The sequence below is a fragment of the Equus asinus genome, chromosome 14 (genome assembly GCF_041296235.1).
Source record: "Equus asinus isolate D_3611 breed Donkey chromosome 14, EquAss-T2T_v2, whole genome shotgun sequence".
Lineage (NCBI taxonomy): Eukaryota > Metazoa > Chordata > Mammalia > Perissodactyla > Equidae > Equus > Equus asinus.
The window spans coordinates 25,040,666-25,153,347 of record NC_091803.1 but is presented as its reverse complement, the minus strand read 5'-3'; the positions used below and the strand labels follow the sequence as shown (position 1 = coordinate 25,153,347).

At 47.4% G+C, this 112,682-nt stretch overlaps 7 protein-coding genes and 1 long non-coding RNA gene across 16 annotated transcripts; 5 read left to right on the top strand and 3 right to left on the bottom strand.

The window, feature by feature from the left end:
- The first annotated feature begins 304 nt into the window (after positions 1–304).
- Positions 305–2,716, top strand: MYL11 (myosin light chain 11). Its single transcript, XM_014842410.3, has 7 exons — positions 305–559; positions 1,201–1,296; positions 1,541–1,616; positions 1,801–1,905; positions 2,001–2,079; positions 2,385–2,433; positions 2,518–2,716. Exons 1-7 carry the CDS (start codon positions 557–559, stop codon positions 2,620–2,622), a joined length of 513 nt encoding a protein of 170 aa, XP_014697896.1. The 5' UTR covers positions 305–556; the 3' UTR covers positions 2,623–2,716.
- Positions 2,717–2,884: 168 nt separating this feature from the next.
- Positions 2,885–6,787, bottom strand: SEPTIN1 (septin 1). 2 transcript variants are annotated; one of them, XM_044746371.2, is made up of 11 exons: positions 6,621–6,787; positions 6,204–6,294; positions 6,024–6,110; positions 5,655–5,778; positions 5,202–5,336; positions 4,987–5,104; positions 4,244–4,345; positions 4,024–4,123; positions 3,663–3,828; positions 3,335–3,425; positions 2,885–3,230 (listed from the first exon to the last, which is right to left on the bottom strand). In XM_044746371.2, the coding sequence occupies exons 2-11, from the start codon at positions 6,211–6,213 to the stop codon at positions 3,144–3,146; spliced, it is 1,020 nt and encodes a 339-aa protein (XP_044602306.1). In that variant the 5' UTR covers positions 6,214–6,294; positions 6,621–6,787; the 3' UTR covers positions 2,885–3,143. The 2 variants fall into 2 exon arrangements, with proteins under 2 accessions (XP_044602306.1, XP_070340689.1); XM_070484588.1 differs by having other exon boundaries at positions 6,466–6,749.
- A 6,406-nt stretch (positions 6,788–13,193) lies between these two features.
- On the top strand, positions 13,194–18,011 carry ZNF48 (zinc finger protein 48). 3 transcript variants are annotated; one of them, XM_044747223.2, is made up of 3 exons: positions 13,194–13,315; positions 13,855–13,948; positions 15,125–18,004. In XM_044747223.2, the coding sequence occupies exons 2-3, from the start codon at positions 13,870–13,872 to the stop codon at positions 16,924–16,926; spliced, it is 1,881 nt and encodes a 626-aa protein (XP_044603158.1). In that variant the 5' UTR covers positions 13,194–13,315; positions 13,855–13,869; the 3' UTR covers positions 16,927–18,004. The 3 variants fall into 3 exon arrangements, with proteins under 3 accessions (XP_044603158.1, XP_044603157.1, XP_044603159.1); XM_044747222.2 differs by lacking the exon at positions 13,194–13,315 and adding an exon at positions 13,388–13,687 and having other exon boundaries at positions 15,125–18,011; XM_044747224.2 differs by lacking the exon at positions 13,194–13,315 and adding an exon at positions 13,460–13,651.
- Positions 18,012–21,730: 3,719 nt separating this feature from the next.
- On the top strand, positions 21,731–31,575 carry ZNF771 (zinc finger protein 771). 2 transcript variants are annotated; one of them, XM_014842407.2, is made up of 3 exons: positions 21,731–21,857; positions 22,519–22,671; positions 30,255–31,325. In XM_014842407.2, the coding sequence occupies exons 2-3, from the start codon at positions 22,528–22,530 to the stop codon at positions 31,065–31,067; spliced, it is 957 nt and encodes a 318-aa protein (XP_014697893.1). In that variant the 5' UTR covers positions 21,731–21,857; positions 22,519–22,527; the 3' UTR covers positions 31,068–31,325. The 2 variants fall into 2 exon arrangements, with proteins under 2 accessions (XP_014697893.1, XP_014697892.1); XM_014842406.3 differs by having other exon boundaries at positions 21,842–22,156; positions 30,255–31,575.
- A 2,478-nt stretch (positions 31,576–34,053) lies between these two features.
- DCTPP1 (dCTP pyrophosphatase 1) lies at positions 34,054–36,546 on the bottom strand. Its single transcript, XM_014842405.3, has 3 exons — positions 36,326–36,546; positions 35,495–35,605; positions 34,054–34,545 (listed from the first exon to the last, which is right to left on the bottom strand). Exons 1-3 carry the CDS (start codon positions 36,529–36,531, stop codon positions 34,248–34,250), a joined length of 615 nt encoding a protein of 204 aa, XP_014697891.1. The 5' UTR covers positions 36,532–36,546; the 3' UTR covers positions 34,054–34,247.
- An 8,174-nt stretch (positions 36,547–44,720) lies between these two features.
- On the bottom strand, positions 44,721–47,023 carry SEPHS2 (selenophosphate synthetase 2). The gene has a single exon (XM_014842404.3). The coding sequence runs from the start codon at positions 46,827–46,829 to the stop codon at positions 45,477–45,479; it is 1,353 nt and encodes a 450-aa protein (XP_014697890.1). The 5' UTR covers positions 46,830–47,023; the 3' UTR covers positions 44,721–45,476.
- Positions 47,024–47,106: 83 nt separating this feature from the next.
- On the top strand, positions 47,107–72,210 carry LOC139040185 (uncharacterized). Of its 2 annotated transcripts, XR_011494193.1 has the most exons (4): positions 47,113–47,237; positions 47,986–48,088; positions 68,486–68,534; positions 69,620–72,210. It is a non-coding gene; the product is annotated as an uncharacterized lncRNA (long non-coding RNA). The 2 variants fall into 2 exon arrangements; XR_011494192.1 differs by lacking the exon at positions 47,986–48,088 and having other exon boundaries at positions 47,107–47,237; positions 69,620–71,278.
- Positions 72,211–73,827: 1,617 nt separating this feature from the next.
- On the top strand, positions 73,828–110,618 carry ITGAL (integrin subunit alpha L). 4 transcript variants are annotated; one of them, XM_014842402.3, is made up of 31 exons: positions 73,828–74,092; positions 75,207–75,309; positions 75,956–76,050; positions 76,163–76,230; positions 77,452–77,569; positions 77,694–77,824; positions 78,268–78,413; positions 81,805–81,937; positions 82,099–82,249; positions 84,363–84,436; positions 84,515–84,647; positions 87,507–87,658; positions 87,999–88,136; positions 88,854–89,051; positions 89,212–89,342; positions 90,499–90,659; positions 90,765–90,916; positions 93,008–93,097; positions 95,975–96,031; positions 96,123–96,196; positions 96,551–96,692; positions 98,578–98,688; positions 99,116–99,195; positions 99,306–99,392; positions 101,053–101,128; positions 105,559–105,672; positions 105,910–105,966; positions 106,054–106,161; positions 106,801–106,896; positions 107,637–107,747; positions 109,120–110,618. In XM_014842402.3, exons 1-31 carry the CDS (start codon positions 74,038–74,040, stop codon positions 109,291–109,293), a joined length of 3,516 nt encoding a protein of 1,171 aa, XP_014697888.1. In that variant the 5' UTR covers positions 73,828–74,037; the 3' UTR covers positions 109,294–110,618. The 4 variants fall into 4 exon arrangements, with proteins under 4 accessions (XP_014697888.1, XP_014697889.1, XP_070340685.1 ...); XM_014842403.3 differs by having other exon boundaries at positions 73,876–74,092; positions 95,978–96,031; XM_070484584.1 differs by lacking the exon at positions 106,054–106,161 and having other exon boundaries at positions 73,904–74,092; positions 95,978–96,031.
- The last annotated feature ends 2,064 nt before the right edge of the window (positions 110,619–112,682 follow it).

Below are 112,682 nucleotides of genomic sequence, written 5' to 3'. Positions count from 1 at the left end.
AGACTGCTCTCTCCCACCTTTAAGCTCTGCCACTATCCCTACACATACACATTCTTGACTGTGAACTCCACAACGTGGGGGGTTTGCGTTTGCCAAAGTGCACCCACAAAGCACAGCTCAGCGCCTGGCATACTGTAAGTGCTCAATAAATTTGCTGGGTTTAAATCTGGGCCCACCCCATGGGGAGCAGGGGCCTGGTTATCTCTCTCCCAGTACTGTGGCTCAGCTTGTGCCCTCTCTGAACTCTGGCACATTCCAGCCCCCTTTTGGGAGAAAGAACATCCCTTTTTGCCCAGGTCCTAGTGAGACATGCATCCCAAGACCTGCTCCCTCCCCCCGCCTCCCTGGGCTCCAGCTGCTGCCAGCCCTCCAAGAAAGGAGAGGCGCTGAGCCGGCTATTTTGGTATCTGGGGTGGGCACCCACAGGGCTAAGGTTACCCTGGTATGTTAAGGGCTCCCTCAGGCAGGACTATATAACCCCAGAGGGACCTCCCCAAGGCGACTCTTTGCTTCCTTCCAGCCAGAGCCACTGCCTTGCCCCCAGGAGACGAAAGACATGGTGAGTGAGACTCCCCCAGCCCCTGCCCAGATCCCTCAGACCTCAGAACAGCCTCACCCTTTGAAAGAAGGTAGCTGGTCCCCAGTCCAGCAAGAGGAAAAAAGATGAATCCTCCCTTCCTAGTATCACTAATGGGGAGCATACAGAATGATGGCCTAAAGGACCCATTCAAGGATAATCTGCCCAGACACTCCACTCACAGAAGCTCAGTCCCTCTCTCAAAGCAAGTTCTATACCTTCCTGCGCTTCATCTTCCTAAAAACCTCTGAGACTGGCCAGGTGAGGATTCCCACTCCTATTTTACAAATGAAAGGCAGAGGTTCAGACAGGGTGAATGAGTGGATCAAGGTCACAGCGCAAGTTTGGGACTCAGAGGAGGCAGGCTTAGGGCACTGAGGAGGAAGGAACCTTCCACTTGTTGAGTAGGATGGAGGGATAGGGACTCAACGTCTACAGATAGGAATTTGGGGATGCAAGTAAAGCAAGTGCCCTCAGCAAAGAGGTCATAAGGAGGGGGAAGCCTGGAACCAGAAAAGTTGCTTTAGAAGAATGGACTCAAAGAGCACTGAATCTAATCCATCGCCTCCAGAGAGGAATAGGGATTGGCCCATGGACCCCTTTGCCCAACCTTCACCCCCCAGGCACCCAAGAAGGCCAAGAGAAGGGCAGCAGCAGAGGGTGGAAGCTCCAATGTCTTCTCCATGTTTGACCAGACTCAGATCCAGGAGTTCAAGGAGGTGAGTGAGGGGAGAGGAGAGACTGAAGGCTGACCAAAGCCATCCTCTGCTGCCCCTCCCCCCACCCCTTCCCTGGAATGTGCACCTGTTTGGGGGGAGGGGAAGAGTTTAGAATTCCTTGCTTCCCTCCCTGCTTGGGTTGTAAGAGGACAGCTGGCTGGGGCCAGGATCTGATCTGCCTCGGGTAGGGATGCTGAAGCCTGGCCATGCGGACATAATCCCTCCTTGCCCCTGCCCTCCACAGGCCTTCACGGTAATCGACCAAAACCGTGATGGCATTATTGACAAGGAAGACCTGCGGGACACCTTCGCAGCCATGGGTGAGTCCCCCATCCTGCCTGTAAAGATTCAAGGATGCAGAGTCCTGGGAATTCAACAGCCGTGGGTTCCAGCCCTGCCAGCTCCACCCTGGGCCTCAGTCTACCCAGATGAAAAATGGGTGGGATGACCTGAATTTATGAGAAGAACCCCACTCCAGCCCATGTTTCCCCGACCCTGCTCCAGGGCGCCTCAATGTGAAGAATGAGGAACTAGATGCTATGATGAAGGAAGCCAGCGGTCCCATCAACTTCACCGTCTTTCTGACCATGTTTGGAGAGAAGCTCAAAGGTGAATGAAGTGTTCTGGGTCCAAGCCCCCAGCTGCCCCTCCCCAGACCTTTCAGGGACAGACCCTTCAGCTTCATGTGCCCTCTGACCCCCAAGGTGCCGACCCTGAGGATGTGATCACTGGAGCCTTCAAGGTCCTGGACCCTGATGGGAAGGGCACCATCAAGAAGCAGTTGTAAGTGACCGCCTCCAACTGCTCCCACACAGAAAGCCTCCTTAAATTCCTACCAAGGCTTAGCCACTGCCAGAGGTAAGGTAGAAATTAGGTCTGTGGAAATGGGCGATAGGATTAAATTTTCACAGCACATATAGGGAGAAGGGGAAAAGCGGGAAGCCAGAGTGTCTGGGAGACCAGTGAGGGATCTAGAATGCCCCCAGTTTTCAAGGTGAGACGAGGAATGGCAACAAGGACGAGGTAGGAGGCAGTGGAAAGGAATCACAAAGCCCAATCTCAATTCCTCGTATGTCACCTCTTTCCAGCCTGGAGGAGCTGCTTACCACACAGTGTGACCGCTTCTCCCAGGAAGAGGTGAGTGGGGGAGAGGCCCGGAAGAAGCTAGGGGTAGGGGGCGCATAAGGAACCGGTAGGAGATGCTCCTGTGTCTTTCCCCAGATCAAGAACATGTGGGCGGCCTTCCCCCCCGACGTGGGCGGCAACGTGGACTACAAGAACATCTGCTACGTCATCACGCATGGTGACGCCAAGGACCAGGAGTAGGGAAGTCACTCAGGCCTCCGCTGGCCAATGCGTTCCTGCCACTCAGACCCCGCGCCTCAACTCCTAATAAAATTGAACTGGTCTTTGTTTCTTACCGGCGGGTTCGTGCGAGAGGTGCTTAGGCCGGGTTGAAAAACTGGCTGGCACAAAGCCAGTACCCAACAAATGAATGAATAAATAGTAGCCCGGAGGCCTGGGCGGGGCGGTTCCACTGGCTACGCCCGCTACTTATTTCTGCCGAGAAAGAGAAGACTCGCGTGGCCTCAAGGAAATCTTTTATTGAAGTCACAGCTTGGATGAAGAGGCGCGGGAGTCGGGGGGAGTCAGGGAATCGTGAAGTGGGCGGAGGGCGGATTGGGGGCGGAGCCAAAGGCGGGCCTACAAAGTCCGGGATCCGGAGAACACGTTAGCCCAAGAACCCAGGGCAAATCTAGGCTGGGGCGCGGGGGAGGGGGTTTGTGGATTGGAAAAGAGACGAACGGAAGGGGGAGCAGAGGTAAAGCAGGGCCCCGGCCAGGACCTCAGAGAGCGTCCGACTGCTCGCCCTGAGCCTGGCTCTGCTGCATCTGGGCCTGCATCTTCTCCAGCATCTCTTGCATGCGGCGCAGCTGTGTGGGGCAAGATTGCAGGCAGTGGGACCGGGCCAGGCCAGAGAGGGACTTCGAGGAGGATTTGGGGCTTTGGTCGCGGGGGAAGCGAGGTGCTTGCTCACCTCTTCGTCTTTCTCGCGGATCAACTTCTCTGTCTCGGCCAGAGGCAGCATGGGCAGCGGGATCTCTGTGGCGCTCTGCCGGGAAAGCTTACTGGGGGGTAGGGGAAAGGGATAGGAATCAAGGGTGGGACCTGTGGTTGTGGGTCACGGTCGCGAGGCAGGGCCTGGAGCCAGGTAGGGGTCTGAGAGGCTGAGCCATGTTTTTGAGGTTAGGGATGTAAGCCAAGTGGGTGGGGAAAGACTGCGAGAGAGGTCTGGATGGTGAAGGCGAGGTCATAGATGGTGAGGGCGGGGCCTTGGAAGCACCTGAGTCAGCTGCGGCTCTTACCTACGGCTGGCTCGATCACGCGCCCCAGGCCGGGCCAGGCTCTGTAGGCAGCGGGCCCGGTAGCCCTCGTAGAGCAAGTCGTGCGTCACCTCCTTCAGGTCCTGCAGGTGTGTCTGCACCAGCATCCGTCGCAGGTTCAGGAAATCGCAGTGATGGGGGTTCTCCACTGGGGGGCGGACCGGCGAGCGTCAGGGAGCTTCGGGTCCAGCCCTGGGTCGGGTCTCCAACCCAAGGACCCCTCTTTTGGCTGCTAAGACCCTCGGGACCAGAGCTCGCCCCAACTTCACATGTTGGCTGCTGTTGACTCAGAGGTGGCCTTGGCTCCCTGACGGCCTCAGAACGGGTGCCCCGCCTTACTCACCCTCCACGGTACCCCAGGAGTAGCGGCGTCCCCTCACCGGTCGGATCCCGCCTGCCCTCACTACCTCGCATGAACCGACGACTGCAAAAGGGATGCTTTCCTAGAGGGCAGGAGTCCAGGGATCACCATTGCCCACTGCTGAGCAGAAACCTCTTTCTTAGCTTCCACCTCCACATCTACCTCCCCTGTTTCTCTGCCCCTTCCTCCTTTGCCTCAGCACCTTCATCTCTGCATCCTGCCTCTTGAAGTCTTCATCCTCATCAGAGTCACAGTCCGGGAACTGGTAGATGTTGATCTCCTCCTCCTTCAACTGGTCCCGGATCTCAGAGAGACAGAGGCAAAGACAGTGAGAAACAAAGAGGCTGTGAGCAACAGACACTGATGGCCAGAGACAGTGAGGTATAGGTACAGATACTGGGTGGTCAGAGACAGGGAAGAAGACATGAAATACAGAGATGGTGAGAGATGGACATACAGGATGACCAAAAACAAAATCTCAGACAGTGAGAGACTGAGACATAGATTGTGAAAACCTGAGACAAAGACACTCTAACAGGAAAGGCTGAAGCCTTGTAAGATTCTAAGATGAGGCAGACACCAAAAGACCAAGAAAGAGAGAGAGACATAGCAAAAACAGTGGGAGAGGGCTCTGAAGACACTGAAGGGGGCGTCATCAGCATCCTGGTGCCAGAGGGATATCAGGGACCATCATAACTATGCCCCTGCCCTCAGACAGGACTTAGCCAAGCATCTAGTCCAGGAATTCTATTCTGAGCCTCCAGAGACATGGCTCCTTCAGGCAGCTTATTACCCACTTTCTTCAGAAACTCTTTCCTACAGTCTTGCCTGACACATCATGCTCTGAAAAGGCTACCCCAAGAGCAAAGAAGTCAAAGATGAGTTCACATTTGATGATGTCTTTTGGCTTCATGTGGGCCGAAGGTCAGAGGTCACCACACATACCTTCTGCTTGAGGGCCTGGGTTTCGTTAGGCATCAGGGCATCTGCTTTCCCAATGACTGGGATGATGTTGACCTTCTGGTGCACCGCTCGGAGGAAGGCCACATCTAGGGGCCGGAGCCTGTACCCAGGGATTAGTCAGGGCTCAGCTTCGGGGCTCACAGGCCCCCCTCCCAAGTCCTCGCCAAATGCCCCAACCCCCAGGGTGCCCCTCAGACCCTCGGCCAAAGGGTGAGATGAAGTAGAGGCAGCAGTGGACACGGGAATCCTGGATGTTCTTCCTGTTCAGGCCGCTCTCATCCCTAAGATACTGCTCAAATTGCTCCTCAATGAAGTGCACCACAGGCAGCCAGCTGGGGTGTAGGGAGAGAACATGTGGTCAGAGATCAGGGGCCACAGGGCAGGGAAGAGGGCAAGGCTAACCAGGACTGTGGGGCTGGGAAGTAGTTTTTTGGCTCCAACCAAAGACATCAGAGGAAACTAGCAGAGGTGTAGGCCAGATGTTGGGAAGCACAGGGCACTTTGCGCCACAAGGCCACCAGAAACAGGCCCCACCTTTTGGGTCAGGGTGGGTGAGGGTCAGGGCAGACCAGTCCCGTAACTGACCCCTCAGTCTCCACAGAGTGCCCACATGGGGAGCCTTAGCTGTCATCCCCTCTCCCACTCCTCACCAGTCTGAGCAATCCAATGAGTCCCCAAAGCCAGGTGTGTCCACCAGGGTCAGCTTCACCTTAATGCCCCCCTCCTCGATCTCCACACCCCGGCGCTCAATGGTCAGCGTTTGTGTCAAGCGAGCTATGGGGTGGGGAGAGGTCAGGGAGCTGGGTAGGGTTCTGAGGCAGGACTAATTTCCTTTCTCAGTATCAGTTGTCCCCACCCACTTTTCCGGGGAAGAAACTGAATCTCAGAGAAAAGCAGTGAGCTGCCTGAGTACCCCACAGAAAGTCATGGGAGACCCAGATGGAAAGGAAGAGAGTGCAGCCTGGGAACACAGAGCAGGGATGACACAGAGTGCCTGGAGAGGATGGGGAGAGTCTTACCACTGGCCTCTGGCAGTTGCCGATCCTCATAGAGGTTGGTGAGAAATAGGCTGTTGATAAGGGTGGATTTCCCCAGGCCTGACTCTCCTGTGGATAGGACACGTCCAACTGGTCAGGTGAGGGGACAGCCAGGATCTCTTGAGGACACTCTCACCAGCCCCCTCTCCAAAACAAGCAGACCTGCCACCATGAGTGTGAAGTCAAACCCCTTCTTGACGGACTTGCGGTGCAGCTGGTTGGGGAGGGCAGCAAAACCCACATATTCCTTGTCCTGTTGGTGGGGGGTGGACAATATGAGGCTGCTGGGAGCAGCAGGCAGGGCCCCCAGTATAACCTGGTTAGCTAGGAGAAGTCAGCCTACTATGGGTTGACCTGGGCCTGGCTACCCTGGAGGTTGGGGGCTAGGGGCAGAGAACCCGGATTCCTGGGCATAAGGACTCACCATGGCCCTGCTAGCTGTCGCTGCACCTGCTTTCGATCCCCACTTCCTCTGATGGGGCAGGAAGTTGAGTGCAGCAAACAAGGGGGCGGGCAATGTAGGAAGCTGAGATGCTCGAACTGGCCCAGAGAGGTAAGGAAAGCCAAGACCAAGAATACCTGGTGTCCCCACCTCCTGGATCCCTTTGCGTATCACCCCTATGGGAAGCTTCAATCCGTCTTCTCTGTACACCTTTATTCCAAGCCCCACTGTAGCCGCATCACCCTGATGGGAGGTGGGGTGTAGGCAGAGAGGAAGGAAGCAGGCTGGTCTCTCTAGCAAGTGAGATGAAGGCCTTGTCAGGGATGAAAAAAAAAAGTTTCCAGGGTCTGAGTGAACCAAAAGCCATAACAGAATTAGGCGTGGGAGGAGCCGTCAAGTTTTCCTTGTCAACTCATGCAGAGGATTCTTAAAAGGACTTCAGATCTTTGGACATCCTTGCTAGACAGACCTTCCTGCAGAATCCTGGCTAAGGCACTGCCCTGCACAAACCATTTAGGGACCCCCCAGTGACCTCAGAATCAAGTCTGAATTGTGGCATGGTGGCCAAAGCCTCCCCCATCTGACCTCATCACCCCATCTCTCACTTGCCCTTGGCAAATGCCCACATCCGTGGCTCTGCCTACATTGAGCTTTTCCTTCTTTTGCATCAGGTGAAGTCCTCTTCACCTGGCAAAGGTTTGATTCAAAGGGCTCTTCTTCCTCTATGAAAGCTTCCTCCACCACCCTAGGCAGAGTCATTGTCCCTCCTCTGGACTCCCCAGCACCTTTCACAGACCCCTTCAATGCCCACATGTTCTTACCTGGCTGTCTCTCCCACTCCTGGTTGAGCTCTGAGGACAGGGAATATGTCTTCCTAATTTCTATATCCCCAGTGTCTTGCACAGGGCCTGACACAAAGAAGGTGTCAATTGGGGCTGGTCCCATGGCCGAGTGGTTAAGTTTGCATGCTCTGCTTCAGTGGCCCAGGGTTTTGCCGGTTCAAATCCTGGGCATGGACATGGCACCGCTCATCAAGCCATGCTGAGGTGGCATCCCACATGCCACAACTAGAAGGACCCCACAACTAAAAATATACAACTATGTACCTGAGGGCTTTGGGGAGAAAAAGGAAAAATAAAATATTAGAAAAAAAAAAAGGAGGTGCCAATTAATAATATACTAGATGAGGGGCCAGCCCTGTGGCCTAGTGGTTAAGTTCAGCAAGCTCTGCTTCAGGGGCCCAGGTTCGGTTCCCAGGAACAGACCTACACCACTTGTCAGTGGCCATGCTGTGGTGGTGACCCACATCACATACAATGTAGAGGAAGATTGCCACAGATGTTAGCTCAGGGTGAATCTTCCTCAGCAAAATAAATAAATAATAATATAGCAGGTAAATAAATACATGAAAGAATGAAATTAGTCAAAGGGCTGAGAGGCTACATACCACGTAAAAGGAGCCTTGCTTTGGAGTCAGAAAGAATTCCCCAAACCTCAGCTCTACCACATAGTGTGTAACCTTGGGGAAGTCACTTGACCTCTCTGAACTCCAGGTTCCTCATGTTACACACATTTCTACTTTGTTATCAGAATTCAGAGTGGTTCTGGATGACAATGGGCTCTGGAGTCAATCAGTCATATATACAAACTCTGGCTTTAGCCTTTATGAGCTAGGAGACCTCGGGCAAGTAAATTAACTTATCCAAGGCTTTAAAGCTAGTCTCCTTACTATGGCCTATGAGGCCCTGCTTGATCTGGATCCTGCCTACCACTCCAAACCCATTTTATTTCTCCACTCCTTTTTATTCTGTTTATTATTTCCCTTTTAGCCACTGTTATGGACTGAATTGTGTCCCCCGCCAAATTCATGTGTTGAAGCCCTAACCCTAATGGTACTATATTTGAAGATAGGGACTTTAGGGAGGTAATTAAGGATAAATGAAGACAAAAGGTGGGGCCCTGATCTGATAGGTCTGGTGCCCTCATAAGGAGAAGAGACACCAGCAATCTCTGTCTGTGCGGGCACAGAGGATAGGTCATGTGAAGACACAGTGAGAAGGCAGCTGTCTACAACCCAAGGTTCCTCACCAGGAACCAATCCTGCTGGCACCTTGATCTTGGACTTCCAGTCTCCAGAACTATGAAAAAATAATTGTCTGCTATTTAAGTCTCCTAATCTGTGGTATTCTGTTCTGGCAGGCTGAGCAGGCTAATATAGCCTCAGAGCTCAGTCATTTCCCTCCTCACCCTAAGGCAACCACTCTAATGTGCTAATGTGTAATTTCTGGATTTGTATACATTTTTTAAAAGGTGTAGTATACAGTACATGTTGACACAAATGATTTTATTCTTTCTTTTTCTCCCAAAACCCCCCAGTACATAGTTGTGTATTTTTTATTGTGGGTCCTTCTAGTTGTGGCATGTGGGATGCCACCTCAGCGTGGCCTGATGAGCGGTGCCATGTCCATGCCCAGGATTCGAACTGGCAAAACCCGGGGCCTCCAAAGCAGAGCATGCAAACCTAACCACTCGGCCACGGGGCCGGCCCCAAGCACTATTTTTTAAGATCCATCCTTGTTGCCATGTGTATATCTTATCCTTACTTCAACCTTCTTTCTAGTACCTTCCCTTCATGTAACCTTAGGAAAGTCACACCTGTGGGCTTTACTTTCTTTATCTATCAAATGGGATTAGAAGCTCCTCCTACACTGAACTCACAGAGGCTGTGTAAAGTTGATATGATTATAGGGACGTATAGTGATTAAGAGCTATATGATCTTATTAGCTGTGTCACCTTGGACATCTTACTTTAACCTCTCTGTGACTTCATCTGTTTATCTATTAAATGGCGCCATTAATAATTCTACCTCATAGGGTCATGATGAGGTCTAATACACATAAAGTTCTTAGTACAGTGCCTGGCATTTGAGATGAGCTCACACAGAATGCTAGTTATTGATATTACAAGAGCAGAGGGGGTGTGACAGTGCCACCAGCTCAAATCTAGTGACTGGTCTGCTGGATTAGTTGCTGAGGATCCAGACAGAGTGAATCAGGGTTGTGGTCCTCTGGGGAGACAGCCAGCCACAAGTAAGTGTGACACACGGCATTGGTGCTAAAACTGCAGTGTAATGTAGATAAACAAAGGACTTAGAGAAGCCAAGGGAAGGGATAATTATCGCCCCTCCCCGCCCCCATCCCTCCTCTGCAGCCTTTCCTCCTGCATATCTCATCAGGCTGAGCGGCCCTACGGTCTTAGTTAAAACTCGAACTCCTCCCTCCCTCCCTCCCTCTCCACAAGCATATCCAACTGGTTCGGAAGTCCTTCCTATCGATCAGAAAAATTGGTCCCCTTCTCTCTACACCTTCCACCCCACGGCCCTGTCCAGGGCTCAGACTCTGATCAGCTTCTGCCTGACTTATTCAATAGCCTTTAAGAAAATAACATGTTTATTTACTTATTTATTGTATAACCAACATATATTCTCATAGAAAAATTAGAAAACACAAATGGATTAGAAAAATTTACGTCTAATATCACTACCATTATAGAACCCCGTTTGATTTTTATCCTTCTAGATTTTCTCCTATGTTTATACATATAAATATTTACAAAACTAGGGTTATCCAATAACTTTGCTTGGAAATCTGCTTTTTTTTTTAAAGATTGGCACCTGAGTTAACATCTGTTACCAATCTTTTTTTTCTTCTTCCCAAAGACCCCCAGTACATAGTTGTATATTCTAGTTGTAGGTCCTTCTGGTTCTGCTGTGTGGGATGCCTCCTCAGCATGGCTTGATGAGTGGTGCCATGTCCGCACCCAGGATCTGAACCAGTGGAAACCTGGGCCGCCAAAGTGGGGCACGCGAACTTAACCACTTGGCCATAGGGTGGGCCCTGGAAATCTGCTTTTCTCACTTCATATGTTCTCTACATCTTTCTATGATAATAAAAACATATCTAAATTATCATTTTTATAGATTCTTAGTATTTAGGTTGACTCCTAATCTTCCCTGTGATAAGCAACGCTGAGCTGGGTGAATATGTTTGTGGTGCTATCATTGTACACTTGTCCAACCATTTCCTTGGGCCTAATTTCTATAAGAGGAATTATTGAGTCAAAAGAAGTCACACATTTAAGGCATTTGTGCATATTCACAAATCACCCTGGGGCTGGCCCCGTGGCCTAGTGGTTAAGTTCGCGCACTTCCACTCCGGCAGCCCAGGGTTTCACTGGTTCGGATCCTGGGCGAGGACATGGCACCACTCACCAAGCCATGCTGAGGCAGCGTCCCATACAGCACAACCAGAAGGACCTACAACTAGAATGTACAACTATGTACTGGGGGACTTTGGGGAGGAGAAGAAGAAGAAGAAAAAAAAGATTGGCAACAGATGTTAGCTCAGGTGCCAATCTTAAAAAAAAAAACAATCACCCTGTAGAAAAGGCTCTTGGCTGGTCTTTCTGTTAAGTGCAGCAATAACATGAGTTAATAGTGACACAACATTCCTTTTACATGCTTATTAACTATAACAAATTACACCCCACTATTTATGTGATAAGGCTTGGGGCCTGTTTGCTTGAAGAAAGGTCCCACCTTGAGCTTCCTATGGGGCAGTGTATGGTGGACAGCAGTTTTCCCATTTAATAATCATCTGGATTAGTTCTTTTTCATCTCACCACCATGTCTTCATAGTTACCTATGGCCCTACCAGACATCCCTGGAGGGGCTTTTGCATCTTTAGACCTGAGTTCAGATTCAGACCCAATAACTCCAGGCTTTGTCTTCTTAAAGTCAGAGCTAGCTCTGAAAGTAAGTATGGTGTGTGGGCTAGCCAGCCTTTGGGGGAAGGTTCCTCCAAGGGGAGCTGGCTCTTTGCCATTTGGTACCCTCTTATCTCTGTTTCCCAGCACAAGTGCCTGCCACATGGTGGATTCCCCAGGAAATGTTTGCGGAACAAATGAATAAACTTACCATTCTATCTCTAGCTTGCACTGCTTTCCTATTATGTAAACTCATGACACATTAAAACATAACTATTCTATAGTTTCCTGAGGATAGGTCTTAATCATCTTTGGATCTTAAGCTTCTAGTAGTAGGTTTTCAATTAGTATGTGGGCTGCTGTTCATTTCATTCCCTCTGCCTAGAGGTCTTCATCAGCCCTCACTTTAGCCAGGCTCTAGACTTTGCTGAAGTCTTAGCTGCCCTGAAATGATCAGCTCAAAAATGCTACCTTCTTTCTTGGTTACTCCAGCCAAAAGAGTAATAGCTGATATTTTCTGCTATGTGCTTTACACATATCAATCCTCAACCATTCAAGTTAGGTATTGTCATCCCCATGTTACAGTTCAAGAAACAAAAGTAACTTCCCCAAGGTCAAACAAACAGTAGTAAATGACAAGGCCAGGAATCAAACTGAATTAATGACCTTAAAGACAGTGTCCACAGCCACTAAACTCTACAGAAGGTATCTTTCTCTGCACTACACTCCTAGCATACCTTTCTCATAAAGTCAGTATAGAATCTGTCACATCATCTGCACATCTCTATATTCTACAGGGCTGACAGCTCCCTGAGGAATTTCTCTGTATTTCTAGGGCATAGACAGTGTCTAGATATTTCTTGGTGATCAATAAGTATGTGCTGATTGATTTATGGTCCCTGTTTCTACCAGTGTCTAACTTCTGTACATACCAGGCACACAGAGCCATGCAGGCTCATTCCCACAGAATAGAACCCTTCCTGCTCTCCCACACTATCTTGAATGAGTCCATGTAACTCTTATGCCCTTACAGTTCTCAATTTTTCAAGAATTGTGTGCTTGTCCCTTTAAATTGGTAGCAGTCCAAGAACAAATCTTCCATGTGTTTCATCTCTTTATCCCAAACCCTTGGCTTAGCACCGAGATGCTAATAAATGTGAATTAATATATAAACCTCTGTCACCCCTCCTCATCATCAGATGGGCTGCAGACACTTCCAGGCAATCCCCTCTCCCCAAAGGCAACTTGGCATCATGCCCCTGATCTGCTGCAACACACCCCAGCCAGGGCCCCACCAAGCTGGAAAACAGGATTTCATGTTTCAGCCTCTCCCAGGGCTTGGCCTATGTAGGACGGTCAACCTGTCCCTAGTCTCCCCATGGCCTCTTTGTGTCTCTCGTCTCTGCCTGTTTCACTGTCTTTGTTCCTCTGCCTCTGAGCTTATTTCTCTCCAGGCTCCCTGCCTTTTCTTACAGCTCCTCCGACTCTGCTTCAATGACTTTATCTGTTTCTACATCTTTGTCTCTGGTGGCCAATCTTTTGTTCTTCTATTTTTAGTCTGTCGCTGTCTCTCGGTCTCTCTCTGCCTTTGCGTCCTCTCTGATTAAGGGCTTCTAGGTTATGACTTTGTGTCTGAGTCTCTGGCTTAGGGTCTGTGTTCTGGGCCCCACTTCTGATTCTGTCTGTCCGCCTCTTGCCAGCATTTATCCGGCGCCCTCCTCTAGCCTCCGCTCCAGCCTCGGTCTCCCCTAGCCCAGCCCCCAGCCCCACGCCCCACCCCGAGCCCTCGGCGTCTGGCTTCTCGGACCGGCCCCGCTTTGTTTCCTGCGTCTCGGTGCCCCGCCCCCGTCCCGTCTGGGGGCTCCGCCGCCCTCTGCCGCCCTTTGTCTGCCTTGGTCTTTCCCCCACCCCTTTCCTTGGGTCCATGTTTGGATCTCTTTGTCTCTCAGGGCTGGAGTGGCTGGCGCAGTTGGCCAGGCGGGTAGGTCGGCGCAGGTGGCCCAACACGGAGACAATTAGGAAGAGTCTTCGGTCCTCATCACCCAGCTCCAGCCCAGGAGGCACACGGTTAATACCACCGAGTTCGGGCAACTGTCCTCGGCTTAGAGTAGCCCTCTCCGCGGCACGCGGCCGCCCGCCGGCCACCGAGCTAGGGAGGACGCGGGCGGCCCCCACAGGCGTGCAGCTCCTCCGAGGTCCTAGAGCGGCTCGGTGCGGCCCAGCGCTTCCGCTTCCCGTCCCCGCCCCCGGCGGCCGCCCCCGGGACTCCTGGGTCCGAGCCCCTTCCACGTTTGGCGCGGATCCCGGATCCTGTATCCCACATCCGTCAGTGGCTTGGGCACCGGAGCCCCGCCGAGGAGCTCTGGAGGGCGCCGGGATGGCGGAGCCGGTGATGGCCGGGAGGTGAAGGGGGCAGCTGCGTGCCGGAAGGAGCAGCAGGTGCAGGGGCGACCAGCGGCGCGGGCGGGGGTCACCAAGAGCCGCGCCCCGCACCTCGGACCCGGACGCTGCCCGGTGTCCGCGCCGGCCGGCAGACAGCAGCGGCAGGGCGCCGCGGGCCGCACATGACTGTGTGACCGTGGGGTTGTATCTGTCCCCTTGCTCAGGGCGGCGTGCTGGCGATGGAGCGCGCAGTGGAGCCCTGGGACCCGGATCTTCATGGCCCGGAGGAGAGGGAGCAGCTGAGAGGCGCCCGCACAGGTGAGGGCCCTGGCGATGCGCCGCCGTGGGAAGGTAATGGTTGGGTGGGGACTCCGGTGCTGGGATCAGCCTGGCCGAGACCCGGAAAAATCGGATATGAAGTCTCCTTCCAGGGAGAGAGTGGGAGGAGACCCAAGGCCGAGGGAAAAGAGCCAGTGTTTCTGAGCACCTTCTGTGCGCCAGGCCGTGAGGAGCATCATCTCATGGTCTTTCTTCCCTTCCTGGACAGTCATCACCATTCTCACTGCCTCTGTCCTACTTCAAGCCTCATTCTGTCTCATCCTGGCAATAGCAACAGCCCTTTGGCAATCCCCTCAGCCCTTTTCTCTTCAATGATGCACTCTGCAGCCACATTGATCTAAGTCCAAATCTTATCCTGTTTCCTTTCTGAAAAACCTTCCCTAGCTCCCTTCTGCCTGCTAATTAAAAGCCTTAACCTAGTGTTGAATGCAGACGTTACATGCTTAATCTAGTCCCAACATCCCTTTCCAGCTTAATCTTCTATTCCTCTCAATGGTTACTCTTTTCTTTGCTGTTAAAGACCGGCCCTGTCTCCTTATTTCCTCTCTCTGTGACAGCACAGTTATTCTGAGCCCACAGTTATAATTATTTGTGCTTTATCTTATCTCCTACCAACCCTGAGCATCTTGAGGGAGTGGTGTGTGCTGGGTCCTCTCAGGTACACACAAGATGATTGAAGTAATAAATTACAGAATGAGCTAATATGAAAAGATAGAATAGAAATAGCAAATTCTTGGTTTTCCAAATAGAGACAATATAATGTTGTGGGTAAGGCAAGCTTGGGAATCAGACAGACCTGAGTTAGAAACCTGGCTTTGCTGCTTTCTAGCCTTTATAACCTTGAGCAAGTGACTTAAATTCTCTGAGTCTTCACATCTGTAAAATAGAGACAGTAATAGTATTACCTCATAGGATTGTTTGCAAGGATTCAATTAGGCTTAGTTCAGTGATTGGCACATAATAAGGGCACAGTAAAAGGAAGTTCCTATTATTAATGAGATGCACAGACAATAAGTGCTCTAGAAGTTCAGAGGAGAGAGAGTGAGAGAGATGCTCGTGACCACAGATTGTCAAGGAGCCTTCCTGGGGAGGTTGCTGTTGAAGATAGAGGCTGAGCCAAAGGGCAGGGTCTACAACTTCCTTTTCTTTCCCCAGGTCTAGGGAGTGAGAATGTGGAGATTTCTCAGCCAGATGAGTTTCAACATACCCCACAGGAGGATGACTTGGGGTTCAAGGAAGAGGAAGATTTGGCCCCAGGTCATGAAGTAGGAAATGCCTCTCTCAAACCCGAAGGCATCCAGACTTGGGATGACTTGTGGGTGCAAAGAGAGGGGCCAGGAAAACCTCAGGCTCGGGGCAGAGGTCCCCGGCTCCTGGGAGAACCACGCTGGGGCCAGGCTAGTGATCGGGCTGCTGTGTGTGGCGAGTGTGGTAAGAGCTTTCGGCAGATGTCGGATCTGGTGAAACACCAGCGGACCCACACAGGGGAGAAACCCTACAAGTGCGGGGTCTGCGGCAAGGGCTTTGGGGATAGCTCTGCCCGTATCAAACACCAGCGAACTCATAGTGGTGAAAAGCCCTACAGAGCCCGACCACCAGCCCAGGGCCCCCCAAAGATTCCTCGATCCAGGATCCCTGGTGGTGAGCGCCCCACTATCTGCGGTGAATGTGGCAAGAGCTTCCGGCAGAGTTCTGATCTCGTGAAACACCAGCGGACACACACCGGCGAGAAGCCCTACAAGTGTGGCATCTGTGGCAAGGGCTTTGGTGACAGTTCTGCCCGCATAAAGCACCAGCGGACACACCGGGGGGAACAGCCCCCTCGGCCTGTGATGCCCCGACGGCAGCCATCTCGAGCAGCTATGGCAGCTCCACAGGGACCTAAGGCCCAGGACAAGCCATATATCTGCATCGATTGTGGCAAAAGATTTGTGCTCAGCTGCAGCCTTCTGAGCCACCAGCGCAGTCACCTGGGGCCCAAACCTTTTGGCTGCGACGTGTGTGGAAAGGAGTTTGCGCGGGGCTCAGACCTGGTAAAGCACCTCCGGGTGCACACAGGAGAGAAGCCCTACCTGTGCCCTGAGTGTGGCAAGGGCTTCGCTGACAGCTCTGCCCGGGTCAAGCACCTCCGCACCCATAGTGGCGAGAGGCCTCATGCCTGCCCGGAATGTGACCGCACCTTCAGTCTCAGCTCCACCCTTCTCCGCCATCGCCTCACTCACATGGAGCCCCAGGACTTCAGCTTCCCAGGCTACCCCCTGGCCCCCCTGATCCCCAGCCCACCCCCCAGCTCAAGCCCACCCCCACCGCCTCTTGGCACTAGCCCCCCGCTGACACCTCGAAGCCCTTCACATTCGGGTGATGGGCCTTTTGGCCTGCCTGGTTTGGAGCCAGAGCCCGGTGGCCCACAGGCTGGGGAGCCACCCCCACCACTGGAGGGTGACAAGCCCCACAAGTGCCCTGAGTGTGGCAAGGGCTTCCGCCGAAGCTCAGACCTGGTGAAACACCATCGTGTACACACGGGGGAAAAACCCTACCTCTGCCCTGAGTGTGGCAAGGGTTTTGCTGACAGCTCAGCCCGAGTCAAGCACCTCCGCACCCACCGTGGTGCACGGGCTCGGCCACCACCACCATCCACTCTCCTAAGGCCACATAACCCCCCTGGCCCAGCACCCACAGCTCCTCGACCCCGGGTCCAGGCCCAGCCCTCTGGACCCAGCCAGCTCCATGTGTGTGGTTTCTGTGGGAAGGAGTTCCCTAGGAGCTCAGATCTTGTCAAACATAGGCGCACACACACTGGGGAGAAGCCATACAAATGTGCAGAGTGTGGCAAGGGTTTTGGTGACAGTTCTGCCCGTATCAAGCACCAGCGTGGGCACCTGGTCCTGAGGCCCTTTGGGACAGGGGATGGTCGGGCAAGGCCCCTCAAGGGAGAGCCACCAACAGAACTGGAATGATGGGGTCCAGGGAGGGTGGAGGCCCAAGAGACCAAAGGGAGGGTGTCTGCTGCTTAAGCAGAGAAGAAAGGGTCTGGGAGGTGGTGGGAGGGAGAAGGATGGGAAGAAATGGGAGAAAGGAGTGAACAGATAGAAATAGAGATTGGAGACAATGACCTTGAAGCTCAGGAAACTGTCCTGCCTGGGCTCAGAACCTTGCCAGTGTGGTCTATACCCCTAGCTTCTAGAGCACTGCCTACTACACAGTGGGCACTCTAATACTTGTTGAATGAATAAACTGGCCTTAACCTAAGGGCTCTTAAAGAACCCTAAATTCCTGCTGTCTCTTAACCTGTTAAGAATTGATCCCTGGGCTGGCCCAGTGGCGCAGCGGTTGGGTTCGCACGTTCCGCTTGGGTGGCTCGGGTTTCACCGGTTCGGATCCCAGGTGTAGACATGGCACTGCTTGGCAAGCGATGCTGTGGTAGGTGTCCCACATAGAAAGTAGAGGAAGATGGGCACGGATGTTACCTCAGGGCCAGTCTTCCTCAGCAAAAAGAGGAGGATTGGCAGCAGATGTTATCTCAGGGCTAATCTTCCTCAGAAAAAAAAAAAGAATTAATCCCTCCCAATCTTGCCACTAGGAGACCAGCATCCTGAACCATGGTTTGTTTGACTTTATGAGCTGCAACAATGAGACTTCTGGAGTTTAGAGTGACAGAATGAGGAAGGGGCATCTTGATCATCCTTTTGATGGAGAGAGTATTACTGTGTGGCAGGCAGTACCCAGCATCAGGCTACTGGATATGGTCTTAGCCGGGAAGGGCACTCTTGGACAGAGCCCAGACCTATCTGCCCTGGAGAACCCCAAACCACCTTGACACCGGCAGACGGGACACTGGCAGAATAGATCAGAGACAGCAGAAGGAGCACTCATCTGCTCTGGATGCTAAGCCCAGGTCCTGGTGGATATCAGTAGAGACAAACTGGCTGGGAGAAGGGCAGGACTGGAGTAAGGAGAGGCCAGGGAAGCTCCAAGGCCTGACAGCCACATCTCCATGTGTCTTCTCACCAATAAACAACTTCTTGTCTGAGGCTTGGACTCTATTTGTGTGCCTGTGAATGTGCATGGTGAAGGGTGAAAAAGGTGTCGATGGTCACCACAGATGAAACCCATAAGCCGTATGTAAACTTGTGTGGGTCCCTTGCCCTCTTTGGGCCCAAGTAAAGAAGTTGGCTTGGCATAGTCAACCGAGTTCTAACTGGGACATCTGGTTAAAAAATGGCCACCAGGCCTGTCAACTGTTACCACAGACCTGAGTTCTGGCTGCCCACAGCAATGAGAGCGACCCTTAAAAGAGAAAACACGCGACCCCACGGGGTGGGAGGGGTGTTCAGCGAGCGCTGTTGCTATGGGGACAGGTACCGGGAGAAATGCAACCGGTCGGTCTCGCACGGGCGCGAAAGGCCCCGACACTGATGCTCTGCGTATGGGAAACTCAGAAAGGGTCCCTGAGACCCTTTTTATTTGTCGAGAAACAGGTCATCTGGCAGCACAGCCCAAAGGGAGGGCAAAGGGAATGCCTCAATCCCCTGGAAAAGGCAACCGTATTTCCCAGCCACCCGTGCGTCATCAGGAGGACTCCAAATCCTAGCTTCTTCCGAGGCGGGCGCCAATAGGGAGGAAGGGGAAAGAGGAACTGACCTGATTGGCCAAGGACAAAGAAGGCTAGGGCGGTTCGCCGATCTAGGAAATGAAGTACATGGCTTTGCAACTTCTCGGGGGGGGGGGGGGGGGGGGGGGGTCTCAGCTAATCTGCAGGAATGGTCCCGGAATAGAAGCTCTCGCGATATCTTGACCATCGGACGGGCTTCCCTAGAAACCAATGAAAACTTGCGACGGTGCGGTTCTTCACCATCCTCCCACCCCCGCCAAGTCGTTATACACACTAGAAACCTGGAATTTTGCGTTCCGGCCTGGGGTTCTCGACGGTTTCGGTCCTTAAGTGCACACACACCCATAGGCCTGAATGGAGGGCTTTCGGGCCTTTGGAAGATCCTTCTTGCTGGTTTTCGTGTCTCCCTTCCCTACCAGGTCGGCCTTCAAGCCGGTCTGCAGTGAACTTCGTAAAATTACTTCTGACCATGTCACTCCCCTTATTAAAAATCCTGCCGTATCTCCGCATATCTTCTGTGTAAAACGTAAGTCCTTAGTTGGCATTCAAGGCCTTCCACTTGTGTGGTTTCAGCCCTGTGCCTCTTAAATGTTTCCTTTAAGTACCTGGAATACTAACACACACTTGTCAACCTTTCCAGTCAAAATACCTCAAGCATTACTTCCTCCCAGGAGCCTTCCCTGAACCTCCAACCTGGGTTGGAATCCCCTTCATCGGAGCACTCAACACACGAAGACTTCTTGAGGATAATTAGTCATTCATAACAGCATTACCTACTGTGTGCTGCGTACTGAGGATACAAGGATGGATAAGACAAAGTCCTTACCCTCAGTTTTTATACAGAAGATAGACACTGAACAAATCATTACAAGTGTAGTAAGGACTATGCAGGAAGCATACACGGAGGAGAGAATCCTACCTGATCCAAAGGCCTCTCCAAAGAAGTAGCAATTATCTTTAGCCCTAAAGACTGACTTGGAGTAAGCTAAGAAAGGAGGAGGTGGGGGGGGTGGGACGAGATGGAGGGTTCTAGGCAGAGTGAAGAGTATGCACCAGATCCTTGGGGATTGAAGAGCTGAAGTAAAGTTCTAGTGAGGCTGAAGGCAAATAGTGAAACGCAGAGTAATGAGGAGTGAGGTAAAGACTTTTCCAAATTCAACTTTCTACCTCCCAGTCCTAACAGGAGCCTGGCACACAATAGGCCTCACTAAATACTTTGGTGAACAGTGTCCTTGGAACATGATGTGCTCTTCACAAGCTGTTACTTCCTTGTCAATCTGACAAACTCCCACTCATCTTTGAAGGTCCTTCACATTTATCTCCTCAGTGAGGCCTGCACCCAATATCCATTCCCTTCAACGGAGTTATTCAGTTATTCACTCATCCCACTATTCTCCTGCCAGAACATCTATTTTCATATATTTACTTTTATCACAATCTTCTTTACTAAACTATGAGATGCTCAAGAACAGAAACTAGATCTGATTCTAGGTGGATTCTTGTACATGTTTGTAAATGGATGGAGTCCTTTTCCTCCTTTTGCAAGCATCTGTTTCAAAGTCCTCCCACAGCAGGAGGACCTTCCAGTAGGGACTTTCAGTGTTCCCAGCTGAGTCTCCTCACTGATTCTCTGAATCAGGGCAAGAAGGCCTTACTTTTTGCTAGAGGTGGGGCTCCAGCCATAATCTGGCCCCTGCCTACCTCTCCTCACCTCCCACATTACATTTCCCCTTGCTAACTCACTTGGCTCCAGCCACACAAGCCTTCTTTCTGTTCCTCAAAGATGCCAAGCTTATTCTCACCTTAAGCCCTCTGAAGTTCTGTCTAGAACACTTTTCCTCTAGGTTTTCAAATGGCTAACCCTTTCTCATCAAAGTTCATCTCAAATATTGTTTCCTCAGAGATTCCTTCCTCGACCACGTTAAAGAAGCCGCCCCAACCATAACCACTCCCCGTTGCATCATCTTGCCCTATTTCCTTCTTGCACATAGCATTATCTGAATTATCTTGTTTATTTACTTGTTTACATTTTTTACACCCTTAGATGTGCCATAATAGCCAAGATTTTTGTCTGTTTTGTTCACTACTGCATCTGCAATACCTAGAATGGCGCCAGACACATGGCAGGGCTCAATATATACTTGATGAAAGAATGAACACAAGCAAAGTGGCTTTTGGGGATCTTGAGTGTGAGTATCCAGGCATTTGCCCCCTTTTCCCAGCTCTGGGGAAGAGCATCAATTTGACCAGATGTAATCCCAACATCCAAATTATGCCCTGGGCTCTGCAGACTGAGACTCAGGTTTAAGTCCTGGCCCTGCCACCAATGTCCTTATGTAACTTCATTTCTGAGAGTTTAGTGCAGCAGAAAGAGCCTGAGCTTTGGAATCTGCTACTTACCAGCTATGTGACTTTGAGCAAACTAATTAAGCTCTCTAAGCTTTAGTTCCCTCCTTTGTCAAAGGGAGATAATATTATTGATCTCCACATGGCTGTTGTAAAGAGACTGTGGATTGTAAGCACTTACTGAATGTTGTTTCTCTTTTCTTTCATTTCTGAATCTTAGTTGCCTCGTTCATAAAATGGTAGAATTAGTATCTTTTTCAAGAGAAGTGGAAAATACATATCTTTATATGACATATCCCAATTTTTAAATCTTGGAAATTAAAATTTGTGAAAGACTGCTCTTTTTTTTGAAACTAATTTTTAAAAGTAAAAATACCCTGAGGGTCAAATAAGATACTTCTGCGGCCATGGGCTACTAATTTTCTACCTAGGGTTGTCAAGGTTCTTACCTATCTACTGGTTGTCAAGGATGCTATGACAACCCTTACTGTATAGTAACTGAGGCAAATCGGTTTACCTCCCTTAAGTTTAATTAGTTCATCTGTAACATGGATCCACCTTTGTGCGGATCTAAGGAGATCAGGTGTGTAAAACGCTTAGCACAACGCTGGCATACAGTTGGCATACCACACAACAAGCGGCAGCGGGGGCTTGGGGGCTGTTGATTTGGGAAGCATACATTCAAGGAGCAAGATATCCCAGAGACCAGGAGACCGGGAAGGCGACGTCAGGAAAGAAGGAGAAAAGACGGGAGAGGAGGAAAAAAGAGGGAAGGGACGAGGTGAGGAGGCAACAGGGTCCGCCCTCCAGGCGGGGCGCCAGCGAGAGGGCGAGGCCGGACGGGAGTGCACGTGGCCTATTTCGGGCGGAGCAGACGCGCTTGGCCCCAGCAGAGACCTCCGAGCTGGCCACAGGAGACGAGCCTTGAAGGTAGGTTACAACCGTGCTGCGAGGACCTTGAACGCCGGGATGGGGCAGCCACGGGCCCCTGGGAGTTGTGGAACAGCGGAGGTTGCTGGCTCTGGGCTCGCCACCCTCCTAGGGCAGTTTGGACCGGACGCCTGGGTCCTCTAGGCCCTTCCTCCTAGGGGGCGGGGTTAGGTGTTCTGACCAATGACCGGCCGTTCTAGAGGTCCCGCCCCTCCCCGCCCCCAGAGCCGCGGCCTCCCAGAGTGCCCAACCGCCCGGCGCTCTGGCCTGGGGCAGCACGAGCGGCGAACCTGCGGCTGGTGAGTGCATTACCCACCCAGGGTCTCCGCCCCGATCCCGCCTCTATCCCATGCCCTAGAGCTCCGGGCCGCCGACTAAGGCGCTGAGGAGTGACTCAGCGCAGGGAGGGTGGCGATTCGCCGGGGCTGGAGATTCGAACTGTTCAGGGCCTTGAATGCCGGGATGAGTGGGGTGAACGAGTGTCTTTGGAACTAGCCCCGGGGCAGTGCTGGGGCCTAGAGCCGGGTTGGGATGGAGGGGAGAGGGCCAGACCTAGAGACCAGGGCAGGGCGGGAGAAGCCACGGCTGCACCACCTTGCCTGGGCCAGGGCCATAGTTGGGGGGGCAGGTCCTCAGCTTCTGATCCAGCTCCCCACCTCAGGACGCCAAGATGCCTGGCGAACAGCAGACAGAGGAGGAGGAGGAGGAGGAAGAGATGCAAGAGGAAATGGTGCTGCTGGTGAAGGGTGAGGAGGATGAGGGCGAGGAGAAGTATGAAGTGGTGAAACTCAAGATCCCTATGGACAACAAGGAGGTACGTGTCCCACACCCTGGTGCCCCATTGCCCCTACATCTGGTCCAGGTCCAGCCTCCCTCAGACAGAAGCCAAGGGAGTCAGCCCCTACTTTTCTCTGAATCTTAAGACCTAGAATCTCAGGGTTGGCCACCCATTCTTCTGCCCCACTACCCATGCTGCCATCATATGGATGTCACACCTACTGTGCCAAGCTCCGTGCTGGGTGCTGGAGAGTAAACACCATCCTTGGTTCCCCATAGAACTTGACGTCTACTGGGGTTAGACTGACAAGTAACCACCCAGCCACAATCCTCTGTAATGGGTGCAGGCACCGGGGGTGTGGAAGACCAGAGATGGGAACTTATCACAGACTTAGGTGTGGGGAGGAGGTCAGGTTAGGTAAGAGCAGTAGTGACAGCTGACTCTTGGGCAGCATTTACTATGCACCAGACAATGCTCTAAGTACCTCAGTTCTATAACATTGGTAGTATTTGTTCCATTTTACAGGTGAGGAAACTGAGGCCCAGGAAACTGGAGTTTGGTGACTGGCTCAAGGTCTCAAAGTTAGTAAAGGGATGGCTTATCTGAGGCTGAGGGGAGTCTGAAGGGAAGGAGGCTTGGCCCTTTCAGTGGCTCAGAGGAGTGAGTGGGGCGCTGGGAGAGGTGAAGGCAAGTGGTTCAGTTGTCCTGAAGCCTGGAGGAGAGGAGGGTGATTGACGGGCTAGGTGGGTGTCTGGGTTTTATCCTGAGGGTGTTGAAGGTTAAAGAAAGGAGTTTTAAGGAGATCAGAATATGAGTTAGATTTCCCCATTCAAGGCCCTAACTGCCACCAGGTACATTTCCACTTCCCAGAACCCTACAGGACTCCCACGCCAGCCAGAAGAGCCCCCAGTCCAGCTGGAGGGCTCAGGCTGGCCAGGGTTTCTGGACTGCCTCCGGCTGATTTCTTCCTGCACACGGGCCAGGTCCCAGGGAAAGGAAGTTGTGCTGCCCCCTAGTGGGTGTGGTGCACCCTAGGGGGAGGGGGCTGGCTGCTTTGGCCTCCTCTTCCAGTCAAAATAACTATTTAGTTTTGTTTTTGTCAGGCCTCCTTGGCCTATCATCCTAGCTCCGCCTGCCTCTTCTGGCCCTGTGGATCCCCTGATCTCCACCTTTGGCCTCTAAGTTAAGAACCCAAACTCCAGAGCTTAGGGTCGACTTCCAATTCCATCACTTATCAGCTACGTGACCTTGGGCAAGTTTCTTAACCTCTTTGTGCCTCAGTTTCGTCGTTTGTAAAAGGGAAATCATAACAGTACCTACTTCTTGCGGTTGTGAGGATTAAATGAGTTAATACATGTAAAGAGTTAGATGTGTCTGGCACATCATAAACACTATGTAAATATTTGCTGCTATTCATTATTCTCTTGAAAGTTCAGGACCTTAGGCTAGGTCATCCTTCTGGAGATTTTTCAACTCATTTAAAAAAAATTTTTTTTTAAAGATTGGCATCTGAGCTAACAACTATTGCCAATCTTTTTTTTTTTTTCTGCTTTTTTCTCCCCAAATCCACCCCCCAGCACATAGTTGTGTATTTTTAGTTGTGCATCCTTCTAGTTGTGACATGTGGGATGCCGCCTCAACGTGGCCTGATGAGTGGTGCCATGTCTGTGCCCAAGATGCAAACCAGCGAAACCCAGGGCCACCGAAGTGGAGCACGTGAACTTAACCACTTGGCCACAGGGCCAGCCCCCTCAACTCATTTTTTTTTTTTTTTAAAGATTTTATTTTTCTCCTTTTCCTCCCCAAAGCCCCCTGGTACATAGTTGTATATTCTTTGTTGTGGGTCCCTCTAGTTGTGGCATGTGGGACGCTACCTCAGTGTGGCCCGATGAGCAGTGCCATGTCCGCGCCCAGGATTCGAACCAACGAAACACTGGGCCGCCTGCAGCGGAGCACGCGAACTTAACCACTCGGCCATGGGGCCAGCCCCTCCCTCAACTCATTTTTATCAAAGGCCTTTCTGGGAAAGGCTGAACTCTGGGGCTGGGAGTGAACAGGGAAACCAACACAGAGGCCTATACAGAGGACTGAGGGCATACAACTCAAGGCAGTGGGAAAGGTGTCATGGAGACGACTTTTGCTTGGGCCTTGAAGACTTAGTGGGGAGTTGGCAAATGGAGGAGGAGGAAGGGCATTCCAGGGGAGAAACAGCAAAAGCAAAGGCTTAGAGATGGGGCCAGAGAAGTAGGTGTGGCCAGAGAATAAAAGGTGTTGAAAGCCAGCATAAGAATTTGAACATACTGTTAGATTATGCAGTGCCATCAGAAGCCTCAAATCAGAGGGTCAGGATTGGATTTACTATTTAGAAGAATCATTGGCTGCTGTGGGGAGACAAGGCCGGGTAGGGCTGGTGGCCTGCTCTAAGGTAGTGGCAGCAGTGGAGAGAAGACGGAGAGAGGGAACCCTTGATTGGATTGGCTGGAGCTAAGGATGGGAAGGTGGGGGGTGGGCATGGTGAGTCATGAAAGGTATGTAGGCTGTCATGTAGCAGTTAAAAGCATTGGTTCAAATCCTACTTCCACCATTTACCAGCTTTGCCTCAGCTTTCTCATCTGTAAAATGGGATAATGAAAGTTCAGATCCTTGGATACCAGCCTAAGAAGTATCATCTGGGGGACTGGATTTGGAGGAGGCGGGTAGAACTGAGGATTACACACACATCCAACATTTAGCACTGTGCCCACAAGATAGCTCGTTAACTTGCTGTGTGGTCTCCCTGAGTCTCAGTTTCTATGAAATAGTGATCTCAAAACTCCTTCCAGTGCTGACATTCTGTGACTCTTAGGTGTCACCCAATCCCATGGCCAGTCCTTGTCCAGAACAGGCCTTAATTATGCTGCACTCGGGCTGGAGTATTCTCTCACTGCCTATCAGAATCCAATCTATCTTTAATGAATAGAAAGATTTCCTCAGAGGGCTCTATGCACATCCGATCCCATCTCTCCCTGCTTAAAGCCTTGAGTGGTTTTCTGTTTCTCTCAGGATAAAGCCTCATCTCCTAAGCCTGGCATTCAAAGCTCTTCACCGCCTGACCTCATGTCCTAGCTTCGTCTCTAATCACTTAACACCCATTCCATGCCCAAGCTTCAAACAGATCAGGCGCTTTCTCACCTCTGAGACTTTGCCCATGTGGTCTTTCAGCCTGTAAAACTCTCTTCACCTTTTCCACCTGCTTTCTCCAGGAGAAGCTCTTCTCTTTTCTAGGCCAGGTTTCTTAATTTTTATCATGCATACAAATCACCTGGGGATCTTATTAAAATGAACATTTTGATTCAGTAGGTCTGGGACGGGACTTGAGATTCTGCGCTTCTAACAAGTTTCCGGTGATGCTGATGTTGCTATCTGTGGACCACACTTCCTGTAGCAAGGAGCTCAAGGGGAGGGATCATATTTTATTATACTTTCTACCAAAAAGAAGGGAGATTCTGATGGCTGCAAGAGTCCAGGGGCAGGGGGTGGGGAGATAAGCTGTTGTAGGTAACCTCAAACTTGGTCAGTGAGATAGAATTGTATCAAGATGAAGAAAATACATGTTTTGGACAATGACAGACTTCATTTCAAACCCTGACTCTGCTATTGAATAGCTATCAGGCCTTGGGCAGTCACTTTACTTCTGAGTCTTATTTCCTTATAAAATGGAGCTAACGATACCATACTCAAAGTGTTGTGAGAATTTAAAACGAGAACATGGTGAAAAGCACTTAGCACACTTCCTGGCACAGGGTGAGTGCTCAGTAAATGGTAGTTGTTGTTATTAATTAGAAAACTAATATCTGAGGAGGAAACTGTTAACGTTTGCCCTGGTGAGAAAAGAAATACTTAAGCAGGAATACAAAAATCACTTAACTTCGAATACTTGGATTATTGTATTATGATACTACACTGTATCCCCACAGTACCTTCTCGTTACAATGTAAATGCCATTTATTCTGATTTTTAAATCTAATAGTTGTAGAATTTAAGCCAGGGAAGGGCCTTTAATGATCACCTAGTCTGGTCTTTACCACATGTATCGCTCACCTCTGGTGCTCATTTATTTAATGCTTTTCTTCACATAGATTCACGCCGTTTTGTTAAAGAAATTTGCCTTCATCTAAACAAGAATATTGATGAAATTGTGGGTTTCATGTGATCCATTGTTTTTCTAATATCTGTGAAAATAAATACATAATAATTACAATAAGATAAAAATTTGCCTACATGACACTTAGTATCCTCTTGCATCCTGTGATGTGCGGACCTCAGGCTGGGAAATTTTTCTCTCTCCTAGACTACCTTGCCTGCTTTGGTTCACTGAGACAAGGGAAGGGAGTGACTTGCTCAGGGTCTTAATGAGCTAGACTCAGCCCCTCTTACCAAGATTCTTCCTGGGGGCACCCAAGGCCCCTCCTCCTGGAGCTGGAGATACTTGTGTGTACTTGTGTGAAGAATTTCTTTTTTGTAAGTCAATGAACCCAGCAAAGGAAGTCCTCAGGCTGGTCAAAATCATCTGAAAAGAAGGGTGCCGAAGAAAAATGGGCCAGAAAAAGGTAGATATAATGAGAAAAGACCTCACCACAATGGCTGACATATTGAAACAAACCCAACAGATTTCAAAACCAAGGCAAGACTGCAAAGTGTGACCTTGAATTCAGATTGTGCCAGACCTGCTGTGGGGAGTTCCTTGATTTAAAGTATCAAGTTGTGTTTTAACTTTGAATCTCTCTTGGAGAGTGCCAGGGACTTGGAGTCCAACGCCAGTCACATCTCGGCTATGCGAGTGCCGGGAAGCAGTGTAGCCTAATGGTTAAGGGCGAGCGCTCTCGAGTCGGTCCTGACTCCCACTGCTTATGTGAATTGAATCTCCCTGAATCTCTGTTTTCTCACCTATCAAAAGATAGTTTTGACACTTGACTCAAGGGGGTATCAGGAAGATTTAATACAATAATGTCCACAAAATAGCATTGTCAAAGCTTTACACTATAATGTCGTTGTCACTATTATCATTATATGTACTGTTTAAACCAGAGTTCCCTCAGCTGGTCACTAATTTCCCAAACCTTCTTATTTTCCAATTTCTGTGTTGGTTACCAAAAAACTGCTACCTTTTTTACAAAGGATCTTGAGGGCCTTGAAGTTGCCCTCCTTGCAGCCTGAGAAAGAAAAGGCTTTACTGCTCCTTAGCTGCCACTTACCCTCTCTTAACCTGTTGCCTTATCTCTAAAATAAGAAAAGTGATAACTACTTTGTGGAGATCGAATATGGGGAGAAGCTAACACGGTCTTGTCCTTAATATGTGCCAACTATTTCATTAGGGACCTGACTGCTTGGCCCACAGCAGATGCTCACCGTTACTTTTGGTGGAATGAGCCTTCTGTTTTCTAAGAAAGGAGCAATGTGCCCTCGATACTCTTCTTCATTCTACTGTTAATATAGAATGTTTCCCTTCACCTGCCTCTTGCAAAGCATTTCTTTTTCTGATTTTTATCTCTAGAAGTCCAGACTTCATGAAACTGGCTCATTTTCGGCCACAGAATAGTATTTGGTTTTTACCCTTGCCCTCTTCCTCATAGCTTAAAAAATAATAGGTGCTTGGGGGCCAGCCCAGTGGTGCAGTGGTTAAGTTCGCACGTTCCGCTTCAGCTGCCCAGGGTTTGCCAGCCCGGATCCTGGGTGCAGACATGGCACCACTTGGCAAGCCATGTTGTGGCAGGCGTCCCACATATACAGTAGAGGAAGATGGGCATGGATGTTAGCTCAGGGCCAGTCTTCCTCAGCAAAAAGAGGAGGATTGGCAGCAGATGTTAGCTCAGGGCTAATCTTCCTCAAAAAAAAAAAAAGGTGGTTGCTCTTTTTTTTTTTAAAGATTTTATTTTTTTCCTTTTTCTCCCAAAGCCCCCTGGTACATAGTTGTATATTTTTAGTTGTGGGTCCTTCTAGTTGTGGCATTCGGGGCACTGCCTCAGCATGGCCTGATGAGCGGTGCCGTGTCTGCACCCAGGATCCGAACTGGTGAAACCCCGGCCGCCAAAGCGGAGGGCACAAACTTAACCACTCTGCCAGGGGACTGGCCCTAGGTGCTTGCTCTTAAAAGTTTATTAAAGAGGGGCCGGACTGGTGGTGTAGTGGTTAAGTTCATGTGCTCTGCTTCGGCAGCCCGGGGTTCACAGGTTTGGATCCTGGCCGGGAACCTACATACTGCTGGTCGAGCCATGCTTCGGCAGCCTCCCACATACAAAACAGAGGGAGATTGGCACAGATGTTAGCTCAGCAACAATCTTCCTCAAGCAAAAAGAGGAAGATTGGCAACAGATGTTAGTTCAGGGCCAGTCTTCCTCACCGAAGGAAAAAAGAAAAAGAAAAAAGTTTATTAAAGAGCTTGGACTGGGTGCTGGCCTGGCTTCTAAGATACCATGCTCTCCTGGCTCTCCTACCTCACTACCTCACAGACTGCCTGCTTCTGCTGTCTTCTTTGCTGGCTGTTCTTCATCTTGCTGCCCCAGGTTCCCTCTGCTCATTCCCTGGGTAATCTCATCCAGTCTCAAGGCTTTAAAAACCATAGATAGGTTGACGGCTTCTCAGTATCTCCAGCCTAGGCCTCTGTCCTGAGCTCGTGTCCAAGGAGAATTGGAGGTAACATCCAAAACATCTCACCTACCAACTTGCTCCTCCCACTGTTTTCTCTGTAGATGGCAACTCCTCCACCTTTGCAGTTGCTAAACTCAAAATCCTTGGAGTCATTTTGACTCTTTCTTTACAGCTCATTTCTAATCTATCAAATCTGTTGTCTCAAACTGCAAAATACATCAAGAAGCAGACCCCTTCTCACCACCTTCGCTTTGCACCTCTGTCACCTGGGTCTGGGCCAGTCTTCTCTTGCCGGATGACTGCAATACGGTAGCCTCCTCACTGGGCTCCTGCTTCTGCCCTCTCCCCTTCTTCATTCTGTGGAGCCTTTTAAAACATGAGCCTAATCGGTTCATGTTCCTGCTCAAAAATGCCTAACGTCTCCTCTAAAGGTTCCTCATCTTGTTCATATTACAAGGTCCTAAGCTAAGAGATCCCCTCTAGCACCACCCCGTGTCTTTTCTCCTCCTCATGCATTCTGCCCTAGGTACTTTTTCTTACTATTCCAGAACTCAACAGGCAAACTCCTGCCTCGGTTCCCTCTGTAGCCTGCTCTCTCACCTCCTTTAGGTCTTTGCTCATGTTCTATCAGTAAGGTATCTTAACAACTCTAAATTTACAGCATCCTCCTAATACCAGCACTCCTTACCAATTCTTCCTGAAAGAAGGAATTTTTTAAGTTTAATGCTGAATCTCCAGTGCCTAGAGCAGAGTCTGGTACATTGTTTGCGCTCAATAAAAATATTTGTTGAATTAATAAATAATAGCTAGAATGACACTAGGCATTGTCATATGTGCGTTAATGTATTATTTAATGCGCACAACCTGAGGCAGGCACCTTTGCTTTTCCTATTTTACAAACGGGGAACTGAGAGGTTGCAGCGTGTACAGACCCAGAACTCTGGCTCTCGGGCCTTTCGATCCGGGCTGACCTGTGCCCCCTCTCCCCGCAGGTCCCGAGCGAGGCGCCAGCGCCGCCGGCCGACCCGGCGCGCCCACACGCGTGCCCGGACTGCGGCCGCGCCTTCGCGCGCCGCTCCACGCTGGCCAAGCACGCACGCACGCACACGGGCGAGCGGCCCTTCGCGTGCACGGAGTGCGGCCGGCGCTTCTCGCAGAAGTCGGCGCTGACCAAACACGGCCGCACGCACACAGGCGAGCGGCCCTACGAGTGTCCGGAGTGCGACAAGCGCTTCTCGGCCGCCTCGAACCTGCGCCAGCACCGGCGGCGCCACACTGGCGAGAAACCGTACGCATGCGCTCACTGCGGCCGCCGCTTCGCGCAGAGCTCCAACTATGCACAGCACCTGCGCGTGCACACGGGCGAGAAGCCGTACGCGTGCCCGGACTGCGGACGCGCCTTCGGCGGCAGTTCCTGCCTGGCGCGCCACCGACGCACGCACACGGGCGAGAGGCCGTACGCATGCGCCGACTGCGGCACGCGCTTCGCGCAGAGCTCTGCGCTGGCCAAGCACCGGCGCGTGCACACGGGCGAAAAACCGCACCGCTGCGCCGTGTGCGGCCGCGGTTTCGGCCACCGCTCCAACCTGGCGGAGCATGCGCGCACGCACACGGGCGAGCGGCCCTACCCGTGCGCCGAATGCGGCCGGCGTTTCCGCCTCAGCTCACACTTCATTCGCCACCGTCGCGCGCACATGCGCCGGCGCCTCTATATCTGTGCGGGCTGCGGCCGGGACTTCAAGCTGCCCCCTGGTGCCACTGCCGCTACAGCCACCGAGCGCTGCCCCGAGTGTGAGGGCAGCTGAGCCACCGTTACTGTCTATGCGGGATGCAAGCGTTCGGCTGAGGAAGGGCACGGTGGGACCCGCCAACTGGGGTTGCATTAACCTGGACTGCTCCTCCCTGCCCTGCCACCCGGGTCTGGGAAAGAGTGGGACGGCAGGCCTGGCTGCCCTGGAACTGGGAGACAGGGAGAATCACCCACCAGGGTCCCTGGAAATCGTGCCCACCTCCCCGTCACTACATCCCCTTGGCCCATGTTAGTGAATAAAATATATCCTCATCCCACCCGTGCCTGTGAATGAGGTGGGTGGGGAAAGGAGGAAAACTGGGGTTTTCCCCAGATTTAGGGGACTTGAGTTGTCACGGAGCCAAGTGGGGCTGTAAGTCCAAAAGGGTTCCTGGAACTGGGTTTGTAGTTTGGTTGTGTTCTCAAATCTGGTATAGCACGTTCTAGATCAAACAGGCACTGCATTCTGCAGCGCTTTGGTGAGCAGCCATGTACCTCATAGAGCTCAAGTCTAGTAAAGAGACAAGAAATAGTGGAAACCTTATAGCACTATGTTAAAGGCTTTAAGGCTTCATTATTATCATTAGCTCATTTTCACCCCCAAAGCACCCCAAAGTTAGATAAATCTTTTATCCCCATTTCTGCAGATGAGTACATAGTGAACAGCAGGGCAGGGACAAGTGAAGAGGCAATTGCTGTCCATTGTTATTGGACCTCTGATGGGGGGAAGTAGTTGGACAGGAAAGGTCTTTAACGCAGTCTTATAGTTGAGAGGCTCTTCTCAGAGGTGATGTTTAAGATAGTCTTGAAGGCTAAGAGATGGGGTTGGATAATTATGGAGAAAGCCCCATGCCAGAAAGCCAACTGCATGCCAGACTTGTTAGAGCTTGCAGATGTCCCCTAGGGTGGAACGTAGGGACAAAAAGCAAGGAGGTTGGCAGCAGCTAGACCACTAGGGACCTTGGAAGCCAGGTGAAAGGGTCCAAGGCAGCAAAGAGGGCTTGAGGGATTAGAGGGGAGGGATGGATCTGACATTAAGGAGCTAAAATTCACAGGAGTTAGAGTGGCCCCGAAGATGAGGGAAAGGAGAGATGGGGGCTAACCTTATTTCTTAGCTTGGGTGACTGCAGGCCATGAGGTAGGGGCACAGGATGAGGTGCAGGAGAGGAATTGAAGTGGTAGCAATTGGCACACCCCAATCTGGACATTTTTTTTTTTTTTTTAAGATTTTATTATTTCCTTTTTCTCCCCAAAGCCCCCCAGTACATAGTTGTATATTCTTCGTTGTGGGTTCTTCTAGTTGTGGTATGTGGGACGCTGCCTCAGCGTGGTCTGATGAGCAGTGTCATGTCCGCGCCCAGGACTCGAACCAACGAAACACTGGGCCGCCTGCAGCGGAGCGCGCGAACTTAACCACTCGGCCACGGGGCCAGCCCCCCCCAATCTGGACATTTTAAGTGAGGTACATGTGGAGGGGTTAAGGAGGTGATTAGAAATACCAGCTTGGACACCAGGTCTGGAGTGCCTGACACCACGTCCAGAGGAGGGTACTTGAGAAGAGTCTGAAAGAACAGCTGGAGGTAGAAAGCAAGCCTGAAATGTGTTGTCTGGGAAATCTAGAGGAAAGTCTCAGAGGGAGTGGTAGGCTCAGTCAGATGCTACTCTAATGTCCACTGTATTTCTAAGAGTTCTGGGAAAGTGGTGAGAGCATTCAGTGGAGGGGAGGAGATTAAAGCCAGCCTCGAGTGGGTAAGGGTATAAATGAGAGAATGAGAAAGCAGAGTAGATGGGTAGACAACTGTTTTGAAGAGGCTTGGCCATGAAAAGCATGAAGGGAGTAGCTGGAGAAAGTTTGCTGGTTTTATCTTGTCAATAGGGAAGAGACTCAATTGCGCTTTATATGCTGACGGGGAGGGTTAACGGAAAGAAGAGAAGTTGATTAGAGAGGGGAGAGAAGATAGGTGATCAAGGAGAGGGAATGAAATCAGAGCTATCACTGGTAAGGAGAGGAAAGGTGGGTTTGGGAACACAAAGCTGAAGCATTTCTGGTCTGAATTCTGTTTTACCTGAGAAGTAAAAGAAGTAACTGGTTAAGAGGGAGTAGGGTCATTAATAAGAGGAATGAGGCCAGTAAAGAGGAATCCCTCGCTTTACTGATGTGGAAATAGGCTCAGAGGGGCAATAAAAAAATAGTTTAAAGGTCTTTTCCCCTGCATTACCCCACCCTGTGAGTGAGGCAGGCCATGGGTATCTCAGAAAGGGAAGTGATGTGCCCGAGGTCACACAACAGGTAAACCATACACACCCAACTCTATCTTTAGGTGTAGAGGTAGAGTGAGAAATTGGCTTGAGGAGAGCAAGGGAGAGGGCAAGGGGCCCAAGCTCAAGAAGAGAGAAGCCCTATTCTCCACATCAGAGACCTGATCCTGATTTGTACTGGGGAACTGAGGCTGGATTCTAGGCCCTGGGCTTGCTTTAACTGTTGACATTTCCTGCTCTGGGCCTCTGCAAGTTTTGAGTTGAAAATAACTGCAAACTTATAAAGTCCCTACTATGTGCAAGGCACTGGCTTAAGCACTCTACTTAGAATAACTCACTTAAACCTTACAACCCTATCAGGTAGATACCATTATTGTCATTTTAGATGTTTCATTTAGATTTCATTTTATTTTCATTCCACATCTAAAGGCACAGAAAGATGAAATAATTTGATGAATGTCATCCAGCTCATAAGTATCAAAGATGGCATTTGAACACAGATAGCCTGGCTCCAAAATCTGGGCTTCTAACACTACATACAGCCTCCAGTCTCCCTTAGAGGTCCCAGCAGGGGGAAGCAATTTGCCTGAGATCCCGCGGGGAACTTGAAAGAAAACAGATCTCTCTGCCTTGCAGGTGGGAGGTTCAATAGAGAAACATGGGAGTTGGGCTCAGGTATCCCAGTGCCCCTCTCCAGCACCTGAGACAGACCCTCCCTGGCCACCCCAGGAAGAATCTAGAAGTTGCTAGCCAAAAGTTTTATTAAAGGAGAAAATACCAGGAGGCTGTCTTCTGGAGGTTCTTGGGCGTCAGACCTCAGGAAGTAGGGCCTCCAGGCCCATGATCTGTTAGGAAAGGACTAGAACAAGGTTTCAAGGCCAGGCCACCGTCTGCTCCTCAGATGCCATGCTGAGTTGCAGGTCCTGTGTCCATGTTTCTAGGTTGAGGCCTGGCCCATAGACTCACAGGCAAGGTCTGCAGGCCCCATAGCCTGGTCTTCAGAGGTGGCCCCGTGAGGCAAGTCTGTATACTTGCGGGCAGAGCCGCGGGACAGATGTGCTGGGTAGCGTTGCCGGTTGGTGTCCATCTTGGAGAGCACTGCTTGGGGCAGATCCACACGGCAGCGGGCTGCTAATGCTACCAGGTAGATGAGGACATCACTAAGCTCCTCTTGAAGGGCTGCTCGTTCCTTGGGGGGCCAGGCTTGGGGGCCAGCCTCATCAGGCTTCCACTGACTGGGGGCAGAACACAGGTAGGCGCACACACACAGATGCTAGCTAGGACAATGGGCTCCGCCTCTCTTAGGAGCACCCCAGTCCTTGCAGCAATAAGCTCCCGCCTCTTGGGAACTTCCTCCAAAGACAACTCAACCCATTTGGGCCCTGGGTAGAGTCAGGGTGGGGAAGAGATCCCAATAGATGATTCACTCAGTGTCCCTACCTGAGCAAAGGAGTGGCCAAGAGATCATTTCACTTCTCCAGACCCAATTCTACTTCTCTCTAGCCCTAGCCACTGCCACCCTAGACTAATCCTCAGACCTGGACCACTGTGGAAGCCCACTGACTCATCTACTCTTGCCAAGTACCATCTTTTAAAAGCACACATTACATTTTGTCCCTTCCCTGCTAAAAGTCCCCCAGCTGTGCTTGGAATAAAATCCAAACTCCTGACCATGCCCTCCAGGTCCTGCATGAGCTAACTCCTCCTCTTCCAATGTCATTATCCACCACTCTCCTTCTCACTCCCCACCTGAAGCCACTCTGGCCTTTTCTGTCTTGCCAACAGGGCAAACAGTCACAGGGCCTTTGCACTTACTGCTCCCTCTGCCTTGAGTGCTCTTCCCCCTGTAGCAGGGGGAACATAGTTGTCCCTGTCTGGAATGCCATAGGCAGATCTTCTATAGAATACCTTCCTTTCCACTCCAGAGGCAGAGGTAAAGGAAGGTTGCCACCACCCCTTCTTAGATGGGGATCTGCTTGCTGTTTTCACATCTTTCTCTCCCAGAAGACTGGGTGCCCAAAAAGGGTAGGGACTGGTGAGTCATCTCTGTATCCCAAGCCATCATGCACAAGAGCCTAGCAGTGAGGAGGGAAAACGAAGCCATGGATATTTGATCATCAAATAAATGTTCCCCTCCCATCCCCTACAACACAGATTCTTCCAGGACTCTTTTCATTTACTCACAAGAGCTCTGCCAATTCCCCTACTTCCCCCACCAAGGCCAGGAGGAGGTTCCGAGGTTGGTGGAACTGGTCCCAGTCTCGTTCAGCAGCAAACTCCGCATGGAGGCGGCGGCTGGAATAGAAGAATGGGGTGGAAGCCCAGGTCTCAGGGTTAGGCGATGCAAGAGGAGACGCAGGGCCCAGGCAGGTATCTGTGATGTAATGGGGGCATTAAGTATCAGGGGACTCTGCAATTCCTTGGGCAGTCTGAAGCAAATCCTTTCTTCTCTGTGGGACTTGGTCTCCTCCTCTATAAAACGGCGCGCCCCTACAACAGACTCTAAACTCTACCGACATCTAACAATAGCTTCTTTCCCATTATTCCATCTCCTGCTGCTGCTAGTTTCCTCCACTTGGAATATCCCTATCTCTGCATATCTAAGTCCTACCGATTTTACAGAGTGCAGCTCCACGGGCACTTCCCCTAAGAAGCCCCCCTTGACTTCCTCCAGCAAGAAATAATGTCTCCCACCTCTTAGTACTGCATTTGCCCGGGTCCTAACACCAACTCCTGGAGGACGGAGGCCGAGCGGAAGCAGCATCGGACTCGGTATTTCCCCAGGGCTAGTTCTAATATTACTCACCGAGCGTCACCATTTCCGCAGCCTCAGGTGTACATTGCTAAGCCCATTTTGCAGATAAGGAGGTTAGAAGGTTCGCCCGGGGTTAGCCAGCAGAGCTGGGACCCACTCACAGCTGTTACCCTTCTTCCCGACCACGTGAAAGGACCTTTCCCAACAAAAGGGAGAAGGGGGGCTATCTCCCCAGCCTAGGCTGGGCAAGGACGGCTTACATGTCCTCGAGCGTAGGCTCCGGGCTGAAGCTGAAGGGGCCGGCAGCGGCAGTGCCCTCTGCCCCCGTGTCCCCACGCGTCTCCCCACACGCCATGGACAAGCCGCTCTCCGGGCAGCAGCAGCGACTGAACTGGAGAACCGGGCGCAAGCACGGAGCCCGCCTCCAGAGGCCCTGGCCAATCACAGACGTTCGTGGTTGCTTCATGGGGCGGGGCCAACAGGAAAGACCAATTACTTATATGGAGTTTACTACTGCCCGCCTCTTACCCCGACTGGACCAACCGGAGAGAGCTTCAAGCGTGTACTCTTACGTCCAGGCCCTGGAATTCTTCAGCCTTGGCCAAGCATCTTAAAGGTATAGGTACCAGATTCGACCAGGGGAAGAGACAGAGGGCAGAGGATGGAGAGAGCGCAGGCGCGTCACTTCCTGTGTGGGCGTCAGATGGCGCGAAGGCGAAATGACCGGGCGGGGAAGGGTGTGGCGCGCCGTTTAGAACCCCAGAAATGGAGAGTTTAAGCAGAAAGGAGAATTTATTGTAAGGATACAAGAATGTCTGCAGGATACAGCTGGGCTTTAGGAATGAACTGAAACCAGGGTAGCAGTTTAAAGTATTTTACATGTTTAATCCTTGCAGCAACTCATTTAATCCTCACGACAACCTTATAAGGTAGGTAATACTATGATCATCATCCCCACTTTACATATAAGGAAACCGAGAAATTGAGTAATTTAACTCAACAGCTAGTAAGGTGGTAGCCAGGTTTCAAAATCAGGTAGTTTGGCTTCAGAATCTGTGTTATTAACTTCACTTTTCAAATGATAAATACTATGAAATTTTTTTTTAATGTTACAGTACTTAAATACTATGAAAAGTGGTGGCAACTTTAGATTGCATGGTCCAGGGAAGATGTGGTAAGCACTGTTGGTTATCTACTCAACTGCCCTTTCCCCTCCTCCATTCTTGTAGAACTTTGATGTTGTTCTGGGGTCTACATTCCTCTACTTGTGGCCCCATTGCCCTGGCTATTGGTCAGGTTATGGGTGAGCATGTGGCCCAGTTCTTGACAATGAGAAGTTAGGAGAAGTCTGTTGGAGACTTCTGGGAAAGGTTCTTAGTTCTCTTTTCAAAAAAGACACAGGATGTTTCTCTCTTTAGATGTTGGTATGTGAGGATCAGGTTGTGAGGAGAGCTAGCTCATAAGCTGGGATTGGTGGATAGCAAGATGGACAGGACCTGGATCCTTGATGACATTGCTGAGGCAATTATTTTTACAAGTTCCAGAAATGCCCTAATTTAGGACTCTGGTTGTATAAGATGATAAATCACTTTATTGGCCAAACCACTTTTAGTTCGGTTTTCTGTTACCTGTCTTTGAGAAAGTGACATTTAAGCTGAGCAAAAATCAAGGGGGATAGAGCTTTAGGTACAGGGAACATCAATGCTTAAAGCAGGAAAGTCCTTTCAGATTCTAACAACAAGAAGAATTCCAGTGTGGCAGGAATGTAGTGAGAAAGGAGCATGGTTGGATATGGTGTTGGAAAAGTAAAGAGAGGCCAGATCAGATCAATCAACGATGGATTTTATTTTATATTTTATTTTATTTTGGATTTTAACTGTTATGGAAACCCTTTGGGAAGTTTTAGACAGGGGAGTCGGTTGATCGTGTTTCATATTTATGAGCCCTCTGGCTACTGTGTTAATGAATTGGAGGAGGGCAAGAGTAGAAGCAGGGAGATGAGGTACTCAGTTGTCCAGACAAGAAATGATGGTGACTTGGGCCAGGCTGATGGTGAGTGAAGATGGAGAGAAGTGGATATGTTGATTTATTTTGGAGGTAGATCTATAGGCTTTGTTGGTTTTGAAGGAGGGGGATGGGAGAAAGGGTAGAATCAAGCATGGCTTATAGGTTTTGAGTGTTGAGCAACTTGGTGGATGGATGGTGACTCATACTGGGATGAGGAAGATGAGGTGCCAGATTGAACACATGTGGCATCAGGAGTTTGGTTTAAGCAAGTTGAAGATGCATATCAAGTTGGCAGGTGGATGTATGAGCCTGAGGTTTCGGGGAGAGATCAGAACTAGAGATTCAGATTTGGTAGTCTCAGTCATTTAGATGGTACTTAAAGTCATGGAAATGGAGAAGAATAACTAATACAAGAATCTAGGTGGACAAGACCAAGATTTGGGGTACTCCAACATTTAGCAGTTGAGCAGAAGAGAAGAGGCAGGTGAGGTAGGAGGAAAATTGGCTGAGTGTGGTGTTGTGGAGGCCAAAAGAAGAAAGCGTTCCAGAATGAGTGGACATCTGATTTGGATGCAGCTGAGCTTCCGGGTAAGATGAGAGCACAGAATTTGCTGCTGGATTAGGCAACATGGAAGTTGGATATGAGAGAGGGGAGAAAAGAGAGAGTCCTGGGTAACTCCTGGGTTTCTGGCTTAAGTAAGTGGATGGATAATTTTGCCATTTGCTGAAATGAGGACACAGAAGACCCAGGAGTTGGGGTGGAAGGGAAGGTAATGAATTCACTTTGGGACACGTTGAGTCCAAAATGGCTCTGGAACATCCAGATAATGTCCAGCAGGCAGGTGGACATACAGGTCTGAAGTCCAGAGCATTGAGCTGCCTTATAGATCTGGGAACTGAAAGTTTCAGGAGCCAGGTACCTCCCCTAGCACCTTCCCTTGGTGTTTGCTACGCTTCTTCAGACAAGAAACCCAAACTCTTTTACTGGAATATAAAACACCACTTGGAAAGCAGGTTCCTTGGGAGTCCACTGCATCTCAGATTTTTGAAAGTCAAGGACCAGGACTTCTAGAGCTCACCCGTCAGATGACCCTTGGAGATTGACAGGAAGGAGGAGGCACTCTCTCTGGGACTGCCTCTGCCCTCCCCCCAGGAGATCCCTGGCTGAGCTGTAAGCTTCTTGCAAAGCATCCTGCAGGGACATCCAAGTTCTTGGCTCCAAAGCATCATCCTCTGAAGACCAATCAAATCCAGCTCTAGCACAGCACAGAGTTGGGTGTTGGGGGGGAGGCCTTCATGAGAGAGAAACAGCCCCATCATCTGGACTCCTCATTCCAGGCTCTTCCTGCACCCGCACCCTCACCTCCAGTCAGTTTTCTCCATTCTCCTCAGACACATCTAGGCAACCCAACCTCCCTGCTTTAGTCAGGGCCTCGGTGTGCTTGGTCTTGTCTTCTAGTCCATGTTTGTGATTGGCTCTTTATGAGCCTATCCTCCCAGAAACTGGGTGCCATAGTCTTTTCAAACCAAAGGTGTTTCTCCAGTGCAGTCTATCAAATGTTTAATGACACGACGGACAGGCTGGGACAGGGAGACATGCGCATGTACACTGAGGCCCTTCTGCTACTCATCTTTTTGTTTGGCCACCTTCTCTACAGCCAGGCTGGTACAACTAGTCCCAGTAAGGCTTTTTTGGAAACCGTGGAGTCGAGGAGGAGGCATCAGCTGGAGAACCAAGTAGCAGAGGCCCATAAAGCTGGGTGGGTAGGGTCAGCATGTGGGAATCTGGGCCCGTCAGAGGTCCCAGAGACAAGAGAGTGTGATGGGAAACTAGGAGTCAGGTGATTGAGAACCCATCCATCAATGCCCTTGGGAAGATTGTTTCTCTTCTCTGAGCCTCAGTTTCCCTATCTATGTCATGGGGATCTGGCCTAGGTGGCTTCCAAGTACCCTTCATGTGTGTGCTGGGAGGACCAGGACCATGTGCATTTTGTTCATGGCTGTATCCCCAGCACCCGCCGCAGTACTGTGCTTATTGGAGGTAGAGCCATAGGCCTTGTTGGTTTTGAACTGGGAGATGAGAGAAAGGGTGCTAGTATAATTTAAAATATTTGTTTTTATTAAATTTTTCAGGAGGAGTCATGACAGAGGCTTTTAGCAATCTTTACCCTCACCCATTCAGACCAGGGAGTCCCCAACACCCTTAGAAGTCCTTCTTCAACCTACTTATCCAGCCTTATCCCCCTACAGGCGTGCTGAAATCCAGCCAGACATTCCCCACCCTCCTGTTCCCTGCCTTTGCTCACACAGTTCTCCATTTCTGGAATGCCCATCCCCTTCTCTGCTTATCCAAATCCAAATTCCACTCATCCTGCAGAGCCCTGCTTCAAAGCCACCTCCTCTGGGAAGCTTTCCCAAACTTCCTCCAAAAAGGAAATAATTTGGCTTTCTATAACACCTCGTCCACTTTAGCCTTCGTGGCACTGACTACTCTTCATCTTAATTTTGGGGTGGTTAGTGTCTCTGTTCTAGATGTCCCCCTAACTGGCTCTCCTGTAGAACAGAAGCAGCGTCAGGCTCTTGTGTCCCTGGGCCTGGTTCTTGAGTAGATCTAATAAATACTAATTTACAGAAGCACGTCTCATGGGATCCCTTCCATGACTTCCCTGCCATAGTTGGGTATGGCTGCACCTGTTTTACAGAGGAGGAATCTGAGGCCCGGAGACTTATCTGGGATGAGATCGCCTGGAAGGGTGAAGGCTGAAGGTCACCAGTACTCCCCAGTGCTCCTCAGCAAGTGAAAGCAGTCTCCCCACCCGCCACAGGGGAGTAAAGGAGGCAGCTTATGTGTGTGTGGTATGTGCTGTGGTCACCTTGCTACTGCCTTTCCTCTGCCCTTTTGTCCTTTGTCTTCATCTTCCTCTGGCTTCAACTTCCTCTCCTTTTCTTTTCTTCCTTTGGCTTCCTTGTCCTTTTCTTCCTCTTCCTTTTCCTCCATCACCTTCCTCACATCTGTTTGTACCTGTGATTCTTGTTCTGGTTTCCACCCAAGGCCCTGTCACCTCTACTACCTGCTACCTCCATTTTGCTGCCTAGCACTTCCCCAGGGAAAAGTTGGATGCCTACCTTGCTCTCAACCTCTAACCTTCCTGGGTTAACTAAGAGGCCATGGAAGCAAGCAATCATTTTCCTCCTCTTTTCTTGGGCCAACCCCAAGCTAGAAAATGAACCAGTTAGAGAGCTGTGTAAGTGGGCAATCAGGACCACGTCCTGAATTTCTTCTCCAAAGCCTTAAGAGATTGATAGTACGAGCTTCCACAGCTAGGAGACACCAAGAGCAAAGGAAGTGTGAAAGTAGAGGGTGCTAGGGTCCCCAGTACATACCTCACTCTCACTCACTCATTCCTTCCTTCGTTCAGTATACTCTGAGCACTAACCACGAACCAGACGTGTTCTAGGTGTGAGGATATAGAACATCCCCTGCCACCTTGGAGCTTACATACTAGCAGAAAGGACAATTATAAGGTAAACTAATAAATTCTCAAGATAATTACAGATTAGGATAAGAGCTATGAAGCCAGTAAATAGGGTGATGAGTTGGAGAGTAGCTAGGAGTTGGTTGAGGTCAGAAAGGGCTTTATGAGGAGGTTTTTGCTGAGCTGAGACAGGACTGAGAGTGAGCCAGCCAGGTAGAGAGCCTGAGGTGTGGTTCCAGGCAGAGGGAACTGAAAGTACAGGGGATTTTGATTTGTTTGAAGCACCATGGGAAGGCTAATGGGCTAGAGTTTAGTGAGAGAAGTAGGGAGAGTGCCATGAGATGAAGTGCCATGAGAGGGAGCAGGGATTTCATGGAAAACTATCTTAGAGCTTTGAGCAGGGGAAAAACTGATCAAATTTGTTTGTTTATTTATTGTTAGTATTTATATTATTAACTATGTAAATACTCATTGCAGAATACTGTATATGATTACATTTCATTTGTTACACAAGATTTTATTTTTAGTTGGAGTTGATAACTGCCTCATTGCTTTTTTTCTTTTTTCTTTTTCTTTTTTTTTTTTAAGGAAGATTAGCCCTGAGCTAACATCTGCCATCAATTCTCCTCTTTTTGCTAAGGAAGACTGGCCCTGAGCTAACATCCATGCCCATCTTCCTCTACTTTATATGTGGGACACCTACCACAGTGTGGCTTGATAAGTGGTGTGTAGGTCCATGCCCAGGATCCGAACCGGCGAACCCCGTGCCACCAAAGCAGAGTGCGCAAACTTAACCACTATGCCACCGGGCTGGCCCCCTCATTGCTTTTTGCCATTTGCTGTTTTCTATATAGTAATTATCACTAATTCTTTTTACATCTTCCATTAACCTTCCAATACAATTTTTCACACAATTAAATGTATCGATATTCTGTCATTTCCTTTTCCTGGAAGCCATCCAGTCTCCTGTTACAGCACAGACTGGTTGCTCTCTAGGCCTGCTGTACAGCTGCTGCCTGAGACTTCCCTTCACCTCTCTCCTGTGCCAGGTTGGGTTTCCCAGACCCCATGTTTTTCTCTTTCTCAGTTTGCTCCCTTGTTTTGCTGGAACACGTCTTCCAGTAGTTTCTTGAGAAAGAGTGAATGGGATGAAAGCACTTTGATACCTTGCATGTCTAAAAATATCCTTACTCTATTTGTTTGAAAAATGCAGCTAGGTGTAGAATTATGCATAGAAAATCATTTACCCTCAGAATTTTGAAGGCATTGCTTCATTGTCTTTTAGCTTCCAATTCACTCTTGAGAAGGCTGATAGCATTTCTAGCCCCAAACCTTTGTTTGTGATCTTCCCCTCCCACAGATTTTAGGAGGGCATGGTGATTAGCAAATGGACTCTGGAGTCAGACTGCCCAGAAGACTGCCTGTGCAACCTTGGACACATTTCTTCATCTCCCTGCACCTCAGCTTCCTCATTTGCAAAATGGGGTTAGTGGACGTTTAAATGAGTTAATACATAGAAAACACTTAGAACAGTGCCCGGCAGAGTATGCAGTATATAGATACTTGCTGTTATTATTGTTAGGATCTCTTTATGGCTGCTGTTTTAAATGTTAATAATAAAATTAGTTTGGGTCTTCTTTCATTCACTATGCTGGGAATTCGAGAGGTATGTGAGGGGCTGGCCTGGTGGCGCAGCGGTTAAGTTCGCACGTTCCGCTTCTCAGTGGCCCAGGGTTCACTGGTTTGGATCCCTGGTGCGGACATGGCACTGCTTGGCACAGCATGCTGTGGTAGGCGTCCCACAGAGAAAGCAGAGGAAGATGGGCACGGATGTTAGCTCAGGGCCAGGCTTCCTTAGCAAAAAGAGGAGGACTGGCAGTAGTTAGCTCAGGGCTAATCTTCCTCAAAAAAAAAAAAAAAAAAAGGTATGTGAGACATCTTTTAAGTTTTAGAAAACTTTCTTGTATTATTCTTTGATAGTTTTCTTTCTTCCATCGGCTTTAGTAGGTCTTTCTGAAGGAACTCCTCTTAGACGTTGAACCTCCTGGCTCACCTCTGATTTCCATACTCTTTTTCTTCTATTGTGCGTCTTTTTGGTTTTCTTGTTCTCCTGATAAATTTCCTCAACTTTACCTTCTAAGTCTTCTACTAAATTTTAAAATTTTAGCTATATTTTTATATTCTAAGTGATTTGTTCTTTATCTTTTTATTTCTGCTTTTTTATTTTTGCGTCTGCTCCCTGTATTGTCTCTTTCCTGAGTTTTTTGTTTGCTTTGACTTATTTCAGGTTGGAGGCTTGCCTCAAATGTTTGGTGATCCTTGACTACTCATATTTAAGAATGAGGCATTAAAAAGTGTGCTTGAGTGAAGCTTTTCAACTGGGAAGCTTCTTGGTACAGAAATTTTCACTGGTGCTCCCTAAATCTTTATATTATGGGTCTTTTTTCTGGGCAGATTTATTTTCTCCAGAGGAATATTCTCCTGTCTTCCACTTGCACCAGGCAGGGGCACTATAAGTTTCCTGGATACTGTTTTTAATAGCTAGGTGGAGGAAGGGGCTGAGACAGTCTCATTTTTCAGTCTTTATTCTTCTGTTTTTGGACAGGCCCCCTGTCCTCTGCTGTGTTTTTTTTAACTCACATTTTCCAGAAAATAAACCTTCATTTACCTGCAGAGGCGAGAGGTAGTCATTTGGCTGTGTGACATCAGGGGGAACTTCAAAGCTCTAATTACCCTGTGTATAAACTTCCAAACCAGTTATCCATTTTTATCCTCCCCCTTGACCTCACCTTCTTCAGTACCTCCAGAGAATATCTCCTTACTTCCTGGTAGTATTCCTCAACCCTGAAGGCATTTACACTTAGGCTTTCTTTATTCTGCTAAGTCAGTCACCCCTTTTCCCCCTGGTTTCCACCTTCCAAGAATTGTTGACACCTTTTTTTTTTGCTATTTCCTCCCCCACTTTCTAATCTTTGGGGTTTATGCCTGTTTTGAGTCTTTCATTGTTAACTCAGGGGGATGGTGAAACCTAAATCTGGGAGCTAAATCCCCGGGTCTAGGATCAGGGAAAACACTCTCTCTCCACTTTGCCCGACTCTGAATGTACCAATTGCTTCCTTTTATAAGACTGTAAAAGATTCAGCATTCCAAGGATCCAAACATTAGCCGGAAGAATTTTTCAACAAAGTCCTTTTTATTTATTTCCTTAGAAATTAGTCTTTATTGATTAAATCACTAGGAATTTTCAGCACAAGATTTAACATCTTATTGACCACCAAGGCCTGGGCTCTGGGGCTTGCTCTGCCTCTCCCAGTCCATAACGGGGTTTAGAGGGAGAGACGTCATTAACAGAGACCAAGTCAGATGGCTGCAGGTCCTCCTTTCCCAGTTATTGGACAAGCTGCTCAATTCTTGTCCAGAGCAGGAAAGAGCCAATATTTCAGAAAAATCTAATAAAGAATTTGACATTGCATTATAAGATCTCTCTTAACAATTTAGATTTCTCAACAGTATTGGTCCAAACTTATTTGCTTCTGATTTAAACGTTTTTCATTTTGCAATTTACTTTTTGTGTGTGTATGTAATTTTAATAAAACTCTCACTCCCTGTGCAGAAATAAATCAACCCAGTGCCAAGAAAAATCCCTCAAACCAGAATAGCTTCATCTTGCTCTTGGAAAAAGGAAACAGGTTATTTTGTTCCTCTTCCACGCAAGACATGAACAGACATCCCCCCAAAGTCCAAAATGTTTCTTCTGGCTGTGGAATGTGCAGCTTTTGACCGACTGAGTCAAATCACCTAGAAAGGGCAGCTGGAACTACTATGCAGGCAGCCTTCTTTGGAAATTTCTTCTTAAAATCAACTCTTGAGACTCGTCCATGGTTGTGTACAAAGTCTCTAAGGTCCAAACAACTTGTGCTATTCCATCTCAAGAGCTAGGCTCAGAAGAGGCATTGGAACTGTCAGGAGCAAGAGCAGTAGCAGTGGCCCCACGAGGTAGGACCTCAATAACCCGAGGCTTGTCAATGATCCGGGCCGTTCGGTTTCCCTTTTCCACAATGCCAACGATCCATGCTTGGTGACCCTCTCCATACTTGGAAGATTTGATTTCAGAACAAAAGCGAGCTGCCTGTTCTCTTGGCAGACAAATCAGTAACCCCCCGGAAGTTTCTGCTGAGGTTCCTTGAAGGAGCCCAAAGCGTCCACTGGCCTTGCTGATGGCAGCCATCTTGGCAATGATTGGCAGATTATGTATGACAAAGGACACCTCATTTCTTTGTTGTTTTGCAAGGTTCTGGGAATGTCCTAGAATGCCAAAGCCTGTGATATCTGTGGCTGCATGGGCATTAAACGTGTGCATTAATCCAGCAGCAGTTCTGTTTAGGGTAGCCATATTGAACATGGCTTCCTGATAGGCCAGCTCTACCTCTTCCCTGGAGACCACCATCTTTATCTTATTCCATCTTTCAGGGTTATCCAGCCATTGGTGGGCATTCACAGCAACCTGGGTTCCTAAGGGTTTGGTTAACACGAGCACATCCCCAACAACCGCACTGTCAGGCATTATGAATTCATTTGGCTGACATACCACAGTGGCAACTCCACCGACGATAATCCAGGGGTTTACCACAGTCTGTCCCCCAGTCACTGCAGTCCCTCCTTCCTCGGCAGCGTCCCGAAAGCCTCTGATCATCAGTGGTGTTATCTTTTCTCTTTCCTCCTCAGTCATACTCTGGCTGACGCTGAGCAACATCAGCATGTTGTCACATTCAGTAATGCCCATGGCGTAGAGGTCACTCAGCACGTTGGCGCAAGCTATGCGCCCCATCATGTAAGGATCTTCCACCAAGGGGTAAAAGAAGTCCGTGGTCTGCACCAGTGACAGGCCCCCGTGCCTCAGGGGTATGACGCAGGAGTCCATCCCAATGCCCAGGGTTGGGAAGGTCGGGTTGGGTTCCACCCTGGCCGGCAGGCCGGCTTCCTGGGCCGCCTCTTCAAGGTCTCCGACCAGGCCGCGGCCGAGCTGGGGCCGCGCGTCCGGCCGCGTCAGTCCCGCCAGGAGTTTGAGCAGCGTCTCCTGGGGGACTTTGCAGCCTCAGCCCTTCATGCCGGAGAAGCCCGTGAGCCGCCAGCTCGGGCTGAGGCCCAACGCCTGGGGCTCGAAGGGCCGGTAGCTCGAGAAGCCCCGGCCCAGAGACAAGCCCGCTGGGCCCGCGGAGCCTTCTGCCGCTGCCGCCGCCATCGCCTCTCCGCTGACGCCTGTCACCGCGGCTTCCGCCATCACGCCTGCCCGGCACGGAGGGGAAAAGGGAGGGGAGAGGTCCCTCTTATTCTGTACTCCAGTTAATACCGAGTAACAGCTATTACCGCGGAGTTTCTCCCCGGCACGACTCGCGCCAGCGCACTCACGCCCCGCCGCGCGCTCCCGGCCTTCCTGAGGGAGGTGCAGCCGGCCTCCCCTATTTATAGCCCTGGTGATTGACAGCCGTACCATCCAATGATGACTTTGCCACTTCCTTAGGTCACAAATCAACCAGCAGTTTACGAAATTGGTCTCCGCGAGATTACAGAACAAGTGCTTTGGTTAGTTCCCCTTGTTGTAATTTAAATACTCTCTTGGGAGTGGCTGGCGGACCTCCGCACCCCTAGAGGCAGTTTGCAACTCTAGCATTTTCCAGAACGAGAGAAGGTAGGTCACTGGGCAAACCTCATGCAGGTCAGAATTGTCCAAGGGTTTCTTGTAGGAAAATAGCCGATGGAAAAAATCGGAAAGAATAATGACTAATTAGATTTTAAGTTACTACAATTAAGTAAGCAAACTGCAGCATCAAAATAATGACACGTTAAAATGGACATTAAAGAACTTTAAGACTCTAAGTCCAGGCACCTGCATGGGTTCTGGTGGTGTTTCCACCACTAACTGCCTGTGTGAGTCACTTTCCCTCCCCGCATCAGTTGACTACCTGGACAGCAAAGGAGCTTGGCTAGGTCTCTTCTATTCTAAAGTTTCTCTAGCTCTTTAAGTTAGTATAATGAGAATCGGTGATATATCCGTGAAGGGCGGTTTGCCAGTATCTATTTAAATTATAACTGTACGTAATACCTTTGACCCAGCAGTTCCAATTCTAAGACTTCATTCAACAGATGTACTCGCCAAATGTGAGTGGGAAATGAGACATTATTTATTGCTGTGCTATTTGTAGTACCGACATACTGTAAACAACTTAAATGTTTATCAATTATGATTAAAATAAATTATGGTACATTTATATAATAGGCTACCAAGCAAGCATAAAAAAAGAATGAGAAAACATTGATGTAATTGTATTGATAATAGTTTCAGTTCTAATAGGCGCCGTTTTAAATGCTTTCCCTGTATTAACTAATTTAAGTCTCATAAAAAACTTATGAGTTAGGATTCTTTCTGCATTTTCCAGATAAGGAATATAAGGCACAGAGATTAAATGACCTGTACAAGGTTACACCCAGTTTAGAGTGGAGCTGGATATGAATCTGAGCAACCTTCTCCAAGACCACCAGGTTAGACTGCCTATGCTGCTTGTTAGGAGAAGCAAGCAAGCTTCAGAACAGCATGTATGGAGTGCTACTATTTGCTGTAAAATGGGGAACTATGTGCAAAATCATATTTCTGGAAGAGTAATCACCAGGAACTAGTAATACTCATTGCCTCTGGGGAGGGAGTGAGGTGGTTAGGGGATGGGAGAGTTTTCATTGTGTTGTCTTTTTGTTCCTAAACATTTGGAACTTAAGAAAAAATTTTTTTAAAGATTTGAATGTATTACATACTTAAAAAAAAAAGTAACTGCCTATGGAAGTATAAATTGGTGCAACCATTTTGGAAACAGTTTGGCCTTAACTGATAAAGTCAAATATATGCAAAGCCATGCATTCCACCCATAGGTGGAACTCCCCCACAATTCTACCCACAGCGCATGCCCTAGAGAAACTCAGGTACATGTGCCCCAGGAGACATGTACAGGATGTAAGCGCTCCGGAGAACGATTGCACAACAATGTGAATGTACTTAACACTACTGAGCTGAGCACTTAAAAATGGTTAAGATGGTAAATTTTATGTTATGTGTATTTTACCACAATTAAAAACATAAAAAATGTAGGAGATGCTTAAAGATCTTGTACATCATTACATTTGCTTTTTATTACTACACAATACAGTATTAAGGCGTGGAGTGAATTGGAAGGCATTTGAACTTTAGAATTAGACTCAGTTGCAATCTTGGCTCTCCTAATGACCTTGGGTGAATTGTCTAACCTCTAGGAAACTCAGTTGCATTGCCTATAAAATAGTCCTATCACTTGAAGATAGTAATACACACCAGATAAGAATGTTATGAGAATTAAATTTAAAAATGTGTGTAAAACACCTAACAGTTCCTGACTGACGGTAAACTCAAGATAAATGATAGAATACAGTACTGTTAAGGTGGATGTAGGGACTGGACTTTAAATTCACAAAACTTACAACATCCTGGAAAGCTTTGTATAAAAACAAATCCTGTTTATCTTCCTAAAAAAAAGAACTATAGGGCCTGGCCCCGTGGCTGAGTGGTTAAGTTCTCATGCTCCGCTTCGGCGGCCCAGGGTTTCGCCAGTTCGAATCCTGGGCACAGACATGGCACTGCTCATCAGGCCACGCTGAGGCGGCGTCCCACATGCCACAACTAGAAGGACCCACAACTAAAAATACAGAACTATGTACCGGGGGGCTTTGGGGAGAAAAAGGAAAAATAAAATCTTTAAAAAAAAAAAGAACTATAATTGCAAAATGCTGAAAATAACCCAAGCGTCTGTTGACAGGGGAATGCATACATAAATTGTGGTGTAATCACACAGTGGGATACTATTTATCTGTGAAAATGAATTATAAGTATATGGACAATCTCAAAAATAAGATGTTGGGAGTAAGAAGCAAGTCACAGAAGAACGCATCAGTTAAGATGCCATTGAACTTTGTTCAACACCAGGCAAAGCTATAGTATATTGTTAAGAGATACATAAATGCTAAAAACTTTTTGGAAAGGTAAGAGAGTGAATGATTAACAAAATTTAGCTTAGGGGTTCCTTCTGGGGAAGAGTACATAGGGGACCTCTGGGCTGTTAAATTCTGGTCCTTGGGCTGGGTAGTAGTTACATGGGTGTTCTTTAAACTGTACACGTAGATTTTCCCACACTCTTTTTGTGAGTAAGCTATATTTCCAACATTACGAAAAGAAAGTATGCTATAGTTCAGAATGAAAAATACAAAAAGTAAAAATGAGGTAGTGAAAAACTAATAGATGTGGAAGCAGAAGGCTTCTGGGTTTTATCTGACCTCTGGATTTGCTGTCAGTGGGATTTTCTGGATTTGCTGTCAGTGGGCTGTCTGGCCTTGAGGAAGTTCTATAACCTCTCGACACCTTAGTGTCCACTTCTGTAAAATGAGGGTCACAATCTCTGCTTGGGATCTGGTGTAAGGATCACATGAAAATCTCAACTGTGAAATTTTGTTTGCAAAATGTTCAGCCTATTGCACATGTGAAGCATCCTCATGTCGCTAAGGGAAACACAAAAACACTCTATTCCATCTGTAGTCACCTCACCTGGGTTAAAAAGTGACTAGATCAGGTGCCCCTGCTTATAGGCTCTCTTAGATCTTTGGACTTTGCCCTCTCGGCATTTAGCACTATTTGTAGTTCTTTTTTCATGTGATTATACCATAGCTATCTGCCTGCCCCCCTGGTCTGTAAGGTCCACAGGGCAGGGCCTACTCTGTTTTGTCCACCCTGGTTTCTCTAGCTCTTGACTTGGCAATAAGATTTGTATAAAATACATGATTTTATAAAGTACAATTTGCTGGGGCTGCCTGGTGGCACAGGGATTAAGTGCACACATTCCGCTTTGGCGGCCCAGGGTTCACCGGTTCGGATCCCAGGTGTGGACGTGGCACCGCTTGGCAAGCCATGCTGTGGTAGGCGTCCCACATGTAAAGTGGAGGAAGATGGGCACGGATGTTAGCTCAGGGCCAGTCTTCCTCAGCAGAAAGAGGAGGATTGGCAGCAAATGTTAGCTCAGGGCTAATCTTCCTCAAAAAAAAAAAAAAAGAAAAGAGTTTTAAATAAATAAAGTACAATTTGCTGAGCACATATGATAAGCCAGGCATGCTGCTGAGCATTTTGCATTTATTTATCTCGTTTAATTCTCATAGCAGCCCCAGATAATTGGCATTATTATCTCCATTTTACAGATGAGGACACTGAGGTCCCTGATTGCTTAGGAGTATTGCACAAGGTGACCAGCTGGGAATCCACCTAGTGAGAATGCAAACCCAGGTGTGTCTCACCTGAAGGCTGCTGCATGACTCCTCATCCTGGGGGCCCCTTTGATAATACTGACAACCCCTACATGCCCTGTTGAAGAAGCAGCACTGTTTGGGGGGAAGATTTTTATCCATCTAGTTCCCTGTCGCTTCTACTTGGGAGCAATGTTCACTTGGGCCAGTGCAAACAAATTCGTGATTTGCCTTGGCCTGTGACCAACCCACTTGGCCAGAACGACAAGCTCAGGTGCCTCTGTGTGGGTGGTCCACATGGGCCTCTTGAGGGTGATCCTTGTGACTGCGTCACAAGCATTTGAAAACATCCTTTTTGTTTTTTTCTTGTTTTTCACTGAGAGATCCATTAAACTACATTTACCATTTGGTCAAAGATGTTGGTCAAAGCTGGCAAAGCTAAAAACCTGCAGGTAAGATTGGGAGAACAGGCAAAGGAAAAAAAAGAGAGATTGTAAAGAATAAGAGGATCTGAGTACCAACCCTCGTTTGTTTTTCACATACAACAAAAGCAGTGAGGCTAGGGCTAGTCAGTGTTTTCCCCTTAAGATAATAATTGAGTTATAACACTACGCTTTAAAGCTCAGTGCACTTAAAAAGTGTTTTATTAGGATAAAATATATACTCAGTATATTTTCAGTACACTGAAAATACTTCAGAAGGTTCAGTACACCTTTTTGTGTGTGCATGAGGCAGATTGGCCCTGAGCTAACATCTGTTGCCCATCTTCCTCTTTTTGCTTGAGGAAGATTAGGCTTGAGCTACCATCTGTGCCAATATTCCTGTATTTTATGTGGGACGCCGCCACAGCGTGGCTTGACGAGTGGCACTAGGTCTGCTCCCAGGATCCAAACCTGCAAATCCCAGGCTGCTGAAGCAGAGCAGGTTAACTTAACCACTACGACACTGGGCTGGCCCCAGGTTGAGTACACGTTTTTTTTAAAAGATTGGCAGCTGAGCTAATAACTGTTGCTAATCTTCTTTTTTTCTCCTTTTTCTGCCTTTTCTCTCCAAATTCCCCCAATATATAGTTGTATATTTTTAGCTATTGGTCCTTCTAGTTGTGTCATGTGGGACGCCACCTCAGCATGGCCTGATGAGTGGTGCCATGTCTGCGCCCAGGATCTGAACCGGTGAAACCCTGGGCTGCCGAAGCAGCGTGCGCAAACTTAACCACTCGGCCACGGGGCCGGCCCTGAGTACATTTTAATTCAAATTTTTTCTTATTACAAAATTATTCTGTTGTCATTGTAAAAAAATCACAAAATGCAGCTTAGTAAAAAGTAAGTTAAAGTAACTTGAAATTCCTCCTCCCAGAGAGAAATACCGGTAATACCTTAGCAGAATGTGTTTTAGACATTTTTCTTCATGTATGTGGAGGGCCACCACCTCACAGTGAACCCCAGGGGGCACCCTGTCACTCCCTCCAGGCTGTGTGGAGAAGTGTACTGTGTGCTCTGTATATGACATATACATGTTTTTCTTAAAAACAAAAATAAGATCATCCATTTATTTCTTTTTGTTTTTAAAGGTTTTACTTTTCTGGTACATAGTTGTGCATTTTTAGTCATGGGTCCTTCTAGTTGTGGCATGTGGGACACTGCCTCAGCATGGCTTGATGAGCGGTGCCATGTTCGCGCCCAGGATCTGAACCGGTGAAACCCTGGGCTGCCGAAGTGGAGTGCGTGACTCAACCACTTGGCCATGGGGCCGGCCCCACGCCATTTATTTCTAGTAAGAAAAAAAATTGTGGCTGAAAAATATTTGGCATGTAATGGATGTTCAACACTCCCCTTGGGTTCATTCACAAATATTTATTGAAGACCTCCTTTGTGCCGGCCACTGCACTAGATACTGGGGCTATAGCAGTGAACACACAGACAAAAATCTCTGTCCTCGTGGAGCTGACATACTAATGGAGAGAGGTAGCAATAGATAAGATCAATCACTTGCCAGGGAGGAAAAATGAAGTCTGGAGAGAGTGGCATAGGGAATCTGATATGTGAGTGTGTGTTGTGTAATTGTGGCCAGGGAAGGCCTCGCTGAGAAGGTAACTTTGAAGTAAAGGCCTGAATGAAGAAAGGATATGCAGATATCTGGGAAAGAGTGTTTCAGGCAGAGAGAATGGCAAGTGCAAAGGCGCTGAGGCAGGAGTGTACCTGGGGTGTTGTAGGAACAAGGAGGCCAGGGTGACTGGTGCATAGTGAGTGAGTAGGAAATGAGGTCAGACAGATGTGGCACAGGGTGGGGGGAGGTGGCATAGGACATGGAGCCTCACAAGTCACTGTAGGACTGGCATAATCTGATTTTGCTATAGCTTTGAATGTGCAGTCAAATCCCAGAGATCCAGGGGCCAGCCCCGTGGCCGAGTGGTTAAGTTTGTGCGCTCTGCTTCGGCAGCCCAGGATTTTACTGGTTTGGATCCTGGGCGCAGACATGGCATCACTCATCAAGCCATGCTGAGGTAGCGTCCCACATGCCACGATTAGAAGGACCCACAACTAAAAATATACAACTATGTACCGGGGGGCTTTGGGGAGAAAAAGGAAAAATAAAATCTTCTTTAAATCCCAGAGATCCAAAACCTTTCCCATTGGTCTGAGCCCTCACCACTCTGGCCCAACACCCAGGTCATTGTCCCCATTGCTGGTCCTTGACCTGGGCCTGACCCAGGCCAGGCACCACCCCAGTTGCCAACCCTCACCTCCCCTGAGCTTGCAGCAACAGTCAGGGCTTCCAGAAACAGTCTCTGCCTAAAGAGACTTGAGAAATGACACCCATGGCCACAAGCTCTCACACTCTTAACCACCTTCCAGCATCCCAAGTGACAGGAAGCTTCATTTTTGTATCTGGGGCAAACGTGAGAAGCCTTAGAGAGTCACCTCTTGTCATAAGAACAAGAGAGAGAGAGAAGAAAAAGACTCGGAGTGATGGCGGAACTCAGAGAATGGAGGACTCAGAGATGGAGGAGGAGAAGATAGCTTTGAAGGTGGTGAGGGAGGGAGTCACGTGATGATCTGGGCCAGAGAAACACCCATGGCAAAGGCCTGGAGATGGAGCAAGCCTTATGTGTTGGAAAAACTGTAAGGAGGTCACTGTGGCTGGTGACAAGTGGGTGAAGGAGAGACAGGAGGAGGTAATATCAGAGAGGCAATGAAGGACCAGATGTGCAGGGCCTGTAGGCCACTGTAAGGTCTTTGACTTTGGCCCTGGGTAAGATAGGAGCCACTGGAGGGTTTAGATCAGAGGAGTGACATGATCGCTCTGGCTGTTGGGTGAGGGGAGATGAGTTTGGGGGAGTGGAAGCAGAGAGACAGTGAGGAGCCTCCTCCAAAAACCCAGGGGAGAGGCAATGGTGGTTTGGATCAGGTGGTTACATTGGAGATAGTGAGAGGTGGTCAGATTCTGGATAGTTCTTGAAGATAGAGCCAACAGATTTCCCGATGGATTGGATACAAAATCTGATAGGTCATGTGAAAGATTTTTGGACTTTTTTGTCCTAAGAGAAAGAGGAAGACACAGAATTGGCTTTAAGCAGAGGGATAACATGGTTGTATTTGTGTTTTTGAAAGATCTCTCTGGCTGCTAGGTCGAGAATAGTCTGGAGGTGAAGGATGCAGAAGAAGACCAGTGAAGGAAGGTGGTGGCTTGGACTAGGGTGGAGTAGGGTGGGGAGGGTAGACAGAAGATAGCATAGCTCTTTCCACCTCTGGGCCTTTGCAAAGGCTGCTCTCAGTGACCCAAAAGCCCTTTATGCCCAACAAACATAGAGTTCTTACAGACTCTAGGAAGTCCCTCCCCTGTGATCTCATAACCCTGGGGTTCCCTCTGTTATAGCATCTGTCACACTAGGTTTTCTTTGACACCTGTGAACTCCTCATGGTTATGACCACAACTCACTGGGTTCCGTGAGCCCAGGGCCCAGAATGGGGTCTGGCGCAAGGAAAGCCCTAGAGAGCATTTGTTGAATGAATAAATAGAATGTGAATGAGGGAAGAGACCAACAGCCTGATTTCTGGAGCTCACCAAAGCATTGCAAATGCTTTATTATTATTGTTTTCTGATTATAAAAGTAGTATGTGCTCTTTATGAAAAAAACCCAAACACTATATGATATATACTTATATCATATCGTGAAAGATCCCTGAGCCTCATCCTCTATACTCTAGAAATAAGACATCTCTAGAATCTAGAAATAACAACTATGCAGAGTTCAGCAAATATCCTCCCCCCCAATCACTAAAAAATGAAATGTTGAAGAGGCAGAGATGTGTGGGAGAGAGAGGCTGAGAAAGACAGACTTCCTGCCTAGCTGATAAATAAGATGTTGCACACACTGTTTTGTAATTTGCTTTTTTTCTACTTGCATTATCGTGACAATCTCTCTATGCTAGTACTTGTAAATCTGCCATATTTTGTTACAAGTTGAATAGTATTCTATAAAATAGATGTATTTAATCGATATAACCAATTTCCTGTTATTGCTGGGTATTTAATTCTTTTCTTTCTTGTTTTTTTTAAAGATTTTATTTTTTTCCTTTTTCTCCCCTAAGCCCCCCCGGTACATAGTTGTATATTCTTAGTTGTGGGTCCTTCTAGTTGTGGCATGTGGGACGCCGCCTCAGCGTGGCTCAATGAGCAGTGCCATGTCCGTGCCCAGGATTCAAACTGACAAAACACTGGCTCACCTGCAGTGGAGCACGTGCACTTAACCACTCGACCACGGGGCCAGCCCCCTCTTTCTTCTTTTATTAAAAGATTTCCTTGAATTTTAAAAATCCTTTATTAAAAGATGCATCCTTGTTGCATTTATTTTGAGGCACCAGATTTTAGGAAGGTAGTTGAAAGAGGTGTCCCTCCTGGGGTTGTCGGAGGACTTGAGACTTCGTCTTATGGAGAATATTAGATAGAACTGAGGATATTCAGCCTGGAAGAGAGAAGAGCATGGAGTGAGTGATATGAGCCCTGTCTAAATTTCTGAAGGGGCTTTCAGATGAGAAAGAGAACAGACTGGTCCTGGGCGTTTCCACAGGGCAGAATCAAGTCTACAGCATGGAAGCCACAAGAAGGCAAATTGGCATGTAATGCAAGAAAGCATTTTCCTACAGGCAGAGCTGCTGGAGGCACAGTGGCGTTTGACGTCCTAGAGAAGTCATGAGCACTCCGTCTCTGGAGGTGTATAAGCAGGGCCTGGATGAGGAGTTGGTATATAGGGACTTGTGTGAGGTCGGGGAGGGTTGACTTAGGTGACATTCAGGAGTCCTTTCAAATTTGAAATTTTGTTACTATACTTCTAGTTCAAGGTATCATAAGGGATGGCATTGAAGCAGTTGGCATGGTACCTTAGAAGGCTGGGAAGATTTTGATAAGTGGTGATGGGGAATGCACATTCCAGGCAAAGAAGATAGGCTGAGGAGAGAATGAGGAAGAAAAATAGGGTATGAGGCTAGAGGAAGTTACAGAGTAAGATTGAGCTTTACCCCAGGTAACAAAGAACTTTTGACATTTCTGCCTAGCCCTACAATCTCTACTTGAGAACTACTTTCCCCATCCAGGAGTTGAGAGTGAAGTGGGATGCTGGTTTGTGTTTAGATGTGACCCTGTTCCCTTGGCCATATCTGATCACTGTAGGGTAGACATTTCACTCCAGCTGGGCCAATCAGATTCTCCCTCCTAAGAGTGTGGAAATTTAGAGATCTTAGCCTGCGTGGTCTTTTCAATTAAGTATGTATAAAGCTGGGATGATTTGCCACTGAAGGGCAACCACTTTCAACCTTTGTTGAAGCGGTGGAGAAAGATGGCCTGCAGAGAGAGAGAGGAATGGAGAGATGTGATGTCCTTTCTTGCCACCTGGGAGACCCGATTGTATTTGAGTTCCCCTAAGGGCTTCGTGATATCCTTTAAACAAATTTATTCTTTTATAAGAATAAATGAGCTGGTTTTAGCCAGCTCAAATGGGCTCCTATTACAACCAGACGAGATGTGGCCAAGACCCTCTGAATTAATAGGGAGTCAGCCTAGTCTTTGAAGGGAGTCATCCACGGCTCTTGAAGGAGCTTCAGGAATATTCAGCTGGAGGAGGGTTGTGAAGGGTCTGATAAGTGGTGAGGTCAGGAAGGAGGCCTTCCTCATCATTTAGATATTGGGGATAGCTGCTGCTCCCCCAGACCCTTCGCCTCGTTACACAGCGTAAAACCATCTTCCAATAACCGGTCCTCCAGGTTCTGTTTGCTTTCTTTTCTAAATGACTGGTTTCTGTACTCAAGCTACCTGGTCAAAAGATGAGAAATGTTTTCCTTTTTCCCACCGAGGTAGAGTGATAGCAGGGAGTTTGCTTTCCTTGATGTAACAAATGAAAGAGATGGGGGTTACTATCATCCCCACTGGATGTGTAGCAGGCCAGACTTGGGGTTTGGCCACTTTGGAAATTCAAGCATGACCGGGCATGTCTGGAGAACTAAGGAGGTGACCCTACAGAAGACCTTTTCAAGAGGGAGCAGAGGACCTTCCTGAGGGTGGAGAAGACTCATAGCTGAATGAGCTTGACCCAGGAATGAAGTCTCAGTTGTCAGAGGGGAGTGGTGATCCTTCTGTGAGTAGTGGTTGTTATTCAAGCATTTGTCTGGCTCGGCCCCCTCAACATAAATCAGGGTCCGAGAGAGGGAGAGGCTGAGAAGGAGTATAAGTGAAACCTGGAGGAGCTGCTTCATGAGCCAAGCAGTAGAGCTTGGGGACACCTCTACCATGATGTAACTCAAAGCAGAGAGAGAGACTCTCCCCAACTCCAGCACAATCTCCCCTCAACTTTGGCATTTCGAGGGTTTGGGGCCAATAGCCAAAAATTGTTGTATCTAAGATCTTGGCTATAGAACGACAGCCAAGGTGTGGAGCTGGAGCAGCTCACATACCAGGGAGTGGAGCACAAGTGAAATGCCTCTGGAGACTTTCTGAAATAGCACAGGGAATTTGCAGGAAGCTGGGGATCTTGTACTAGCACGTAGGGTAATAAGGCAACAACATGGAAGGATTAAGATTAATACAGTCCTATTTAAATTCACAGACTGCTGAGTCCTGTAGAAGTCTGACCTACGTGCAGAAAAGGAACCAAGGCCCAGAGAGGTGAAGAAATTCATTGGTACAACATAGCAAGGCAGGACTGCTTGGAACTGATTCCAAGGTCTATGTCTCTGAACTATATGCCCTTTTGGCCACAAAAATCAACTGCACACCTAGAGGCTGGAAATGGAGCCCCTAGAGTCAGGTTACCCAGTGACAACAGGGACCTATGGACTGCATGTGAATACCCAAGGAGTGCCATCCTTATGAAATTCCTACCTGTGGCGCACTCGGCTCAGCCCTCTCTCAGAAAATCCAAGTAGAGTTTCTAGAACTTTAGAATGCCCTAGCCCTCCTAACCATGAGATCATAGGGTCCTTGGAATAGAGTGGTGGCCTCCAAAGCCCCACCCACTGTGGGCCCGCTGGGTCTTAGTGACCAACTACCTCTCCCCTGAGGCCCAGCCTCCTGCTGTGGGGAGTTTCTCCTCCTCCTAGCCTCCTGGCAGGTGGGAAGTAGGGGAAGAAGCACTGTGGTGACCCAGATATTTTTGTCAGCACCACCCTGACCAAAGCAGTCTGTGTCACTGCACCCAGGAGGAAGCGGTGGGTGGGGAGCCTGGGCCAGGAGACAGCAGCCGATACAATCAGCAGCATCGTGTCAGCAAATCTGTGTGAATCTGAAGAGAGAACTTTACCTTGAATTGTCCTGGGTTTCTAGGCCTGGTGGATTGGTGTAGGGGGCAGGGAGGTCCCAGTCTGCTTTTCCTGCCTCATCCTCATCGGCCAGAGGCCATGGTCCCCAAGCATGCCCAGAGGCTCCCTGTTGCCCCACCCTTGCTTATTCAACATTTTATTAATTTAAGAACTACAGAGAGAAAGGGTTCAGTGTGAGAGTACTTGTGGACTGGAACTAGAGAGGCCATTAGGAATTAAGGTAGCCCTTGGGGCCAGCCAAGTGGCGCAGTGGTTAAATTTGCATGTTCTGCTTCAGCGGCCCAGGGTTCACCGGTTGGGATCCCAGGTGCGGACATGGCACCGCTTGGCAAGCCATGGTGTGCTAGGCGTCCCACATATAAAGTAGAGGAAGATGGGCACGGATGTTAGCTCAGGGCCAGCCTTCCTCAGCAAAAAAAGAGGAAGATTGGCAGCAGATGTTAGTTCAGGGCTAATCTTCCTCCAAAAAAAAAAAAGGAATTAACGTAGCCCTTCGAGTTATCACTGTTCCTTGTTCATAGATCTCACGATTTATCTCTCATGACATCTATTTCTCTGCATGTCTGTACCATTCGCCCCTCACTTATAACTGGCCAGTCCTCTCTGTGTTCTCCAGTTCAAATTCTGGTAGGAGCTAACTGACTGCTTACCTGACACCAGCTTATTATTTAATTTTAAATATTTATTAAATAAATTCTTGGCTCTGGGAATTGAGCCCTCTCCTTTCAACTCCTTCAAACTCTCCCTTGTGGACATGCAGCTTTTTGCTTCTAAGAACCTAGACCTTGGAAAGCAAGTCTCTTAACTATCCTTAGGGGCAAAGGTAGCCCCAAGCATTCACTCATCAGTAAATATTTACTGATTAAATATTTACCTACTATGCTCCAGGCACTGTTTTAGGTACTGGGGATGCAGCAGTGAATAACAACAACAACTAATAATACTGCCCAGTGGGGCCCCCCGGTGGCGCAGCAGTTAAGTTTGCACGTTCTGCTTCTCGGCAGCCTGGTGTTCGCGGGTTCGGATCCTAGGTGCCGGCATGGCTCCGCTTGACACGCCATGCTGTGGTAGGCGTCCCACATATAACATAGAGGAAGATGGGCATGGATGTTAGTTCAGGGCCAGTTTTCCTCAGCAAAAAGAGGAGGATTGGCAGCAGATGTTAGCTCAGGGCTAATCTTCCTCAAAAGAAAAAAAATAATAATACTGCCCAGTGGAGTTTACATTCTAGTAGGGAAGATGAACAATAAATTAGATGAATCAGTAAATTAGATAGGCTAAGCAGAAGTCTATAAGTGCTAAGGAGCAAAGATCTAAAGAAGATGAGGGAATGAGCCATGAGGCTGTCTTGGGAAAGCTAAGCAAGAGAACAAGTGCAAAGACTCCAGGGGCAGAGGTATGCTGGAATCATCAAGGAGCCAGGGAAGCAGTGTGGCTGGAAAGGAGTGTGCTAGAGACAAATTTAAAGAGATAATGAGAGTGGGGCCTGGCCCATGGCCAAGTGGTTAAGTTCGTGCTCCACTTAGGTGGCCCAGGGTTTTGCTGGTTCGGATCCTGGATGCGGACATGGCACTGCTCATCAAGCCATGCTGAGGTGGCATCCCACATGCCACAACTAGAAGGACCCACAACTAAAAATACACAACTATGTACCGGAGGGGCTTTGGGAGAAAAAGGAAAAATAAAATCTTTAAAAAAAGAAATAAAAGGAATCCAAATAGGCACTGAAGATGTAAAACTCTTGCTGTTTGCAGATAACATGATTTTCTATATAGAAAACCCTAAAGAGTTCATCGGAAAACTATTAGAAATAATCGACAACTACAGCAAAGTTTCAGGGTATAGAGTCAACTTCCAAAAATCAGTAGCATTTCTATACTCAAATAACGAGCTAACAGAACAAGAACTCAAGAATACAATTTCATTTACAATTGCAACAAAAAGAATAAAATACCTAGGAATAAATTTAACAAAGGTGGTGAAAGATCTATACAAAGAAAATTGTAACACATTACTGAAAGAAATCGATAATGACATTTAAAAAATGGAGAGATATTCTATGCATATGGATTGGAAAAATAAACATAGTTAAAATGTCCATACCACATAAAGCAGTCTACAGATTCAATGCAATCCCAATCAGAATCCCAATGACATTCTTCACAGAAATAGAACAAAGAATCTTAAAATTCATATGGGGCAACATAAGACCCCGAATAGCCAAAACAGTCCTGAGAAAGAAGAACAAAGCTGGTGGCATCGCAATCCCTGACTTCAAAATATATTACAAAACTATAGCAATCAAACTATAGCGATCAAAAGCATGGTAGTGGTACAAGAACAGACACACAGATCAATGGAACAGAATTGGAAGCCCAGAAATAAAACCACACATCTATGGACAGCTAATCTTTGACAAAAGAGCCAAGAACATACAATGGAGACAGGAAAGCCTCTTCAATAAATGGTGCTGGGAAAACTGGACAGCCACATGCAAAAGAATAAAAGTAGACCATTATCTTTCCCCATGCACAAAAATAGACTCAAAATGGACAAAGACTTGAATGTAAGACCTGAAACCATAAAACTTCTGGAAGAGAATATAGGCGGTACACTCTTTGACATCAGACTTAAAAGGATCTTTTTGAACACCATGTCTACTTAGACAAGGGAAACAAAAGAAAAAATAAACAAGTGGGACTTCATCAGACTAAAGAGCTTCTGGAAGGCAAAGGAAACCAAGATCAAAATGAAAAAGCAACCCACCAATTGGGAGAAAATATTTGCAAATCATAAATCCAATAAGGGGTTAATCTCCATAGTATATAAAGAACTCACACAAATGAACTACAAAAAAAAACAAAAAACCCAATCAAAAAGTGGGCAAAAGACATGAACAGACATTTTTCCAAAGAAGATATACAAATGACCAATAGGCACATGAAAAGATGCTCAACATCACTAATGATCAGGGAATGCAAATCAAAACTACACTTAGATATCACCTTACACCTGTTAGAATGGCTATAATCACCAAGACAAAAAACAACAAATGTTGGAGAGGGTGTGGAGAAAAGGGAACTCTCATCCACTGCTGGTGGGAATGCAAACTGGTACAGCCACTGTGGAAAACAGTATGGAGATTTATCAAAAAATTAAAAATAGAAATACCATATGACCCAGCTATCTCACTACTGGATATTTACACAAAGAACTTAAAATCAACAATTCAAAGAGACATATGCACCCCTGTGTTCATTGCAGCATTATTCACAATAGCCAACACGTGCAAGCAACCCAAATGCCCACTGACTGATGACTCGATAAAGATGTGGTATACATATACAATGGAATACTACTCAGCCATAAAAAGAGATGAAATCGTCCCATTTGCAACCACATGGATGAAGCTTGAGGGCATCATGTTAAACAAAATAAGCCAAACAGAGAAAGATAAACACCATATGATTTCACTCATATGTGGAATATAAACAAACTCATGGACAAAGAGAACAAATTAGTGGTTACTGGGGGGGTGGGAGGTGGAGGGGTGGGCACAAAGGGTGAAGAGACACATTTACATGGTGTATGACAAATAATAATGTACAACTGAAATCTCTCTCTGTTAAAAGCTATTATGACCACAATAAAAAAAAAAAAGAGTAAGCCTGTGAAACCCTAGGCCCCCACCCTCCACCACAATAAAATCAGAACCACTGGCCTGTGTGCTCTCTCTACCTGCGACCTTGCTGTGTGGCCCCAGGTGTGCTATGTAATTTCCAGGTCTTGTAAGTAATAAACCTTTATTTTTTCAAAATTTCCTGATGGGTATTGCCACGGGACATCTTGTCATCATAATAAGAACCACAAGGGCTGGTCTGACCACAGCACTGGTTATTGATAGGCTGAGACCCACACAAAACAGTTGGTGGAGTCAGCAGGATCGTACGACTGCCCTTGCAGTTAACCAGGGGAAATGCCCTTTACTTGCAACTTGCTTACTAACCACCTAACTCAGGTGGATAACACCATCTGGGAAGGGAGCACTGCTTGCTGAGGGTCTATCACACTGCTGTGTGCTTTTGCATATTGCCTCTATTATGTGTTGCCTGTGATATCCAGTCCAAAAGGTCATGGCTGCCGTGATAATCCAAGGATCTCTCCAGAGCAGTATGATAGAGGCCACGTGGTCTAAGAGAGGATTAGACCACTAATTATAAAGGCCTTAATTGACTATTAATGTGCATAAGGGTCTCCCATGCCTCAAGGCCAAGGAGAACCAAGGAGGGTGGATTGGATCACAAGGCTATTGTCACCACCCAAGCAGAGCCTCTAGGCTAAAGGCATGAGGAAAAGATTCCCTTAGGTGAGGAGGATAGGAGACCTCGGCCTAGGTGACCGCTGAGTCAGTGGGTGGTGCCCAGACTACATGTTCTAACCCAGAAGAGTGAAATAGCCTTGCAGCTGGAAACCCATGGCACCAGAGGGAAAATACAACAGAGGCCTGCAGGCTCTGTGTCATCACTTCGCTCACTACTGTTGCTCTTTGTCCCCTGACCTGATGGGATATTATGTGTCCAATCCCTAGTGTGATATTACTAAAAAAATAATGGACAAACATAAATGTCCTGAACTTCTGGTGCCAGTGCCTCCTAAGAACCCTGAGGAAGCACGTCAGCTCCTTGATAAATGCAAAACCCCATGAATCTTCCTGAGCGTGACTCAGTGACATGGCATAACCAACGTGCCAAGAAGCTCCAGAGGTCTAGGGGCTTTCCCCAAAGACCCTGTGCATATCGTGCTAGTGGAAGCAAACCCCAATCCTGGAGATGTCTCTTGGGACACCCTGGAAAGGAAAACGGCCACCTATGAAGAGGGCTCATAGTGACATCATCCAAAATTTTCCAATAACAACACATAAGATTAAGGTAACAAGAAAATCAAGAAATGGAAACTAAGATCAGAAGTTATACCTTAACTGAAATTCAAACCTTTCTTAAAGATTTTATGCAGCAGGAAGAGGAAAAGGAAACTAATTGGCTATTGTGGGGTTTGTTTATTTGTTTGTTTGTAATGGGCTCTGAATTGTTATTTATGGCTGCCAAAACGTGTCAACTGGCCGGTATCTCTAAAGACCCTAAACTCCATAACTTTCTTAAAGATCCATCCAGGCTATATGCTCGTTTCCTCAAAGATACCACAGATCCTAAGCCCCCTTGGCTTTCCCCTGAACGAGAAAGAACTAAGAAAGACCTCTCGTGGGGTGTCCCTGCCATCAGGGAAAAGCTGACAGGGTTATTGAGGCCTCTAGTGAAGAGGAAGAGGGAAATGGGAGGGCAAAGTCCTCTAGAGCCACGGATATTTGTACTAGGACCCTCCATCTCCTCACGTGGATATTTATTGCTGGTGTGATGCCTATCCTTCCATCACAGTGATCACCGCTCAGGCTCACAGTGAATGGAAAACGTTAAGATGAAGCCATCTCCTGCAGCGAGCAACTGGTGTGGTCCAATGGGCTTATCATTTCCACGACCACAGTGACCCAAATGACCCCTTCTTCATTTCCAACTCTAAAGAGGACCCATTTGACCCTAAGTCCAGAGAATTATTCTTTACATGGTGCTCCCTCTAATTATAGTGTGGCACTACTACATTTTAATTGGGACTGCCAAAAACATCTAAAAGTCTCTAAAACTCCTAGGAGAAACCTTATATTTTCTTTCTCTGTCTGTTGAAGATGTAAACTTTACTATGTCTTTGAAATGTAAACACCAGGAGGTAATTAAAACTCTGCCCATACTGAAGAAAAAAAAAGAGAGAGAGAGACCTTTGAAAAATACAAACTGCTGTAAAGGCTCCCTTGCCATAGCCTCCATAAGATTACTTGTCAAGGGAAAATACAAACCTTAAAAGTCTTGTCCACAAATAGTAAAAAACTTTAGCCATCTGAGCAAGTAAACTTAATTTATTCTAACTGTTATTTATAAACTACTGGGTTTTATATTGTTTCATAATGGAAGCTGTAGGGTCTCTCTTTGTGTCTGTCTTTGGATATATGCTATATATGTGATATTTTTCTACTTTTTGATGGTATAGCCAAAATTAATTTGTAAAGATCTCTAATTAATTGGCTTGAAGTAAATTAAGCACTTATATACATTAAGTATATAATAGAAACTAACCCAAATGCTTTTCCGTTTCATGTGATCTGGAAAAATACTTGGTATTAAAGCTAGTTTAGGGAGAGGGGAGGGCAAAAGGGGTGATTAGGCTTGCATGTGTGGGGATGGACTATAATTAGTTTTTGGGTGGTGAACATGATGTAATCTGCACAGAATTCGAAATATATTACAATGTACATCTGAAAGCTGTATGACGTTATAATCCAATGTTACTGCAATAAAAAATAAATAAATAAATAAAGCTGGTTTAAGTTTATTGGTTTAATATAGACATGTCTTCAGAGTTAATAGGATTAAATATGATGCAGATGTAAACAACTTTTAATCTACCTGGGTTTACTAGTCAAATAAATTCATGTTATCTCTATTACAAAATTTTTCTTTTAAGATTTTATTTTTCCTTTTTCTCCCCAAAGCCCCTCGGTACATAGCTGTGTATTTTTTTAGTTGTGGGTCCTTCTAGTTGTGGCATGTGGAATGCCACCTCAGCATGGCTTGATGAGCAGTGCCATGTCTGCGCCCAGGATCAGAACCAGCAAAACCCTGGGCCGCTGAAGTGGAGTGTGCAAACTTAACCACTTGGCCAAGGGGCCTGCCCCAGTCTATTACAAAATTTCTCAGCAAGAAAAATAACTTAGGATGAGGCCTGACATTATCTAATGTCTAATGAAGTTTTTGTAGGTAATATAAACATAATTGTTAAGAAGAAATAAATTATATAGATGTAAGTGAGATAGGGGTTTTGAGGTGAACCTTTTAGTGTTGATTGTTTTATGATATGTCTACTTAAATTGTTTCCCAAATCTCTATGGTAACTTCCACCATTAGAATTTTGCTAAGTTAAAGTAAATGGTAGGAATTTATTGAATGTCTAGATAATTTCGAAATAAGATAAAATACTGAAACATTAACTGCTAAACAAGTCTAAGTTTACCTACTTTCGACCTCTTATTACAGAGGAACTAAAGACATTTGGATCTATTAGTAAGCACGTTTTATGCCACATTGAAAAATTGTATTATGAGGAAGCATATATCTCTAGAAATTATTAAATATATTCATAAATTTGCAAATCTAAAGAATGCTGGTGTGGCAGATAGTTCACAATTGCCTACTTCTTAGTTTTCACTGTAAATTTATGTTTCTGAGAGTTGAAAATTCTATTTAATATATGTGGTTAAAACTACCAGAAATATGGGCCAGCCCCGTGGCTGAGTGGTTGGGTTCACGTGCTCTGCTTTGGCGGCCCCGGGTTTCGCTGGTTTGAATCCTGGGCGTGGACATGACACCACTCGTTGGGCCATGCTGAGGTGATGTCCAGCATGCCACAACTGGAGGGACCCACAACTAAAAATGCGCAAGTATGTACCGGGGAGCTTGGGGGAGAAAAAGGAAAAATATAATCTTAAAAAAAAAAAAACTACCACAAATAATAAGGAACACATCTCTGTGTGCAAGGAAAGTTGGATATGTTTTTGGGTAAGAAAGGTACAAAGTATGGAAATGCATTTTTGTTAAAGGAAGGGAAAATGATTTTGTCCTAAAGTCAGGCTAATTGTTTCATTATGGAAAGAGGAAAAAACATAGGACAAAAAATCTGAATGTAAAAAGAGGGTTATGGGGGCCAGCCCAGTGGTGCAGCGGCTAAGTTCACATGTTCCACTTTGGTAGCCTGGGGTTCGCAGGTTCTGATCCTGGGTGCAGACAAGCAACTGTTTGGCAAGCCATGCTGTGGTGGGCGTCCCACATATAAAGTAGAGGAAGATGGGCACGTGTGTTAGCTCAGGGCCAGTCTTCCTCAGCAAAAAGAGGAGGATTGGCAGCAGGTGTTAGCTCAAGGCTAATCTTCCTCAAAAAAAAAAAGAGGGTTATGGAAGGTTTGTGGAAAGGAATCTTGGGAAAGGAATTTTATGTGTGGTCAGGCTGGCTAAGATTAGAATGGATCTAATTAAGTTAAAAAAAAATAATGAATGAATGAAATTTAACATCAAAAGTACACTGGTGTAAAATTAGAATTTGGCTTTCTCTCTGTTGGAAAGACAGAGTTTTCTTGGATTGTTGGTCTGTTCTTAAGAAGAGATTATGAGTTTTTCTTTCCTTTTGGGTAATCTACCTGGAAAGGAAAGATTTTGTGTCTTACCAAAATAACTTAATGTGCTTCATATTATTTTTATCATCAGGTCTTTGAGAACTTAAGTAAACCAAGTCTTCTTGATATTCAAAGAGCTAATTTTTGCTCAGAAGCATGTAACTTTCTGTATTTGCCTTCAAAATCTTTTATTGTCATTTTGGTTAAATGGATAATTAAGTATTTTTTCTTAATGATGTGTGATTCTTTTTAGTCAAGTGTCCAAAACTTTTTGATATTTTTGACAAACTTCTCTAAATCAAATTATAAATGAAATCTTGTGTGTGTGTGTGTGTGTGTGTGTGAGGAAGATTGGCCCTGAGATAACATCTGTTGCCCAATCTCCCTCTTTTTGCATGAGGAAGATTGTTGCTGAGCTGACATCCATGCCAATATTCCTCTATTTTGTATGTAGGGTGCTGCCACAGGATGGCTTGATGAGTGTTGTGTAGGTCTGTGCCCAGGATCTGAACCTGCGAACCCCAGGCTGCTGATGTGGAGCGCACAAACTTAACCACTATGCCCCTGGGGTGGCCCATAAATGAAACCTTTTTGACTTGAAAATAACTTTGAGGTTTTTCAGAGGGTCCCTGGAAAATTGCAAAAGATTTGTCTTCTCTCTTTGTAAAGAGAAAGACATTAAAATAAATAGGTTTACTTGATATGTTAAATTACATGGAAAGCATTGTCAAATAAGAAATAGTACTACATCTGTATGGATATTCTTGTATGGATATATGTTGTTAATATAAATGTTCCAGAAATTATATGAAATTCCTAAAAATCTGATATGTATCAGTCATAATTCTATTATCTTAAATGTGTGTCACAGAAATAACCACCTTTTCTTATCAATTGCATTATAATGAACTCTAACCAGATCTTTAACCATGCTGTTTTTAAGCCTTTTATCATTTACAGACAGTTATTGTTTTGCTCTGATACTTTTGCAAAAATGTTCCTGCAAAAGTGATTCATCTTAGGGGCTGGCCCCGTGGCCGAGTGGTTGAGTTCGTGCGCTCCGCTGCAGGTGGCCCAGTGTTTCGTTGGTTCGAATCCTGGGCACGGACATGGCACTGCTCATCAGGCCACGCTGAGGCGGCGTCCCACATGCCACAGCTAGAAGGACCCACAACGAAGAAGATACAACTATGTACCGGGGGGCTTTGGGGAGAAAAAGGAGAAAAATAAAATCTTTAAAAAAAAAAAAAAGTGATTCATCTTCAGAGAAATTCTTCCATGAATCTGACATAGGACTCTGACAAGTACTCTTTACACAGGTCTCCAATAATTTTCAGAGCATACTACTGAAGTGGGTAAGAATTTACAGAACCCTGATGGAAAAACTAATGGCTTCATAAAACTTGTGACAAAAGATAAAGATCAACAAGAATTAATTACATGGGGCTGAATGAACTGATGAGGACGATTATAATTTTTTATGACTTTTTGTTTGAAACATTGTTGGTTCTTTAATCTTTGTGTGTGTTTTTTTTCTTTTCCCCAGTTTTAAGGAAACCTCCTCTCTTAAGCTATCTATGACTTCCAGCAATTTGGTAAGTATATCTTTATGAACAAAGATGAAACAAATACTTTTTCTCCCTACCTGATCCCTTGAGAATTAAAAAACTTTCAGTAAGTATTATTATTTTCATGGCAATATAGTTATTTGCATAAGTTCAATAAGAATCTGTTCTCCTTGTAACAAGACACAATTGGAAACATTGGTTGTATTACCAAGATTTAAACTGGAATTTCATATTTAAGAGAGACGTACATAAACTCAGATATTACCAGACAGCTTTAAGGAAGCTTTTATAGAACCAATAAAACTCCTTGGAAAAATTGGCCTGATACCTTGCTTACAGGATTTCCAGCAGCCTTACCGGCTGAGTAAGGAAGGTTACTTCCTTGCAGGCCTAGGAACCTCAGGATGTTTTGGGGACCTCAAGAAGAGAGGAATTCACCTCAATCTATAGAAATTATAGGCAAAGTCTGATGGCAAGTATTTGGTTTGGCTTCTTAGCCTCCAGAGGTCTTTTTTTTTTAAAAAAGATTTTATTTTTTTCCTTTTTCTCTCCAAAGCCCCCTGGTACATAGTTGTATATTCTTAGTTGTGGGTCCTTCTAGTTGTGGCATGTGGGACACCGCCTCAGCATGGCTGGATGCCCAGGATCGCGCCCAGGATTCAAACCGATGAAACACTGGGCTGCCTGCAGCAGAGCGGGCAAACTTAACCACTAGACCATGGGGCCGGCCCCTCCAGAGGTCTTTAAAAGTTCAATCTGAGATTCCTTATGAAAAGTTTCAGCAAAGCAGACTTAAAAGAGCCCATTCTTGCTGTACTTTTATGAATAACCAGGCCAAGTTTAATGAGACTAGACTTATTTTACAAATTAGTCTTATTTTGATTTTCCCTGATAGAAATGGGAGTGATTGTAGAGAAAAAAAAATTATATTTCAGTAACACACCCTTGTGGATATCAAATTCTAGTGCTGTTAATTGCTCTTGAGGTTTTGTTTTCTATGTGTAAACTGGACTAGATACTGAATTTGTCTCATTTCCTCTGATATCTGGCTACAACTCTTCAAGCTAACATTTTGAATTTTTCTCCCACCCTCATGACTTGGAATCATTGAGAACTAAAACTGCCATTTCCCCAAAGCCGTGCAAGCTAAAGTGGAACAACTTGATACGAACTTCAGAGAAATTACAACAGCTCATGAAAGGACAATCTTTGTGCTTGTTGCTGTGTGGGCCACTCAGAAAGATCATCAGAGACATTCAAACTACAAACCAGGAAAATCTATCAGATTGCCACTGTCTGCGCTCACCCCATCTGAAGATGCTTTGAGCCTGAAATCTAGAAATTCTGAATGACTGCCTTCAAAATTCAGAAACTGGAATTATAGTCTGCTCCAATTACTAACCATTGTTTTTCTTTTATTTCCATAGAAATTCCTCTTATTACATACTTGATGCAAGTACTTGCACCATATAGGCCTAACTTGGGGAGCCCACCTACATCACCAGCTCCTGAAATGGAACACGACCATTTAACTGAACTGACCTGTTATCGGGACTAAGAGACTAATTCAATGAGATATAAAGAAATCTACCAACCCAGGACAGGTTCAAACCTGCTTATCCAAGATGTTGAAATATTTCGCAGTATCACCCAAATCTTTGAAGAGATTTCTAGGGCCTTGAGATCACTGACTTAGTTTCATTACAGCACCCTTTCAAGTTTGGCTTATGGACCGTATTTCAGGATACAGTATTGCTTGTGTTGATGCAAATAATCCGTAATCAATCTATAAATCAAAGTTGGGGTGAGTTTATTATGAGCCAGATGTGAGGACCATATAGCCCGGGAGAGTCCTTTCACAAAGGAACAGAGCACTCCAAAGCAGTGCGGGTGTACAGAGTGGTTATATACCATCAGAGAGCATGCATCACATATGACTGAAATGTCCCTTTTACAATAGTTACGAAATTGCCCTGTCAGCACAGCAATTGATGGACACAGCAGGTAGTAGGTCTGCTGTCTTGGTGGACACAGAAGGTAGCAGGTCTGGTGTCTTGAGCTGAGTGGTCACAGGTGAGTGCAGCAATCAATTCCTAGTCTAGGGAGAGATGCTTACCCTTAAGGAAATGCTAATGTGGGGAAAGTTGCACCTTTATCTTAAGGTCATTTGTTCTTGTCTTTGGGACACAGCAAATGCTTAAAGTGGATATACAGTGCATGTTCAATGGCCACTGTCAGGAAAAATAAGGTCAAGCCGAATTAGTTTTACACCAAATGGCTTCCTCATATGCTCCAATATGTCCTGTTGCTTACCATTTGTTTATCATTTGTATAATTATTATAGGATTTGCTACTATAACCCTTTTCAGATATGTACTTTCTGGGTTACCATGTGACCTACCCCTGACTTTTAGTGTATCAGCTACTCAGGCAGCTAATGTCCTCACTATTCACTCTGATGCCTCAGCCTCACTGGGTGGATCGTAAGGTGAGCTCTGACAGGTTTTTTTTTTTTTATTTTTTGTAATGCAAGTGCCTGACTTAAGTTTTGATTGTCAAGGCATCTACTTCAAAGAGGGCTACCTCAAATCAACGCATTGCCAGTCACACAACTAGGTAAAAAACAGTCCGTCTTCCTCCACTGAGGCTCTTTTGTTTTAGAGATCTTGGTTGATTTCAGTAACTGACAATTTGGGATACGTTTTTTGTCTTCCTGCTCTTCAAATCCCCACTCTTGTGTTATAAATTCACCAATAAAGAGTAAGCCTGTGAAACTCTAGGTCCCCACCCTCTACCCCAATGAAAGCAGAACCCCAAGCGCATGCACATGCTCTCTCTCTCTGTCCCTCCACATGGCCTCACTGTGTGGCCCCAGGTGTGCCATGTTATTTCCAGGTCTTGTAAACTTTTATTTTTTCAGTTTCCTTATGGTTATTGCCAAATGGCGTCTTGCAATCATAACAAGAACCACAAGGGCCAGTCCAATCACAACATTGGTTGTTGATGGGCTGAGATCAGCACAAAACACCTTCGCACTCGAGATGGCTGATTTGACTATTAATTCTGGCTTAGATGTTCTGTGGTGAGGTAATTGGAGTTTTTCCAAACAGGTCAAACCTCTACGGTTAACTACTAGGACTAACTATTTTTTGTCATGAAGAATGTATGGCTCCAAATTGTTAACCATAATTATTCTTGAGATTTAGGAGTGTGAGGTAGATGTTAAAAGAGAGTCTTTATTCTTTTACTTTACACACTTTTGTAATGTTTGAATTTTAAGATGTATATTCTTTTTGTAATTTCAGAACAAAGCAAAAGAATTTGGTTAGATGTAAATTGGAAATACTGGAGGGAGAATCAAAGAAATCAGTCTGAATTATCTGATTTTAAGTGAATTTGAAAAAGACTATCTGACATCATCTAATTACTGTGAGCCAACTTGTCACGTTGTAGCTTCCTAGCGGTAGGTTATAAATAATCTGCCTGCAAAAGCCTTCCCTGTGGCAGCGGCATTGGAAGTGGCCTTGCAGGTTGAGCAGGATTTCCTCACAGCACAAGGAGAATCTCAGTGTCCTTCTCACTTTCCCAGAAACAAATACAGTTCCTCTATTCTGTTGTGTTTTTAATATTTTCAAAAAATTATGCAAGTTATACATCCTCATTGTAAAAAAAAATTCAGACAATATAGAAATGTATAAACCTTATGCTGTTTGGAGTGTGGTTGTGTGTCCTTTCAGATTTCTTACATACACACACACACACATAATTTCAACTTTTTTTTTTTTAAAGATTTTATTTTTTCCTTTTTCTCCCCAAAGCCCCCCAGTACATAGTTGTATATTCTTCGTTGTGGGTCCTTCTAGTTGTAGCATGTGGGACGCTGCCTCAGCGTGGTTTGATGAGCAGTGCCATGTCCGCGCCCAGGATTCGAACCAACAAAACACTGGGCCGCCTGCAGCGGAGCGCACAGACTTAACCACTCAGCCACGGGGCCAGCCCCACATAATTTCAACTTTTATTTTTCATTTTTTATTTTTTGAGATATAACTCACATACTATAAAACTCATCAGTGGTTTTTTAGTATATTCACAAAGTTGTGCAGCCATCACCACTATCTAGTTCCAGAACATTTCATCACCCCCAAAAGAAACCCTATACCCATTAGCAGTCACTCCCCATTCCCCACTCCCACCATCCTGGTAACCACCATATCTACTTTCTATTTCTATAGATTTGCCTCTTCTGGACATTTCACTTAAACGAAATCATACAGTATGTGATCTTTTATGCCTGGCTTCTTTCACTCAGCATAATGTTTTCAAGCCTAATCCACTGTAGCATGTAACAGTACTACATTCCTTTTCATGGCTGAATAACATTCCATTGTATGGATATACCACATTTTCTTTATTCATTCATCAGCTGATGGACATTTTCATTGTTTCCAGTTTGGGGCTAATATGAATAATGCTGCTATAACATTTGTGTGTAAGTTTTTGTGTGAACCTATGTTTTCAATTCTTTTGGGTCTATACCTAGGAATTGCTAGGTTATATGGTAACTCTATGTTTAACTTTTTTGAGAAACTGTCAAACACTGTTTTCCACAGCAGCTGCACCATTTTGCTTCCCTACCGGCAATGAACAAGGCTTAGTTTCAGTTTCTCCGCATTCTCACCAACACTTATAATTTTCTTCCTTTTCTATTCCAGCCGTGCTCATGGGTGTGAAGTGGTACCTGACTTTGCTTTTGATTTGCATTTCTCTAATGACTAACGGTGTTGAACATCTTTTCTTGTGCTTAGTGGCCGTTTATATATCATCTTTGGAGAAATATCTATTCCAATTCTTTGCCCATTTAGAAAGTCGGCTTATCTGTCTTTTTATTGTTGAATTACAAGAGTTCTTTGTATATTCTAGATACGAGTCCTGTATCAGCTATGATTTGCAAATGTTTCCTCCCGTTCTGTGGGTATTATTTTTTGTTTTTTAAAATCAGAATGAGTTACTAGCTATGCTGTTCTGTGACTTGCTCCTTTTCTTCAACAGCGTATCATGGATATCTTTCCGCTATCTTATTTTCTTCCTTCCTCATTCTTTTGTGGCTACATAGCATTCCATTCTGGTTGTACCACAGTTTATGGACCAGTCTTCTACCGAGCTTTAAAGAACCTCAAGTTCCTATGTCAGTAAAAGACTAAGACACAGCACCTCTTGGGCGGGAGAGGCAGTCAACTCATTACTGTGCTATCTGCACCTGGGTGAAATGAAAATGCAAGCAGGCACAGGAAGTGTCTCTAACCCGCTTACATTTCCTCTTGACTCCTGCGGTTTCACAACCCCTACAGGCACAAACCCTCCACCTCCCAGTGTCACCCAGTGTCATCAGCCTGGCGCCTCAGTGAGAAAGTTTCACTGCAAGAGGCCCTGGGGTATTATCATTTCTCTCTTTCACCCTGTCTAGGTTGCCAGCAAATCCTAAGGGCCCCCTGAGGCTGAGCGTGAGCCGGGTCCCTCCAGCCCTTGAAAGATGAACTCCTGCATCATCGTAATGAGGCTGCTGCTGTCTGGGCCTTTTCTCTTTGGTAGGCAAGGGAGGAGGGGAGGGAGAGGGATGTGTCTGTGACCAGGGAAACTGCAGGGCTTATGGAACTGCAGTAAACAAGGAGCTGCCTTAAGGGTGGGATTGGACATAGGTAATGTGGAGCCCAAGAATCCTGGAAAAGGGGGAAACGGAAGAAAGAAAGTTAGAATCCAAAGTATAAGTAAGGTATGGAGGAAAAGACAGAGAAGGGACAAAGGAGGCAATAGTTAGAGATGGGCGAGTGGAGTGGGCCTTTAAAAAATGCAGATGGTTAACGGGTACCTAGAGGTGGCCTGGGGGCTGGTCCTACCCATGGTACTACCTTTCTGCACCATCTTAGGCAAGTCCTTTCCTGTTTCTGGGCCTCAGTCTCTTCATCTGAACAAACGGTGGGGCTGGCATGTCTGACATCTTAGGTTGCTATGAAATAAGCCTGATGCCTGGAAGGAAAGAAGGCCCAGAAAGGACAGTTTGGTGTTTGCAGATGATGCCTAGGCTGCCTGAAGTGGGGCATGGGATGGGGGAATCTGAGATCTAATTGTTAAGGAAAAGCCTGGTCCATGGTGGGGTGGTGTGGTGTGGAAGGGAACATTAGATAATTGAGGAAGCAGCCTCCCAGGGATCAGGGGATCTTGAAAGCCTAAGTCTGTGAGAGGAAGTCTGAGGCTAATTATTTGAGTTCTCAGGGCGCCTGGGCCCCAGGCCCAAGAAAGAAGTGGGTGTGTGGGGAGATGAACCCTGCCTTGGGGCATCCCCATCGCCTTGGGGGCCCCTTCTCTCTGCTCCTGTCCCAGGCCTCCGCCTTATCCTTCCTTCTTTGCTGAGAGGCCCAACCGGAAGTTGTTTTGTCCTTCCCAGGCCCTGGCGCTGTCAGAGCTCTGGGTTGCGTAGGGAGGCACTGCTTCCAGATTCGCAGAGTCAAGGCTCTCAGGGGAAGTCCAAGGAGGCAAGTTCTAGCTCTGTCTCGGGGTGTAGGTGGCCTGGGAAGGAGAGAGCTGGTTTCTTGGGGTCGGCTGCTTGGGGCACATGAGCGGCGGCCAATCAGCGCACAGGGCTCTGGGGGCGCGGGCAGGCTCTCTGGGGGCAAGTAGGTGACTCACCCTGGTCTCCCTCAGCCCCAGCCTCAAGCTACAACGTGGACGTGCGGCACGTGCAAAGCTTCTCCTACCCACACGCCGGGAGGCACTTTGGGTACCGAGTCCTGCAGGTTGGAAACGGGTGAGCTGCCGCCCGAGGCCCTCCGCGTCCTGCAGAGCCTGGGACACCCCAGCCCCAGGGTTAGCCTGACCGTCAAATGGGCAGTCGTGGTAGGATTTCTCGGAAACAGGAGCAAGGCTAGCAGATCGTTAGGATGAAGACGACCCATCACTGAAGTGCCACATAAGTGCCTAATAAAAGGGGGAACATATCACTGCCCCTAAAACGCTTTGCAGCACTTCCCAGATTCGTGACTCTCTCCCCGACTAAACAGTGAGCTCCCTGAAGGCAGGGATTTTGTTTCCCTCTTTTCCCCCCTCATCCCTAGTACATACCTCAGCCTAGCACATGGTTGGTATGCCATAAATGACTCTTGAATTGATGACTGATGGGATGAACTCATACTGTGATATTCTGGCAGATCATTCTCGGCCTTAGTTTTTCTAGACCGTAAATGGAAAACATAATTGACTTTCTAGAATTCTGGCACATTGGATTATTTATCTGGGATTCACTAGGGAAGAGATGGGTACTGAGGAGCTTCCCTGAAGAGGAGTGGCTGTATTGCTTTGAGATACCTGGTGGGGAGTCCGAACCCGCTTAATAGGTAGGAGTGGGTGGGTAAAGACCTGGGCGACTTCGTCTCACAGGTGAGATTTCTCATCAGGGTTGTCGTGGGAGCTCCAGGTGAGGGGAACAGCACGGGAAACCTCTATCAATGCCAGCCAGGCACTGGACACTGCCTACCAGTCAGCCTGAGTGGTGAGTAACTGGTGAGGGATCTGGGAGGAATGGTTTCTCAGGGAAATTGAGGCTGGCCCCACCACGCTTGGATTACCTGAGTTCCTCCAGACCAATCTACTGGTGCCTACAGGTTCCAACTATACCTCCAAGTACTTGGGAATGACCTTGGCGAGAGACCCCACAAATGAAAGCCTTTTGGTAAGAATTTTGTATAGTGTGATATCAGAGCCTATGAAGCTCGATTCTAGGAAAGAGAGATTGAAAAGAAGGAAGAAAAAAATGGATTAAAGATCCTATAGAAGGTTAAGGCATCAAAGAGATTCAGATTTAATCTGTGTTTATTGAGAACTACGAGCCAACTTTTTTCAAGGCCTTACCTACCTCAGGGTTTTTTTCCAAATATGAAATATCTATGACCATTGGTATCTAAGATGATTATTGGTGGTACACAAACTTTTATTATTTTAATAGGTATATATTTATTTAATGACAGAAAAAATATACAATGAGCGTATCAAATTCATGATTTCTTGGCTCACATTGCTTAGGATGGGCTAAAGTTAAAAAAAAGGTCAATAAAATATTAAGTAATTGGATGATATGCCTATATGGCAGAAATTGTGAAGTGGTACACAGATGCCTAAAGTTTGGGAAGCATTGCTTTACCTCTTTTAACCCTCAAGACACTCAAGTGAGATAAGGATCAGTATACAAATTTTATACCTGAAGAAACAGGACCAAAGGGATGAAGAGGCTTGGCCAAGGTCAAATGATTTTAAAGAGGCAGAGCCAGGATTTGAATCAAATTCTCGTTTGATTCCAAGTCCGTGGCTCTTTATAATTCATCACAGCAGGATGCTTCTGACACAGCTGGTGAGAAATAGAAGGCTAACTGAGTGAACTATTGATCCAGTATTTAATTGGGGCTTGTTTACTTAGCTACCGTTACATGCCAGACATTGTGCTAGATTCTGAAGGGGAAAGGGGAGTGAGACACAAAGACGACTGTGACATGAGCCCTGACTTTCAAGAAACTGCAATATGGCAGGAAAGATAGTCACAAATGAAAGAAACAACATTGTGTATTCTGGCAATAGTGAGTGATTTGATTTGGCTTAAACATAGATTGTGTGATTGGGAATGGAAGGGGGTGGACCTGGAAACGTAGGATAGTGCCCAGCTGTAAACAATATGAACGCCAAACTAAGGAGTTTAGACTTTATCCTATAGGCAATAAGCGTCCATTGGTATATAGCATTGGTAGTAGGAATGATGTAGAGGCAGAATTACCTTGCCTTGCTGTTGGCTGTAGGGAGTGAGGTTGGGGGATGATGACTCTGAAGGTTCTTGTTCTTGGCTGATGCCCAGAGGACACACAACAAGAGGAAGGCCAAACCGTTTCACCTTTGCTTCCTTCAGGCCTGTGACCCTGGGCTGTCTCGGACCTGTGACCAGAATATCTATCTAAGTGGCCTGTGTTACCTCTTCCACCAGAATTTGAGGGGTCCTGTGCTGCAAGGGCGCCCTGGTTATCAGGGTAAGGAACTGGGGATCCAGTGGGTAAAAATACCTCCAAGTGGCTGCCCATACGTGGGAACCAGCATGGGCAGGCCAACCACTGGAGACACTTCACCAAATCTCTTTGTGTCTGGCCTCTGCAGAATGTATAAAGGGCAATGTAGACCTGGTATTTCTGTTTGATGGTTCAAGGAGCTTGCAGCAAAATGAATTTCAGAAAATTGTGGATTTCATGAAGGATGTGATGAAGAAACTTAGCAACTCTTCCTACCGGGTAAATATATTAGTTAGGATTCCTGGTTGTAGGCAATAGATGCCTACCTGAACTAGCTTAAGGCATAAAAGAAAAATTTAGTATGAAGTGTCTCTAGAACCTAAGGACGTGGCTGTAACTGGACTTCTGGAAGGGACAAGAAGGAGGGAGTAGAAAGCTTCTCGGGTTTGCTCTAGTTCTCACTTCTTTTTCTCTTTGTGCTTTTACTTCCCTCTTTTCTTCCTCTCTCTGCAGACAGGCTCCCTCAGCTTGTTTGGATCACATGGGCCTGTGGGAAGCCCATGATTTCTGTGTTTGTTTATATCTTGTCTCATTTTCAAAAGAACGTTTTGAGGCAGGAATGTGGAGTTGGGTTGCCCATGTCCTGGATAAGAAGTAGAGATTGGAGCAGACAAGTGGGGAGGGAGGTATAACGACATTTCATTTCTTCCTCCTTTTTCTAGTTTGCTGCTGTTCAGTTTTCCACGACCTACAAAACAGAATTCACTTTCTCAGATTATGTTCAGTGGAAGGACCCTGATGTTCTGCTGGCCACAGTAAAGCACATGCGCCAGTTGACCAACACCTTTGGTGCCATCAACTATGTCGTGTGAGTTCCCTTTTGCAGGAGAGAGCCTGTCCAATAGTTGTTCTGTGTGCACTAGCTTCTTAAAGTGGCAGTGTGTAGGAACTCAACAGGTGGGTCCAGCGAGGAGCAGGTTAGTGTAAGAATTCAAGTGCGACAATTTTAGTCCGGGTTCTTTTGATTGCAGGTAACAGAAATCTACTTTATACTAACTAAATCCCAAAGGGAAATTCTTGGGAGGATGCAGGGCTAACTCATGAACCTTTGTGACACGGAGTATTGCTAGGCCCCATGAGAGACTAGAACTAGCACTTGAAAAGTGATTGTGAACCGTGGCAGCCACAGTAAAGTCACATCTTAGATGGGGATCAGCTTTTGAAGTCAATGTATAAACAAAAATCTCAAAATTCAAAATTGTTTTTGAAGAATTCCTTCAGTTGTTCATAAAATTCAATACATTCAAGTCCCACATTGGAAACTAGCATATCCTGATTTCCTAAATCTGCTACAGAAATTTGTTTTCCCAGAGTTGGATCAGATCACCGTGTTTAAATTGAGACCTAGACAAACATAGTTGGATTGTGTTGAAGGGCCATACTGTATATTTTAAAAATATCTATCTTGGGGGCCAGCCCCGTGGCCGAGTGGTTAAGTTCGCACGCTCTGCTTCAGTGGCCCAGAATTTCACTGGTTAGGATCCTGGGTGTGGACATGGCATCGCTTATCAGGCCATGCTGAGGTGGCATCCCACATGCCACAACTAGAAGGCCCCACAACTAAAAATACACAACTATGTACCAGGGGGCTTTGGGGAGAAGAAGGAGAAGGGGGAGGGGGAGGGGAAGAAAAGCAGATTGGCAACAGATGGTAGCTCAGGTGCCAATCTTTGAAAAAAATAAAAATACCTATCTTTAAATATTAGAGTGGCCCTGGAAACTGAGGCCAGTTTGGAGAACAAGAGAATTATATCTTCCATCTCATACTACCCCTGGACATACACTCATATTGATCTCCTGTACCATTACACTTATTTTTCTCATTTTCATTTCTTTGCTAAACATGTATAGTTGAAGTTGCATAAGTTAAGCATGCATGTGATATGTCTTCTCAAGACTCTGCATGTGTGTTTCCCGCTCTTTTCTTCTGGGTCTCACTTGACCCATCATGTCCACTTCATCCTTCTCTCTCTGTAGACAGCTTTGGTGGGTACATGGTCAAGCTATGTCTACTAAAAAAAAATGGCAGCCTCATTTCCTCAATTCAAATGAACAACGTAAATTCCAGCTTCCAGGAGAGAAAATCTGATTGGCCGAACATGGGTTAGGTGTCCACGGGTCCACCCAGCTGTGGCCTGGGTCTCCTTTGTGGCATAGAGTCACATTGCACAAACATGGATTCTACAGTCCCACCTCTGTGGGAAGGGGGGGCAGTTCTTAGAGAAAGGGGTCAGCATAGCGTGGGAAGACACCCCAAAAGATGTCAATTGTGGGAGCAAAAAGGAGCAGTCCTGAAAATGTATTTTATAAATACTTCTTGACTACCTGCCTGTGTGCCAGCCAGTGTTCCAGGTCAAGAGTTGGCAATTTTTTTCTGTAAATGGCCAGATAGTAAATATTTTAGGCTTTTTTGACCACATACAGTATTTGTTGCATAGTCCTTGTTTGTTTTTGGAACCCTTTCAAAAATATGAAAACCACTCTTAGCTCATGGGCCATGCGAACACAAGCCGTGAGCTGGATTTGGACTGCAGGTTGTTGTCTGAAAAATCTCTGCCCTCTTGAAACTTTACATTCTAGTAGGAGAGAGAAATGCAATAAACAGGATAAATAACTAAATTAAATAATATAGTAGAAGATGTAAGTTTAATAAAGAAAAATAAGGCAATATTCAATAAGAAGATCAAGGAAGGTATTTGAGCAAAGACTTGGAGGTGAAGAAGTGAGCCGTATGGATGCCTGGGTGAAGACCATTCCAGGCAGAGGGGCTAGCAAAGGCCCTGGGTTGAGAACACGCTTGGGATGTTCGAAGAAGAGCCAGGACATCAGTATGGCTGGAGAGAAGTGCGTGAAAAGGGAAAGTAGGAGATGAGGTCAGAGACATCTTGGGAGTTTGCATGGGTTAGGGACTTGGAGGCCAGAGTGAGGACTTTGGCTTTTCCTCTGAATAAGATGAGAAGTCATTGGAGATTTTGAGCAGAGGAGTGATAATCTGATTTTGTTTTTGAAAGGATTCCTCTGGCTGCTGGGTTGATATTAGACTATGGGTGGGGGGAGGGGGGAAGGCAAAGCAGGGAGGCCAGTTGGGAGGCTATTGAAAAATCTAGATGAGAGATGATGGTGGAAATCCACGAACAGGAACCATGATAGGCCATGTCTACGTGGATGGAGGTTAGAGAAACATTTCGCATCCAATATAGAACTAGAGGCCCTGACAGCAGGCGTTTTCGGCACCGCCCATCAGAGCTCCTCTGTCTTTGGCAGCTTCCGAGTAGCTTTCCCACCCACCTCTCTGTATCTCACTTCCACCTCCCACTGTGGCCTCTCCATGTGACTTTCAGCTTCTGCTCCCAAGGCAGGTCACATCGTAAGTCAGGGGTTGTGAATTGGCTGCTTTTGGATTAATTGTCTATCTCTGGTTAGCTGTGGGGTGGGGAGGGAAGGCTCAGATAGTTCAAACAGAGCTGCTGTCCCAGCAAAAGCGATAGGCACTCACTTCAGAAGGAGGGTGTGGACAGGGCAGGAATTTGGCCTGTCCAGTGTTCAGTTCTCTCTGCTTTCTTTTATTTCACATGCATTGAGCACATGTTCTGTGTCAGGAACCAGAGATACAGCAGCAACCAAACATAGTCCTTTCCTTGAGGAACTCATGGTTTGGAGGAAAATTGACCCAGAAACAGATCATTTCAATTCCCTAGGACATGCTGTAGCAGAGATCTACAGGCAGCCTGGTGGGGGAGGTGGCAGAGGAGGGGGATATATGAACTTGCTCTGGAAGAGTAACTTTCCAGTTTGCTTCAGCTGTGGAACCCATTTTTTCCGTTGAAATCTTACCAAGATCATCAGCAGATCTACCTCATTAAAGGGTAGTTGTGGTTTAGTTGAAAGGAATGGTAGGAAGCCTGGAGTCTCCCCTTTCCAAACCTCCCCCTCACTGCCCATGGACTCTGGGACAACCTCCTGGCTGCCTAGAATTCAGGTGAAGACCACTGGTCTAGAAGGAGAGATGTGGCGGCAAGAGTGAGGTAGGAGGTTCCTAACGAAGAGAACTTTGAAGGCTGGGAGTACCTACCTGGGGAATGTGAGCAGGGCTTTTGCATAATCAGCAGGGTGGTGACTTAATGAGCAGGGTGAGGGGGTGGAGGAGACCTCAGATGATTTGGGAGGCATCTCTCACACCCACCGCTTCCTGGACACAGGACAAATGTGTTCCGGCAAGACCTGGGGGCCCGACCAGATGCCACCAAAGTGCTTATCATTATCACTGACGGGGAAGCCACTGACAAAGGCAACACTGACGCAGCCAAAGACATCATCCGCTACATCATTGGGGTATGGTCCCCAGACCCCTGGCTTCTTCCTGTGTCTCATCTTCCCTCTCCTGTTCCTGAACCCCTCTTGTCTTTCTCCTTGGGGCCAGGATCTTGTGAAATAATAGAAAATTGGTCTGTGATTCTGGGGATGCCAGCTTTTCTCTCTTCACTTCTTCACAGATTGGAAAGCATTTCAAGACCAAGGAAAGTCAGGAGACACTCCATAACTTTGCCTCCACACCCACGAAGGAGTTTGTAAAGATTCTGGACACATTTGAGAAGCTTAAAGATCTATTCACTGAGCTGCAAAAGAAGATCTATGTCATTGAGGGTGAGTGGCATCCCCTAGGAGTGAGAGCTCAGGAACTTGTACACAGAAACTGGTCTGGGACATTAGATTAGAGACACATTGAATAATAATAACAAGCAATTACTCAGTGTCTGACACTGTACAATGAGCTCTCCTGAAAAAAGGCCTCTGGTAGGAATTTAGGAGACGATGATTTAGGAGCAGCCTCTATTTCCCTATGAAATTCATCTTCCTCTTGAAGCTCAGCTTGATCCGTTGTGGGGCCCAGAACTGACTTGTATCTTGCTAGTGTCAACTGAGCCCAGTGGAATGACTATAATTCCCTCCTCCCCTCACCCAGCTCCCTCCTTTTCACTTATCCTAGGCCTCAAATTACTTAATATGGGCAAATGGGCAAATGGAGCCCCTTTTTATAAGGACACCAGTCATATTGGATTGGGGCCCACCCTAATGACCTCATTTTAACTTGGTTACCTCTATTTCCAAGACCCTATTTCCAAGTAAGATCACATTCTGAAGTACCAGGGGTTAGGACTTTAATGTATATTTTTTAAGCAACACAATTCAAGCCCTAACAACTGCTTAGTTGAGTATTTGTACCTTGTGGGCTCTCTGTAAATCGTGGCTCTGATTATCTGTACCTCTTATCCTCTGTCCTGCCCTTCCTTCACTCATCCTTCAGATCACAGTTTAGATAAGTGATAAGTTTCCTCTGATAAGTTCACACTGATCCCATTCTGGGTTCTGTGTGCTGCTGGAACTGCTGTGTGTTCACTGTCATAGCCCCTGTGACATACGTTGTGTTATAATTGTCTATCCACTGTCAGTCTCCCACCCTAAACTCTGAAGTCTCCTATGGCAAGCATTGTGTCTGCTTTTTCGTCATTGTATCTCTGGCACCAAATATTTAGTTACTCTAAGTATTTGTCCAGTGAATGAACAAATATTCATAACAGTTGCTATGTTTCTTGAAAGCTTACAGGTAGCAGGCACTTTATATCATTGTATTCATTCCTCTCAGCATCCTTGCAAGGCTGGTGGTATTACTGTTATTTAATTTATTCATGCTTGCAACAACCATGTACCAGACCCTGTGAATAGGACACTCAGGGATATTGCCAACCCAGAGGTCATATTCAGGTTGGATAAAGAAAGACAGCAAACAAGTAAACAAACAGGATGATTAAAGATTATGATAAGTGCTGTAAGGGAAATGAATAAAGCGATGAGAGATTTAACTGGAGGACACGACTTTAGAAAGGGATTTCAAGGAAGACGCCTTTTTTAAGTTGAGGTAAATTCACTCTGAGATGACTTTTGAGCTGAGGCATGAACAGCCACGTGAGGAATGTGGGCAAAGAGCACTGTAGTCAGAGAGGAGAGCAAGTGTGAAGGCCGGAGGTGGGGAAGGTCTTGGCAGTGATAGGAGCGTGGAGAGGAGAGGAGAGAGAAGGTGGGTGAGGGAGGCAGGGGCCTTCCTGCTCCTCAGAAGTAGTTTGGATTTTAGTTTAAAGAGCAATGGGAAGTAATGAAGGGTTTTTAAGAAAGGGAAAGATGCAGTCTGATGTACATTTTTTAAGATTACTCCTGCTTGCTGTGTGGAAAAAAGGCATGGAAAGAGGAAGAATGAAGTCAAAGAGATGAAAATCTTAAGCTCCTGCATTAGTCAGGCAAGAGATGAGGATGGCTTGGACCATCCTGATGGGTGTGGCAATACAGACTATTCAGAGAAGGGGCAGATGGATTTTGAAGGTAGGACCATCATGATTTGGTGATGTGTTGCAGGTGCCACAGGGGGAAAGGGAAGATCAAGGTTGATTCCTGGGTTTTTAGCGTGATTCACTAGGTGGATGTGGCACCATTCATTGAAGTGAGGAAGCCTGAGTAGGGACAGAAATCAAAGCCGCATCCTAGACAATGCTGAGCTGGAGTAACTGGATATCCACATCTGACACTCGTGGAGTTTTACATGAGAGTGAAAGCATAAGTCGCTTTCCAGTCTGACTCTAAAGTTTGTGCTCTTTCTACCTTGCCAAAAGGTAAATTCTATGCTTCTTTCTCAGTCCTTTCGTGAGTATCACTGTTTCTACTGCTCCTTGGGTCTTGGCCCATTCTCCTCTCTCTTGTCCCTCAGGCACAAGCAGACAGGACCTGACATCTTTTGACATGGAGCTGTCCTCCAGTGGGATCAGCGCTGACCTCAGCAAGGTGAGTGGCAGGCCTGAAGTAATGGGCAGAGGGCTGCTGTGAGAATGCAACTGACTGCCCCTCTCCTTCCCTGGGCAGGGCCGTGGCGTTGTGGGGGCAGTTGGAGCCAAGGACTGGGCTGGGGGCTTTCTAGACCTGAAGGTAGACCTACAAGATGATGCGTTTGTTGGGAATGAACCACTGACAAAAGAAGTGAAAGAAGGCTATTTGGGTGAGTACTTCTCCTTTCTGCTGAGTTCTTTCAGTTTTAGGGGCCAGAGAATCGCTCTGACTTTCAAAATAATAATGAAAGCAATTTAGCAACCGGCATGAACAAACTCAGAGTTTAAATACAGTTATAACATTCTTAATTTTTCCCTTAATAGCCCCTTGCCTGTATATTAATCATGTTTTTATTTTCTGTGTTTTATGATGCTTCGACATTGTGAGGCTTTGCTAATCCTGGAGAGACGCCCCTCCCAGGGCTAGCTAATTCCTATGGAGAGTTCACAACTTGCTGGTGGGCAGGCGTTCCATATGCCAGCCAGACAATCCAGAGCCTGTATCCAACCACCAACTTTATCTAACTTTCACACACCAAGCCAGTATTCCCTCTGACCTAAATCACCCCTGGGCCAGTACTAGACAACTAAGACCACCCCTATAGCCCAGAGCCTACCGACATTATTCAAACTGTCCAATCCTGAGCTTGCTCCAGCTTGCCGACCCTGCCTCATTCATTTCTTCCCACCAAAACCACAATAAGGGCTCTGGGCCATACTCTCCCTTCTCTCCTCCCACCTCCTCAGTGATGCTGGTGCTTCCCCCAGGTGGCCCTGCGTAGCCTGCCTTGCGTCCTGCTTTGGGGAACTGTGAGTAACAAACTTCTTTCAACGCAGTGACCTCTCTGTGTCGTCACTCAGTCGTACCTATACATTAAATCCTGAATACGTTTTAAAACAACCTGCCTCATTAGCAGGTGGACCAGCAGCTCCTCCTTGAGGCTTCCTCCTCTTGAATTATCCAGGAACTCCAGGGTTGGTTCAATCTCAGGAGATGTTCTGATGCCAAGCGGAGGAAATGAGGCTGGTCAATCCACAGTTGCTATTGCTTCTCTCTGCCTCATGGCGTCACTGTTGCGGTCTTGTCCTGCACAGGTCTCTGGATGCCTGTGCACCCACGGTGATGCCAGTTGCAGGCGGTGGAGGGACCTCACCCTTGTACTGCAAGGTTATAGCTCTTTTAACTCACAGCCATGTAGTCAGCCTGTCTCAAGGTACAAACTGGCTCCTAGAACCCTGGGATAGGACTGCTTCCAGGTTCTGCCTTCTCAAAGATCTAGAACCAGCACCCTCCACCCTGCCTCATCCATGACCCCTGTATGGGGGTGGGCCACTCCTTTAACAAACTCTCAGAATACGAGGGTCTTATTAAATACTTTCCTCTGGAAAATTGGTGCTATTCATCTTGCATCTACCTTTCTTTTATTTTGACTTTTGGTGAGGAAGATTGGCCCTAAGCTAACATCTGTTGCCAATCTTCCTCTTTTTTTTTTTCTCCCCAAAGTCCCAGTACATAGTTGTGTATCCTAGTTGTAAGTCATTCTGTCACTCTAGTTCTATGTGGGATGCGGCCACAGCATGGCTGGATGAGTGGTGTGTAGGTCCGTGCCCAGGATCCAAACCAGTGAACCCCCAGGCCACCGAAACAGAGCTTGCAAACTTAACCACTGGGCCTCGGGGCTGGCCCCTGTGTCTACCTTTCTAAGGGAGGCTGCCCTCTGTGATTTTTTTTTCTTTTTCCTTTTTTGACGATATTTACTAAACAAATATTATGTGCCAGACACTGTTCTAAGTGCCTGACGTGTATTAACGTATTTTATTTCATCTTATCCTCACAACAACCCTGTGAGTAGCTATTTTTATTATCTCTATTTTACAGATGAAGAAACTGAGCCCAGGAGAGGTTAAATAACTTGCCTAGGGTGACAGAACTGGTAGGTAGAGCCCAAAGACGTGCACTGTGGTGCCTGCACCTCTGCCTTCAAGGTGCTTATCTGTTCTTCAGCATGCTGCAAAATAGCTGACAATGCTACTCACTAAAGAAGAAGAGAGAACCTCAAAGTTTTATCTCTAATTAGTTGCCCACCCCTCTATACACACACACACCCCTACATTCATATATATATTTTTAAATCCATGATTTTATTTAATCCTCAAAACCACTCTCTAAGGTTAGTACTATCTCCATTTTTTTAGATGAGAAGACTGAGGTTCAGAGGCATGAAGTAATTTTCTCAAGATTGCACAGCTTGGAAGTAGTGCCACTAGGATTAAAACCTTGTCTCTCTGATTTCAAAGGGCAAGTGTTTCACCCTGGGGCTTCAGGAATATACATGAACCAATAGGAGCCTCTCCATCCTTCCTTTCATGTGCTGTCAACTCTCAGACATGGCTGTTTTTCTCACTTGCTTTCGACTGCTCTAAACAGAGAAGATCAAGTTGGGTCGGTTAGTTATCTTTTTAATCAGCATTCCTGTTGGGTGGCTGCTGGCTCTGGCCCAGTCCCTCACCCGGTTTCCTGCAGCGTTTCCTCAGACATTCCATCAGTGCCGCGACGGAGGGGAGAGACACTCACCACAGGAGCTGTGAAGTATGAAGATAGCCTGAAGGGGGATCTTTAAGCAGGAAGTTTTTTCAAGTCTCATGCTGTATTTTTAATATTTATGCAAACTTTGCATTCTTCTTACTAATATATCCCATTTTAGTTTATTACTTAAAAGAAGTGTAGTCTCCCTTAACAACCCTCAGGTGAACTGTGCACCATATTTGCCCCGTGGTACGTGGCTGCTTTTTCCTGGGCATGTGTGTTGTCCACCGTTTCAGAAACGCAGCCTTGGACCAAGATGGTGGATTTGTACCACTCAGAGCCTGTGGCTCCTTTTCTTAGGAGAAAGTCTTCTGGCTCTTTCAATGCGTCTTTGCTACTAACCCAGTTTCCCAGGTCTCTGCCCCTTTTGCCCCTGGATTTTACCTTCTTCCAGCAGCCACTGTGTTTCTAATTCCAAGCCCCTTGATCTCTCTCTCCTCAGGTTACACCGTGGCCTGGCTGCCCTCCCGAGGGCTCCCATCACTGCTGGCAGCTGGAGCCCCCCGATACCAGCACGTGGGGCGGGTGCTGCTGTTCCAAGAGTCAGAGAACAGAGACCACTGGAGCCAGATCCAGAAGATAAATGGGAGCCAGGTGAGCAGGGCCCAGGGCATCTGCAGATCAGGGGCTGGTAGAACACTAGTTATGCTCCCTGTGTCTCCTGAACACTTACCCACTTACTGGGCAGCAGACCCTGTGCCAAGCACTGTCACATTTGTTCCTCACAAAACCCTCTGAGGTAAGCTTTGTCATCTCCACTTGCCTTTAAGAAACTGAACCTCACAGAGCCCAACTTGTCTTAATTCATATCGGCTCAAAGTGGGGTCCAGGACTTGAGCCTTCGTTTGAGGGATTGGAATAAGAGGGCTGTGGTGCAGCTGAGGGAGGGGTCCTGCTCATGGGCTCTTCCTCCGACGTCTTCCTCTCCCTGCAGGTCGGCTCTTATTTTGGTGGTGAGCTGTGTGGCGTTGATGTCGACCAAGATGAGGAGACAGAGCTGCTGCTGATTGGAGCTCCTCTGTTCTATGGGGAGCAGAGAGGAGGCCGAGTGTTTGTCTACCAGCGAAAACAGGTGCAGACCAGGACATTGAGCTGAGGGGGTGGGAGAAACATTCCCAGGTCTATTCAGGTCCCACTTATTCTGAAAGGTTGACCAGCTCAGTGGCACAGCAGCTAAGTTCACACATTCTGCTTCGGAGGCCAGGGGTTCACAGGTTTGGATCCTGGCTTGTCAGGCCATGTGGTGGCAGGTGTCCCACATATAAAGTAGAGGAAGATGGGCACGGATGTTAGCTCAGGGCCAGTCTTCCTCAGAGAAAAGAGGAGGATTGGCAACAGATGTTAGCTCAGGGCTAATCTTCCTCAAAGAAAAAAAAAAAAGTTCTGAAAAGCTATCCCTGTCTGATCATGTGTTAATCAGACCTTTAGAACAACAGACAAACAATGACTAGTAATCACTGGGGTTGACTGTGTGCAAGGTCCCATGCCAAACCTTTATATATATGAGACCTCGTTTGATCCTCACAATCACCTGAGATACCGTGAGCTTTACCTTACAAATGGGAATGCTGCAGCTCAGCAAGTCTGGGTAACTTTCCAAAACGACGAGGCCACACAGATGGCAAGAGGTGGAGCTGGGACTTGAACTCAGGTCAGTCTGAGGCCCCATTCCAATTCTGTGAGGGACCACATGTGACATTTCTTTAGCGTTCTTCACTTACACGGTGCCTCACCCTGTGAAAGCTTGCTGAGTGATTGAGGTGGCACCTGTCACCTTGCTTCTTCCCAGCTGGGGTTTGAAGTGGTCTCAGAACTGCAGGGGGATCCTGGCTACCCCCTTGGGCGATTTGGAGCAGCCATCACTGCCCTGACGGACATCAATGGGGATGAGCTGATGGACGTGGCTGTGGGAGCCCCTCTGGAGGAGCAGGGAGCTGTGTACATCTTCAATGGGCGCCATGGTGGGCTGAGCCCTGAGCCAAGTCAGGTGAGGTGCCTTGCCTCCCAATCAAAACCCATTTCCAGGCACCTGGAAGCCTCCAAACCCAGCTTCTCTCCCCAGCCTGACTCTGCCCACCCTCCAGCCTGTCCTCTCCCTAGCTTAGTGTGAATTTTTCTCTTAGCGTGAATTTTTCTCTTGGTCTCAGAGGATAGAAGGAACCCAGGTGTTATCAGGAATTCGATGGTTTGGACGTTCCATCCACGGGGTGAAGGACCTTGGAGGAGATGGTCTGGCAGATGTGGCTGTCGGGGCTGAGGGTCAAGTGATCATGCTGAGGTAAGACGGGGACTCCTGAGTCCCGCCTAATGATAATTTCAGCTCCCATCCTTTGAACAGTTACTGTGTACAAGGCATTGTGCTAAGAACACTTATAGGCGTTAGCTCATTTGGTCTCCCCCACCCCTGTGAGATAGGGTTATACAGGCTCATGTCTTAGTCCAGGTGAAACAGCTGCTATTCAGTGACAGACTGGGATTTGAACCCAGGCCTGTCTGACACTAAAACCTCCTAGAGAAGCAACCTCACGTGAAGGCTTTAGAACCTGGTAACCTGGATTCAAGTGGAAGCTCTCTCATTTACTTCTTGGGTGATTTTAGCCCAGTCACTTAGCTTCCTAGGACCTCAGTTTCCTCATCTTTGAAATGATGGTGACACTTCCTGCCTTACCCATATCTTAGAGTTTATTGGAAGCATCATGTGACAACATAGAGTGAAGAGATATTTATTGAGCACCTGTTATGTCTTAAACACTGAACCAGGCACTAAGTATAGAGTGTATGTGTGGGGACACACATGATAAAAGATTAAACAACTAAATAGGTAATTACAAGTTGTGACAAGTGCTGTGAGGGGAGTGAACAGGGTACTGAGAGGGAGTAGCAGGGGAAACCCACTATAGATTGGGAGGCCAAGAAAGGCCTGTCCGAGGAGGTGATATTTGAGCTGGGACTTGAAAGATGAGAAAGAGCCCAGCTTGCAGAAATCTAGGGTAAGAGCTTTCTATGTAGAAAGCCCAGGTTGTGCCAAGGCCATAAGGCAGGCAAAGATTTGACGTGGCTGGAACGTGGTGAGCCGAGGGAGAGTGTGCTAGGAGATAAGACTAGAGAGGCTGGCATGGATAGGAAAACATTTGGATTTTATTCTGAATATTGTGTGGCCTCAGTGAAGGGTTCTAAGCATGGAAGGAGCTCAATATGATTTCTCTTTTTAAAAGCCCGCTCTTCTGTGTGGAAAATGGGTCAGAAGGCTACTAGAATAAATGGGGAGCTGCCCTAAGTCATTCTCATTATTATCATCGCTGCAAGGAGACAGTGACATTGAGGTCTGCTTTCGGGAAAGAGCGTCCTCTGGCCTCTGACAGATGGAGCCCCATGTCTATGTGGTCCTGGCAGTGGAGGCTGAGGGGGAGAGTTGGTTGCGTTCTGCCCTGCAGCTCGCGGCCTGTGGTGGATGTCATCACTCTGCTGTCCTTCTCCCCGGCCGAGATCCCAGTACATGAAGTGGAGTGCTCCCCTTCAGCCAGCAACAAGAAGAAGGAAGGAGTCAACATCACAGTCTGTTTCCAGGTCAAGTCTCTCATCCCCCAGTTCCAAGGTCAGTGCTGTTCTCCTGCTCCCTGGAGCAGCTGCTCGCCCCAAATCCAGGCTGATGATGCCAGGCTCCACCACCGTGCAACTCCTGCCTTTCCGCTCTGCCCAGGGCTCCTGGTTGCCAACCTCACTTACACTCTGCAGCTGGATGGCCATCGGACCAGAAGCCGGGGATTGTTCCCCGGAGGGAGAGATAAACTCAGTGGGAACACAGCTGTCACCCTGGTCAAGTCCTGCACTGAGTTTTGGTTCCACTTCCCGGTAAGGGAGCCAGTGAGATTGCTCAGGGAAGTGAAGGGGCAGGGGAGCTGACTGCAGCGAGAGGCAGCGCCGGCTGCAAGGCTCAGCAATGTCACTGTCCAGCTGCGTCACAAGTCACTTTGATCTCTCCATACTACCGTTTCCTCTACTGTACGCTAGTAGTAATAATACCTTTAGCATATTTTCTTCTAGTCCTTAATCTATCTACAAAAGTGGTTTTAACATGATTACAATTGTAAAGTACTTATTTTTTTTCCTCCTCTTTTCATACATCATATATTAATGCTGCTACCCAGCTTTCATAATTTTTTTTTGAGGAAGATTAGCCCTGAGCTAACATCCACCACCAATCCTCCTCTTTTTGCTGAGGAAGACTGGCCCTGAGCTAACATCCGTGCCCATCTTCCTCTATTTTGTCTGTGGGACGCCTGCCACAGCATGGCTTGACAAGCAGTGCATATGTCCATGCCTGGGATCTGAACTGGTGAACCCCGGGGCCGCTGATGAAGAGCACACGAACTTAACCACTACACCACTAGGCCAGCCTATAATTATTTTTAATGGCTATGGAATATTCAATCTCAGTGGTATATCATTATTTGCCAGGTACACATGGTCATTTATTATTAACATCCATCCCAGAAAGATTTTTTTTTTTGAGAAAGATCATCCCTGAGCTCTGCCGCCAATCCTCCTCCTTTTGCCGAGGAAGACTGGCCCTGAGCTAACATCCGTGCCCATCTTCCTCTACTTTATACATGGGACGCCTGCCACAGCATGGCTTGACAAGCGGTGCCATGTCCACACCCGGGATCTGAACCGGCAAACCCAAGGCTGCTGAAGCAGAATGTGCAAACTTAACCGCTGTGCCACTGGGCTGGCCCCAGAAAGATTTTTTTTTAAAAAATGGTAGTTTAAACAATTGCTAAAATACCCAAATTCAGTTTGCTTTTAATAGTCCTGTGCAAAATAGGATTGATATTTACTAAATTATCCTGGTCTCATAAATATTTCATAAGAGACTGAGTATATGATTGGTGTATAAGATTTTCAGGTTTGTTTTATATTCTTTTTTTTAAAGATTTTATTTTTCCTTTTTCTCCCCAAAGCCCCCCAGCACATAGTTGTGTATTTTTAGTTGTGGGTCCTTCTAGTTGTGGCAAGTGGGACGCCGCCTCAACATGGCCTGATGAGCGGTGCCATGTCCGCACCCAGGATCTAAACCAGTGAAACCCTGGGCCGCCGAAGCGGGAGCATGCAAACCCAACCACTCGGCCACAGGGCTGGCCCCTGTTTTATATTCTTTATTGTGGGAAATTTCAAATACACAAAAGTAGAAAGAATACTTTAATGAACCCCTAAATACTCATCACTCAGTTTCAACAATTATCAACTCACAATTATTGTACTCATACCTCAACTGAGTGCCCCTCTGCCTCTTCGCGCCACCACCCGCCATTACAAGATTTGGAAATTTTAAACATAAATTTGCCAGAGAACAGCCTCTGCGACATGATGGAAAGACTCTAGACTTGGAAGTTGGACGGGTTTGGGTTCACTTACTAGTTCTAGTCTTTAGGAAAATTCCATCAACTTTTTAGACCTTATTTTCCTTGTCTTTAATGTGGGGATAATAATGCCTACCTCTTGGGGTTAGTAGAAACTTTAGGTGAATATGATTTGAGTGTCTACAAAGTGCCAGTGTCAGGCACTTGTAATGACATAAAAGACTAGGACCTGTCCATAGTTATTCTAGAATATTCTTTTTTTGTGTAAACTTTGATAATGGCTGCCTAGAGCAGTGTGACAAAAATTCAGGGGCTTCTGTTAGGACTCAGTGGGAAGAAGTCCTGTGGTTGATTAGCAATATCTGCCATGGAATGGGGGCTGAGGACTGACACTTGTGCTAAGCAGCAGCCCTGGGCAGATTATGAACATCTGAAACGTAGTAAACATACTTCCAGTACTGGTACGGAAGACAACTAATGACTGGAATTTCATCATTTGTAAAGTATGGACGAAGTGTGCATTTAACTGGAAGTGTGCTAAAGGCTAAACTCATGACATAGGTTGTATTCTTTTCACCCTCAGGTGTGCATTCAGGACCTCATCTCTCCCATCAATGTCTCCCTAAATTTCTCTCTCTGGGAGGAAGAAGGGACACCGAGGGACCAAAGGGCGGTAAGAAGAGATCAGCTGAGGGAATTGATAGGAAGTAGGGGAGAGTAGAAATTCAATTTAGCAAGACTGTATTACACAGGAGGCTTTTGTTTTAAGCAGTAGAAATCAAATATGGCTTACTTAAGCAGGAAAGGAATTTATGCGAGTTTGTATTTAAGAGAAATTTGGAAAAGCAAGGCTGGGAAGAAGGGGAATGAGGGTGGGGGCTCTGAGAGGAGGGAACAATGGATGGCCTCCTCAGGGCACAACCCATTCAGCGAATCTGCTCCAGGTCCCCGCCGTGCAGCAGCTTCAGACCTCATCAGGCTCTTAGCACTGCTCAAGTTGCAAATTCTGGGAGAACACATCAGAAGGCCGTGGACCACCCCTTATCTGTGGAAGGACAGGGCACCCTGATTAGCCTTCTTGCCCAGGTGTATTCAGTTGAGAGCAGGTAGTTCCTTCAAAGGCAAATTGGGGTGCTATTATTATGTGAAAGAAGAAGAAAACAACATCTACCCTAGTCTACCGGACCACATACTCCCCACCCAGTGCCAAAAGTCTCATTTCCTTTTCCGAAATCCTGGACATTCAGCTGGTAGTTTGACTTCTGCTGGAAAGCAGCAAGGTCTGGTGGAAAGAACCTGGGCCTGGAAGCCCAAAGATGTGTTTTTGTTTTTGTTTTTTTTTCCTGGCACGAGTATGAGCACATTCTGTCCCTCTCTAGGACTATGTCCCCATCTATAAAATGAGTTCCGACATTGTGTGGCCTCTTCCAGAGCTGGAGCATGCTGACTGCTAAGTGCACTCTTTCTTGTGGCTTTTGGCAGCATGCAATGAGTGTGCACCCCTCCCCGCCCCACACATGCTCACGCTCCTGAGATTTGAAGATAATGATGGGATGGTGTGTTTGTGGAAAATTAAAGCCCCTGCCCACTAGATTCTCATCATGCACTTAAGGAAAGTTGATTGAGCACCTGCTTGGGCTAAGCCCTGTTCTGGATACAGGCTCCACTAAGGTAAATAAAACTCAGTCCCTCCCCGTAAGGGGCTCACAGGCTGCTGCTGGAAGTCAAGAGACAGTTACAACATGCTGTGATAAGGCCACAGTAAAGTCAGATACAGGGTGGCAACAGTCTTATGCCACATATTTGGGAGATAAGGAAAGCCTTCCCACAAGAGGTTATTGACAGTTCCCAGGTAGGGAACGGCAGGTGGGCATTCAGAAAGAAGGCATAATGTGAGCACAGGCATAAAGATGCCAGGGGGTTGGTGTGATGGGAGCACAAAGCGAGGGGGAGGTAGAAGAAGAGCACATCCCTTCCCTTTAAGAACATTTCCTGAAAATCCACATGATGCCCACTTACATCTCATTGGTCAGAACTTAGTCACGTGGTCACACCTGACTACAAGAGAGCCAGGGAAATATAGTCTGTCCACGTGACCATGTGACCAGATAAAAAGTGGAGGCTCTATGTTAAAGGGAGAAGGTGAGGAAGGATATACAGTCGGGAGACAACCAGCAGTCTCTACCGTTGGCACTAATTAAATGCCGAACTGGGTGATGTAGGAACTCCAGGTAAAACAGAGACCAGAGGTCACAGTCATCAAAAGAGGCTTCCTGGGGGAAGTGTCATTGGCTCCGGATCTTGCAGAATGAGTAGACTTTGGGTAGGTAGAGACAGGAGAGGCCAGGGGAAGAGCCTGAGGAAAGTTATGGTGTACGTTCAAGGGAAAGGGGGAGCTGGGCGTAGCTTTGGCAGGACAGCTGAGCAAGACAGAGGCCCTGGATGGCCATCTGGAACTGGCTGTGGTCCAGTGGGTGATGGGAATCTGTGTAGGAATGTTGAGGGTCAGTGGTCAGCAGTCAGCAGAGGCCACCAGGACCCTTGCCCCTCAAGGAAGAGTCTGGAGGATGCTTGGCAGGTGGCCTGGAAGCAGAGGAGGCAGGAGTCTTTTTAGAACATACAGCTGATAACCTATAAAATACTTCTGTGACCCCATCACCTCCAGGATAAAGTCCTAACTCCCTAACATGGCCTGCAAGGCCCAGGGAAGTCTAGACCCTGCTTCTCTCTCCTGCCTGTTGTGACACACAGCACTCCAGCCAGTCTGCACATCTTCCTGCTCCTTGTACAGACTCAGTCTCTCTTGCCTTGGGCCTTTTGATAGACTGTTCTTTCTTCTTCCATCTCCATTCTCCTCACCAGGCCTCCCACTCATCCTTTAGATTTCAGTTCAGATGCCATTCCTTCAGGAAGCTTCCCTGATCCTCAAGTGTGAGATAGGATTCTCTTCTAAATGCTTTAAGTATACCCTGTACATTTCTGGAGGGAACACTTGAAGATTTCCTCAGATTGGGAAGGCAGGCAACGTGTCTGTTTTGTTCTCTAGTGTATACCCAGTACCCAGCATGGGGCCTGGCCCAGAGCAGAAGCTCTGGAAATGTTGAAAAAACTGGCCTTGATCTGATAAGAGATGGAGAGCTTTTCTAAAGGGGAGATGGGGTTGGCAGAGGAGAAGCACAGTGGGAGCTAGTCGCAGGCAGGTGAGTCCAGAGGCAGCGCAGCAAGACATTTCTGCCAGGGGAGGAGACAGGCTAGGAGGAACTGTGGGAGCTGCTTTGTCAAGGCCCAGATCTTCTGTCCGGGAGAGGGAATAGCCACCCTGAGCCTCAGCCTCCCTCAGGGAGCTGCCACTGCAGGAGGGCTACACAGATGGCCTCGGGCTGAGTCAGGAGGATGGGGCCTGCCCTGGGAAGGCATTGGCTCCTGGGAGTGCAGACCACAGCCAGCCAGCTGAGCCCCAAGCCCTGAGCCCCTCCAGCTCTGTTCCACGAGTTCTGCTGCCTCAACTAACCTTTCCTGTCTCCTGGCCCTTTCACTCGACGGTGCTCAGCAGGGCAAGGACATACAGCCCATCCTGAGACCCTCCCCACACTCGGAGACCAAGGAGGTAAGAGGGGAAAAGGGGCAGAGAGGTCAGGTTCAGGCCCTCCTGGGTCTGGGGGCCTGAGCCTCCTAGTCCTTTCTTCTTGGCCTTTTAGATCCCTTTTGAGAAGAACTGCGGAGAGGACAAGAAATGTGAGGCAAACCTGGGGCTGTCCTTCTCCCCTACAAGGTCTGTAAGGCTTCCAAGCCTCCCAGCCCCTGGGCCCTCCTATTCCACTCTGTGTTTTCCTGAGGTATCTCCTGTGCACTAGAAAGAGTGCTGGGTGTGGAGTCAGAAGACCCCCGTCTGTGCTCACTAGATGTGTCATCTGGGCCTTGGTTTCCTTCTCTGAGACATGCAAGGCCCTTGTGGCACTCCTGTCAGGATTAGATGAGATCACAAAACTTAAAGCCTGTGTACCGGAGCATATTTTTTTGTACTTACTTTTTCTGGCCTACCAGATCACTCAGTTCTTAAACTCCCTGACTCTGATCCTGCTTCCTTCACTTTGGCCCCCACAACTTTTCTCTGATCTTCCCCCAGATCCAAAGTCCTGCGTCTGACCCCCTCTGCCAGCCTCTCTGTGGAGTTGACACTGACCAACTCAGGAGAAGACGCTTACTGGGTCCGGCTCGGCCTGACATTGCCCCGGGGACTGTCCTTCCGCAAAGTGGAGATGCTCAAGGTGAGCAAGGAGGCAGGGCCTGCCCACATGCCACGCTTGACTTTGCAGCTTCTGCTGGACTGTAGAAGACTCAGGCAGCCAAGACAACCTGAAGACGTGGGCAGCAGCTGGCATGCAGAGGACTTAGGGCCATCTGGGTTTTCAGCCTGTTAGCCACTGTTGAGCTATGTGACTTGAGATGCAAAGTTCCCTCTCTTTGGGTCTCAGATTCCACAACCAAAACGTGAGGCTGGGGACACTCGCAGGGTCAGTGAGAGGGTCATGTGAAATAGAGGGTGTGACAGAGGCTTGTGGAGCTGGCGAGTAAGATGTGCACAGGTTTAGTGAGATCGAGCTGTCTCTCTGCTAGTGGTGACCAAAGTGTTTTGAGGGATAGCCTAGGTTGTTTTAAATACAACTTTTATTTTTTAAATTATTACTACAAAAGTAATACACGATCACTACAGAAACTCGGAAATTACAGAGAAGTCTAAAGAAAAGACAATGAGCTCTACTTCCACAACTCAGCAGTTACTACGTTTAATATTGTGGTGTTCATCTATACGCAGATGAACAATTACATTGTATGTTTATTTATTCTGTATTTGTTTTGACCAATTGGCATTTTGCTCTCCACATGGTTGTTTTTCCTACATCTTGTTTTAAAATTTTTTATTGTGCTAAAATATACATAACATAAAATTTATCGGTTTATCATTTTTAAGCATACATTTCAGTGGCGTTAAGTACATTCACAATGTTGTACAACCATCACGACTATCTACTTGCAGTACTTGGAGCTCTCTACTCATTGAGCAATAACTTCCCACTCCCAGCCCTTTGCCCCTGGTAACCTCTAATCTACTTTCTGTCACTATGAATTTGCTCATTTTAGATATTTCGTGTACGTGGATTCATACAATATTTGTCCTTTTGTCCCTGTCTTACTTCCCTTAGCACAATGTTTTTGAGGTTTATCCATGTGAAAGCATGTATGAATTTTGTTCCTTTTAAAGGCTGAGTGGTATTCCATTATATGGATCTACCACATTTTGCTTATCTGTTCATCCATTGATGGACGCTTGACTTAATCTTATACAGCAACATCAAATGCTTCCCTAAGGGGCATCAGAACTTGACATCTGGCATCAGACCTGCATTCAAGTTCCTGCCACATCCTGCTGTCACCCAGTTATGAGACCTTGGAGAAGTCTCTTAACTTCCTTGAGCCTCTTTTTCCTTCTCTAATTCCCTTCCCAAGTTGAGGCTGAAGTCTGACCCTCACAGACTGTGATGAAGATGAATGGCTTCATGCTGCTCAGCCCAGGATCAAGCTCCTTTCCAAAATGGTTGTGGACTGTGGAGATGTAGCAGCATTTTAACGATCTCTGCGTGTTCTCTTCTGTGATTTTCCCGCAATTTACCGAACCATTCCTATCTCTTTGAACTGTTTTATTATTTCAAGTTTTTCATTATTATAAATAATGTTGCAGTGGGCAGCCCTTTGGCTGAGTGGTTAAGTTTGCACACTCTGCTTCGGCGGCCCAGGGTTTTGCTAGTTCAAATCCTGGGTGTGGACATGGCACCGCTCATCAAGCCATGCTGAGGCAGCATCCCACATGCCACAACTAGAAGGACCTGCAACTAAAAATATACAACTATGTACTGGGGCGCTTTGGGGAGAAAAAGGAAAAAATAAAATCTTAAAAAAAAAAATAGTAATGTTGCAATGAACATCTTTGCACTAAACCTCTGTCCATGCCTCTGGTTCTTTGGCCCCACTTCTCTGAGAATGGGCCCTGGCAGGGACAGAGCCCTGCAGTAGGTAGGCCCTGAGGGTTGGTGGCCTCTGGGAACTCTTGGCCTCACCCACTAACAAGCTTGTTCTCTCTCTTCTCCCGGCCAGCCTCACAGCCAGATACCTGTGAGCTGTGAGGAGCTTCCTGAAGAGCCCAAGCTTCTGACCAGGACCCTCTCTTGCAACGTGAGCTCTCCCATCTTTAAAACAGGCAGTTCGGTGAGTGCTTTGAGCCCCTAGAACCAAGCAGCCCAGGGACTGTGAACTCAGGAGCGGAGGGAGCTCCTGGCTCTGGGGAAGTGTGCAGGTGATTGGCCAAGAAGGGCCTACCCTGCCCACTGTCCCAAAGGGAATGTGGCTAGAGCTGCTTTGAGTCATGTTTGAGAGCCTGGACTTTGGAATCAGACAAACCTGGGGGTGGGTTATTTATTTTGTGAACTTAGACTCATGACTTAACCATTTGGGACCTCAGTATCCTCATCTGTACCTGGGGAGAAAACACCTAGCCCAGTGTTTGAGATGTAGTAAGCACTCAATAAGTGGTCACTGTTATTATGGCTATTGGACAAGGGGGCTGTGAGGAGCTCAGGCTGCCTCCTGAGGTCCAGGCCCTTTCCTTCTTCATTCTCCTCTCCTTCCCTGCCAGGTTGTTATCCAGGTGATGTTTCATACGCTGATGAACAGCTCCTGGGGGGACTTTGTTGAGCTGCACGCCAATGTGAGCTGGTGAGCAGGCCCCAGGACGGCCCCTGCCAGCATCTCCGCCCTGGCCTCAGACTGTCACACAGTCCTGACCAAGCCCTTCTAACACTGCCCTCTACCTTACCCAAATGCAGTGAAAATGAAGACTCAGGCCTCCTGGAGGACAACTCAGCCACTACCAGCATCCCAGTCCTATACCCCGTCAACATCCTGACTGAGGAGTAAGTCCTGAGCAGCCGTCCAACCCTCTCTTCCTATTTCAGCCTCCCCACCCAGGGCCCCAGCCTTGCTCCCCAGGGCTCTCCCTCAAAGCCCTCTTCCTTCCCAAGAGTCCCCCAGGGATAATTACAACTGATTCCAGCAGCATTTACTGATGGAAGAAAAAGTACATTGAATGCTGACCTTATGTGAGACTCTGTGCCAGCTGCACTGCACAGCTGATGGCTTTCCCTGGAGCTTTCAACACCTCACAAGGATGCTGTGCCTCTCTCTGTTTTCCTAATGAGCAAACTGAGGGTTTTACTAATGAACTCTCCATTTTACTAATGAACAAACTTGCTCAAATTTGTACTGCTAGGAAGTACTGACACCAGTATCTGAACTTAAGTCTGACCCCAAAACCCCAGCCAAGCTCTTTACTGTTTTCATCTGGGCTAGATTTCCTCCCTTCCTGGGGCCAGCAGTGCTAGAAGAGAAGGGAGGGAAGTTTCCATGAGGGCCTTTGCCCACAGAGAGCTGATGGTCACACAGGAGAGCCCAAACTCATGCACGTAGAATCAGTGAATCTCAGAATGTTGTGGCTGGGAGGACCCATGGGGATCACTAGTTTGATTTTCTTATTTTCAGAAAAGGAGATTAAGCCAGAAAAGTGGAGTGGCTTTTTTAAGTAGGCTCAGTGAGATGAGGACAGGGACAGTGTCTGAGCCAGTCTCTAGTGCTTTTGAACACAAGTGCCAAACAGAATGATATTGTCTGGCACAATCAGAGGCACTCACAACTAGAATATACAACTACCTACTGGGGGGGCTTTGAGGAGAAGAAGGAAAAAAAAAAAGATTGGCAACAGATGTTAACGCAGGTGCCAACTTAAAAAAAAAAAATAGAATGATATTGTCTGAAGTGTGATATGAGATTAGAGCCAGGAAAGATGATACAGGTCAGAGGAGAGATGGAAGGGGTCACGGAGATGTTGAGGCTTAAACTAGGCTCTAGAGGATGAGGGGGTTCAGGTAAGGGCCAGGAAAGAGGGAGGACATTCTCATCAGAGAGAACAGCATAGGTGAAGGCAGGGAGGCAGCAAACAGTGGGGCGGATCTGGGGAGCAGGGAGTGGGCAGGCTCAGGAGAGGGCAAGTATGTGCCAGGAAGCAGCATGCAGGCAGACTAGGAAGTGGGCAGGTCCAGATATAGGGGGCTTTGGATCTGACCTTTGTGGGCAGCAGGGAGCCATTGATGGATTCTGAGTGGGTGAGCGGCTGAGTTACTGAGTAGTAAAGTGAGGAAGGTCAGTGGAAGGATGGGGTGGGAGAGGGAGCCAGAGGCTGAGCAGCCATCTAAGAGATGAGCAGTGGGGCCCAGAGTACAGTGGAGACTGGTGAGGTGGTACGTAGTGGGCGGACTTGGCTCCAGAGGCATACCGCCTGGTTCCGGTCCTGGTCCTCCATTGCAGGACTTGGATAAGAGGCTGCCCCCTTCCATGAGCCTTAGTTTCCAAAGGGAAATAGCAGGGCATCGTAGGGGTGAAATGAGATCATGCCTGTGCAGTCCCTAGCACAGGGGCTGGCAACTCAGAGGCTGTGCCTGGCCCAGGCCGCCCTGTCCTCCTGGAGACTGGGTTCCTGTCTTCTCCACCTTCTACCTCTGCTCTTCTCTCTCTCCACAGCCAAGAAAACTCCACACTCTATATCAGCTTCACCCCCAAGGGTCCCAAGATCCACCATGTCAAGCACATCTACCAGGTATGAACCTCAATGTGAAAAGATCCTTATGTTCAGTTACACATTCATGCAGCCCCATCCTGGGGACCAGGGATGCAGAGACCAACCAGACACAGTCCCATTCTCGAGTCCAGCCCCCCACCTAGTTCATGATCCTTTCCATACAGCCTCACAGCCTCCACTGAAATGCTTCCGGGGTGGCATCCTCACCAACTCCTACCCACCACTGGCTAAATTATTTATAGACTCTCCGAACTTGAGAGCCAGAAGGGCTCTGAGAGAGAACCTTGTTTTTCATTCCAACATTTAACGAACCACTGTTTACTTTGCTAGGTGCTGTGGCAGCAGCAGATAAAACAGGGTCCCTGACCACTCAACTAACCAAGTCCTGTGTCTGGTGCTTTATATATTGAGCCCCCTACAAGTCTCACATCAGCCTGTGAGATCCCTATAGTAGGCACTGTGGTTCCCATTTTACCTATGAGAAATCTGTGGCACAGACAGATTGGGTAACTTGCCCAAGTTACACAGCTAATAAGGGGAAAGGTCAAATTCAAGCACTTATTTGAGTACCAAAATCCATGTGTTTAACCTCGAAAAGAATCTGTCACTTCTCATGCCGTACGCTCAGTGCTGTAATAGCACTCTTCATTATGGGAGCTCAGAAGAGGGAGAATCTAAGGCTTGAGGAGTCTAAGCCTTTCTGAGAGGTCATCTCTGAGCCAAGAGTAGGCATGGACCAGGTCAAGAGCATTGTCATTTTACTGTGGAGGAAACTGAGGCCCCAAAGAGGAAGTGTGTCACTCAAGGCCTCACTGGAGTTGGGGCGGACTGGGAAAGGAACCCAGCAGTAAAGGGACCCCAAGCAGTTTAGGGCCCTTTAGGATAGAGGCTGGAGCCATCTCACCTTGATACTTCAGTGAGGGAGAGTGGCCTTTGGGAAGGTCAGATGCCCATTTGCATTGAAATAGAATGTTTTGAATGGCCAGTTGAGTTGGCTTCTAATGCTGTTCACTGGGATGGCGCTAGGTTCCCTAGGGAGGTTGGCCAGGCCAGGCCTTTTACAATAGAATAGTGAGAAGGAGTTGAGCAGGCATGGATCCAAACTCCAACTCTGCCACTTGTGCTCTGTGTGACCTTGGGCCAGGGACTTACCTGTCCATGCCTTAGTTCCCCCCTGTGACAAATGGGGATTTGGAATAAGAACTTGACAGGCGGTCCTGAGGTTTAAATGGGTTACTTACTCCCTATAGAGTGCTGGGCACGGTGTCTTGGGAGGTGAAGGTGGTTGTAGGAGCTAGGTGGGTATTGTGTTGTGGCCCTGAGCGTCCCCAACTCCTTTGGAAGCCTCCTTACGTTCATGCCTCCTGCAGCCTGGAACCAGCTCAAACTCTTTGAGCTTCTTCTCTCTCTCCCTCCCCCACCCCAGAATAGTCATCAAGGCTAGATGCCTCCATCCATCTCACCACCCTCCGGCATCACAAGCTATGTGTTTGGCTCCCCACTCTCCTCCTCCAAGCAGCCACTCTTGCTAAAGGCCCTAATTGTTTCCATTTTAACTAAACCCAACACGGCATGAGACACTGGTGATCCATCCCTCTTTCGTAAGTCTGCCCTGTTAATCAGGCCCTTTTTGCCATAGGGAAGTTAGCTCTAATCACTGAGGTTTACTGTAAGCTAAACAGGCATGGACATCCAGTGAGAGCTGGACAGCTGGGCTACAGGCTCTCCTTCCTCATTGTCTCCTGCTCCCCTGGCTGGTTAGGAGCTTAGGCTTTTTGAAGCCCTGCCATTTAAAGCTGTGGGGCCTTAGGCAGTTTACTTACCCTCTCTGAGCCTCAGTTTTTCAATCTGTAAAATGATGAAGGAGATGACAATAGCACCTACCTTATGGGGTTGTTATGAGGAGCAAATGAGAAAATGCATGTTAGGTGCTTAGCATAGTGCTTGACACATAGGATATCAGTCAACATTGGCTGTTTTTATCATTATTATTATTATCACCATGATCCAATGAAGGTGATAGAGCCTAGTGGTTCCAGTCTCTGGAGTCACAGCCTAGGTTAAAATGCCAGCTCTACTTCTTGATAGCTTCAGACAAATTAGCTAATCGCCCTCCCTGAGCCTCAGTTCTCTCATCTGTAAAATGGGGATGTCAGTCCTACCCACTATATCAGAATGTTGAACAAGCTAAATGAGATCATGCATTTAGTGAGGATCAGAGGAGACCCAGCCCACGGCGTGTTCAGTAAGTGGTGATAGTTATTAGCTACCTGTTCCAGCCCTGTGTCTTGTGCTCTGTCGCCATCACCATTCCCTCACAGCAGGTTCGTGGCTCTGGGCTTGCGCTACTGCTTGCTCTGATTCTGTTAGTTTCCACCAGCTGTGTCTCACTTCCCACAGTGCGCATGCACCCCTTCCAACCGACAGATTGTCCCTCCTGCTCCTCCAGTGAACCTGTCCCTGAAACTTGGGACTCATCTCCACTGGGATGTCTTTACAGCATCTTTTTTTTTTTTTTCTTCTAACAGATTATTGAGCTATAACTCGCACCATGCAACTTACCCACTTAAAGTGTACAATTCAGTGGTTTTTAGTACCTCCACAAAGTTGTGCAACCATCACCCTAATCTAATTTTAGAACATTTTCGTTACTCCAAAAAGAAACCCTGTACCCATTTGCAGTCACTCCCCACTTCCTTCTCCCCCAGCTCCTGGCAACAACTACTTTGGTCTCTCTCTGCAGATTTGCCTATTTTGAACAGTACATATGAGAGAAATCATAAAATATGTGGTTTTTTGTGACTGGCATCTTTCACTTAGCACAGTGTTTTCAAGGTTCATTCATGCTGTAGCATGTGCCAGTATTTCATTCATTTTTATTGCCAAATAATATTCAGTTGTAAGATAGGCCACATTTGATTTATCCATTCATCAATCAATGGACATTTGTGTCGTTTCCACTCTTTGGCTATTATGGATAATTCTGCTTGAACATTCCTGTTCGAGTTTTTGTGTGGACGTATGTTTTATTTCTCTTGGGCATGTAAGTAGGAGTACAATTGCTCCTCTTGAAGCTTTGGTCTCAACATGTTCGATACTAAATTGATCATCTTCCCCTAAGCCAGCATCTCCTCTGACTTGCTTAGAATAGTTTAAAAGTACCTTTTCCTCAAACAAAACTTCCAAGTCTGGGCGAATTTTTCCCTCCTCCGTGCCTGGTCCCACTGCCTCCTCACATTCTGCTGTCTGCACCCTCTTCTCTCTTTTGTCCCTGCCACTGCTCAGACTCAGTTCCTCATCTTCTTGCAATGGGACTGTTGTCTCAGGTCCCCAGCATGGGCCTTGACCCGCCTTTCCCAGCTTCCTTCCATTTCCTGCCTGCAGTGGATGAAGCCCCGTGGAGCCAGCCCCTCCTCAGCTGCCTTCCATGGCTCCTCATTGCCTTCTCAGTAGTCCCCTGACTTCTTGCCCGCAGGCCTTCCAGGTTCCACAGCCTCACCTCCAGTCTCCTTCCCAGACTTATCTCCTCTCCCCTCCCCGTCACCCTGCCGTCTGGCCTGCTGTCCTGACTCCCTCATTTTCTCTTTCTGGATGGCTTCGCCCCGTCTTCATCTGTTAAAGTCCTGTCTGTCTTTTACAGTTAAGTTGAAATGCTGCCTCTGACATAAGGCCTTTTTAATTTTTTTTAACTGATATTTTAAAAGTGTCCACAAGTGTTTGTGGAATGCGAGAAGCCCTCACACTGGATATTTATCTCCCTGCTTGACCTCCCTGAGACTTTCACTCATGCTGATCCTGTGTCACTTTCTTATACATTTCTGCGTCTTCCAGCACTAGCACAGATAGCTCTTTTGTATAAAAAGTATTCAAGAAATGTTTCTTAAATTAATTCAATGCACTTGCCAAAATTGGGTCTTTCCCAACCTATGTTATGCATATAATTTCTGCATCTATCCTTGTTAAATGTCATTCATTCTCACACTCATTCAAAAAACTACTTTTCTTGAGGCTTGTTATATGCTGTTCCGTGTCAAGCAGTAGGGAATTGCAGGTGAAATAAACCATAGTTCCTGTGCTCCAGCAGCTCTCACGGTCTAGTGGAGAGACAGACACATGGCAAATACTTTGCCATCCTGCTAGGGAGGTAGAGTGCTGTGGGAACACACGATGGGGAAGCTGCTCTATCCTTGGGGAGTCAGCCAAGCCTTCAGAGATGATATCTGAGCAGTACCTTGCAGGATGGGTGAGGGTTTGCCATGTGGAGAAAGCATAGAAATGTACATAACCCACACTGTAAGGCTTTGAGGACAGGGCCCGGGTGTGGTTGATCAGTGCCCACTGCCTAACAAAGAGTGGGCTCTTGGGCCTCGGCTAGTGAAGATTGGATCTGGGGTGCAGTTGGAGTGGCTGGCATTCCGGGCTCTGCAGCCCCTTTTCCTCTGAACCAGGTGAAGATTCAGCCTTCTGTCCATGACCACAATGTGCCCACCCTGGAGGCTTTGATTGGGGTACCATGGCCTCACAGCAAGGGGCCCATCATGCACAAGTGGAGAGTGGAGATGGTGAGTGCTGCACACCTGGGTGAGCTCATAAAGGGTATAGGTGTATGAGAAGGGAGTGAGGACGGATGAATTCTGTCGGACTCAGTGATATCTGAATCCGCTAAGGGCCAGTCGGGAAGAACTGGGATGCCAAGGTCTTATCTTGGGAGTAGGGAGGAATGCCAGGTTCCAGCCTTAAGGGGCTGGTGTCCTCTCTCAGTTCTGGACTAACTGAAGACCCCACCTCATCATTCCTAGGAGCCTCCTAGCACCTGCTACCGTGAGGATCTGGAGATGCCACCCAGTATGGCTGAGGTATGGGCATATGAGCTAAGAAATTGGAGTAGGGGCTGGAAAAAGTGCAGGTGGGAAGACAGGCTCTCTGACCCCTGCTTTCTTTAGTCCCCTCAGCCTTGTTTGCCTGGAGCCAAGTTCCGCTGCCCACTTGTCTTCAAGCAGGAGATTCTCATCCAAGTGATCGGGACAGTGGAGCTTGTGGGGGAGATCGAGGTGACACATGCTGGAAGCAGATGCACAGTGGTTTTGGGGGGCCTAAAGGGAGGGGGGTAGGCATCCCCACCATGTAGTCTTCCTGCATTTTTCTGTTATAGCTTGATGAAGTATCCTCGATGTTTACACCATTGCAGATGAAAGAGAACCATGATTTGTTTGAATTTTGCAGGGCTGTTTTCATGGGCCTACAGACAGTTCTTCTATGTTCTTTTTGTGTGTGTGTGAGGAAGATTGGCCCTGAGCTAATATCTGTTGCCAATCTTCTTCTTTTTGCTCAAGGAAGATTGTTGCCGAGCTAACGTTTGTCCCAATCTTCCTCTATTTTATGTGGGACGCCACCACAGCATGGCTTAATGAGCAGCACTAGGTCCACGCCTGGGATCCGAGCCTGTGAACCCTGGGCCGCTGAAGCAGAGTGCACAAACTTAACCACTGCACCACCAGGCCAGCCCCTTCTATGTTCTTTATAGGAAAAATTTCCTTCCAACAACGTGGAGTGGTACATTAGATGCCACAGTAGAGAACTGAGTAGAAGTGGTGCACCCCACTAAAACCCATTCACCTTTGCTCCCCATTGAGTTGAGGTGGGGGCAGCAGTGAGTGTGTTCTTAGTCCTTGTTCTCCACCCTCCCACAGGCCTCCTCCATGTTCAGCCTCTGCAGCTCTCTCTCCATCTCCTTCAACAGCAGCAAGCATTTCCACCTCTATGGCAGCAATGCTTCTCTGGCCCAGGTATCTCTCTGCCTCCTCAGTAGACCCTGGAACAGAGGTCAGCAGAGGGATCTGAGGAAGCCCAGGGCGGAGCTAGAGGAGCTAGAGCTGGAAGTGGGAGAGCCACACAGGAGAAGGGTGGGCATTGCATAGTAAGAACCACCCCACAACCAGAACCATCACCCTGGGCAGAGGCTTCCTGGGAAGCCGTGAGCTCCCCACCAGTACTGGTGGGCGAGACCACAAGGTCACCTGTCTGAGATGTGTCAGGTAAAGATCAGTTTGATGGCAGCTCAGCAAAGGGGTACCCATCTCACAGGCAGAGTGTGAAGGGAAGGTGCTCTAAGCAGAGAGAGCAGCGAGGGCAGGGCTCAGAGTCGAGAGAGTGGGCAAGGCAGGTTTAAGAGCAGGAAGCTCACAGGACTAGAAGGGAAGTGGCGCTTTTAGCTTTTTACCTTTTTAAGGTAAGCAAAAGCCAGATCCTGGAAGGTTTGCATGCTGAGCTGAGATTTTGGCATTTTATCCCGCAGCTGAGGGGAAGCTATTTAAGGGTTTAAGGTGGGCCATGGTGCTTGTTTGCCAGTTGGTTCCAGTGGCTGCAGTGGGAGATATACTGGAGAGAGAGGATCTGGGCCCAAGCCCGGTGCCATGATACAGTCCAGACTGGAAATGCTAAGACCTAGAGATGGAGACCGGATTCATAAGAACTGTTAGGAGTGGGAAAGGTTTCTTCCCCGCTCTTCCCTCCTCTCCTCCCTCAGGTCATCATGAAGGTCGACATCGTCTATGAGAAGGAAATGCTCTACCTCTACGTGCTGAGTGGCCTCGGGGGGCTTTTGCTGCTGTTGCTGATTTTCATGGCGCTCTACAAGGTGGGAGCTTCTGGGAGTAACGGGTATTGCTGAGATAGCCAGGCTGGGGAAAGGGGAATGGGCAGGAGTCAGAGAGGAGAATGCCATGATCAGGGAGCTTTAAAGCTAGGAGGGGCCTCAGCTTACTTCCTCCTTCCACAGATAAGGCTACTGAGGCCCAAAGAGCAAGTGAGACTTCTCCCCCATCCTTCCAGCGAGCACTGGCAGAGCCAGGACTAGGTACCCAGGAAAAAAGACTCTCCCACATACAGAGGGCCAGGCACTGGGCTGCAGAGGCGCATACCACAAACACCATCCCTGCCTTTGTGGAGCACACAGTCCAATGGGGGAGACAGACAGGAACACACAAGATGAGGGCTCCACTAGGGGGCCTGTGTGCTCTGGAGCCTATAACACAGGAGCCTAACTTAAGCTGGGGAGTCTGGGAAGGCCTTCCAAGAGGTGGTTGTTGAGTTGGGATTTGAAGGATGGGTAGAAGTTAGCCAGATGAAGAGGGCTGGAGGGCAGACATTCCACGTGAAAACCTCAAATATTCCAGAAAAGAGAACACAGAAAATCAAAGTTTCTTCCTGTTGCACCCAGAGGGTTGCCATTATCAACCATTTTGTTTCTCTTCTTCCAGGTTCTAAGTTTGTTGTTAAAATATGAGTATACGTGTGAGCATGAGAGAGAGAAAGACAGAAAAGTCAGCATATGTGTGTATATGTAGAAAATGTCAATGGCATAATACCATATATACCGGTTGAGCACTTGTCTTTTCCCTGGATATCTTGATGTCTTTCCATCTGAGCACAATTAGGTCTACCTCTTGTTTTGTAACCTGGGTGGTTTTCTGCTGTCTGGATGCCCCGCCTCTTATTGAACAAGTTCCCTATTGATGAGCATTTAGATTGTTTGTAATTTACGTGCATCTCTTTCAAACAATGTGACCAAAAGGCTCTTGTTACCCACTTCTTTGTACATTTGTCAAAATATTCTTTGGAATTAATTCCTAGAGCTGGAATTGCTGAGCCAAAGAATAGATATATATGTTTTGAGCTTTCAACAGAGAGTGCATGGCACGGACCAGGCACTAGCTAAGTGTGGGCTCTTACTGTTATTATTACTAGATGTTGTCACATCACTCGCCTCAGATATTGGTACATGACATTTTGATGAGCCTAAAGAATGAATTATGAACCCTACAGCTTTTTAACATGTTGCCAAGAACCAGGTGCAGCAGATAGCCTTATCCTATCCCTGGAGCGGAAACTATGGGTCTGTGGCACAATATAACTTATTAACATAAAGGATTCTGTCATGTTTTTCCGGGGCCAACTGGTGCAATGTGCTCCCGGGACTTTCTGCTCACTCAGTTTTTGTCTTCCTGTAGGTTGGCTTCTTCAAACGGAACCTGAAGGAGAAGATGGAGGCTAGCGCAGATGCCTCAGACGGAATCCCTGGGGAAGACTCCGGGCAGCCGGCGTCTGAGGAGGAGGCTATGGATCCGGGCTGCCGGGATCCGCTCCACGAGGAAGAGGCCCAGGATGGAGGTGGCAAAGACTGAGGCCTAGGCCTGAGGCAGAGGGCCCAGGACTGGACTTGGGATGCCTGGCGCCGGTCTGCCGCTACCTACATTTCACTGTGTGTCTTCGAGCAAGTCACTGCCCTCCCTAGGCCTGTTTCCCTGTCTTGAACATGGAGCTCATTCCTCCCTGCCTGCTTTTGCAGGCTAATGGTGAGGAGCCACTGAGGGATGGGCCAGGAAGGCTACAGAGGTGAGGCCTTGTATCAGATGGCCCTGGCTTCCAGCAGTCCATCAGTCCCTCCTAGTTTCCTCCCCTGGAAGAGAACGCCTGATCTAAATCTGGAGAAACTGTAGTGTCAGGATGCTCCAGGCCCTCACATCCACCTGCGCTTAGATGTCCATAGAGGCTTCAGACTCCCAGAACCTTACCCTGCACTATCTCCTGCCCGGAGTCCAGTCAGCTTTCCATTCTGCTGCCAGAGAACAAATCTGATCCATGTCACTACGTTGCTGCTGTAAACCCCTTGCCCTTTGCTAAAGACCAAATTCCTTAATATGCCTTCCAAAATCTGGAAAACTAGGCCCCTGTTGCCTTCTGAGCCTTCTCTAGAGACATCCCCCCTCCCTTTCTAACCTTCAGTTACATCAGCCTTTTTCATTTGCCAAGGTCCTTCCTGTCTCGCTGCCTTCACCCAGACTACTCCCTCTGCCTGGAACATTCCTCCTGCTTCCCTTTCCTGGCTAACTCTCACTCAGCCTTCAGCTCTCAGCTCACACGTCACTTCCTCAGGGCAGCCCCCCGACCCTGACTCAGGTGGGCTCCCATGTTGTACACGCTTACACGAGCCTGCACTTGTCCGTCATCGCACAGATCATACTTGTTCATCATCAGATGATTTACTTAATATCCATCTCTCAAATTAAACAGTGAACTCCATGAGGGTAGGGACCATTCTTGTCTTGTTCACCTTGGGATCCCTGGTGATACCACAGAGCCAGACACTAGTAGGTGCTGGAACAATTGCATTGAATTAGTGAGGGAGCCTGCAGGAAGACAGAGAAAAAAGTTTGGCTGGGCCGTGGCATCCCCATCCTTCAAGGCTCAGTCTTTCCCAGGCTCCTGGCCCCCTCCTGCCACAGGCCCACCAGGACTGCATCACACCCCACTGTGGTTCCCACTGTGAGACTGTGAGCTCAAAGCTGAGGACCATGTCTGTTCAGCTGGCTCCCCAGTGCCAAGCACAGTGCCTGCATATATTCATCCCATAAGTGTGAAATTCAGTCCAATTTTGTGATGTTTTCATGCTTGGTGTAACATTCCAGCCTGGCTCAATTAAATCAGCATTTCCTTCTCAACCCTTTCACTAAGTGGGAAAACAGCTCTTCATTTCCTTTCTTTTCTTTATTATTATTATTATTATTATTATTATTATTATTATTATTTTGCCATGATGACCATCAGAGACTGACCTGCACCTGACATTGTGAGTTAATTCAAAAGAGAAGCAGGGAGAGACACACAGAAAGTGAGAAAACGTTAGGTAAGCATCGACAATTCATTAAGACATGAGAATACACCCTCCCTGCCCTGCCTTTTTAGAGCAGCGATTGGAGGGGCCGGACCCTCAGGCCTCCCCATAGAAGGGACAGAGGGGACTAGTCAGTGCTGCCCTCTTGTGGTCGGTAGGACCCCGGGGGAATACTGAGTAAGCCTAAGCCAGCTCAGAGTACAGCGCCAGGAGGTAACATTCCGTTGCCCAAGCAGTAACCTTTGATGGCTCCCTTCTGCCCGTAGGGGAGTAAGTGAACATTCCCAAGCCTGGCACACAAGGCCCAGATCATTTCAAAGCATGCTGGCCTCTCCAGCTCATCAACCCTCTTCTGGATAAGCAAGGCATCAGGAAGGAAGAAGAGAAGCCCCTTTTCCCGGAGAGGGGAAAAAATGTTTTAACTGTCAGGAATATCACAGAACAACTAAAGGTATACGAAATTATCTGTAGGTCGCATGAAACATAAAGTGGTGATGGAATGGGTCATTTTGTCTAGGAACCGATGAGATGAGGAAAGCTTTGAAGGAGGAAGATTTTAATGGATAGAAAAGAGGTGAACCTGCTGGCAAGGGGAACAGCATGTGCAAAGGCACAGAGGTTCTATTAATTCATGCAGGATTTCTTGAGTGCTTTGAGTTGCCCTGTTCTGTGCTCAGAGGACAGGGTGATGAACAGACAAAGAAGTCCTTTTCCTCAGGAAATTTCACTCCCATGGGAAAACAGAGTAAAAAAAGTAGAAGTGTGGTTCCAGGGCCATGAAGATAAAGCAGGATAACAGGTTAGAGGTGATAGAGACAGCCCTTTTGGATAGGTGGTCAGGGAAGTCTGTCTGAGGAGGTGATACTCTGTAACACTAAAAAAAAAAAGTGAATATTTTCATCAAAGCTGGAAGCAAAAAAGTACAGAAAATTTGAAGCGTTCATTTCAGGAACACAGCTGCCACCATCACACCAAGGAATCTATTTCCCAACTCACTTAACAGCCCCTGTCCTCACACATGTACTCTTTCCCTGCCTCTGTGTCTTTGCACATGCTGTTCCCCTTGCCAGCAGGTTCACCTCTTTTCTATCCATTAAAATCTTCCTCCTTCAGGGGCCGGCCTGGTGGCACAGCAGTTAAGTGCGTATGTTCCGTTTTGGCTGCCTGGGGTTCACCAGTTTGGATCCCATGTGCGGACATGGCACTGCTTGGCAGGCCATGCTGTGGTACGCGTCCCATGTATAAAGTAGAGGAAGATGGGCACGGATGTTAGCTCAGGGCCAGTCTTCCTCAGCAAAAAGAGGAGGGTTGGCAGCAGATGTTAGCTCAGGGCTAATCTTCCTCAAAAAAAAAAGGGAAAAAAAAAGAAAAAACAATCTCCCTCCTTCAAAGCTTTCCTCATCTCGTCAGTTGCTAGAAAACATGACCCATTCTATTACCACTTTGTTTGTACCTCATTGGGGCACATAACTGTGTGGTGCTGACTGTGTGGGCTCCTGTCACAAGACTAGGAGGTTCTGAAAGGTAGGACTCAGGCCCTACGCATGTGTTACCAGTACCAACCCCCCACCAGAGCTGGCACGAAGGAGGTGTTCAATAAATGTTGGATTCAGTGGCCCTCAAATGTTTTGGTCTCAGGACCCCTTTATACTCTTAAAAATTGAGGGCCCCCAAAGAGCTTTTGTTTATATGGGTTATATTTATCGGTGTTTACCAATTAGATTTTAAAATGGGGAAAATTTTAAACATAAGAACACCTAAGACCACATTCCAGGCGAGCCGTCAGAGGGACGACATATGTCATCACATGTCATGCAGGCTCTAGAAAACACTGTACTTGCAGGATAAAAGAGTGAAAAACTAAATAACATCTTAGTATTGCTAGGAAAATAGTCAAAA

Coding starts and splice junctions, on each gene's coding strand:
- MYL11 (XM_014842410.3), top strand. Junction 1,906..2,000: donor GTTTGGAGAGAAGCTCAAAG/GTGAATGAAGTG, acceptor CTGACCCCCAAG/GTGCCGACCCTGAGGATGTG. Junction 2,434..2,517: donor ACCGCTTCTCCCAGGAAGAG/GTGAGTGGGGGA, acceptor GTCTTTCCCCAG/ATCAAGAACATGTGGGCGGC.
- SEPTIN1 (XM_070484588.1), bottom strand. Junction 4,346..4,986: donor CCCAGGCCCTCAAGCAGAAG/GTATGTGTGGTG, acceptor TGTCTCTCTGAG/ATCCGGGACCAGTTGAAGGA. Junction 4,124..4,243: donor GGCAGGATGCAGAGATGAAG/GTGCTGAGGCAA, acceptor CCTGCCCTCTAG/GAAAGCATCCCTTTTGCAGT.
- ZNF48 (XM_044747222.2), top strand. CDS start 13,870: ATGGAGCGCGCAGTGGAGCCCTGGGACCCGGATCTTCATGGCCCGGAG. Junction 13,949..15,124: donor GCTGAGAGGCGCCCGCACAG/GTGAGGGCCCTG, acceptor TTCTTTCCCCAG/GTCTAGGGAGTGAGAATGTG.
- ZNF771 (XM_014842406.3), top strand. CDS start 22,528: ATGCCTGGCGAACAGCAGACAGAGGAGGAGGAGGAGGAGGAAGAGATG. Junction 22,672..30,254: donor TCCCTATGGACAACAAGGAG/GTACGTGTCCCA, acceptor CTCTCCCCGCAG/GTCCCGAGCGAGGCGCCAGC.
- DCTPP1 (XM_014842405.3), bottom strand. CDS start 36,531: ATGAAGCAACCACGAACGTCTGTGATTGGCCAGGGCCTCTGGAGGCGG. Junction 35,606..36,325: donor GAGCCTACGCTCGAGGACAT/GTAAGCCGTCCT, acceptor CTTCTATTCCAG/CCGCCGCCTCCATGCGGAGT. Junction 34,546..35,494: donor GGGGAATTGGCAGAGCTCTT/GTGAGTAAATGA, acceptor TTCTGCCCCCAG/TCAGTGGAAGCCTGATGAGG.
- ITGAL (XM_014842402.3), top strand. CDS start 74,038: ATGAACTCCTGCATCATCGTAATGAGGCTGCTGCTGTCTGGGCCTTTT. Junction 76,051..76,162: donor CCTACCAGTCAGCCTGAGTG/GTGAGTAACTGG, acceptor TGGTGCCTACAG/GTTCCAACTATACCTCCAAG. Junction 78,414..81,804: donor GGTGCCATCAACTATGTCGT/GTGAGTTCCCTT, acceptor TCCTGGACACAG/GACAAATGTGTTCCGGCAAG.